At 45.1% G+C, this 144,179-nt stretch overlaps 2 protein-coding genes across 4 annotated transcripts; both read left to right on the top strand.

Moving 5' to 3' along the window:
• Window positions 1-612: 612 nt before the first annotated feature.
• LOC137326890 (coiled-coil domain-containing protein 122) lies at window positions 613-78,881 on the top strand. The gene is made up of 5 exons (XM_067992272.1): window positions 613-676; window positions 6,054-6,172; window positions 22,323-22,721; window positions 43,497-43,613; window positions 78,732-78,881. Exons 2-5 carry the CDS (start codon window positions 6,056-6,058, stop codon window positions 78,879-78,881), a joined length of 783 nt encoding a protein of 260 aa, XP_067848373.1. The 5' UTR covers window positions 613-676; window positions 6,054-6,055.
• A 21,622-nt stretch (window positions 78,882-100,503) lies between these two features.
• On the top strand, window positions 100,504-118,223 carry lacc1 (laccase (multicopper oxidoreductase) domain containing 1). 3 transcript variants are annotated; one of them, XM_067992521.1, is made up of 7 exons: window positions 100,504-100,745; window positions 104,723-105,363; window positions 110,244-110,422; window positions 112,394-112,559; window positions 117,001-117,226; window positions 117,503-117,695; window positions 117,806-118,223. In XM_067992521.1, exons 1-6 carry the CDS (start codon window positions 100,711-100,713, stop codon window positions 117,669-117,671), a joined length of 1,416 nt encoding a protein of 471 aa, XP_067848622.1. In that variant the 5' UTR covers window positions 100,504-100,710; the 3' UTR covers window positions 117,672-117,695; window positions 117,806-118,223. The 3 variants fall into 3 exon arrangements, with proteins under 3 accessions (XP_067848622.1, XP_067848623.1, XP_067848621.1); XM_067992522.1 differs by having other exon boundaries at window positions 100,504-100,769; window positions 117,503-118,223; XM_067992520.1 differs by having other exon boundaries at window positions 117,503-118,223.
• Window positions 118,224-144,179: the final 25,956 nt, after the last annotated feature.

Below are 144,179 nucleotides of genomic sequence, written 5' to 3' on the forward strand. Positions count from 1 at the left end.
TATACTTTAAATTTAGCAAATGGAAAGTAATGGATTGTAAATGCATTATATGCACTCCTTGCCAGCAAGGTTGCACACCAGATGCAAGAATTGAAAATTTACCCACTAAAGTTGGCATCTCAGTTCCCCGCATCCAGAATTCTACTTGTGTTATAAAAATAAGTGTTTCCATATAAAGAGTGAAATCAAATATGAGGATAGTCACTGAGAGAAAAAAAATCCAATATTCTGAACATAATGAGAAATATGCGCACATTAAATTGAAAGGTGAACTACAAAATGCCAGCAACCAATAATAATAAAACCGTCCGCACCAATTAAATTAAACACACTACAGTCCACACTTTATTAAGGCCCCCCTCCCTCCCTCCCTCCCGTTAAGAACAGATTGATAATATTTAGACTTTGGGACGAAGTCTCTGTTACTCACTGGGTCTTGGTTTCTTCTGGAGGTCCCTGAGGTTGGGTTGGACGGCAGTTGCATTTGGGCGGGAAAGGAGCAACACGCGAGCAGTCGGTTGATGCGGGCGGGCGGGTCCAGGGGGGAGGGGGAGGGGGGAGGGGGAGGGGGGTCTCGAGCCGCCCCGCCGGGAGAGTCTGACGGTGAGGAGCGGCGGCACAAGGCAGCCAGGTCATCAACAAGCGGGTGGCAATACGGTGAAACAAGGCCCCAAGGGTAAGCCACGGTTTCATATTGTGATTTTTTTTTTTAACCAATGAATACGGAACAGAAAAAAACACATTGTTATAATCGGAGCGGTTACAGTAGGTCAAGTAAAGGGAATTATGTTTGAGGTAACATGCTTAGACTCCTCTGCATGCAACTGGGGACTGACACGAACCAAGTGGTCACTCTCATTTTAAAGCTACATTTCTCAAAAGTGTTCGGCCAACTATTTTTTTTCATTCCAGCATTCTCCACGTACTGCTGGATTTGAATCGGTTTACCTGTTCCCTGGGGAAAAGTATATAGTCAGCCAGATCCCTTAAGTGGGATTTTTATTTTGATAGAATGGGCATGCCACTGTCACATGAAGGATATATTTGCAAGGCTCCCCTCGTGGGAGGGATCAGAGACAGAGCTATAATGGGCCGGATTTTGCTGGAAAAGTAACGCCGTGTTAACGACGCACGCCGTTATTAATGTGCAAATCAGCCAGCAAATTTCAGGGGATTAAGAGATACGCCGTGAGTTGCGAATATCCAGAACTTCCTGGTCGTTTTACACCGCTCTGTAATTTGCTTCGCACAAACGGCATCCCGCCCTCAACCTCTGTTATTTTTAAGAATCTACTGGATTTGTAGATTAATTGTCCGTTAAACTTGCCACAAAGTTAAGTCTGGTAATTAAACACATATGTACCCTTTTAACAGCGTGATCATTGTTCCCTTCCACCCCCCCCATATCCAACCCCCAACGATCCTGATCTCTCCCCGACTCCCCCATCCAACCCCCAAAGATCCTGATCACCCCAACCCCCAAAGGTTCCGATCTCTTCCCCCGACGTCCCCCATACAAACCCCGAAGGCTCTGATCTCTCCCCGGCTGCTTTCCCAGCCGACAGGCAGCCAGCCTGTCAATCTGGCTGGCTGCTGAGCCCGAAACGCGTAAGTAACATTTTATCCTTCAATTAAGTTGCGATCGCAGATTCCAACCCACCAACTTCACTTCCGGGTCCGATAAACTTCCGCCTCGCTCTCTTCCCGGTTCCAAGTTAAAATCTAGGGGCATGATTTTAACTCGAGTTAAAATCATGGTGGGGCGAGGGGGGGGGATGGGGGCAGTAAACATTTTAAAAGTTTGGAGCGGGAACAAGTCCCAGCTCCAACGCAGCAAAAAATGAGTTATGCTCAGACACATCTGGGTGAGCGCGTGCACTTCGGAAACCCTGAAGACCCGCCAGCAATTAAAACTGGCGGGATGACATTTAAAGGGGCAATTAACATTGTTGAAGTACTTAAATCAATTAAATTTATGGGGATTGAGGCAGGCAAATGATTTTAACTCTGCCTGAATGTGTCTCCTGTGGCCTCTGAAACACACCATGAAACGGAGGTGAGTTGCAGCCGGCAGCCATTTGCACATTTAAACCAGTGATTGACAAATGGTGATTAAAGGTGAGCTTTTGCAGCAGGGCAAGCAGTTCTCTCAGACAAACATTTGGCTGGGAGTTCTTAATCTTCACACACACATTTCTTTGTTCACACTCAGAATTCTTCTGTTTGGACATATCTGCCTGCATTTTGGACCCCCTCAAACTGACATCATCAGGATGGGTGGATGCAATGGATGTATTCAGCACTACATCTGAGGAGGAGGCACAGCACCATCCACACCAAGCACAGCTTGCAGTAATGGACGTTGCAGGTCCATAAAATAGAGGTGCGTCACAAGAACCTGAAGAAGAGCAGAGAGGGGACCAACGGAGTGGCCGACGTTGCAGGAGACACTACCCTCGTGAGATGGTCTACAGGTAGAAGCTGAGCTTCCTAAACCTCTCTGAGGAGCAGTGCCGACAAAGGCTAAAATTGGGAGAGCTGTCCCACAGGCTAGTCAGGCAACAGCCTGACATAGCCATACTCATAGAATCATACCTTACAGCCAACGTCCCAGACTCTTCCATCACCATCACTAGGTATGTCCTGTCCCACCGGCAGGACAGACCCACCAGAGGTGACGGTACAGTGATATACAGTCAGGAGGGAGTGGCCCTGGGAGTCCTCAACATTGACTCCGGACCCCATGAAATCTCATGGCATCAAGTCAAACATGGACAAGGAAACCTCCTGCTGATTACCACCTACCGCCCTCCCTCAGCTAATGAATCAGTCCTCCTCCATGTTGAGCACCACTTAGAGAAAGCACTGAGGGTAGCAAGGGCACAAAATGTACTCTGGGTGGGGGACTTCAATGTCCATCACCAAGAGTGGCTCGGTAGTGCCGCTACTGACCGAGTTGTCCGAGACCTGAAGGACAATAGCTGCCAGACTGGACCTGCGGCAGGTGGTGAGTGAACCAACACGAGGGAAAAACCTACTTGACCTCGTCCTCACCAATCTACCTGTCGCAGATGTATCTGTCCATGACAGTATTGGTAGGAGCGACCACCGCACCGTCCTCGTGGAGACGAAGTCCCGTCTTCGCACTGAGGACACCATCCAACGTGTTGTGTGGCACTATCACCGTGCTAAATGGGATAGATTCAGAACCGATCTAGCAGTTCAAAACTGGGCATCCATGAGGCGCTGTAGGCCATCAGCAGCAGAATTGTATTCCAGCACAATCTGTAACCTCATGGCCCGGCATATTCCTCACTCTACCATTACCAACAAGCCAGGGGATCAACCCTGGTTCAATGAGGAGTGTAGAAGAGCATGCCAGGAGCAGCACCAGGCGTACCTAAAAATGAGGTGCCAACCTGGTGAAGCTACAACTCAGGACTACATGCATGCTAAACAGCGGAAGCAACATGCTATAGACAGAGCTAAGCGATTCCACAACCAACGGATCAGATTCAAAGCTCTGCAGTCCTGCCACATCCAGTCGTGAATGGTGGTGGACAATTAAACAACTAACGGGAGGAGGAGGCTCTGCAAACATCCCCATCCTCAATGATGGTGGAGTCCAGCACGTGAGTGCAAAAGACAAGTCTGAAGCGTTTGCAACCATCTTCAGCCAGAACTGCCGAGTGGATGATCCATCTCAGCCTCCTCCCGATATCCTCACCATCACGGAAGCCAGTCTTCGGCCAATTCGATTCACTCCACGTGATATCAAGAAACGGCTGAGTGCACTGGATACAGCAAAGGCTATCGGCCCCTACAACATCCCAGCTGTAGTGCTGAAGATTTGTGCTCCAGAACTAGCTGCGCCTCTAGCCAAGCTGTTCCAGTACAGCTACAACACTGACATCTACCCGACAATGTGGAAAATTGCCCAGGTATGTACTATCCACAAAAAGCAGGACAAATCCAATCCGGCCAATTACCGCCCCATCAGTCTACTCTCAATCATCAGCAAAGTGATGGAAGGTGTCGTCGACAGTGCTATCAAGCGGCACTTACTCACCAATAACCTGCTCACCGATGCTCAGTTTGGGTTGCGCCAGGACCACTCGGCACCAGACCTCATTACAGCCTTGGTCCAAACATGGACAAAAGAGCTGAATTCCAGAGGTGAGGTGAGAGTGACTGCCCTTGACATCAAGGCAGCATTTGACCGAGTGTGGCACCAAGGAGCCCTAGTAAAATTGAAGTCAATGGGAATCAGGGGGAAAACTCTCCAGTGGCTGGAGTCATACCTAGCACAAAGAAAGATGGTAGTGGTTGTTGGAGGCCAATCATCTCCACCCCAGGACATTGCTGCAGGAGTTCCTCAGGGCAGTGTCCTAGGCCCAACCATCTTCAGCTGCTTTATCAATGACCTTCCCTCCATCATAAGGTCAGAAATGGGGATGTTCGCTGATGACTGCACAGTGTTCAGTTCCATTCGCAACCTCTCAATTAATGAAGCAGTCCGAGCCCGCATGCAGCAAGACCTGGACAACATCCAGGCTTGGGCTCATAAGTGGCAAGTAACATTCGCGCCAGATAAGTGCCAGGCAATGACCATCTCCAACAAGAGAGAGTCTAACCACCTCCACTTGACATTCAACGGCATTACCATCGCCGAATCCCCCACCATCAACATCCTGGGGGTCACCATTGACCAGAAACTTAACTGGACCAGCCATATAAATACTGTGGCTACGAGAGCAGGTCAGAGGCTGGGTATTCTGCGGCGAGTGACTCACCTCCTGACTCCTCAAAGCCTTTCCACCATCTACAAGGCACAAGTCAGGAGTGTGATGGAATACTCTCCACTTGCCTGGATGAGTGCAGCTCCAACAACACTCAAGGTGCTCGACACCATCCAAGATAAAGCAGCCCGCTTGATTGGCACCCCATCCACCACACTAAACATTCACTCCCTTCACCACCGGCGCACTGTGGCTGCAGTGTGTACCTTCCACAGGATGCACTGCAGCAACTCGCCAAGGCTTCTTCGACAGCACCTCCCAAACCCGCGACCTCTACCACCTAGAAGGACAAGAACAGCAGGCACATGGGAACAACACCACCTGCACGTTTCCCTCCAAGTCACACACCATCCCGACTTGGAAATATATCGCCGTTCCTTCATTGTCGCTGGGTCAAAATCCTGGAACTCCCTTCCGAACAGCACTGTGGGAGAACCGTCACCACACGGACTGCAGCGGTTCAAGAAGGCGGCTCACCACCACCTTCTCGAGGGCAATTAGGGATGGGCAATAAATGCTGGCCTCGCCAGCGACGCCCACATCCCGTGAACAAATTTTAAAAAAAATATTCTCTGGAGTTAAGAAGAATGCGAGGTAATCTCATTGAAACATATAAACTTCTTCGAGGGCTTGACAGAGTAGTTGCTTAGAGCTTATTTTCCCTGGCTGGAGAGTCTAGAACTAGGGGTCACACTCTCAACGTAAAGGGTCAGGTGAGGAAAAATTTCTTCACTGAGGATTGTGAATCTTTGGAATTCTCTACTTCAGAGGGCTGTGGATGCTCAGCCATTGAGTATTTCCAAGACTGAGATCGATGGATATTTGGACACTAAAGGAATCGAGGGATATGATGATAGGGCGGGAAAGTGGAGTTGAGGTCAAAGATTAGCCATGATCATACTGAATGGTGGAGCAGGCTCGAGGGGCCGTATGGCCTACTCCTGCTCCTATTTCTTATGTTCTACTAGGGACTTGATGGACAGATCGCAGGAAGACTCAAAAACCAAAAGGAAATTCAGGTAGTAGCATTTTAAAGGCACAGAAGTGGCATAAACAACTCCCACCCAAATTTCCTCACTAAAGAAATTTCCTATGCGGTTTAAGCACTGCTAATTCACTAAAAATGGCAAGGAAATTCACCCCCTTTAAATCTTACTTAACAGTGCAGTATGCTAAGTCCATTTATACAGAATTAGGCTGAACTAACATAATTGACACATACTAATTATATTCGGTATTATTTTGCTTTGTAAGGTATGGCTGGACAAAGCGCACAGCTTTCTCTTTCGCAGATAGTTAAAGAAGTAGCACAACAACAACAGCAACAGGCAGTAGAAGCAGAAAAAAACAAGAGCATTCTTCGTCACTTGCAGGTAAATTGGTTTATATTGCTTTGAGGGCACAAGATTACAAGCTAATTTCTGAGTACCATGCATGCTGTTCTGTGGTCAGGATCTTTACAAAATAAAATTAAGTAGTCAAAAACATATACTGTGGCTACAAACCTGATGTAAGTAACTTGCTTTGCAAAGTAAATATGAAAAGCAGTTGTTTATTACTTATTCCTTACATAGGATTGCAATCAAAAAGCTTGCACTGATGTACAGATTTTTTGATAAATTAGTGAGGACAAGATGTGACTCCTCTCAATTGAATAGCTTGCTGGGTTCCATTGTCTATCCTCACACATAAAGAATTGCCCCTTGGATGTGGAGCTATTGGATGTTAGGCCCCTTGTATATGCAAATAAAGGGCCTAACACCTGTTTGAGGCCGCCTCTCCAAGATTGGTTTGTCCTGAGGCAGCCCTAGGGATCGCCTGAAACAAAGAAGTAAGCAGGTTACCTAAATGTGGAGCTAGGAGGAACAGGATTGCCGCTGCAATTCCCCTTCCCCCACCCTGGCTACTGATCTTTAGCCCCCCAGGATGACCTTTAGCCCACCAGCCAAACCTCTAGCCACCCCCCCCCCCCCCCCACCTCGGTCGGCGATCTATCTCCCTCCTCTCCGGCCTCTGATTTCTCTTCCTTGTCCCCCCCCTCCCCACCTTGGGATACTGATCCCCCTGACTGAGTCCTCACTTACCACCTCGCCGACATGATGTTAACTTGTGGGGGAGTCCAAAACTAGGGGTCATAAATATAAGAAAGTCACTAATAAATCCAATAAGGAACTCAGGAGAAACATCTTTACCCAGAGAATGGTTAGAATGTGTAACTTGCTACCACATGGAGTAGTTGAGGCGAATAGCATAGATGCATTTAAAGGGAAGCAGGATAAGTACATGAGGGAGAAAAGAATAGAAGGATATGCTGATAGGGTTAGATGAAGTAGAGTGGGTGGAGGCTCGTGAGGAGCATAAACACCGGCATAGACCAGCTGGGCTGAATGGCTGTTTCTGTGCTGTAAATTCTATGTAATGAAGTCCAAGGTCTGATATCAGGGGTGCCTCAGATCTCACCATTCAGCTCTGCGCCACCCGCCCGCCAAACGAGCGCCCTAATTTCTCTGTCATTGTTTGTTCCAAATGCTATTCGTTTATCTATTTATTATTAAATGCAGTGTCTGTTGGTTTACACCTGAGCTGCGATCTGATTGAATGTATATTTATCTGCCTACTAAAGGTGAGAAGTTCACACGGCAGCATGTGATACAGTCCCCACCACTTATAGCGGGTGCGTTTGTGTATAATGGCCATCGCATACATGTATGTGCTAAGCATGCCTCTCAGTGGAGTGTAATTTTCAAAAACTTACAGTTCAGTGCAATGTATTGTAGTCATTTTCCCTAAAATACCTTGTTTTAAAACAATGTAATCCCCAAGCTAGAAATTAGGTCAGCTGCACTTATCCAGTTTCAACTTTAATAAAACTTGTGAACAGGGTGACTAGAAAAGAAAACAATTTGCCACAGGAGGTTTGGAGCACCCATAACCTGCAGTGCTGATATCAATCATTGTCTTACTTTCCAATAAAACACTGGCCTCTATCTCTTTCTGCCCAAAATATATGGAGCATTAATGACACTATAACTGACAACTTTGAAATTGACGTTAATGCATATGGTTAATGGTTGTCACTTTTTGGCTGATATAAAAGCGACTGCCCATTTTAAACGTGGACGTTTTAAGTGGTGAAGACTGTACGTTGCAGTAAGCCAGAGTACAATGGCAAGGGTTCTCTATTTGGCCCTTAGGTCTTGCTAGTTTTGCCTAATTGTTGGGCAGGCACCTATCTAACTTATGCGTAAATGTTGATATCATAGAAAGGTTACAGCATGGAAGGAGGCCACTCGGCCTGTCGAGTCCGTGCCGGTTCTCTGCAAGAGCAACCCAGCTAGTCCCACTCCCCTGCGCTATCCCCGTAGCCCTGCAAATTTTTTCCCTTCAAGTACTTATCCATTTCCCTTTTGAAAGCCACGATTGAATCTGCCTCCACCACCCCCTCAGGCAGTACATTCCTGATCATAACCACTCGCTGTGTAAAAAAAGTTTTTTCTTATGTCGCCTTTGGTTCTTTTGCCAGTCACCTTAAATCTATGTCCTCTGGTTCTTGATCGCCAGTGGAAATAGTTTCTCTCTATCTACTCTGTCTAGATCCTTCATGATTTTGAATACCACTATCAAATCTCCTCTCAACCTTCTCTGCACTAAGGAGAATGACCCCAGCTTCTCCAGGCTGTGCACGTAAATAAATTCCCTCATCCCTGGAATCATTCTGGTCAATCTCTTCTGCACCCTCTCTAAAGCTTTCACACCCAGTTCCAGTTGTGGCCGAACTCGTGTTTTATAAAGGTTCGTCATAACCTCCTTGCTCTGTGCCTCCATTTATAAAGCCCAGGGTCCCATATGTTTTCTTAACAGCTTTCTCAACCTGCCCTGCCACCTTCAATGATTTGTGCACATATACCCCCAGATTTCTCTGTTCCTGCACCCTTTTTAGAATTGTACCCTTTAGTTTATACTGCCTCTCCTCATTCTTCCTACCAAAATGTATCACTTCACACTTCTCTGCGTTAAATTTCATCTGCCATGTGTCTGCCTGTTCCACCAGCCTGTCTATGTCCTCTTGAAGTCTATCACGATCCTCCTCACTGTTCACTACACTTCTAAGTTTTGTGTCATCTGCAAATTTTGAAATTGTGCCCTGTACACCCAAGTTCAAGTCATTAATATATATGTGTATATATATATATATATTTTAATCTCAAAAAAAGCAATGGTCCTAGTACTGACCCCTGGGGAACACTACTGTACACCTCCCTCCAGTCTGAAAAACAACCATTCACCACTATTCTGTTTCCTATTGCTTAGCCAAATTTGTATCCATGCTGCCACTGCCCCTTTTATTCCATGGGCTTCAACTTTGATGACAAGCCTCTTATGCGGCACTTAATCAAACGCCTTTTGAAAGTCCATATACACCACATCAACCGCATTGTCCTCATCGACCCTCTCTGTTACCTCATCAAAAAACTCAATCAAGTTGGTTAAACATGATTTGCCTTTAACAAACCCGTGCTGGCTTTCCTTAATTAATCCACACTTGTCCGCGTGACTGTTAATTTTGTCCCGGATTATCGTTTCTAAACGTTTCCCCACTACCAAGGTTAAACTGACTGGCCTGTAGTAGCCGGGTTTACCCTTACACCCTTTTTGAACAAGGGTGTAACATTTGCAGTTCTGCAGTCCTCTGGCACCATCCCCATATCTAAGGATGATTGGTAGATTATGGCCAGTACCTCCACAATTTCCACCCTTACTTCCCTCAGCAACCTAGGATGCATCCCATCCGGACCGGGTGACTTACCTATTTTAAGTTCAACTAGCCTTTCCAGTACCTCCTTTATCAATTTTTAGCCCATCCAGTATCTCAACTATCTCCTCTTTTACTGTGATTTTGGCAACATCTTCCTTGGTAAAGACAGATGCAAAGTACTTATTTAGTACCTCAGCCATGCCCTCTGCCTCCATGTGTAGATCTCCTTTTTGGTCCCTAATCGGTCCCATTCCTCCTCTTACTACCCGTTTACTGTTTACATGCCTATAGAAAACTTTTGGATTCCCTTTTATGTTAGCCGTTATGATTCTATGAAAAAGTCTATTTAAATCTACTCTGTCCCATCCATTCTGAACACCATGAGAAATCTTTTCTCCCAGAGGGTGGTGGGGGTCTGGAACTCACTGCCTGAAAGGGTGGTAGAGGCAGAAACATTCATCGCATTTTAAAAAGAACTTGCATGTACACTTGAAGTGCCATAACCTACAAGGCTACGGACCAAGTGCTGGAAAGCGGGATTAGGCTGGATAGCTTTTTTTCGGCCGGCAGAGTCACAATGGGCCGAATAGCCTCCTTCTATCCAGTAAATTTCTATGATTCCTATCAAATCACCTGACAATCTCCTCTGTTCTAACAAAAACAGCCCAAATTTTTCAAGGCTTTCTTCAAATTTGCATTTTCTCATACCAGACAGCCTCCTATTGAATTTGCACAGCATCCTCTCTTGCCTCAACTTCCTTCCAATAATATGAAGCCCAAAACTGCACACAGTATTCCAACTGTGGTCTTACTAAGGTTTTGTGGATTCACCATTACATCTTAACTATTATATACATCTTTCCATAAAGCTTAGTATTTCATTAGCTTTTTTTATCGCCATATCCATTTGAGCTGCTGTGTTTAATATGAGCTGGATTCATTGCACATACCTAGCCCAGAGCAATTCCAAAGATTAAAAAGTTGGTTCGGGGGGAGGGGGGGGCGGCACGGGTAAGACGTGGGAGCGCTTGGAATGGCGTCTCCACTTCCATGTCTCCTTTTGCCATCATCCCTCTCCTGGGCCAGGGCCACATCACTCCTACCACTCTGCTGGACAACAGTTTAGAGGACATGTGTGATGCCTTATGAGGCCAGTGCTAATGCATCTCTCTGCCTGTCTAAGGCAGTAGAATGTAGTGCGCCCTGAGTCTGCACGGTCGTTGCCAGGGCCTGAATGGACTAATTTGTGAGCCGTGCTTGACGCTCAATGGAGGCTGCCACTCTCTCATCGCAGACATTGCCGCACTTACTGCACCAACAATCCACTAGCGATGGAGTTGGACTCTTCCATCCTCTCTGCTGTTGTGGAGAGTGTGAATGGCATATTTTCCACTCCCTTGCAATGTTGCTCCTGTACCTCTATCATTCTCCTTTTCATGGTTGGCCCCCGAGGTTCAACGTCTGTGCCAAGCTGAGCAGAGCTTGGAGAGGAGTGCAGCCACTGATGCGGACTCTTCAACTCTGCTTCTGCCTCCAGTGCCTGCTCGAGTTCACTTGTGTGTGTTGATTCACCAGGTGACAACCCAACTACCTCTCTAATAGGACCTACCAAGGTGTGAGTATCTGCGCTGGTGGATGGCTTGCTAAGTTGTGACAGTGCGCCCTCAGAGGCAGGGAGCTCCTCCTGAGGAATCGCCCTCGACCACGTCTTCTGTCCGTGAAGCCCCTGGAAGAAAACATACAGCAGTATCAATAATCATCGTAGAAGTAATGTTGCAGTGAGCATAGTGAGGTATGCAACAGGTCAGTCATTGATAACATCAATCCATGTTGTGTGTGATGGATGTTAAAGTTCTGTCATCAGACATTTGCGAGATGCCAGTCTCGACATTCCTGAAAGCCAGGCACTCCACCGTCCGGCTTATCTGCAACACCTCCTTCTCCGCCTCTGTGAGGGCCACAATTTGTGGAGGCCCCCCTCCAGTCCTCGCCCTTTCCCTTGCATTTTGCGCCCTCTTCTCCTACAAGGGGAGAGAGTACAGACATGTAGTGAGTGAGGTTGAAGTGGCCACCCAGTGGATGCATTGTTTTGGGTCAGGATGACAATGAAGCAGATGCATCAGAGGGTGACTATCAGACAGATTGATCACATTGGATCAGGATTGGGGTGAATGGGAGAGGTGGGTGCACAAATTGGGGGGATGAAGAAGTGCACAGAAAGTGAAGGTAACTTGATACTGAGCCTTATCTAAGTGTGAGGAGTGATGTGATGGAGGAGGCTTGGCAGGGCAGTGTGAGGGGACGAGGGGGGGAAATGTTCACCACAGAATGCAGGTCAATCAGTAGCTGTACTCACTTTTCCTGACCTGGTTAGGTCATTAAATCTCTTTCGGCATTGCAGCCACGACTGGTGCACTGTGCTCCTGCTGCTGACCTGGTCTGCCACCTCTAGCCACGCCTTCTTTTGTGACAGAGCCAGGTTTCTTGCTCTGTCCGATGGAAATGCACCTCCGTCCTGTTTCTCATTGCACCCAGCAGTGTCCTCAGGGCAGCGTCAGAAAACCTAGGTACTGGCTTGGCTCTGGAACATTGCATAGTCATTGTAGCCTCCTTTCTCCTTCAAAATACATTGTTGGATTGGCCATTTAAATAGCGGGCTTTAAACACGTCATGTGGGTCTGCAGTCTGCCCGCTGCGCAGCTTGAAGACCCAAAACCCGGAAGTTCAGTTAAGTGGCTTCAATTGAGTCGCGACTGCTCGGGAATCTGCATGATTTTTTTCTCCGGGTTTTCCGCCCGATTATTGACCCCCACCCCCTGCTGAGATCCCACCACCTAGTTTAAATTCAGGCCCTGGACTAATAATCCAGAGAATTTCCAGTTTAATAAAATCTGGAAATAAAAAGCTGCTATCAGTAAAAGTGAACCTGAAGATCGTTGTAAAAACCCAACTGGTTTATTAATGTCCTTTATTGAAATAAACCTGCTGTCCTTCTCTAGTCTGGCCTATATGTGACTCCAGCTCCACACCAACATAGTTCACTCTTATCTGCCCTCTGAAGTGGTCTAGCAAGTCACTCAGTTGTATCAAACCACTACCAGCGGATGAAGAAGGCAGCCCACCACCACCTTCTCAGGGCAACTAGTGATGGGCAATAAATGCCAACTTTGCCAATGACACCCATATCCTGAGAATGGATTGAAAAAAAACATCTGCCATGCGAAGCTTTGTGCCGGGAGCATGAATTTGTGAAATCTACCCTTATGTGCCTGGGGCACCACAGAGTCTACGGACAGTCAAAATTAAATAGTACAGTTGCAGACCAACAAGTGAAGTTTTTATTTCAACAACTTCAATATAGCATTAGAATTACACCCAGGTCGCCAATGGAGAGAATTATAAGGGTTATATATAATTAAGATATTTTTGACATTAAAGTATTGACCATATCAACAATTCCTTGCATTTATATAGCACCGTAAATATCGAAAACATTCCCAACGTGCTTCACAGGGCTGAATGAACAGAAATAAATAGAGGTCGTCACAATCACAGTCCCTTTGTCATAATGTCATCAGTTTTCTTTCTTTGCCAACTTGAACTATTACTTGTAGCTTGTGTAAAAGTTGTCAAAAGACTCGGGTCGATTTTGACTGCCTTTTCTTGGCATTAACGGCCTCACAATGAGTAGCCTTACCGCCCTGTTAACACTAGCGATGCGACCCGCTCCGTTTTGAAAGGGGCCAACCAGCCAATGGCCAAAGCACCTGACTGTTTCAGGTAATAGGCCCCTTTTAACATGGAAATCGGGGTCCTATGACGTAGCAGCAGAGGAAGAGTGGGAGAGGCCACGGTGGCAGGAGAGTAAGGCTAAGAGGAGCTGGGGCAGAGCAACAGGCTGCAAGAACAGAGTAGGTTAAAAGGATGAAAATGGATCGATAGATTAAAAATTAAAGTGAAATATTCTAATTGCTAGCTATCAACAAAACACAGGTGGCAATTAGAACTTTCAGAATTCAACTGGTCTTTTTTTATTTGAAAAAACAAATTAAATGAAGGTCTCTGTCTTTCTCACCATCCCTGTGCCTAACAGTAATTAGAATATTTACACTTTCTAACTGTCAACATAACATGCAAGGCTTTTTGCTTCAAGATTCACCTTTTTTTTAAAAATGAACTCAGACACAACAAGGGTAAAATTCTGGAGGTGAAATTCAACTTCGGGTGCGCAAAATGGTCAGTATTCGATTGGCCGCTCATTATACACTTTGCCTGATTTTTCTTTCCATTGATGTCAATGGAAAGAAAAGCAGGCATGGTGTGTTACAAGTGGTTGATTTGCATTCCTGCTAAAATTGAATTTCACCCCTCTCTCCAAGCTCAAGGCACTTTTTGAAGTTTATAAAACACAAAACAAAAATCACAATATTGTATGTAATCAGTAGAATTTTTTTCACTCGTACTCACACATACAGCTTCTCTGTTTAGATAAAACATAATGAATTTTACTTGAATAACAAATTTGAAATTTGTACTCTAGCTTTTCTTTAAAGAATTTTGAAAAACTTTGAGCAGAAACTACCAAAATAATCCATCAGTACAACTCACTGAACACTACTGATGCATCCTGAGAAATTAGGTACACTGTATGTGGTCAGACTGCACAATCTACATTCAGCTCACAGAGTCGCAGCTCTGGGCAAAAATAATAAACTTGGACACTAAAAATTTCTGTTGCTGAGAAAAAAATGTGGGATCAAAAAATGTCACAAAGCATTTTGAGAGAATTATGGGGAGTCAGTGGATTGCAAGATCACAGCCGCAAGCAGTGGCGGGGGAGGGGGCAGAGAGAAAAACTGCGAGCAGCGGCAGGGGAAAAAGCCAGATCAGGGCCATGAGTTGTATGGAGGTCAGAGAGCTAGACAGGGGCCGAGAGAGGGAGCCAGGGTGGGAGACTGGGGAGTGATGATAAAGATTCGCCAATACTAATTTCTAACTCTGAATGTAAAAACCATTTTGCTCCCTGTCACTACTCGCATCCACAGTTTCACGCTCTGCCACCTCCCCCACCACTGCTTGTGCCTGTGATATTACTATCCGCACCTCCTCTGCTTGCAATCCTAGTCTTGCTGTCCATCTGCTACTTCTTAACCCATTACCGACTCTCATCAGCAGACCCATCCTGGGCCAGTGCTGCTCCACCGCTTCTCTTCCGTAGGCTGTAACTCTGCCCTATCTTACTCTTGTGGCCTTCATTGTCTAAGTCCTCCCTCTGTCCTGGTCCAATTATCCCCCCACCCTTGAACCCCTCTTGATTGAAAGACTGCACTTAGTCTTGAGTCTCTGTATGAAATGCCATGGGAGATTGACTGGTAACATATTAAAATCCTTGAATGACAGAGATAGAAACTGAGAGAGTCACAGATCCAGCAACCAATCAGAAAATACCAAATTCAATCTTAGAAAATCACTAACCAGTGCTACTAGACATAGGAGATGTGAAATTGAAGTCAATGGAAACGAAAATCAAGAGCAGTGTAAAACAGGGTTGCCGTTTCGCGATTTCACCGAAGAACAATTTCACTCCCAGGGTTTTTTCTGAACCAGTGTTGTCAGGTCCATACCTTGCCCCTCCCTCACTGCTGGTAGACACCAGGGCTTCGATATTAAAACAATTACTTGAAGGTAAATCAGTGTCAGAGCAGTGGGAGGCATTCAAGGGGGAAATTCAATGGGTTCAGAGTAAACATGTTCCCACAAAGAAAAAGGGTGGGACTGCCAAATCTAGAGCCTTCTGGATGCCAAGGAGCATACAGGGTAAGATAAGGCAAAAAAGGGAAGCTTATGTCAGACACCAAGAGCGCAATACTGCAGAAAGCCTAGAGGAGTATAGAAAGTGCAGGGGTGAAATTAAAAAGGAAATTAGGAAAGCAACATCAACTGCACTACCTTCATAAATCCTTTCCATTACTTCATCAAAGAACTCAATCAAGTTAGTCAAACATGATTTGCCTTTAACAAATCCATGCTGGCTGTCATTTATTAACCCACATTTTTCCAAGTGACAATTAATTTTGTCTCGGATTATTGTCTCTAAACGTTTCCCTACCACCGACATTAGGCTGACTGGCCTGAAGTTGCTGGGTTTATCCCTCTCCCCTTTTTTGAACTGGGGTGTAACATTTGCAACACTCCAGTCCTCTGGCACTACTCCCATTGCTAAGGAGGTTTGGAAGATTGTGGCGGAGCCTACGCTATCTTCACCCTTTTGTCAGCAACCTAGGATGCATCCCATTCGGACCAGGTGACTTTTCTACTTTGTGCGCTGCCAAACTTTTTAAGTACCTCCTCTTTATCTATTTTTATCCTATCCGATTTCTCTACTACCTCCTTCTTTACTGTGACATTGGCAGCATCCTCTTCTTTAATGAAGAAAGATGCAAAGTACTCATTTAGCACCTCAGCCATACCCTCTGCTTCCACAAGAAGATCTCCTTTTTGGTCCCTAATCAGCCTTTATAAAGCCTTTCTTTTCCTATCTCTGGCACTTCTATGTTATGCAATCCCTGTGACTTCAGCAGAGGGAGTGGCAGGCTGCTTGGTTCCTTGCTCTGTCTTTTGCGGTGCTAGTGGCTGACGACCCCTGGGTGTTGGAGCCCTGAGGGCCCTGCCAATGACTGCTGCACCTACTCCTGTAGGGGTAGACTGGGTCAGTGGGAAAGCAGGCAGCATGTCGGGTACTGGTTGAAGGGGGGGTGGGCAACAAGTGAGATGTGCATATGCTTTGGGAAGAGTACACACTTTATCTCCCTTATCACCATCCTCCCTCCCCTAGGCCAGCAGCACATATCTCCTGCGGGAGAGCAGCTTGGAGGAGATCTGTGATGCCTTGAAAGCTCACGTCTAATCTGTCAACCTGTGGAAGCTGGTAGACATGTTGGCGGTCAGAGTTTCAAGGCCGGCATCTGAGTCTGGAGGGCCTCATTTATGCGCTCTAATACAACTTCCATAGAGGAGGCCAGACTCTCAATGGAAGATTGTATCTTTGAGAGGCCCTGTGTACCTGGCAGGACTGCTAGTACCTTGCCCAGTTGATGCTGAGCCTATAGCATTCTCCCTTTAATTAAAGGCCATCCGAGTTCAGCATCTCTGTTGGAGAGGACGGCATCTTCAGACACGTACTCTCCATAGCTGTCCCTGCCACCTCTGCTCGTGCTCACTTGTGCCGTACGAATCACCAGGTGACATCCCACCTAACTATCTAAAGGGCCCCACCGATGTGCTCATATCTGCACTGGTGCCTTCAACGCATGTGTCCTGTGACGGTACGCCCTCAGCAAAAATGAGTTGCTCTGAGGAGTCCTCGTCATCGCCGGACCTGGGTTCCTGTTCTTCGCCTGATAGTCCTGGAGGAGAGAAGAGACGGATAAGAGAAGCCACACCTTCTTAGTAGTGGAAGCAGGTTTCTTTTTCGCATAGGTGAGAAACAGGACCTTCTTCCTAGCCCTTACTGCACCCAGTAGATCATCCAGAGATGACTCACTGAACCTGGGCGCAGCTTTAGCATCTTTCATCAATGACTTCTCTCCTTCAAACAGCACTGTTGCAATCTCCAAACATCCTCCTCTGTTTCGTCTCTGAACTGGGCCTGTAAATAGTTGTGCGGGTCCGCATCATGCCTGCTCGCGTCCCGGAAGTAAAATGATTCAACAGGCATTCCCGTTGAAATCGGACATTCCTACCCATCCCATGATGTTGCTCATTTGTCAACCCCATCAGTGCCCCCCCCCCCCCGTCCCATTCCCATCTCCATGTTAATATCGGGGTCCAGGAATCCATTAACAAGCCAAACCTCACATTCAACCCTCAGTTGTGGCAAACCTCGGGTTCATCTTCCACAGTTCTGCTAAACCCCAGATTCCATCTCCACAGTGAAGTCAGATCAAACCATTTCCCATGCTTCCAATTTTAACAGCCCCACTGAAGTATTATCTAACTCCAGGACTCATACCCTAGTTCTACCAAACCCCAGAACTATTCTCCAGTGCTACCCCCATTGCTATCATAGTTTAGGACTAGCCCCCAAATGCAGCTAAAGCCCGTTCTCCCTCCCCAGTACCGCTAAATATCAGATATCTACCTCCAATTGGTACAGCTTGCATACCATTTTGCCATGGTGTATTTTCAGCATTAAAAATAGTAAGGGATAAAAATTAAATACATATGGGGCTGAATTTCTTACTCGCCATAACTTTGGCAGAATAGACGCAGGAACCCCCCAAAAAATAGCATAAACTTCCACCAAAGACAAGTGGGAGAACTCCCGCAGAATTCATTGATATAGGTAAAGGAATGTATATAAAATTTAAAGGCAACTCATTTATCCTAACTCTAACCCTAATATGAAACTAAAACCCAAAAGCGCCAGTAAAAGTCCCAGAATACATATATTAAAAATGATATTTGGTTTATTTAGTCAATAAATATGTGGCCCCACTTGGCATAAACATCCCTATTGTTATAAGCAATGACATGAGAGATCCACTAATATAAAAGACAAAATGTGAGAAAAAACTTATCTTGGAAAGAAATCAAGATGGTGTTACAGGTCGTAGACAAAACTGAAAAATTTGCTTTGCACTGTCACCCCATGGCTGGGGCTTGAAACTGCTAGCAGACTTAATGATATTTTGGATTTCTTGAATTGTAGAGCTACCCAGGTTTAGAAACAGCCAAAACATTACCCAAGTCACCTAAATTACGCCCAGTGTAAATTGAAATTCCGTGATGTTTTGCGCTGATTTGGCCGGATTGCGCTGAAAAAAAAGACTCGGCTATTATTTTGCAGTTTAAAAATGGAATCCACATACTTTCCTATAATTCATGTTGGCAATGCAGATGGTTAAAGCCCCACATAGCCTTTGTGCCCCAAGTTAATCAAATTATAGAGTCTTTGAAAGGCCATGAAGAGCTTACATTTCAACTCCCAGACTGGATTATGGTTTCAATTATCATCAGGCATCAAAAGCAATTTAAAATGTAAGAATATGCAGATTGGCTGACAAGTGGAATAAACAAGTAAAATTTATCTGATTCTGAAGATTAGACGATAAACATATAAAAGAAAGGTCATTGGGCCCATCTTAGCCCATCTTTCTAGAACGAGTCTGTAGTCTCCCCTATCATGACATCTATTTGTTGCTTAAATTGCTTTCAAAGAAGGCACGAAAATGTGGTGGGCATCTTAAGTGATCTCTAATTAATTATAAACCATAATTGGGTAATTGTTAATTTTGGCACACTACTCCACATACAGAACATACAAGGGTGCAGGTTTCAAATCTGCTTATGATAACCCACTTTTTGCCAAAGACAAAATTGATAAGAGAAAGCCTGAACCAAACACATGTTAGTAAGTTAAGCATTGCCTGCATTTCTTTCAGCAGCTGACATTTCAGAAATAAAGTCAGCCTGCTCACTTAATTTACAGTTTTCAAGTACAGCACCTTTGAGAGGTGTGATGCTATGATGTTGCGCTTGACACTTGGGTCTTGGAATTCGATTGCACCGTTTTTCAGGTGCTAAATGGGCACGTAACCATCCAATATCGCAGAATGTACGCGCTCATTACGAACCAGAGGTAACCTTTCTGCCATATTGGATCAGGCTTCTTCATAGGCATCCAGAGCACACGCCACAATTATTTAAAGCAATGAATAACTTATGTAAATAAGAGTCCTGCGCTTATCGTAGGACCCTTTTTCGATATTGAGCTGCCCCAGCACCTTACTCGCCAAGTGTTAAACTCATCCAGGAACTCGTGGCGCCAACAGCACTATTTAATGGGATCATGCAGTACGTACAGGTTAGTTGCTGGTTTGCTATTTCAGGCTGCTGGTTAACTTCTGGGTATTTTTTGATCTGCTATCTAACTCTGGAAGATTAATTTTGACTGCAGAGAAGAAGATTTTGCTGGTGTTGCACTGTATTTGGCTGCCTTATAAACAGTTTGACTGCAGGCATGCATGGTCTGGTTGGGTTGTCTTTGGGGGTGGAAGGAGAGGGGGCGCAGCAAGGAAGACAGCAGAAAGCAGAAGCAGCTGCGAAAAGAAGGAGGAGGAGGACAAAGTGCAGGAGCCGATACACATAGCGAGTATTCAGGGAACACTTCTACCTGAACTTTTCGGAACAGCAATGTATGAGACACCTTTGCTTCACAATAGAGGCTGTCACTGAACTATGTCACTTGCTGCAGCCACAACTCGAGCCTCATACAAGGGCATGTACAGCACTGCCTGTGGCTGACAAGGTCATGGTGACCTTTTTGCTATGGGCTCCTTTCAGGCTGCAGTAGGTGATACCAATGACATATCACAGTTCATCCCCATCCTCAATGATGGCGGAGGTGAGTGCAAAAGACAAGGCTGAATCGTTTCTAACCATCTTCAGCCAGAAGTGCCGAGTGGACGATCCATCTCGGCCTCCTCCCGATATCCCCATCATCATAGAAGCCAGTCTTCAGCCAATTCGATTCACTCCATATGATATCAAGGAACGGCTGAGTGCACTGGATACAGCAAAGGCTATGGGCCCCAACAACATCCCGGCTGTAGTGCTGAAGACTTGTGCTCCAGAACTAGTCGCGCCTCTAGCCAAACTGTTCCAGTGCGGCTACAACACTGGCATCTACCCGACAATGTGGAAAATTGCCCAGGTATGTCTTGTCCACAAAAAGCAGGACAAATCCAATCCGGCCAATTACCGCCCCATCAGTCTACTCTCAATCATCAGCAAAGTGATGGAAGGTGTCGTCGACAGTGCTATCAAGCGGCACTTACTCTCCAGTAACCTGCTCACCGATGCTCAGTTTGGTTCCGCCAGGACCACTCGGCTCCACACCTCATTACAGCCTTGGTCCAAACATGGACACAAGAGCTGAATTCCAGAGGTGAGGTGAGAGTGACTGCCCTTGACATCAAGGCAGCATTTGACCGAGTGTGGCACCAAGGAGCCCTGGTAAAATTGAAATCAATGGGAATCAGGGAGAAAACTCTCCAGTGGCTGGTGTCATACCAAGTACAAAGGAAGATGGTAGTGTTGTTGAAGGCCAATCATCTCAGCCCCAGGACATTGCTGCAGGAGTTCCTCAGAGCAATGTCCTTGGCCCAACCATCTTCAGCTGCTTCATCAATGACCTTCCCTCCATCATAAGGTCAGAAATGGGGATGTTCGCTGATGATTGCACAGTGTTCAGTTCCATTCGCAACCACTCAGATAATGAAGCAGTCCATGCCCGCATGCAGCAAGACCTGGACAACATTCAGGCTTGGGCTCATAAGCGGCAAGTAACATTTCGCGCCAGACAAGTGCCAGGCAATGACCATCTCCAACAAGAGAGAGTCTAAACATCTCCCCTTGACATTCAACGGCATTACCATCGCCGCATGCCCAACCGTCAACATCCTGGGGGTCACCATTGACCAGAAACTTAACTGGACCAGCCATATAAATACTGCGGCTAGAAGAGCAGGTCAGAGGCTGGGTATTCTGCGGCGAGTGACTCACCTCCTGACTCCCCAAAGCCTTTCCACCATCTACAAGGCACAAGTCAGGAGTGTGATGGAATACTCTCCACTTGCCTGGATGAGTGCAGCTCCAACAACACTCAAGAAGCTCGACACCATCCAGGACAAAGCAGCCCACTTGATTAGCCACCACCCTAAATATTCACTCCCTTCACCACATGCGCACTGTAGCTGCAGTGTGTACCATCCACAGGATGCACCGCAGCAACTCGCTAAGGCTTCTTCGACAGCACCTCCCAAACCCGCGACCTCTACCACCTAGAAGGACAAGAGCAGCAGGCACATGGGAACAACACCACCTGCACGTTCCCCTCCAAATCACACACCATCCCGACTTGGAAATATATCGCCGTTCCTTTGTTGTCACTGGGTCAAAATCCTAGAACTCCCTTCCCAACAGCACTGTGGGAGAACCTTCACCACATGGACTGCAGCGGTTCAAGAGGCGGCTCACCACCACCTTCTCAAGGGCAATTAGGGATGGGCAATAAATGCTGGCCTTGCCAGCGACGCCCACATCCCATAAACAAATATTAAAAAATTAAGTTGTGTGAGTAAACTATGCTTTAAAAATCAAACATTTCAATGCAACTTTTTTTCTGTGGAGAAATAGTAAAAAATCCCATAACATAAGTGGTGTTCTTCTGCATTTTGTTTTCATTGATTATAGTCATGTCAAAGCCAATGGCTTGTGCCAATTGAAACATATAAATTACTTTAACCACAAAAATGTTCTTTCGGAAAAAGGCAGTTTTTTTACAAGGTAATAAATAGGTTTATTAGACATATTGGACTGTGCCATAATGTAATAAAGCATAATTTGTATTGCTTTGTGATGGATCGTAATGTTTCACCAAGGTCTAACGATTCATTTAACAATGCAAATTCTGCCTTATTTTATTTAAATTAATGCATGTCACCAGTAATAAAAGTTCGCTGGATTGTGACTTCTACTGTTGGTGTAACACATTTAAAATATCAGACTAAATAACATTAATGGGATTTGGCTCTATTAGTGTTTTTCAATTACACCAGTAATGATCTACCTACGTGTTAAATATCTAAATATGTGGTCTTACTGCTAAAAATACTTTTGACCTAAAGTATAGCTTTCTTCTCTGGTAACTGAATGGAATAAATATTGACAGTCCAGATATAAAATGCATGTCATTTTTTTTACAGGCCCAATTGTTTAAAATGGAGAAAGAAAACAAGATTGTTTTGCAAGAATTTAGGACAACAGAGAAACAGATTTACCATTTAGAGAATGAATCAGAAAGTCGGCAACAACATTGTGCTGAGCTGGAGGCCCAGCTCTGGAGCCTTAACACAAACAACTTGCAACTCAAGTTTGCTATACAAGAAGAAGAAGAAAAATATTTTAAGTTGCTGTCTGGATATGATAAATATCGTAAAAAAATGTTGGCTCACAAAGAGCTGACTAGTCAGCTGGAAAGTAGAACTCCAATAATGATGCAACTTGAAGAAAAAGTACTGATGGTCAAAGAGTTAAAAGCAAAGAAAGAAGAACTAGTGACAGATCTTATGAATCCTGAAGGAAATATTATAAAACATGTACAGGTTTGAAACATTTTCCATGATACATGAAAGTATTACGTAACATGTTATGTATTTGGGTCATTTTTAACCACCTTATCTTAGATTATTTTGACTTTCATATCTTAGATTACTCTCATGGTGAGCCCCAACTCCCCATACCTTTGAGAGTGTGTGTTCTTGCTTTGAAATCTAGGTAAGCTTTCAGTAATATGCCCGGGAAATGAACTGCAAATGCTGTCTGGTAATTGCTTTTAGCTACTGGACTTATTTTGTCTCTTTAAGATCTCACTCCAATCTTTGAAAGCAATAGAACAACACATCAGAGTTTGTTTGAAGTTTGAAATATCAAGCAAATTTATTTTACAAAAGATGAACAAGGACATAAGTAACAGTCATATAACCTAGTTATACATTTACAGCAGACATCCTGCCACCTAACTCATTGAATGAACAACTTAATAAAAAGATTGTGGGGATTATTTTAACCCTGCTCGCCTGGCAGAAATTGAATGGGTGGGCAGTTAAAATCATTCTGGTCATTTATCCACCCTGGAGCTGCAGGGAGCTATTTTAACCTGAATAACTGAGCAGGCGACAAGCACACCCGCCCAAAGTCGGCAGTGTCCTTTTTATCATATGCATGTTGGTCCCAATGACATCATCAAGCCCAATTGCAATTTTTACTGGGAGGCCTGAGCGGGAAGTGGCAGTACATTTCCCACGATCCAATCCAGCACAGAAATGAATCAGGGCCAGAAGAGACCTAAAAAGGTAAGTTTCCTTTTTTTTATTTCCTTGTGTGGCCAGAAGGAGCAGGAGTAGTGCTCTTCCAGGCACCAAAAGAAAATCTTATGCCTCCCCAGCCACAATCTTGCCCTGCCTCTCAATCACCGGAACTCTTGCAGGACAGTCCAGCAGCCGATCCCACCACTTACCTGCTATTGCCAGGCAGGCTGCGCGATTTCACTGCTCCTTGTCGACCTCTCACATGGATCGGGTAGGTAGGCAGTCAGCGGCATTTAAATGAGGACCCTGAGTTAAAATACCGAGGCCTCTTTTTTTGCTGCAACGGGTGACTTTTGAACTGACACCAGTGGCCCGATGTTAGCAGGGCTGCGGGTTCTCGGTGGGGGGGCTATCGGGCGTGTGGGTAACGCGCCCAGTGAAATTAGTCAGTTTCCCGCGTGATTGTAGGATCCAATCCACTAATTGGATCCACTTACCTGGTCCTCCGGGTTCCCCACTGCTGATCTGCGCGTCGGGCGGGCTGCGCATGTGCAGTAAGATCTGTCAGCTGGAGGCGCTCTGTTTAAAGGGGCAGTCCTCCACAGACAGATGCTGCAACAAATAGCAAAATTACAGCATGGAGCAGCCCAGGGGGAAGGCTGCTCCCAGTTTAATGATGCCTCACTCCAGGTATCAATACATGGGGTGAGGAGGAGGGGGAGGTCAGAGATCTTCCTCCCGGCGTCGAGTGACTCTGAGCCTCCGTGTGCACTGCTGCTCAGAGAGGTCCAGGAAGCTGAGCCTCGGTCTGTGGACCCTGTGGTGAGGGTAGTGCCCTCTGCGACGCATCTCTCTCTGCGGTAGCCCTCCCTCCTGCTGTACAGGTGGATGTGTCACAGCATTCTGTTGTGGAGCTCCACGTGTCAGAGGTGGACGGCGAGGCTGGTGATGCTGTTCGTCCTCCGAGGAGGTCATGACTGCAGCTACGGCGGCCCCCATCTGCAAGATGTACATCTGAGGGGGTCCGCAAGGTAGGTACAAGTCTCCGCCACCGGGAAGGCCTGGCTCGAGGTGGCAGAGGAGGTCACCAGCGCAACCAACGTATTGCCCACCTGCATACAGTGCAGGAGGCGCTCCAATGACCTCAGTAGGTCAGCCAAAGTGAGTACGCGTAGTCTTTCCCCTACACTCCGTCTGCCACATCACTGCCCCCACCCCACATCTCCTTCAGCACTGTCAACACAACTCTGTCACATCACCCCTCATACCCACTCAAACCTCATCCTCATCTTACCTGCACCTACTCACCTCGCCAGTACTCATCCCGCCACTACCACTCAACCCAATCCTCATACAATCTCATGGCTCTCTCTCATACTCATCCTCTCGTGCATCTCTTTCACGGCCAGCCTCACTCAACCTGCCACTACCTGTGCTGCAGCCACAGGGCATGCATCACATATGTGCAGTAGGCAGTGTAAGGCAAACGTGTCGTGAGCATGAAGGGGATGCACAAGGGTGTCTGAGGGTTTGTCATGGGTGTTACTTCAATTGAATTTCTGACCAACTCACATTACATATTATATTGGCACCACTACTGCCATGTCTTCGTGAATCCTGTCTGGTTTGTGCAATAATGCCCTATCCTGAGGATCACTATGAGGACCCACAACTGATGCCACCCATTGTGTCACTGCAGAGTGGGTGTAGGTGTATTTGCAGGGCTCTTTTGCGCAGACGACTGAGAGACATCGGCGATGTCCCCGGTTGCACCCTGGAAGGATGCGGAGGAGAAGTTGTTGAGGGCAGTGGTGACTTTGACAGCGACAGGTAAGAAGATGGTGCTCGGGCCAGCCAGGAGCAGCTCAGCATGAAAGAGGCTGCAGATGTCCACGACTACATGTCGAGTGACTCTGAGCCTCCGTGTGCACTGCTGCTCAGAGAGGTCCAGGAAGCTGAGCCTCGGTCTGTGGACCCTGTGGCGAGGGTAGTGCCCTCTGCGACGCATCTCTCTCTGCGGTAGCCCTCCCTCCTGCTGTACAGGTGGATGTGTCACAGCACTGTGTTGTGGAGCTCCACGTGTCCGAGATGGACAGCGAGGCTGGTGATGCTGTTCGTCCTCTGAGGAGGTCATGACTGCAGCTACAGCGGCCCCCATCTGCATGACGTACATCTGAGGGTGTCTGCAAGGTAGGTACATGTCTCCGGACCCCGGGGTAAGTGTGCAGGTTGGTGACTTTGACTGTCAGGAGGAGGGTGGTGGAGGCCAAACTTTGTCCCAAGTGACAGAGTGGCCTCCACCACCCTCCCCCCCCCCCCCCCCCCCCAACCTGTCACATGGACCTTTGCAGCTGCCACAGGCTGACAGCTGCAACACATTCATTTGACCTGGGAGTTTTTCCCCCAGTGTGGGAAACAGTCCCAGTTTGCTCTAAAATCCCACATAATCCTTTAATCAGGTCAGTTAATGACCTGAAATACCTACATAAATACCTTCAAGTGGAACCCGTTGGCTTTAATTGCCTGCGGGATTCCCACCAGCGGGGGCTGCACGCGCACGCCGGCGCGTCAGCGGGGAACCCGGAAGTGCGCGGGTTCGGGGCGGGCTCTGGTACCGCGCCGGGATTCTCCGATTTCCGGAGCCCCCCCGCCAGGAACACACCCAATAGCGGGTGCTAAAATAGAGCCCCAAAACTCAATCGCCGAATATCCTGCTAAAATCAAGCCTGTAACTCTAAGAACTAACTAACTCTTTGAAAAAAAACTTTTAAATAGTAGTGTTTCTTTCCCTTCCACTGTGGAAACCTAATTAATTTACACTGTTTCTTAAAAATTCAAACTGATTTCTTGGCCATTTCAAACTGAACAGTTCTTTCAAACTCAATCTTCCTATTCCAATAGAATTATTATTTTAGATCCCAGAAAAGAGTTACCAGGACTTCTTGCATTTTGGATATTTGACCATTCAAATGTGAAAAAAAGTCATGAACCATCTGAATCAATCACACAGTATTGTTTAAATTTGAATTATTCTTCTCTCCAGCCTGTAACCGACAAAACTCACAATATTGTATCAAAATATGTTTACACAAGAATCGGAGCAGCAGTCTTTTTTTTACCGCTTGTGACTATGACTGGATTGAAAACAACAGGCGCTAAATCAAAACTGGACAGAAGTACCTGATTTTTGTCACATATATCTTTTCCAACAAAAAATACATATTATAAAAAAATCAGATGAAGGAGAAAGGCCCACACTGCGCAACCAAGATTGAAAAGATTGGAGAGAAGACAAATAACAAAATTCAAAAGTCTGCTGATTGCTCTTTTGTGACCCTCACCAAAGTGCATATATGGATGTTAGTTGCGAACAGGATTGGATTTAGTTGTGACCCCATAAAGAGTTCAGTAACGTGCATATAATCACCATCTGTCCTCACGCGTGAAGAATGGCTATTTGGGCAAAGCACCAAAGGGCTACTGGCACAAATGGAACCATACACTGGCATGTGTCACCATCTTCAGAAAGGGAGAGAAGAAAATTGGAAAAAGTAAAAGATAAACACTCTACTGTCATTCTGAAAGTCCTCCACACTTAAGGTTTACAGTGCATATTGGAAGAGGTTTGCTGTAGGGTGTCAGAGCCTAGCTCATAAAAAACGTGCCATCTGTTTCAGCCTATCCACCTTCTGGTGATACCAAGATATGAAAACATCACCTTTTCTTGATGTTTTGAGGAGCCTACAAAACCCGGAATTTCCTCAGAGCTGCTCCGAGTCTACCACTGTAACTTCACCAGAAATGCAGCGGAAACCCCATTTATGTGCAAAAACAAGGTTTCCTCTGAAGTTATGATGGCAGAGAGGGTGCAGCTCCGAGGAAATTGCGAGCTGTATGCGTCATTTTTATGCATGCAGCATTGCAAGCCTACAATCTTTCAGTACCATGCCTCCTCCGTGAAGAGTCCCTTCCAACATATGGTTTTCTTCATGTAGATGTCCAGAACAGTATCTCTTCCAGCTATGGCTCTGAGCCATAAGGCACTGGTTCTGGTAGGAGTGGAAGGCAAAAGTGTTTTAGCATTGTTGAAAGTAGTTACTCAGATGGCACTATCAATTCAACTGAATTAAGTTGATCTTATCCCGACCTACATCCATTTTAAGGTGGCAAGGATGAACCGAAAGAGGAATACGGGGCATTAAACCCTCTCGGGCCTTTTGCAGACACAGGAACTTGAATTCCAGCATTCCTGTGTCCACTTCTGATCACACTTCATTTTATGAGTACATAAGAACATAAGAAATAGGAGCAGGAGTAGGCCATCCGGCCCCTTGAGCCTGCTCCACCATTCAACAAGATCACGCCTGATCTTCTACCTCAGTCCCCATATCCCTTGATGCCTTTAATATGTAGAAATCTATCGATCTTTGTTTTGAATGTAGTCAATGACAACCTCCGCAGCCCTCTGGGGTAGAGAATTCCAAAGATTCACCACCCTCTGAATGAAGAAATTTCTCCTCATCTCAGTCCTAAATGGCCTACCCCTTATTCTGAGACTGTGACTCCTGGTTCTAGACTCCCCAGCAAACATCCTCCCTGCATCTACCCTGTTGAGCCCTGTAAGAATTTTGTTTGTTTCCATGAGATCATCTCATTCTTCTAAACTCTAGCAAATACAGCCCTAGTCTACTCAATCTCTCCTCATACGACAATCCCGCCATCCCAGGAATCAGTCTGGTGAACCTTCATTGCACTCCATCTATGGCAAGTATATCCTTTCTTAGGTAAGGAGACCAAAATTGTACACAATACAGTCTCAGGTGCAGTCTCACCAAGGCCCTATATAATTGCAGTAAAGCATCTTTACTCCTGTACTCAAATCCTCTTGTAATAAGGCCAACATACCATTTGCCTGCCTAATTGCTTGCTGCACCTGCATGTTAGCTTTCAATGACTCATGTACAAGGACACCCAGTACCGAGTGTACTTCCTTTGATGAATGCAATGTTTGTATTGCTTCTCAGCTTTGAATCTAGGTCCACTTGTACTCTGGTACGAATGATGAGAATTTAGTTGGCCCCAGTTTCAGGCTACTTATCACTGCCCTTTGGCACTGAGTGATGCAGAATGGAGAAAATTGAGTTAGCAGTCGCTTCAGTGGAATTTCTTTTTTGTGCTAAATTGCCAAAGTTTATATTTAGTACATATGCACAGCAGGCAGAGGAATTAAAGGGAGAGCAGATTGTATCAAATCCAGAATGCTCCTGATATTACACACCCATTACCTGGATATGACTTTAGAGCACTGCGTACAACACCTATAGTTATCCAGGGAGATAGTAACTGAGTTGTAACACCTTGAACCCAAGCTAGAAGAGCAATCCACTTTCAGCAGCGCTCTGTCTTTGGCTTGTAAAGTGGGCTGTATATAGTGACACCACTATCCAGGCCAGAATGGAGATGACTGGTTAATTCCCCATCCATCACGTCTGGAGTAAAGTGACTGGGATTGATTTTACGCACATAATTTGTATTATATAACTATCCTCCACTCACTGGAATTAGCCGGAGAAATAATCCTACTTTTATCGGGAGACATTGTTGCAGTTTCAGTCATGAATTCTGTGTGCTGTAGTTCGTCAAAACTCTTTTTAAATAGACTCTGTATTCTGTTTGCTGTAGTGTGCTGTTTAAACAGACACTGTTTTCTGATTAAATAGACTTTGTTTGCTGTAAAATACACTGTTTGCTGTGAGTTCTGCTGTAAGTCCTGCCCCGCCTTCAACTCATTGGCTGACACAGTGCAACTCATTGGCTGACACAGTGGTGTCAACAGACACTGCTTAAAGTGAGCCGAGACCTGGATTTTTATGCTTCAGGGTCATCGCAAGCAGCCAAAGGGAATTTGATATAACTCGGCCATTTCTCATTACAGCAAAGTTCCTCAATGTCATGAAGCTCTGCTGTGCAACACCTTGCATTTATATAGCACCCTTAATGTAGAAAAACGTCCCAAGATGCTTCACAGAGTCTTAAGGAAAATTGGATGCCGAGCCAAAGAAGGAGAGATTGGAAATTGTGACCAAAAGTTTAGTCAAAGAGGTGGGTTGTAAGGCGGGTCTAGGGAGAGAATTCCAGAGCTTAAGGCCAAAACAGCTTAGGCGTGGGTGAAGGAAGGAGAGGGGTTTCATAAGCGGCTGGAATCAGAGGAAGAGACATTTTGGGGACACTGTTGGTCTAAAGCCGGTTAAAGAGATAGGGAGAAGAAAAAAGCAAGTTGACGCCAAGGGTGCAAACCATCTCACCAGGAGAATTAATACAATCAGAAAAAGTGGAGGGGGAAACATATATTGAAGGGAGGAGGTAATAAACATACAGACAAGTAAAGAAATAGAATGACCTGTTAAGTACTTAAGTAGAAAGCATGAGATGGTTGTCATTTAGCCATCACCTGACTCTGCATTTCCCCCCTTTCCCTTTGTTCTTTTCCTCTTTACATGCTGTTTATCTATCATATCTTCTTTCTTTCTTCAACGTTTTAATGCTTTTGTCCATTACTTAACTGAGATGATGGGCACAATTTTAAAAGGGCGGCGGGATGGCAGCGGGTGGGGGGGGTGAATGGGCGCACAGTAACCCGAATAATAAAACCTTACCGTTCCCCGCACGATCGTGACTTAATTGGTGGCCATTAACCTTGTTTCCAGGTTTGCCGTCTGAAAGCTGCTCAGCGGGTGGACTGCGCAAACGCATGACCTGCTGTCAGCTGGAGTATCTGAATTTAAAGGGCCATTGCTCCAATGGCTTTTGCTGAAGCAAGGAGCAAGGAGATAGAATGGAGCAGAAGAGGGGCAAGACAACTCCGAGATTCAGTGACGTCTCACTTGAGGTGCTGCTGACGGGGTGAGGAGGAGGAGGCAACTATTTTACCCAGCTGACAGAAGGAAGCGCTCTGCCTCTGCCACCAAGAAGGCCTGGCTCAAGGTGGCAGAGGAGGTCACCAGCAGGAGCAACATATCCCGCACTTGGGTCCAGTGCAGGAAGCACTTCAATGACCTAACTAGGTCAGCAAAAGTGAGTACACTTACTGATTCTCCTGCATTCCGTGTTGCACATCATCCCCCCACATCATTCTGCACTGCTAAGACTACTTCACACCCACTTATGGTTCATCCTCAATTTATCTTCACTTCCTGAGCATTTCCTCACCTCCTCATTTGTGACCCCATCACTACCACTCACCCCAATCCTGATCCAATGTGATGTCTATGTCTGATACTCACCCTCTGATGCATCTCTTTCACAGTCAACCTCACCCAAAGCATTGCATTCATCGGTTGGCCACTTCACCCTCACTCATACGTCTGTACTTTCTCCCCTTCTAGGAGAAGAGAGCGCAAAATACACACGAGAGGGCGAGGACTGGAGGGGGGCCACAACAAATAGTGGTCCTCACAGAGGCGGAGGAGGAGGCCCTGGTGATCACCTGCACCTTCGAGTGCCTATCCATCGGGGACGCCGAGACTGGCACATCACAAATGTCTGGTGACACAACTTTAACATTCATCACACACAACATGAATTAATGTTAAGAATGAGTGGCATTTTGAACACCCCGGTATGCTCATCGCAACATGACAAATATGTGATGATGCTTAATATTGCCTTCTGTTCTCTTCCAGGTCCTTCAACGACTGCGGCGACGGGAGAGGATGATTGTTCAGGAGCTCCCGGCCTCTGAGGGCGCACTGTCACATCTTAGTGAGCCATCTACCAGCGCAGATACTCAAACCTCAGTGGGTCCTAGTAGTCAGTTAGTTGGGTTGGCACCTGGTGAGTCACCATACACAAGTGAGCACGAGCAGACACTGGTGGCATGGGCAGCTGTGGAGAGTCTGCGTCGGTGGGAGCACTCCTCTCCAGGCTCTGCTCAGCTGGACGCAAATGCTGAACCCCAGGGGCCATCCTTTAAAAGGAGAATGATCGAGGGACAGCAGCACTTTTGAGATACTGGAACAGGTGCCACACAGACTCTGCACAATAGCAGAGGGGATGGAGGAGTCCAATTCCTACATTAGTGGAATGGTGGCATGTGTACATGCGGGAATGCCTGAGATAGTGGCGCAGGTAAGCGTGGGAATGTCTGAAATAGTGGCGCAGGTAAGTGCAGGAATGTCTGCGATAGTGGTGCAGGTAAGTACAGGAATGTCTGCGATAGAGAGAAGGCTAACTTCCATTGAACTTCAAGCACGGCTCCATAAATGAGTCCATTTGGGCTCTGACAATGGCCGTTTGGACTCCGGGTGAACAACATTCTGCTGCCTTAAACAGGCAGACAGAAACTTTACAACTGGGCTTACAAGGCATCACACATGTCCTCCAAACTGTTCTCCAGCAGGGTGGTAGGAGTGATGTGGGCCTGGCCCAGGAGAGGGATGCTGCCGAAAGGGGACATGGAAGTGGGGACGTCACTTAAAGTGCTCCCACATCTTACCTGTTGTCCCCCTCTCAACCAGTACCCGCAATGCTGCCTCCTCTCCAGGTGGCCGAGTCTGCCCCAGCACAGATGCAGGTGAAGCAGCCTTTGATGGGGCCCTCACGGGCTCCAAAACCCAGAGGGCATAGGCCGAAAGCATCTAAGCAGTCAGGGCATGAACATAAGCAACCTGCCACTACCTCTGCTGCAGCCACAGGGAATGCACCACGTAGAAGTAGTAGGAAGAGAAAGGCTAAGGTTTTGTGATCATGAAGGGTTGCACAAGGGTGTTTGGCAGACTGTCATGTTTTTCATTTATATTTGTTTTTTGTTAAAGTCACATTAAATGTTATCATTCTCACCACTACTGCCACGTCTTGCCCATTCTTGACTGGCTTTTGTGATAGCGCCCTTTCATGTGCTTTAACATGAATGGCAAGACTTGATGCCACCCAGTGGGTGACTTTACAGTGGGTGTATGTGTAGTTGCAGGACTGTTTTGTCGGGGAGGTGGAGTATGGTGTTGGCGCAGCTTTTTCCAGGTGGTGTGAGGACTGGATGATTCTCAATTTGTGATCTCCTTATGAGAAGCGTTCAAATATTAGTGACTCCCTGGCCTCACGACCAGACAGGTGAGCCGCTGCTCTGCCGATGGATTCCTCCTCCTGCTCCTGCTCCTCCTCAATGTTCATGGAAGATGTGGATGCTGGATGAGGGCATGGGGCCTCCTCAACTGGTAACCCTCTCTGTTGTGCAGGACACAACACACTACTATAATTTGACCCACTCTCGATGGTGCATATTGAAGCGCTCCCCCAGATGGATCCAGGCACTGAAATCGCATCTTCAGCAGTCCTGTCGCATGTTCAATTACAGACCTGGTGGCGATGTGGCTGTTGTTGTATCGACGCTGATCCTCGCTGATGGGGTTCCTCAGAGGTGTCATGAGCCAGCCCTTAAGGTTGTTTGGTTTGTGGAAGAGGGCCGGGATGTTGGATTGCCTCAGAATGAAGGAATAATGGCAGCTACCAGGGAATCTGGCGCACACATGAAGAAATCTTTTGTGGTGGTCACAAATGAGCTGTCCATTGATCGAGTGACATCCCTTTCTGTTGGTAAACAGTCCTGGCTCGGATTGCTATATGCGTGCAATTGATTGCACCCTGTACCCGTGGGAAACCCGCTGCCCTCTCCGTCTGGCTGAGATCGTTCATGGTGAAATTAACGTATTGCGACATCCTGCGAAACAAACCGTCGGTGACCTGTCTTAAGCACTTGTGGGCAGACGACTGAGAGGCCCTGGCGTTGTCACCGGTGGCTCCCTGGAATGATCCGGAGGCGAAGAAGTTGAGGGCGGTGGGCACTTTAACTGCAACGGGCAATGAGATGCAGCCAGGAGCAGCTCAGCATGAAGGAGCAGATGTCTGCGTCCACCTAGCGACTCACTCTCAGCCTCCGTAGGCACTGCTCCTCAGAGAGGTCCAGGAAGCTCAGCCTCGGTCTGTAGACCTTCTAACGAGGGTAATGCCTCCTGCGACGTCGGCCCTCTGTTGTTCCCCTCTCTGCTCTTGTGCAGGTGCCTGTGGCGCACCACTGTGTTGCAGAGCTGCAAGTGATGGATGTGCACGTCGTGCCTGGCGAGGATGGTGATGTTCCTCCTCCTTGGATGTACTCGTGAATGTAGCCATCGCGCCTCCCCATCCTGATGGTGTGAGTTTGAGGGGGTCTGAAAAGCTGGTAAATATGTGTAAACAAAACAATTCTGAGTGTGAACCAAGAATTTTCAGTCTAAGCACAAAGATCTCACAGTTTGTCTGAGAGAACTTAGTGCCCTGCTGCAATAACTCACCTTTTATCCCCATCTGTCAAACAGGGATTTAAATGTCCAAATGGCTGCCGGCTGAAACCCAACTACTTTCCCAAGGCGTGCTTCACACAGCACAGGAAACACATTGAGGCAGCGTTGAAATCGCTTGCCATCATTCTTAATTCCATTTATGCACATTTTAAGTACTTGAAATGCTGCTTTAAATATCTTCCTGCCGGCTTTAATTGCCAACGAGATTTACGGGCTTGGGTACGGCGCGGACACCCAGATGTCTCTGGGTCATGCGCGTCTTTCGCCAGGTTGGAGCCAGGTTTCCTTCCCGCTCAAAAAATCCCGATTTTCTTTGCCCCCAGCGCCCCTGCACTTTCATGCCCGATGTGTTACTTTATTCCACACAATTCCTCTCTGGGTTGTTGTGCTTTTTTATACACATATATTTTCCACTGCCCTTTTTCTGATGCTGTTAACACTTCTGTTCTCATATTTTTCAGTTTTCAAGAAGGGTTCACAATCAAAATATAAACTCATCTGTTCTTTCCACAAATACTGCCTGATCTTCTGAGTTTCCAGCATTTTCTGCTTTTGTTTCAGATTTACAGCATCTAGTTTTTAGTTTAGCTTTTTAAATTATTGTTTGTTTAAATGCAGTCATTTAAGACCATAAGAGATAGGAGCAGGAGTAGGCCATTCAGCCTCTCGAGCCTGCTCCGCCATTTAATGAGATCATGGCTGATCTGATTTTTACCTCAACTCCACTTTCCCGCCCTTTCCCCATATCCTTTGACTCTTTTGCTGATCAAAAATTTGTCTTAACTCAGCCTTGAATGTATTCAATGACTCCGCCTCCACAGCTTTTTGGGGTAAAGAATTCCAAAGATTCACGACCCTCTGGGAGAAGAAATTCCTCCTCATTTCTGTCTTAAACGGGCGACCCCTTATTCTGAGATAAATGCCCGCTTGTTTTAGATTCCCCCATAAGGGGTAACATCCTCTCAGCATCTACCCTATCGAGTCCCCTCAGAATCTTGTATGTTTCAATAAGATCTCCTCTCATTCTTCTAAACTCCAATGAGTATAGACCCAACCTGGTCAATCTTTCCTCATAAGACAACCCTTCCATACCCGGAATCAACCTAGTGAACCTTCTCTGAACTGCCTCCAATGCAAGTATGTCCTTCCTTAAATAAGGGCACCAGAACTGTACGCAGTACTCCAGGTGTGGTCTCACCAGCACCCTGTACAGTTGTAGCATGACTTCCCTGCTTTTGTACTCCATCCCCCTAGAAATAAAGGCCAATATTCCGTTTGCCTTCCAGATTACCTGCTGCACCTGTATGTTGACTTTTTGTGTTTCGTGTAGGAGGACACCCAGATCCCTCTGTGCTGCAGCATTTTGTAGTATTTCTCCATTCAAATAATATTTTGCTTTTTTATTTTTCCTCCCAAATTGGATGACTTCACATTTTCCAACATTATATTCCATCTGCCAAATTTTTGCCCATTCGCTTAACCTGTCAATATCCCTTTGCAGACACTTTGTGTCCTCATTGCAACTTGCTTTTCCACCTATCTTTGTATCATCAGCAAATTTGGCCACAAGGAACTCTGTTCCTTCATCCAAGTCATTGATATATATTGTAAACAGTTGAACCCCCAGCACTGACCTCTGCGGCACCCCACTAGTTACAGATTGCCATTTTGAAAATGATCCTTTTATCCCGACTCGTTGTTTTCTGTTAGTTAGCCAGTCCTCTATCCATGCCAGTATATTACCCCCAACACCATGAGCTCTTATCTTGTGCAATAATCTTTTATGTGGCACCTTATCGAATGCTTTTTGGAAATCCAAATATACTGCATCCATTGGTTCCCCTTTATCCACCCTGCCCGTTACTTCCTCACACAACTCTTAATAAATTTGTCAGATACGATTTCCCCTTCATAAAACTATGTTGACTCTCCTTGATTGTATTATGAGTCTCCAAATGTCCTGCTACTACTTCCTTAATAATGGATTCTAGCATTTTCCCAATGACAGATGTTAGGCTAACTGGTCTATAGTTACCTGCTTTCTGTCTCACTCCCTTCTTGAATAGGGGTGTTACGTTTGCAGTTTTCCAATCCGCTGGGACCTTTCCAGAATCTAGTGAATTCTGGAAGATTACAACCAATGCATCCACTATCTCTGCAGCCACTTCCTTTAAGACCCTCAGATGCAAGCCATCAGGTCCAGGGACTTGTCAGCCTTTAGACCCATTAGTTTACCTAGTACTTTTTCTCTAGTGATAGTGATTGTTTTTAGTTCCTCCCTCCCCTTTGCCCCTTGATTATCTACTATTATTGGTATGTTATTAGTGTCTTCTACTGTGAAGACAGATACAAAATATCTGTTCAATTCCTCTGCTATTTCCTTGTTTTCCATTATTATTTCCCCTGTCTCATCCTCTAAGGGACCAATGTTTACTTTAGCTACCCTCTTTTTATATACTTGTAGAAGCTTTTACTGTCAGTTTTTATATCTCTTGCTAGTTTACTCTCATAATTTATTTTCTCCCTCTTTATTATTCTTTTAGTCATCCTTTGCTGGTTTTTAAAGTTTTCCCAATCTTCGGGCTTACCAGTAATCTTTGCCATGTTGTATGCTTTTTCTTTTAATCTGATACCATCCTTGACTTCCTTAGTTAGCCATGGTTGGTTCACCCTTTTTGTGGAGTCTTTCCTCCTCACAGGGATATATTTTTGTTGCGAGTCGTAAAATATCTTTTTGGGAGTATTGGTTGAATAATATCTTTGATAGTTGTCTGGGCAACATGTTACCTACCCGCCATCACAGGTAATTGGCACAAGTATACTCCATGCAATTCCAAAACATCATGGGTAATTGACATCCTGGGGTAGTGGTTTCAATTGACAGCTGTATTTGGGGTGAAGAGATGGGTTGAACCTGTGAGAATTGAGTATCATTTATTCTTTTAATCTCTTTGATGGACAGCGCTATGGTCAGGGCTTCTGATTGTATGTTTATTTGAGCTGCCTGAGCCAGCTAGTCAATCTGTAGCAAATAGAGAGGCTAGGCTAGTTTGGTTCAGTGGTAATGTTTTGCTAGAAGAGAGCAACTGTTTTCAGAGGTCAATTTATGTTGAGTGATAGTTTAGGAGTGTCTATGTTGTTTTTAATTTATCAAGGAAAATAGTACGGTTTGTAAACTACTGTAATTATACTGTTCATTTACCTGTTCTAGATTAAATAAATTGCCTTTGTGTATAGCCTAAGCGTTGGTCTGATAGTGTGGCAGCACATATTACATTCCATTAAGTTGGAGTACGGGGGCAATGGCTTTTTGTTTGTTTTCTGGATTTTGCAATTGTTTATCTAGATATTAGGCAAGTAAAGACCTTCTCTGGTTTATAGGGCATGCAAGCTCCACTTACTGGAGTGATCGGCAATTCTAGACCGAAATTGAATATCTAGTGTAAAATTCAAAAATGTTACAGTAACCATAGATGAACATAAGAAATAGGAGCAGGAGTTGGCCATATGGCCCCTCGAGCCTGCTCCGCCATTCAATCAGATCATGGCTGATCTTCGACCTCAACTCCACTTTCCCACCCGATCCGCATATCCCTTGATTCCCCTAGAGTCCAAAAATCTATCTACCTCAGCCTTGAATATATTCAATGACTCAGCATCCACAGCCCTCTGGGATAGAGAATTCCAAAGATTCACAACCCTCTGCCTGAAGAAATTCCTCCTCATCTCAGTCATCTCACCCTTATCCTGCGACTGAGCCCCCTAGTTCTAGACTGTCTAGCCAGGGGAAGCAATGAAGCCAAATGAACAATGAAGCCATATTTGCTGAAGCCTGAAGGCTGGCAGATGCAGAAGGCCTGTTGTTTCTATGCAAATAACAATGCGAAGGCCTTGCAACGGAATTCGCTGGGAATGTTGCTGCCCCTACTTTGGAGCTGTAAAAACCATACAATATCGACAACAACTTGCATTTACATTGCACCTTTAAAATAGAAATAGTCCCAAAGCATTTCACAGAGGCATAATAAAAAAGGGATGTTGAGCCAAATAATGAGATATAAGAGGAATGATTAAAGCTCTTCATAATTTTGGTTAAGGCATTTTGGGTTCTGTGAGAGGAGCTCAAAGGTTGATTGGAGGGATTCAAATGGAGTTTTGGAAAAGATGGGCACAGATTTGGGTGGCAAAAACATATTCAAGGACTTTGGAGAGGAAAGGGAGGTCGGAGATGGGGCGGTAGAGAGTCAAAGGTGATTTTTTTTAAGGAGGAGTGTGATGATAGCATTTTTGAAAGGGAGGGGTACAATGCCTCAGGAAAGGGAACCGTTTACAATGTCAGTTAGCACAGGAAGGAAAGTTGGTTAGCCATCAGTTCATGGGAATGGGGTTGAGAGGGCAAAGGTGGGTCTCATGGAGCTTGGACAGGATATGGGGAAAGATTGGAGAGAAACTAGAGTGAGATGGGGTTTCAAGGCAGCGTGTAGGCCAGGTTTGGCTTGATGGGCAAGGACAAGGGAAGAAAGCAGCAAACATAGTCGAATAGATAGTCTCTCTCTTGGTGACAAAATAGTCCATTAACTCACCATACTCGTTGGATGTGAGGGTGAAGAAGGCAGGGGAGAGGAGTTTATGGAGACGGTTGGTAGTGGAGAAAATAATCGAAGCGTTATCTTTGTTCTTCAGGATAATCCTAGAATCGTTGGCAGTTTTGGAAGAGTGAGGCCCGATAGAGCTTGAGGTGGTCCAGCCGGATCTAATGATGGATGTCGAAGCCAGTTGTGCACCAGACACGCTCACGTCTGTGCCCCTTGAACTTAAAGGAGGAAAGATAGTGGCCACACCAAAGGGAACAACTGGAATAGGAGACGGTGAAAGTTTTGCTGGGGATAAGAGCATCAAAGATGGAGGCAAGAAAGTGACAGCTACAGAGGTGTTACGACAAATGGATGGCCAAAGGCTAGGCAGACGAGAGTCTGAAAATGCAGTTGTAAGTGTTTTGGGGTAGAGTTTTTTTCAGGAGCAAACTCAGAAAAAAGTGGAGTTGGAAGGGTATAAGGGATGTGGGTGGTGAGGAATACAGGAAGTGATCGGAGATGGCATTGTCAGCGATTGTGACGAGAGGGGTAGGGAAGCTATGGGAAATGACGAAATCAAGGGGTTGACCATAATTATGGATAGGAGCGTTTATATGGAGGAAGATGTATACGGAGGACAGGAGGGCAGCTAATTAAGAGAAGAGAGATCAAGGGGAACTGAAATGGAGATTGAAATCACTGAGGATGAGGGGTTGCTCAATGCAGAGGCTGCGGGAGGAAAGGAAACATTCATACAAAACTCTGGTTCTACAGGATTTTGCCAGCAGGAATGCAGTTGATGCATCTTGTGCAGGGATACCATTCTGCAAACTAGGTAACAGGGGCTTCGACAATGCTTGAGCTTTTATCAACAGGCACCTTTGTGGCTCCTTGCATTCCCTCCCTGAGGCTCTCCACTCTTACCCCAAAGAGTTCAAGTTGCTCTTGCCCACTTTCTATAGTTTGACACCAAAGCATCCATTGCAGCTGTGAATGTAGATATAAAGCTTGCAAATGCAGTAGTTATACCCTCAGAAATTGAGGATGTAGTTTGCACTTTCTCAGCATACATCCAATAACAGCAACATGCATTTATATAGCGTCTTTAACACAGAAAAGCATCCCAGGTTGCTACACAGAAGCATAATCAGACAAAAATTGACAGTGAGCAAAGGAAGCAGATATTAGGAGGGATGACTAAAAGCTTGATCAAAGAGTTGGATTTTAAGGAGGTTCTTAAAACAAGAGAGGGAAGAGATTTAGAGTGGGAATTTCAGAGCATAGGGCCTAGACACTGAAGGCACGGCCATCGTTGGTGGGGCAAAGGGAAAGGGGAATGCACAAGAGACCATAATTGGTAGAATGCAGAGTTCTTGGAGGATCGTAGGGCTGAAGAAGGTTGCAGAGATAGGGAGCGTTGAGGCTATGATGGGATTTAAACACGAGGATAAGAATTTTAAATTTGAGCCTTTGGAGAACTGGAAGCCAATGTACGTCAGTAAGCGCAGAGTTGATTGGTGAGCAGGACTTAGGCTGCAGAGTTTCGGATAGGCTGAAGTTAATGGAGGATGGGAGGCTGGCCAGGAGAGCATTGGAATAGTCAAGTGTGGAAGTAACTACGGCATGAATGAGGGTTTCAGCAGCAGATGGACTGAGGCAGGGCGGAGGCAAGTGATGTCACAGAGGTGCAAGTCAGCTGTCTTTGTGATGGAAAGGATATGGGGTTAGAAGCTCAGTTTGAGGTCAAGTAAGATGCTGAAGTTGTTAACAGTCTGGTTCAAATTGAGTTAGCCACCACCCATTCCTGCCCATGTGCTGAAATTGATTCTTGCCTGGGCCTGTAACAAGCAAAGTGATGGTAAAAACTATATATTATGGCACACGGTCTCTATTTAATTGTATGTCTGCTCCTTAGGGGGAGTATCCTGCAATTCCTCACATAGTTCCATTTTGTCGGTTTTAATTCTCTACAAGCCATACAGGTTATTAAAATAGCTGCCTGTTATAATTTACAGAGTCGTACAACACCAGATTATAGTCCAACAGCTTTATTTTAAATCACAAGCTTTCGGAGCTTACCTCCTTCGTCAGGTGAGTGACGAAGGAGGTAAGCTGACGAAGGAGGTAATCTGGTGTTGTACGACTCTGTACATTTGTCCACCCCAGTCCATCACCGGCATCTCCACATCATGTTATAATTTATACTTCTCCTGATATTTTTTCTTGTTCCCAATACAAAACTTAGCAACCATAGATAAACCTGTCCTTCCTATAAAATGAAGAATGAACTTGTATGCAAAATAATGTGGGATAGAATAATTGACATGCGTCATCGGGTTATTAATTGATGACATAATCTAATCAGGATACACTGACATGGACAGCACTTGTCAAACATCACAAGTAGCCAGCGATATGCTTTTCTGTATGTGTTGTGGATCTTGCTGTCCATTGTTTGAGTAAACTATCTCTATCACAGACTGGCTTCTCAATGACAAGGCTATATTTCAACGAGTTTTACAGATATAATAATCCAAGACCTTTTGATATACCAGTTAGTTATGATTTTCACTTATCCCAAACACGAATAATAAACCCATTTGTAATTTTTGGATTATACATAGGATATCCACTATTTGCCCCATCACTTCAGAAGACTGTTAATGCCAGAAACTTCCATAACAAACAAAATTATTCACTGATTGAAGTTATTGAAGTCCATCCAAATAACACAGCAGCTTTAAACCAGTACATAAAAGAGTTAAAAAGTAATTGGAGTACCTCTCATTGGCTTTCTTTGGAGATCTTTTCTAAAATAAAAGATGGGTAAGCACTTCTCAGAAGGGGAACAGCTATCCAGTGCCTACCAGTTACAGTCTTTCGTGGAATTACTTGAGTGTCTTACCCACAGAGCTGGGTCTTGCTTCTGCATCTGTTGTGGCTAGGTAATGCAGCAGCAAATAATAATTGAAAAGGTAGGGAACGTACAAATCAAAAGTGAGGGAAGTGTCTGGGAAACTACCAATAAGAAATCACAAAGGACATTTGAAGACAACCAGTAATGAATGGCCTGCAAGAGAACTGACCAATAAAAGAAAGAAAGTGAATAATGTCACTAAACATTTTTTGAAAAATTTTCATATACTGTTTTTTTCTCAGTAACTGAATTCTTTAATATCCAAAATAATGTTTGTAAAAAAAGTGCTTAAAAATGCATATTTTACAATAACACCATTAAACTTAGCTTGTTGTAGTTTGGGATTTTTTGACCAATTTTCACAAAAAGGATTTGGAAACAAAAAATTAGTTTTATATTCTTTATAAGTATAGCATATGCAGGCAAGCTAAAAAAAAAAAGGATGATAGACGGTTAAGATGCTAATAAAGGTGTTGTTGCCATATCCTTTGTAAATAAGAAAATCATTAGCTTGTCTTGGCTAATCAAAAAATACCTTACACCCATTGTATTAGAAGGTTTTTGATCCCATTTTTAACTGAACAAAGAACTATAAGATAGAGGCTGAGAGTGCGGATTTTTGAAACATGATGCTACAAAGGCAGTCAGGTTTTTTTAGAGGAAACTGCAAGGGCGTTTGCCAAGATTAAGAGGTCAGAAATGGTGATGGAACAGTTAGAAATCATCTTGTTTAAGTCACACTGAAAAGGGCCTTCCCCATTGCACCCTGGTCACTATCTCATGGCAAATAATGATGATGAGGAGGAGCAGAGAGAATATATGAGAGTCAGGCTACATAAAGGATATATGTGGACCTCTAGGTATTAATGTGTATCAATCTCAAAGATCCTGGACCTCACCAAGCAACAGTACTTCAGAAGACTCTGCTTCCCTAGGGAAGCCCTTCATAAATTATGCCACGTGCTGGAAACCAGCTTCAGACCCACTTCCACCATATCAACTAAAGTGAAAGTGGCAATCAAACTGACAATGGCGCTAAATGTTTATGCCTCACAGTCCTTTCAGGCTACTTCAGAGGATTTGCGCGAAATCAATGCATTCAGTTGGGCACTGCTGTATTTGGCAGATCAAAGATGCATTATTCAGCTGCATTACTCAATTCATCCCCTTCCCCTTGGATTGGTCTTAATGTGCAAGAGCAGTGGGATTCTTCATGGTAGCAGAGTTTTTCAAAGTTCAAAGGCCTATGGATGAGACTTTTGCAGCCAAGTTGGCTCCCTGTGGAAGCCTAGTCCTATATGAACCACAAAAGGTACCACACTATCAACAGGCAGATTGTGTGTGACCACAGACACAGGATAGTGCATGTTAGTGCTCAGTATTATAGCTGCTGATCTAGCTCATTCATACTGGAACAGTCAACGGTGCCAGGATTGTGAAGACCACAGATATGTGTTGGGATGGCTGATAATATGTGAGGATTCCCAGTACTACTAGGGAAGAAAGATATGTTGACTCATTCTGCCACCAGGATAATAATAAAGTACACAGAATGCTGAAGGCTCAGTTCAGGTGCTTGGATAGGTTCGATGGTGCTTGACAATGCAGTCCTGCACATGTCTCCTGGATATTGGTAGCTTACTGCACAATGCTTCACAATTATGAACTCAAAAGAGGGCTATGAAAGGAGGATGACAAACAACAAGCTCAAGCAATGCAAAAGAGGGAAGCAAGTGAGCAAGAGCAGCAGGAGAATAAGGAGGAGGCTGAAGGGCCTGCATCCAAAGATGGTTTTATGCTGAGTGCTAATGATCAAAGATCAGAAATGGTTTCTCTTTTTTTGAGGCTCGTACTCTGAGGAGGCCCAAACATTAGCCTACCTGGGAGAAGAATCTAGATAGCAGGAAACTCAAATTTCTCATTCTTATTTCCACAGAAACAAGAAGGGTGCTGCAGAGCGAGAAAGGGAACCAATACAAGAATCTTCAACATCTGGAATTGCCAACAGAAATTGGTCCATTATATCATGAACCCTATCACTTGCACTCACCAGTGCAGATAGGTTAACATGACAACATTGAGATAAAGTTTTAATAATTAAATATTGAGATTCTTCTGTGTTTCTAAATGAACTAAATTTTCCTTCACTAGGGTGAATACAAATGAGATGCTTCATTTAGAGTTTTCTATAGACAATGAATTTTGTTACTGAAAGGGATTAAAATTATTTTTCTTATTCAAACAGAGAGAAATTACAGAATTAAAGACCAAAATCTCAGAAATAAAGGAAGCTAATAATGAAAAATCAGTTCTTTTGATCAAGGAACAAGAGCGTCATGTTCAACTTAGGAAAGAAATAGAGGTAAGTTGAGGTACAATGAAAGGAACTTTATGTATCTTAAGCAACCAAAGAAAGATGGAATATTAAAATTACTAACTGTGACTACATTATTTTGTAAACTTGATTAAAACAAGCACACAAATTTAACATAAATTGAAACAACACAGCATACTTAATGCATTTGGAACTGGCTCTCTGAATAATTTTTTTAATTTCAAAATATGCTTTATTTCATAAAATTTAAGGATGCACACAGTTCAATGTGAGTGTCACAATTCCAAAGCAATACAATTCAAAAACAATACAATACACATCGTACACAATACAATCCCATAATTACAATTCAAAACACAGTATATATCTTATGATACATGGTGTACAATACAAAGGTGGGATGGCCTTACATGGTGGCCTTTCCCCTAGAGCCTTTGCATAGGCCTCTCCTCGCTTCTGTGCTCCTGGACCGTGCCAGTCAGCAACACTCGGTCGTGGACAGCTCCTTCAGCTGGAAGACCAGCAGATGGCTCTCTCAATAACTGGCACTGGCCCTTAAGCATCTTCTACTAAAATCATTAATGTCTCAGATAAAACATCAGAATGGAACCTTCTCCTATTATATACCCTGACTAGTGGCTGGAAATTAAGCAGCTTGTAGGTGAATTTCTGCGGGGATTCTCCATTCATCCAGTGGAAATTTGGTGGAAGAGGCATAGAAATTCCAGAAAAACAGCATTTATAGCTCCTCCACCCATTACAGTGCACGAGCAGGAGATCCTCCCTCCGCCCCCACCCAACGGAAATTCACCCCCTTGTTTCTTAATCCTTGAAAATTTGTATTACTATTAGAAAGGAATATTAAGAACTACTTAATTAATAATGATAGAGATTATGGGATAAAAATTGGTTATGGCCTCTCGCGCACACCCCACCCAGGAGGCCTGAGGCTCACCTAATATTGGACGTCAGGCCTCGTTTGAATAATTTGGGTGAGCTGCCAGCGCTTGTCGTGCCTACAGAGGCAGCTCATCCATTGCTAGTTTCCAATTTGGGTCATCTGTTTCATTGGCAGCAGCCCTCAGGTAAGTCCTGGGGAGGGCGGGAAGAGAATGAGATGGGGGCCAATCACGGCCAGCAGCAGCCTCCAGGAGTGCTATGGAGCTGGGAGGAGCACACTTGTTCCTTCTGGCTCCACATCAAGATTTTAAAAAAATTTACCTACCTACCTTTTTGGTGACCGCTGCGTACTAGGCTTCATCCACACCAGGAAACCCTGAGCAGGCCTGGCACTTGCTCTGCTCAAGGTAGCCCAATTTCCCAGAGAATCTTAAAACAGGCCTTCGACCCCTCATTAGCATCTCACAAGTTGGCCGTACAGATTTAAGGGGAGAAATTGGACCCCACAGTGCACGCTTTTCGGGTGCAGAACGTGGGCTGTAAATACAAATTTCTCAGTTTTGCCTCCTGCGCCCCCAAGGCACCTGAAATAGGTCTGACCCTATTTTGAGGCAGGCAATTTTCAGGCGTCCTTGATGGCCGCAAAATGAAAATAATCTTGGTTTCTATAAAGGGCGGCTGATCTGCAACGCCAGTTATACAGCCTTGCGGCAAGTTGAAAATCTACCCCGATGTTTGCAACGGGCAACACCTTCATCACTTTCCCCGTGGAAAGGACAGGGCACAAAATAAAAAGAAACAAAAACAGAAAGTGATGAAATGTACAGCTGGTCCATCAGCATTTGTAAAGAGAAAAGATATGTTTCAGATATAACCCTTCATCAAGGCACAGAACTTTTACTGAGTGGCAGAATTTCTAAGAGTATAGGATGTGTTAGATAGCACCAAGTTGCACATCCGGACTCTTCACATCAACTTCAGCACGTCCATTCGATTAATGTTCACATGTCTGATCACTGAAACACCATAACACAAGTCAATGCCAGTTATCCAGGAAAGACCCATAATGCCTTTAATTTGTGGCATTGCATTGTGTCTGCATTATTTGTAGAATCCCATAGACTGGGCAGCTGGATTATCTGATACCGGGGGCCGATTTTTGAACCCTTCTCATACGGGAATAAGACTAGCGCTCCGTCCATTGGTGCCTCAAAATTGCATCAGGGTCGTACACCAGGCAAATTACCCCAATTTGCATATTATAAACTACAGTTGCGGAACTGAATTTACCGCCCTGTTCCTGCTCCCCATCTTCACGATCTGGATTCATCTTTTCCCGCCCAATATCTAGTTATGATGGCATGATCCAGGGATTGTGACACAGAACCCTGACTCCATACATCAATTACTGAAATATAACATATGCTGCCATGTGAATTCTCCTCTCTTTATGGAAGGCAGACTGAATAAGCACTCTCATGAGATGAAACTCAGGCATCAAACCAAAAACTGATTTATTCACATAAAATATATGAACAGTATACAGTTTTCACAGTGAGAATAATATATTTCCCAACACTCATCGATTGATGAAAACAATAAAAATTCAACTTGCTTTCTCTCTAAACTTGGGAGCAGATTTTAACTATTGGACTGCGAGACTCACAGCCCATTTTGACAGCCGGGCCTTATTAGCATGCATGCTGTCAGCTGCACACCCTGAACAGGTGTCCTGATGCAGCTCGCTGGCTCTGGGTCAGTACAATAAAAGGTAAGTCAGGGGGAAGGAGGTTGTGATTTGGGGAGGAGAGCCAGGGGCAGCAATGGCCCACATTATTCTTATGGAGCACTCCTCCTGGCCCAACAAAAATAATTTTAGTGCTTACCGTTTCAGACCTCTTCTACTGTACCATCAGGTTTTACTGAGCTGAGCGTCCACGACGCACACTCCACCCAGTAGCAGTTAAAATGGCCTTGGGGTCCTGTGTACATCATAGATTAATGAGGCTCCTGTTTGAATCAGGCAGGTACCTGGAACACCCAATCGGAAGTGCCAGGGAAAAAGGTGGCCCAGGGACAGTAAGTCAACAACCTTCAATTCAACTCTGCTACCACCCCGTTTCTGCCCAGCAGAAGGAGTTAAAATCTCTCTCATGGTCTCTAAGATAGAATATCACTTAACTTATCTTAACCTTTTGCGGCCTAGTTGACTTAAGCTTTAAAATACAGGCAGCATTTTGCTGCTAGAATCACGCACAACTCTGTGACTGAAGAAGACTGATCTCCCATGTCTCAGAGCACTGTCTCTTGAAGATAACGGGGTAAATTTTAACGTCGAGTCGAGAAGACAACGGGGGTGGGGGTAGGGAGATTTCCGGACGAGAAACCCAGAAGTATGGGCTTCCTGGACATCCTTACTATTTTGACGTAAGGACGCCTTTCAAATTTTTTCAGTAGGTTTCCCTCCTGACAGTCAGCCAGATTGACAGGCTGGCTGTCATCCGGACAGGAGAGCAGCCAGGGACCGGATGTCGGCAGTAAGTCTTAGATCTTAGGTCATCGGGGGGAGTAATCGGGGTCAGGGGGTTCAGTCATCGGGCTCAATCATAGGGGGTCGAACATCGGGGGGTCGGTCATCGGGCTTAGTCGTGGGGGGGTCGGACATCAGTGGAGTCGGTCATCGGGGGGGGGTCGGAGCTCGTGGAGGCTTTGTGAGATCGTGGGGGTTCAAAGATCGTGGGGGTCAGAGATCGGGGGGAGGAGGTTCGGCCGATTGCTTGTGTGGGATTGTGGCAGATAGGCTTGTTGGGCCTGGAGGAAACACTCCTGCTCCTGGCCCACAAGCAGTGCAATAAAGGCACTTACCTGTTGATCCAGGTTTTCTCACCTCCTCTTACATGGTGTGAAGCAAAAGGCCCAGGAATCCTGGCCTCTAGGAGTTAAAAGTAAAAATGGTGTTAAAATGGAGGAAGCCTCCTTAAAAGATTTTACTGACCGACCTGCCTCCTAAGAGTGGGTTGGTCGCCAGCCCCCTGACCTGCCTCTGTTAAAACCAGAAGTGGGCAGGTTGGGGTAGGTCTTTACCTTTTTACAATTTTTACCTTCCCGCACGCCTCCAACCCACCCATTCTTGGGGTTAAAATTTACCCCAATGAGTTAAGATCTGTCTGCCCACTGAGCTGTCAACCACAGAGGACTGGGGTCTACCTTTATAACTGTGGGTAGACAACATACCTTTCATAGTTTAATTAAACCAGAATGGCTATTCATCAATATGGAATGAAAACAATCTCTTGATGACCCCAGGCACTTATTAGTGAATTTGTCCTTTCTACCTAACTGACTCCTGGGACTTTCCCTTTGTTACTAGTTTCAGTAGTTTGCATAAGTAAGCAATGTTGATGCTGACGAGTCTAGAGCTGAACTGCTGTGATGTACCTTATCTTTGAGAAACTTTGGGTGACATAGATTTAAGACCTTACACACTGGGCTGCATACAGTGACACTATTATTCCTAGCCAGAATGGAGATGATTGGGTAATTCCCACGTCAATTGCTGCTGTAAGGAACTGGGATTGATTTTACGCACAAATTTTGTATTACGTAACTATCCTCCACTCTACATTTTGCTGAAGAAATCACCCTGCTTTTGTCGGGAGAAGTTGCTGTAATTTCGGTCATCGTCTCCAACTCTTTGGCTGAAACAGTGGTGTCAATAGACACTCTGGGCTAGAAATTGGGCCATGTAGCACCCGTTGTTTCGGCGCTACACGGCCTCCCGAACATCCAAGATGGCGTCTTGGCTGCGCACGCACGTTTCCAGCGAGACGTGCGCCGGACGCCGTCTTGGAATGGGTATTAGCACATGCACAAATACGCCGGCAGCATGTAAAGTAAGGAGAAAATGGATACAATCAGCGTGTAACGCTGATTTAAAGTGATAGACACCATTTTAGAACTTAACACTCAACTCAACACGCAGTCTTAACCACGACCATCTGAACATGTCTTAGAGTGCCTGAAGGACCCCCCACCAGCACTATTTAAAGGGACCATGCAGGATTTACAGTTTAGTGGCTGGATTATTGCTTCTGGCTGCTGATGCATTTGTAACTGTTTATGGAGGTCTTCTAGACTTGAATACTAGGACACGGGGACAGAGCCTAGCATTTAGAGCCAGGACTTGCAGAAGTGAAGTTAGGAAACACGTCTATGCACAAAGGAGGGAAAAGTTTGGAACGCTTTTCTGCAAACGGCAGCTGATGGTAGTTCAATTGCGAATTCTGAATCTGAGATTGATAGATTTCTGTGAACTAAGGGTATTAAGGGGTATGGGACTAAGGCGGGTATATGGAATTAGGTCACAGGTGCACCATGATCTCATTGAATGGCGGACAGGCTCGAGGGGCTAAATGCCACTGCCACTTGCTGCCCCCTGTTATGCGCCACCTTCTGCAAGAAAGTGGGAGGTGTGTCTGGGTGATGTGCCTGTCATGGTTGAATAACTGCCAGTGTGTGGCCTGTGAGTTGTGGGTGGGCGGCTTGCAACTGTGGTAATATGTAAGGGTGACAGGAAGCATCTGATTGGAAGAGTTGAGTACTGATTGAAAGAGTTTGTTGGTATGTGAGTGGTGGGAGGTATAGCGTGTGGAGCAGTGGATGCAGCTAGTGGTGCAGTTGGTAGGAGATGCCACTTGACAGTTGACCACACTCACCTTGACCACTTGTGTCAAAGCATTGAACTTCTTCTTGCATTACATCCACATTCGTGGTACTGTGCGCCTGGCATTGACTTCGTCCCTCGCTGCCTCCTACTGCCTTTTGGGCATATGTCTGGAGGGCCTCTTGTGCCCCCCGCCTCCCCACCCAGCAGATATAGGATGTCCCTCCATCTGTCCACTTCTTGCACCAAGGCCTCTAGTGCATCAGCAGAGAACCTTGGTGCATGGACTCTCGCAGGCCTGGTACTAACTCAAATCGGCAGATTGGTGAGGTCTGGCACGCAGATTGGAGGATGTGGGATTTAGTAGTGCGCAACCTTTATTCAACGTTTTAACATAACTCATCAGTTTGTAAACATAGGGACGGGACCTGCATCGGTGTTTTACATGTGCGATGCCTAGGGGATTTCTAAGGGACAGGATAAACTGTCACTTAGAAAGGCACGGACTAATCAAAGACAGTCAGCACGGATTTGTTATGGGGAGGTCGTGTCTGATTGACTTGATTGAATTTTTCAAGGAGGATCGATGAAGGTAGCGCAATTGATGTAGTCTACATGGATTTTAGCAAGGCTTTTGACAAGGTCCCACATGGCAGATTGGTCAAAAAAGTAAAGGCCCATGGGATCCAAGGGAATGTGGCAAATTGGATCCAAAATTGGCTCAGTGACAGGAAGCAAAGGGTAATGGTTGACAGGTGTTTTTGCGACTGGAAGGCTGTTTCCAGTGGGGTGCCGCAAGGCTCGGTACTAGGTCCTTTGCTTTTTGTGGCATACATTAGTGAATTAAACGTAGGGGGCATGATTAAGAAATTTGCGGATGACACAAAGATAGGCCGTGTGGTTGAAAGTGAGGAGGAAAGCTGTAGACTGCAGGAAGATATCAATGGACTGGTCAGATGGGCAGAAAAGTGGCAAATGGAGTTCAATCTGGAGATGTGTGAGGTAATGCATTTGGGGAGAGCAAACAAGGCAAGGGAATATACAATAAATGGGAGGATACTGAGAGGTGTAGAGGAAGTGAGGGACCTTGGAGTGCATGTTCACAGATCCCTGAAGGTAGCAGGACAGGTAGATAAGGTGGTTAAAAAGTCATATGGAATGCTTTCCTTTATTAACCGAGGCATAGAACATAAAAGCAGGGATGTTATGCTGGAACTGTATAAAACACTAGTTAGGCCACAGCTTGAGTACTGCGCACAGTTCTGGTCACCGCATTACAGGAAGGATGTAAATGCACTAGAGAGGATGCAGAGGAGATTTACGAGGATGTTGCCAGGGCTGAAGAATTTTAGCTATGATGACAGATTGGATAGGCTGGGGTTGTTTGCCTTGGAATAGAGGAGACTGAGGGGTGATTTGATTGAGGTGTACAAAATTATGAGAGGCCTAGATAGAGTGGATAGGAAGGACCTATTTCCCTTAGCGGAGGGGTCAATAACCAGGGGGCATAGATTTAAAGTGATTGGTAGAAGGATTCGAGCGGAAATGAGGAAAAAAATTTTCACCCAGAGGGTGATAGGGGTCTGGAACTTACTGCCTGAGAGGGTGGTAGAGGCAAAAACCCTCAACTCATTTAAAAAGTACCTGGATGTGCACCTGAAGAGCCGTGACCTGCAGAGCTACTGACCAAATGTGGGAAAATGGGATTAGGCTGGGTGGCTCGTTTATCAGCCTTCTGTGCTGTAAATTTTCACTGATTCTATTCTGTGATTCTGATCTCTGTTCAGACTCCATGCAGACCGCAGACTGTTATTTTTAGCAAATAACAGGTACCAGCTACCTTTAAGAGATTTTAAGAGACATCCTCCTTTAAGAGATTGAGGCTACCCCTGCTGGTGGAAAGTACGCATTTACTTGAATCAACATGCAAGGCCTGGATTTCAACGCTGCTTGAAGGTGAGCACTGAGGCCGGACGAAGTTCTCGCCCTGCCTGCGCAGGGGGCCATTGGGCACTGGTTAATAGCGGATCACGCTTCCCGCACCCAATAATAGGCCTTATCCAATTTCCCCCCCCCCCCCCACTGTGTCTAAGCCTGGGCTTTGCCAACAGGGAATTCAGGAGAAACTTCTTTACCCCAAAGAGTGGTAAAAATGTGGAACGCACTACCACAAGGAGTAGTTGAGGCAAATAGCATGGATGCATTTAAGGGGAAGCTAGATAAGCACATGAAAGAGAAAAGAATAGAAGAGTATCCTGATAGGATTAGATGAAGTAGGGAGGGAGGAGGCTCGTGGAGCTAAATGTCGGTATAGACTAGTTGGGCCGAATAACCTGTGTGCTGTAGTTTCGATGTAACTCGATATAACCTGTGCCTAAGCTCTCTGGTCTTGGGTAAATGAGATGTGTTCTTTTGGGGAGAGAGACCCTACCGGTGATACAGATTTCTCAGTAGCTTGATTTGGAGATTCTTAACAATTTGGGTTTCTGCATGTGAATGATACCCAGCTGACTAAAATCAAAACCCTAGTAAATTGTCTCACATACTCTGTTACCAGCAGCATGGACCCAAGCTCAGCAAGGGGAAGGTGAACAGACAGTTTAGATTGAACTATTTCACACGGAAAGTGGTGAATGTGAGGTACAGATTAGACTCTAGAGGAATCAAGGGATATGGGGATCGGGCAGGAAAGTGGAGTTGAAGTCGAAGATCAGCCATGATGTTATTGAACGACGGAGCAGGCTCGAGGGGCCGTATGGCCTACTCCTGCTCCTATTTCTTATGTTCTTATTGCTTAATTAGACAGTGGAGGATGATGGTATCAGCTACTGGGGAGGGAGTTGGCTAGTTTCTTGACAAAATATGTAAGATGTCCAAATAGCAAAGACAAGATTGTTGCAGTAGCTCAGTCATTCCACTGCTATCCTGGTGGGTTGCTGTACTGGTCTCCACTGAAAAGTCACCAATCAGTGCTTGATACACCAATCTTCCCTTCGGCAGTGGCTATTGAGCTGATAGTTGATCATGTGCACCCTCCTCCTTTTCAACTTTCTGTTGCTGCAGTTGCTTCTTATTGCCTTCCAGCAAAATGTCTCCATTGAGACCCATAACACATACATCAAAGCACAATTATTTTGCCAAATCTTCCTGGGTTTACTGCAAGACCACTGTCCCCATACAAGTCCAAACATCAAAAATGCTGCTTTAATACCCAAAAGTCTGCTTGCTGACTTTATTCTCACATGAACCTTGTATCTGTGGAGAGAGAAACAGAGTTAATGTTTCAGGTCGATGACCTTTCATCAGAAGTAGAAGAAGTAAATATTTAACAGTTTTTATGCAAGTACAAAGCCAGGGAAAGAGGTGGTGGGGAGGAAAGACTAAAAGGCCTGTGATAGGGTGGAGTGCAGGAGTGATTAATGACAAAAGGGATGATGGTTTAAGGTAAAGGGGGTGGTAATGGGACAAGTAAAGAAACAAAAAATGGGTCTAGAGGAGCTGTAAATGGCAACAGCAGAACCATTACCAGCACCCGCTGTCCAAAAAAATGGGAGCAGTGGTTATGATCTGAAGTTATTGAAATCAGCATTGAGTCCGGAAAGTTGATACGTGCCTAATCGAAAGATGAGGTGCTGTTCCATGAGCTTCCGTTGAGCTTCATTGGAACAGTGTAGGAGGCTGAGGACAGAGAGGTCAGAATGGGAGTGGGACGGAGAATTAAAATGGCGAGTAACCGGAAGCTCAGGGTCACTCTTACAAACTGAGCGGAGGAGTCCAGCAAAGTGATCACCCAATCTGCGTTTGGTCTCCCCAGTGTACTGGAGACTGCACAGTGAGCAGCGAATACAGTATACTAACTTGAAAGAAGTACAAGTAAATCGCTGTTTCACCTGGAAGGAGTGTTTGGGGCTCTGGACAGTGGAAAGGGAGGAGGTGAAAGGGCAGGTATTATATCTCCTGCGCTTGCAAAGGAAAGTGTCGTGGGAAGGAGAGCGGGCGTTAGGGGTGATGGAAGAGTGGACCAGGGTGTTGTGGAGGGAACGGTCCCTTCAGAATGCTGAGAAGGGAGGAGAGAGGAAGATGTGTTTGCTGGTAGCATGGCGCTAGAGGTGGCGGAGATAGTGAAGAATGATCCGTTGACTGGAGTCTGGTGGTATGAAAGGTGAGAACAAGGGGAGCCCTATCATGGTTCTGGGAGGGAGGGGAAGGGGTGAGGGCAGAAGTGCGGGAAATGGGACGGACACGGTTGAGGGCCCTGTCAACTACAGTGGAGGAGAATCCTCGGTTGAGGAAAAAGGAAGATATATCAGAAGCACTGGTGTGGAAGGTGGCATCGTTGGAACAGATGGAGATGGAGAAACTGGGAGAATGGAATAGAGTTCTTACAGGATTGAAGGATTTCAATAACTTCAGATCATAACCACTGCTCCCATTTTTTCAGACAGCAGGTGCTGGTAATGGTTCTGCTGTTGTCATTTACAGTTCATCTAGATCCGTTTTTTGTTTCTTTACTTGTCCCATTACCATCCCTTTGCCTTTCAACATCATCCCTTTGGTCATTCAATCACTCCTGCCCTCCACCCTATCACAGACCTTCCCTTTTGATCTTTCTTCCACCATCCGCTCACCCCTTCCCCTGCCTGTGTACTTGCTCAAAAACTGTTATTTTACTTCTGACGAAAGGTTATCGACCTGAAACATTAATTCTCTTTCTCGCTCTACTGATGCTGCCTGACCTGCTGAGTATTTCTAGCATTTTCTATTTTTAGTTCAGATTTACAGTACAGCATCCACAGTATTTTGCTTTTATCTTGTATCTGTTCTTGATTGGGTTCTGAGGATTGTGCAACGGTGTGAGAACCCGGATCTCCCTGGAGCCATCTCTCCAACCTTTGTTCTCCTGATTATTTGAGGTTGAATGTTAACTTCCCCGAAATCTTGTATTCATGTGCATAATCCTCCTATGGATGTCACATGCCTTCTGAGCATTCATAGACAAGTATCCTAATTTGCTCATGTATGCCATTGCATAGTTCATCAACACAGTCTACATAGATGCAATAACATAAGAAAAGGAGTAGGCCATTCAGCCCCTCGAGCCTGTTCCGCCATTCAGTGAGATCATGGCTGATCTGTATCCTAAGTCCATCCGTCCGGCTTGGCTCCATATCCCTTAATAACCTTGGCTAGCGAACATCTAACTATCTCAGATTTAAAATTATTCATTGAGCTAGCATCTACTCCTTTTTGTGGGGAGAGTTCAACATTTCTACCACCCTTTGCTTGAAGAACTGTTTCCTAACTTCTCTCCTGATTGGCCTAGCTCTGATTTTGAGGTATGTCCCCATGTCCTAGACTCCCCGACCAGCAGAAAAAGTTTCAAACCACCCCTTAACCTTCTATATTCCAGGGAATACTAGCCTAATTTATGTAATCTCACCTCATAATTTAACCCTTGGAGCCCTGTTAACATTCTGGTGAATCTGCGCTGCACTCCTTCCAAAGCCAATATATCCTTTCTAAGGTGCGGAGCCCAGAACTATCCATACACAGTACTCCAGATGTGGTATAATGAGGACTTGTATAGCTGTAGCAAAACTTCCTCCCTTTTATATTATAACCCACTAGTTATAAAGGCTAACATTCCATTAGCCTTTTTGATTATTTTTTATACATGTACATTTTAGTGATCTGTGCACATGAATAACACCTTGTACCTTGGGAAATCAGTTGTTTCAACTGAATGAGAGTTCAGAGGGAAACAAGCCTTGCACGAAGGTGAATGAAATTTTGAGCAAGAAAGCATGAAACAGCTGAATTTGTACTGCTAAGATGAGAACTTTGTTCATCATTTAACAGAGACCCTTCAGAAGCTGGCTTACAAAGGGATCCATTACACACTTTCTCTTTTTATTTTTGTATGCATGTTATTGTGCTGCATATTATTATTCATGGATATGTAAAGATACTGGTTGCTTTAGTCTCTAATCACCTGGTCTGTGTGATAATATCACTCATTTTGAAAAGAATTTGGTGGACTAACACGAGACCACATTAAATCCAGTAAGCAGATTACTGCAAGTGTAACAATTATTAGCTTCTCGAGTACTTAGTTCTCTGAGGACAGAATATAGATAAGCTAAATGTTCCAGACTAAGGCGACTGCTTGCAGGGACTGTTAGAACATTGACAGAGAAGATGGTACTAAAAATCGTGAAAATACAACAATCTGTCTGAGTGAGATTGTCAGTCTCGTTCTTAATTATGGAAAATGTTGTGCCTTGGATCTGCGTTGAATAAAATCTGGAGCCCCGATTTTAACTCGGGGCGGGAATTGGGTGCAGGGCCAAAGCGAGGGGCAATTCAACTGTCCCCCATCCCCCAGAACGTGAGGCTCAGGAGATTTTAACTCCCAGGCCTTATTTAAATTTCCCAACACAGATTCCCGCCCAAAGCCGCTGGGGATGACGTGGAGGCCGGCAGGCGGGAGTGGAAAATTTAGCAGCTACAGGCTGCTGTCGAGGACCAAAGGAAACGATCCCCAGCAAGGTAAGTGAGCAATGTGGGGGGGGTCTGAGCCCATTGCGGCAGGAGAATTGAGAGAGAGAAACCCAGGGCAGAGAAGACCTAAAGTTTCGTTGTTGGACCAGGAAGAGCACTCAAAAATGTAATACTTACCTGGGCCTCTTCTGACCCGATGCTGTTTGCGGCCAGCTTTTCCTCACTGCCTGGCGATTCGCAATCACCAAGTTAAATTGGCGCTGCGGTCCGAATTACGTTATCGGACCCTGACATTTCAATATTTGTGAAATGCCTGTGGAGTTAAAATCTTGGTCTCTATTTTAACCTCATGCCTGCACTGTTCCCACTGGGTGGTCAGGGTTAAAATCGATCATTGGGTTTCAGCTGTCCATGTATTTCATGTCGGACTCTTACAGTCAGCAGGTGGTGCAAATTTTCATTCCGTCAATCTGGAATTCAAACATGGGCCCTATAGGTGAAAGGATTAAGTGATAACTTACCCAATTCCCCATATTATAGGAAATTAAACTACAGTGTATGAAATATGATTACAGCTTGATGATGTACTAACATTGTTACTGTTGTATGATGTTACCTCTGGAGACTACATTATCCAGTTTAAAGTAAAAAATTTCACAGTTCGAAAGACACAAATGTAATCCCGTGGCCCCAATTTTTGTGCCTGTCACACTCCATAAACAGGCGCACACAGGCTGTAATGAATCAGGAAGAATTCAGCTAGACATAAGTAGGTTTGGATTCAGAAAGTGGTGTCTCTTCTTTTAATTCCATAAGTAGACAAATGGAATTTTTGGTTTGGTACTATTTAAATCATCTCATTATGCTGTCAATTAACTTAAGAATTAGGTTGCAATAATTTATTAGAGCAATATACAGCATTGCACATCCATGCCTCAAAGTATAGCTGTAGAATAATTTGGGTCGGTTAGGTGATGCATTGAATTAAGACACTGCGGGGGTTAAATTGGATAAGGCCAATTTATTGGGTGCAGGTACCACGGTCAGCTAATAACCCGCGCCCAATGGCCCCTGCACAGCCAGCATGTGAACTTCGTGCTGCCTGCTAATTAGCATGATAGCTCCGAAATGGGGCGTGCTCAGCGCACTTCATCGGCAACCTGCACCTCTTAAAGGTGCAGATGCACATTTTAAATGGTACATGCACAGTCCATTGGGAGGAGGGAAAGATGGCTGGAAGGATGGCGGGACCAGCGCAAGAGTGGGCCCCACACTTCTCCAACGATGCACTGGAGGCCCTGGTAGAGGGGGTAGATGAAAGGAGGGCCAACATGTACCCACAGGGTGGCAGGAGACCCTCCAGACTCCTGTTCCACAGGCAATGGGAGGCTATGGCCCAGAAAGTATATGCTAGGAGCATGGCACCACGCACGTGGGTGCAGTGCCGAAAGAAGTTCAACGATTTGACACGAAGGGTCAAGGTGAGTGAATGCAAGTGACAAGTGGCACATCGAACCAACTACACCACTGCTCCACGCACGATACTCCCCGTCATCTACCCACCAACAAACACTGCCCATCCATATGCAATGCTGCACTCGGCATGCTGCATCTCACCCACACATAGTACCACACTTGCAGGCCACACAACCACCACTCACAGGTCACACACACTGGCAGCTATTCAACCATGACAGGCATATCACCCAGACACCTTACAGGATACTCACTGACACACTGCCCTCTGTCTTGCAGCAGAAGGTGACGCATAACAGCAGGAGAGACCTGAGGGAGGACAGGCACGCCTACACGTCCTCACGCCCCCATTCCCCCCCCCCCCCCCCCCAGCCCGGAGGAGAATGTGCTTCGGAGCCTTCGATGGCCGAGCCATCGCTGCACCCGTGACCACATGCCATGCTGGAGGTCCCGATGAAGGGGGTCTCTGCGTATCTAATGCTTCCATTGCAGCACAAACCGATGTGATCAGAGGTCTGCAAGTTACAGTTGCAGCTCAGAGTGCTGCAATGTAAGCTATCGTGGCTCTGGGGACCACTGGAACAGGGCTTCCAGAGCGTCACAACACTCCAGCAATGCGTTCTCCAGTCGATCACCAGGATTACTGAGGCACTGCCCCGGGAGAGTGGGAGTGACGCCATGGCAGTCAGACCTGCTGTCCTCTCAGGACGACAGCATTCATGCTCCCATCCCTGCCACTCCGCCAGTGCCCTTGTTGTTGCCTATCGGCCAGCCAGGCCAGACTGCTGCAGCCCATGCTGAGATGGTGCAGTCTGAAGCTGGGCGCTCCCGACCCAGAGCTGCTCGTGGTCGTCCTCCAAGGCCATCTGCATGTTCCTCCATTGAAGGCCAGCAGCCTTCCACCACCCATGCTTCAGCCACTGGGGATGCAAATCGTAGGAGCACTAGGATAGGTAAAGGCACATGAATAAAAGGCACTAAGAGAATGCACAAGGGCGAATAGTTCTGTTATGCTTCCATAATTTTATTTGTTTATTGATAAATGTGACTTTGAATTTGCATTTGATGGTGGCTTTTATTTGTGCAATGAGCTGAGGGGGAAACCAATGTGTAATCAGATGGAGGGCAATTTGATGGTCATGTGGAAGCGGTCAGGTGGGGAGTGTAGGACTGTTGGTGAGTTGGGGGATGTAGTTGAAATTATTGATAGCGGGCACGGATCAGGCGAGAATGCAGAGTCCTTGCAGACAAGACGTGTTCCCTGTTGCACCTTGTGTCTTCCTCCACTTCCTTTTCCATCTCCTCCTCCTCCTCCACAACTGGCTCAGGGTCTTGTCCGATTATTGGTGGCAAGGGCTGGTCCCTCATGATGGTGAGGTTGTGCAGCATGCAGCATACCACCACAAATCTTCCCACCTGCTCAGCAGAGTACTGCAGGGCTCCTCCAGAACGGTCCAGGCAACGAAAGCGTTGTTTCAGGAGGCTTATGGTGTGCTCCACGACATTGTGTGTGGCAGCATGGCTCTCATTGTAGGCCTGCTCTGCACATGTGCGTGGGTTCCTGACTGGAGTCATGAGCCACTGCGTGAGGAAATAGCCCTTGTCGCCCTGTAGCCAGCCTTTGACTTGCCGAGTTGGGTGAAAGATAGCTGGCACGTTGGACTGCTGCTTAACGAAGGCATCATGACTGCTCCCAGGGAAGCGGGCATCGACCTCCATGATTCGATGCGTGTGGTCGCACACCTGCTGCACGTTCAGGGAGTGGAAGCCCTTTCGGTTGATGAAGTTGGCCGAGTTGATATGCGGGGCACACAGTGCAATGTGCGTGCAGTCAATGGCACCCTGCACCATGGGGAAGCCAGCAATGCGAGCGAACCCCATGCTCGCTCGTTCTCTGTCAAGAGGGAAGGTGATGAACCTGTTCCTCATCTTGTACAGTGCGTCTGTGACCTCTCTAATGCAGCAGTGCACTGCATACTGCGAGATGTTGCACATGTCACCAGCAGAGGCCTGAAATGATCCTGAGCCATAGAAGTTCAGCGCCACTTCTCTGAGGCTTAGTTCTGGCCACAGCAGTTGACAGATCTCTGTCACGCCCTCCTTGGTGAACCTCAGCTGTCGGATGCAATGCTCCTCGCTCATGTTGAGATACGAGAATTGGTCCCGGAAGGCCCTCATTGGATAGGGCCTCAGTGCCCTGCACCTCCTCCTCCTTTCGCTCCTCGTAGCTTAACTTGCTGTGCGTGGCCTCTCTGTGTGATCCCTGTCGTGCTCAATGCCCAGCGGGAGCCCTAGCAGACCACCCATGGTTGCCAAGAATGTTGTTCAAACACAGTTGTAACTTTTCGAACCATAAGGCAGTACCTGCCACACCACTCTCAAATGTACTCTAGCTACTCTCAGTAAGTATAGGGAGCTTCAAAAAACACTTCCTATTCCACCAGAAGCAATAATCCAGCAACTAACCTGCAACACCTGCATGGTCCCTTTAAATAGCACTGGTGGGGGTCCTCCAGGCCGCCTAAGAGATGTTCAGGTGGTTAAGATTGTGCATTGAGTTGAGCGTTAAGTTCCAAAATGGTGTCTGTCACTTTAAATCAACATTACACACTGATTGTATGCCTTTTCTCCTTACTTTACACGCTGCCAGCGTTCCGTATTTGCGCACGCGCTAGTACCTATATCAAGATGGCGTCCAGCACATGTCACACTGGAAACGTGCGTGTGGAGCCAAAACGCCATCTTGGTACTTCGAGAGGCTGCGTAGCACCGAAACAACAGGCGCTACACGGCCCAATTTCTAGCCCCGTGCTTTCACCTCTGAGATGTGAGTTTTTTAATAAAAGTCACTCAATGGTTCAGTTGGTAAATTCGCCACATGGTGTATTACTGAAGTGAGTTAACTAATCTTGGCCAGCTGGCAATAGAACACTGCAAATGACCTCAGTGTCATTGCTAACCAGTACATGTTTTCTCCTAAAGAGCAGAAAAGTTGGACCACGATTCCTGCTTCCCCAAGCAGGAATTGTGGTCCAACTTTTCACTGTCCAGTGACCCCTGTTAGAAGTGTGCTGTATATCCCCACAATCAAACAGCCACCTAGAATCACTTTCCAAGCCCACGCATGAAGAATGGCCTTATGGCAAAGTACTGAAAAATTGGCAGCACCCGTGGTACTAAATTTCCACATGAGTCAGTGCTTTTAATATCATAGAATGGTTACAGCACGGAAGGAGGCCATTCGTCCTGTCGAGACCGTGCTGGCTCTCTGCAAGAGCAATCCAGCTAGTCCCTCTCTCCCGCCCTATCCCCATAGCCCTGCAAATTTTTTCCCTTCAAGTACTCATCCAATTTCCTTTTTGAAAGCCACGATTGAATCTGCCTCCACCACCCACTCAGGCAGTGCATTCCAGATCACAATCACTCGCTGTGTAAAAAAGTTTTTTCTCATGTCGCCTTTGATTCTTTTGCCAATCACCCTAAATCTATGTCCTCTGGTTCTTGACCCCTCCGCCAATAAGAACAGTTTCTCTCTATCTACTCTGTCCAGACCCTTCATGATTTTGAATACCTCTATCAAATCTCCTCTCAATCTTATCTGCTCTAAGGAGAACAACCCCAGCTTCTCCAGTCTATACACATAACTGAAGTCCCTATCCCTGAAATCATTCTTGTGAATCTCTTCTGCACCCTGTCTAAGGCCTTCACATCCTTCCTAAAGTGCGGTGCCCAGAACTGATCACTATACTCCAGTTGTGGCTGAACCATTGTTTTATAAAGGTTCATCATAACCCCCATGCTTTTGTACTCTATGCCTCTATTTATAAAGTCCAGGATCCGGTATGCTTTCTTAACTGCTTTCTCAACCAACCCTACCACCTTCAATGATTTGTGCACATATACCCCCAGGTCTCTCTGTTTCTGCACCCCTTTTAGAATTGTACCCTTTAGTTTATATTGCCTCTCCTCGTTCTTCCACCGAAATGTAACACTTCACATTTTTCTGCGTTGAATTTCATCTGCCTTATGTCTGCCCATTCCACCAGCCTGTCTATGTCCTCTTGAAGTCAATCGCTATCCTCCTCACTGTTCACTACCCTACCAAGTTTTGTGTCATCTGCAAATTTTGAAATTGTGCCCTGTACACGCAAGTCCAAGTCGTTAATATATATAAAAAAAAACAATGGTCCAAGTACCAACCCCTGGGGAACACCACTGTATACCTCCCTCCAGTCTGAAAAATAACCGTTCACCACTACTCTCTGTTTCCTATTACTTAGCCAATTTCATATCCATGCTGCCACTGCCCTCTTTATTCCATGGGCTTGAATTTTGATGACAAGTTTATTATGTGGCACTTTATCAAATGCCTTTTGAAAGTCCATATACACCACATCAACCGCATTGCCCTCATTGACCCTCTCTGTTACCTCATCAAAAAACTCAATCAAGTTAGTTAAACACGATTTGCCTTTAACAAATCCATGCTGGCTTTCCTTTATTAATCCACACTTGTCCAAGTGGCTGTTAATTTTGTCCCAGATTATTGTTTCTAAAAGTTTCCCCACGACCGAGGTTAAACTGACTGGCTTGTAGTTGCTGGATTTATCCTTACTCCCTTTTTTGAACAAGGTTGTAACATTTGCAATTCTCCAGTTCTCTGGCACGACCGCTGTATCAAAGGATGATTGGAAGATTATGGCCAGTACCTCCGCAATTTCCACCCTTGCTTCCCTCAGCAACCTAGGATGCATCCCGTCCAGACCAGGTGACTTATCTACCTTATGTATAGCTAGCCTTTCTAGTACCTCCTCTTTATCAATTTTTAGCCCATCCAGTATCTCAACTACCTCTTCACTTACTGTGATTTTGGCAGCATCTTCTTCCTTGGTAAAGATAGATGCAAAGTACTTATTAAGTACCTCAGCCATGCCTTCTGCCTCCATGCGTAGATCACCTTCTTGGTCCCTAATCGGTCCCACCCCTCCTCTTACTACCTGTTTACTTTTTACATGCCTATAGAACACTTTTCGATTCCCTTTTAGGTGAGGAAAGGTAAAGAAAAAGGACTGGAGGGTCAAAAAAGAGAAAAATAACATTTTTCTCAGTCAAGGAGATTTTTATCAGATGTTGGACTACTAGTTCAACTAATCTGCTGTGAACTCTTATAAAGTTTGGCCAGTTCTTAGTTAAAATATACAAGATCTATATGGTAAAATGGAAGCTTGTGGACTGAGTTGACAGGGACTATTCTTTCGGCCAGCATGGACACGGTGGGCCAAATGGCCTCCTTCTGTGCCGTAACTTTCTATGATTCTATATAGTTCTCAGGCGTGATATATCCAAGCTTTTTTAAAATAAAATCAGTCATTTGGAACTAATAAAGCTCTATACAAAAGTTTATTAATTAAGCTCATAGCTGTGAGGATTCAGGGCAAAACTTAGGTATGAAGAGGAAATTGCTTAAAGGTAGAAAACAACACGTAATGTTTAGAGGGGGGGTATGGCAGAACTGAGTTGGGGGCACAGTGCTCAGTATTGGAACCGCTGCTGTTTCTCTTTTACATCAATAACCTGGATTCAGAAACTCAATGCAAATTGGTCAGATTTGCAGATGATATCAAACTAAGAAGGGCAAAGGAATCGAAGGAGGCAGCCCAGAAATTACAGAATGAGCTGAACAAAATATGTGAGGGATCCTAGCAATGGTAGATGTAATTTAATGCAGACAAGTGTGAAGTATTGCACATAGCAAGGAAAAATGGATGACGTGTACTCCATGAATAGTGTTGAAATAGCTAAAGGAGAGGTACTCCATGAATGGTGTTGAGATGGCCGAGGATAAGGTTGAGTCCTAATGGACTCATTGCTCAACATGTCCAACCAATGAAGAATGGCAACCAACAGAGCCGATAGAATGTCGAACTACATTGCCAAAACCGTAAAATACAAGTCAGAGAAAGTTGTGATCAAACTGTACAATGCTTTAGTCAGACCACACCTAGAGTACTATGTCCAGTTCTGGTAGTGTAAGGAAACCTCTTAAACTCAATTAAATGATTCCTTATGGTTCAGGCTTGAGCATATTGTCCAAATCAAGTTTATTACTCAGACACCAATAGTATAATAACTATTACGGTAAACTCATACAATCTGGTTTCTTGCAGACCCATGGTGATCAGGCTTGGCATCCGTAAGTTGGACTTCTGACCGTCCTGTCAGCTAACTCCAAAAAGCCTGCTACTTGTTCTTATATCTTCCCTTACATGTCCAAAAACTTTCCCTTTAATGTGAGTCATCTCACATGATGCCCAGAATGTATATTGAAATGAGGTTCCTCCAGACCTCAACATAATGGCCATGTTGATAGTTTAATTGTTAATCAGTTTAACCTGATTTCTCCTGCCTAGCAATATAAAGGGACAGGAGATGCCCTGGCCATCCCAGATAGATAATGTGATGACTGGCTGGCCTCCATTGTTCCAGCTAACCTCTGATATTAACAATTATACTTATCTGATAATCACATCGAAGATGTGATTAACTTTGATGGGACACAAAGCAAATTCTAACAGGTAGCTGAGAAGTATGGGAGATATCCAAGCACTGGATGCAGTGTAGTGAAGAGCCACAAGGCTATTCCCTAGTGTCAGGGCATGAATTATATGGAAAAACTAGAGAGACTTGGGCTACACACGGGTAAAAATTGGTATGCGTTTTGCCCTATTTTTGGGTGTTGAATGGGTGCAATGTATACCAATTTCTGGGCGCGAGGTCCTGCACCTAATACACGCTAGTGGCATGGCCGCGGCCATATTGGTCCTCATTGTTTTTAGGCGCACCTGGCGGCTGCCTGAAATAAACATTGGATCAAATAAAATATGCAAAGAACGGTCCTGAAACAGGTGCAGGACCCTTAAAATTTCACTTATTTCCTCAAAATGTGTGCAAAACTAGGTGGAGCATGCGCCGTGCAAGCTCCGACTAGTTTTTCAGTTCTGCAGCGGCCTAAACAGGGGTCCTTAAAGGAAACACTGGAGGTGGCTGAAGAGATGGTAGGTAAAGTTTTTTTTACTTCCCCTTCTGTGGAGTATGTCCCAGCTGGACAGCACTACTGTAGGCTGCTGCCAGCCCGTACTCGCCCCTCCTGCATCTCACTCCCCCATGTGTTGGAGCTTGCGATGTAAAATCAGGGCATGCAGTGAGAATCCTCTGTCTCCATACCCTTGTTCCCCATTCACCCACCAGTGGAAATGATCTTTTGTAATTTACCCATAGTAAGGTCCCCAGGTTTCACTCAGTCCTTTACTGGCTGCTCCTCTCTCAGCGCCGCTCCCCCTTATGTTGTTGCTGCTGCTCCCGGCTCTTCAGCAAATGCCGGTCTCCACCGCCCACCCGACCCTATTCCCCAGTCCTCGCTCCCATCCAAGCCCAATCCCCTGGACCCCTAGTCCTAAGTTTCCCTCTCTATCCCGGTCTGAGCTCCATCTCCCAACCCCCATTCCCTAGTCTCCCTCTCTTCCCCCTGCCGGAGCCCCAATCTCCAAGCTCCCATTTCTTTGTGTGTGGATGAATTAACAGTTAACAAATGATCTATCTCATCCATAAGTATCTTATGATAATGAATTCTGAAATTGCCCTTTTACAAAGTGGTGTAACTCGAGACTTAAATCCAGAACAGAACATTTGCAAACAACCACTAGATGGCATCTGAAGACTGCAAATCTGGTGATTGTGTATGTATTAAAATGTAATCAGTATCTATGTAAAAATATCTCATATTGCTGGATCAGTGTCTATGGGATACCTGTAAAACATATATGAGCAATAAAGTCATCTGCTTTGCCAATAGGTGGCAGAGGAAGAAAATTAGGAAATTAATGGAGATTGAAATTTAATAAAATAGAAAGAAAACTTAGAACTTCTAATTGCCCCATGAAATAAATAGTACACAGAACTTGTAAAATTTAAATTGTGAAACACATATCTATTTTGGAGGGACAAAATTCAAATATGTGCCAATGGAGATCTCCCATTTCATGTAAAATTCATTTTGCTACAGATAAGTTTACCAAATAATAGGCTTTCACAAAAGTATTTGGGGTATATTTTTCTCTTTTTGTTAGAAATATTAGAGACAATTTTAACTCCCTCCACCCAGTGGACATGGGTTGGTAGTGACTTTAAAATCACAACAGTCGAGTTGCCGCCCCGCTCCCACTCACATTTTACCTACAGAGTTTTGAAGGGCAGCCAAGGCATTTACCTGGAACAGGCAGGCATCTCATTACTGTATTCCAATAGGTGTCCTATGACGTCATTAGGACCCGGACTCCATTTTAACTTGTCAGAACAGGAGTGCCGCCCAGTGCTGAATCACTCAGCAATACTGGGCAGGACAGGTTTCAAACAGCAGTGAGAAGTGGTATTTAAAAGGGCACTCACCTGCAAGCACTCAAATCATTGGTATCTGTTTGCTATAGCATTGGCTGGATTTCCACAGGAGACTTTGCTTTAGATATTGCCTCCGTACACATTATTCTACTTCTACACCCTCAAGAAGGACAGGGCTCAAGATGAGTGTCATCCTGGGCAGACTAGTTTGGTTGGAGGAAGAGGAGCAGTTGAAGTGACCACAGCACTTAACTTTTTTGCCTTGAGCTCCTTCCAGGTTGCAGAAGTCAGTGTGAAGTCAACACATGTATTAAGCAGCTCACCAATGTCCTCTTTGTCAGAGCAAATGACAGCATCTCTTTTCCAATGGATGCTGGCAATCAGCAGGAAAGGGCTGTGGGCTTTGCTGTCATAGCAAGCTTCCCACGAGTACAGTGTGTTGTAGACTGCACTCATGTAGCCATTAGGCCACCTAACAATCAACCAGCAGCCTTGGTCAACAGGAAAGGATACTATTCAACCAATGTGCAGCTGGTCATTGATCAGCAGAAGAGAATCATGTAGGTCTATGCTTTTATTCTGCATCTCTCCACAACACTGTTTTGGAACATCAGAAGATGGCTGCTCGGGAACAAGAGCCACTCCCTGCACACATGGTTCATGACACATGTCCATAACCCAAGCTCACCTGCAGAGATGAGATACAATCAAGACCACCAGAATCATCAAACACATAATCAGGCTCCTCAAAAAATGTTTTTGCTGACTGGACTACCCACTCCATTCCTGCTCACTGGGATTTTTAAGTACCTGATTTTTCAGGCGTGGGGGCACTGGCATGAGACAGGCAAGAGCCCCATACATTCATGCAAATCGAGGATCTATTACATAAATAGGACCCCGAGGGCATGTTAGAAGGAAATGGGGCAGCAGCCCCAAAAGCAAAAACCTGGTTGGAGCCACAAAGAGGCCCTGCAAAGTAAGTTTAAAACATCCGTTTGTGGAGCCAGCAGGAGCAGGAATGATCCTCTGGGCCCCATAGAGAAGTGTGGGCCTACTCTGTCTAGTCTCAACTGCCCTGCCCCCCCAAACTGCTGACCGCCCAGGAACCCCTGACCCGGACATACCTTGGGCCAGGCAGGCAGACTCTGGGACGCCCGACTTTCCACCACTTGCCGCCTACCTCTCGGCTGTTTTGGCCGGGAGGTTGGCAATGGCATGTTAATGAGGCCCGGACATTGAAATGCTCTGTGCCTCCCGCTGTCGCTCCCAGATAGGCTGGCTGCTCGCTGGGCCATTTTCCTGCCCAGGAGTTAAAATTTCCCCCTGGTTGTATATTCATATTGCTTGGGTGATGGTGTGTGAAGTATGACCTCTTAACCCAAATCTGTTGCTTCATCTGGGTACTACCCTAGTGACAGGATTGCATGAGTAGATGGGTGCCGTATGTCAAATTTTTTTAAAGTTTTGTTCTTGGGATGTGGGCGACCTTGGCTAAACTGCATTTAGTGCCCATCCACAGTTGCTTCAGGTAATTCCAGGATTTTGATCCAGCAGGAACGTGAACTGAGTAGGCCTACACTTCTCTTGTGGGGCCCAGAGGATCATCCCTGCTCCTACTGGCTCCACAAACGGATGCTTTAAACTTACCTTGCAGGGCTCTTTGTTGCTCCAACCAGGTTGTTGCTTTTGCCCAGAGACCGCCTGCCTGGCCCAAGGTATGTCCAGGGACAGGGATTCCTGGACAGTCAGCAGTTCAGGGGGGTGCGGGGCAGTTCAGTCTGGACAGAGTAGGTCCACACTTCTTTTGTGGGGCCCAGAGGAGCATACGTGCTCCTCCTGGCTCCACAAACATGTTTTAAGCAACATTTGCCCAAGTCAGGATGGTGTGTGACTTAGAGGGGGCCTTGGAAGTGATGGTGTTTCCAGGATCTTGCTGCTCTTGTCCTTCTTGGTGTTGGAGGCGATGGGGTGGGAGGTGCTGTCGAAGTAAGCTTAATGAGTTGCTACAATGCATCCTGCACATAGTACGTATTGCAGCCACAGTATGCTGGTGGTGGGGGCTTGGCAATTAAATCCAGTGGCAGGGCTGCCGATCAAGTGGACTGCTGCGCCCTGAATAGTGTTGAGCCTCAAGTATTGCTGCAGCTGCACCCATCCAGGTGAGTGGTAAGAACAAGAGTCTCTCAATTGAGGTGACGCTCTTGCCTCACAGCAGCTGGATCCTAAGATGAGCCAGCTGCTAGCTAGGGCATTTATGCTACTGCATTGATACCATAGATCTGCATGTTTCCTGCAACCTGTACAGGAACGAGAGGAGGATGATGGAAGAGTCCAGATGTCTTGGCATCCCTTCTCATTCCAGCCATACCCCTGCTGCTGGGCATTGTCTCGCCGTGGCCACTGATCGCTGTGACAGCAGACCTAATTGCATCAGTGAGATCAATGAAGCCCTGACAATGCATTCTCACTGACCAATCCCCAAACCTTTCAAAACCAGAAGAGATAACCTATTTCACTCTGGCAGAAGAGTGAGCATCCATGGAAGAAGGTCCAGCTGACTAGAGCTTCTGAAGGATTTCTCTGGACATACCCTAAACACAAGACTTTTCATTATATACTGAATGAGATCAAGTTTGTCTTCAGATAAAATGGGTTTGGGGGAAGATACATGGACCAGTGTGTACATTAAATGCTCAATTTAAAGTCATATATTCTGTCCTTATTTTTATATTTCCATTATAAAATCATATGTCCACATTTATAATGGAGGGTAAGAGGGTAAATGAGAGGGGAGGGAGAAGGATCAGAGTGGGGAGAAGGGGGATGGAGAGGATAGAGCGGGGGGGGGGGGGCAATGATAGGGAGAATGAAGGCAAGGGAGACGGGATAGAGAGATTCAAATTTTTAAAAATTCTACAACTGACTGAAACGTAATCACAAGTACTTTGAAGGTTAATAGAAAGCTACAAACTGTAGACTCACCACTATTACTGGCCTTGGAACGTAAGAGCAGGTATAGGCCATTCAGCCCCTCGAATCTGCTCCGCCATTCAATTAGATTATGGATGATCTGTATCTCAACTCCGTGTACCCGCCTTAATTCCATATCTCTTAATACCCTTACCTAACAAAGATCTATTGATCTCAGTCTTGAAAGTTCCAATTGTCCCCCAACATCCACTGACTTTTGGGGAGAGAATCCCAGATTTCTACTACCCTTTGTATGAAAAAATGCTTCCTGATTTACCTCCTAAATGGGCTAGCCTAGCAATTTTAAGATTATGTCCCTTCATTATAGATTCCCCCATCAGAGGAAATAGTTTCTCTACATCTACCCTATCAAATCCTTTTAATATTTTCAGCACCTCGATCAGGTAAGTTCTATAGTCTATACTCAATCTTTTATACTCAAGGGAATGCAAGCCAACTTTATGCAACCTGTCCTAATAATTTAACCGTCTAAGCCCCGTTATTATTCTGGTGAATGCAGCTGCACCCCCTCCAAGGCCACTATATCTTTCCTGAGGTGAGGTGCTCAAAACTGAATGCAGTACTCCAGATAGGGTCTGACCAAGGCTCTATACAACTATATACAAAAGCATAACTTCCTCTCCTTTGTATTCCAGCCCACTTGAGATAAAGGTCAACATTCCATTAGCCTTTTTGATTGCTTTCTGTACCTGTCTACTGGCTTTAAATGATTTGTGTACTTGGACTCCAAAATCTCTTTGCTCCTCTACAGTTCCTAGTTTCTCATCATTTAGAAAATACTCCAATTTATCTTTCTTAGGTCTAAAACGGATGACCTCACACTTGCCCACATTGAACTCCATCTGCCATATTTTCCCACTCACTTAATCTGTCTGTGCCTCTTGGAAAGGAACTTAAACGTTACAAAAAGAATAGTAGAAACCTTCAACAAACTGCCTGACAGGCTAACTCCAGTAGCTAGTTATGCATACAGCCTTAGCCCAGCAAAAGGGCTGAAGATAGAACAGAACTGACACATTAGCACTTCCAGGCGTAGCAGAGCCGTAGCCCAGCAGGAAGGCTGAAGACAAAGTGGGGCAGGCTTATGACCTGGATGAGCAATACTAGCAAAAACAAAGGCACACGTCAGGAGAGATGCTGATGGCTCAAGGTATACAGGAAGGCCTGCAAGTAGGAGAAGAGGAGGCCATAGGGGTGGGGGAACGATTCAAGGGCCTCAAAATGGGGTAACTGAGCTCTGGAAATGAAAATTATTATTAACATTTAAATGAGTATATTTATTTTAAAAGTAAAATAGCTAGAGGCCCACCAGAGAATAAAAAAGCAGGAGTCATAGGAGAAGATATTAGACATGAGTGATGTACAGGAATGAGGCATGAAAAAACTTTTAAAAAAATTAAAACCAACAAATTAAGAGGAGAAAGCCAAACTTTATTTACTGTAAATTCACATTAAAAGTAAATAATTCTTACCAGTACAATCACACCTACTGTGCAGGACAACAGGCTGGATGAAGGTGTGACAGTCTTAACATTGAATACTCCTATTACAGTCCCACCTAAGGCATAACAAGTGCTATAATGGGTTTTCCCTTAGAGACATGAAAGTTTTTTCCTGAAACACAAGCCACATGTAGTCAATTTAATATATTATAGATTTAATATATAATAGTGACTTCCCTGTGACATTACTCACGTGAGTCAGAGGATTTGCTGTTTTATAACATTCGGGGTATATATGCCAAGTAGGGGATAATATCTAATCTAGTGATTTATAGTGACAGAATAGGTCACGTTCCATTTTTATTAAAATGTATTCTGGGATTTTCATTTGTGCTTCAAAGATTGAACTTCAGAACTCTGTCCACTATTCTATATAAAAAAACTGTAAATGAGTGCCCTTTATAATTTGGATATATTCCTTACTATTTTTGACACTGAGAATGCACAACAATTGGAGGTATGTATCTAGTATTTAGCAGCACTGGAGAGGAGGATGATGTTTAGCTGTGAGACGTAGAGAGAAACACATAAAAAGAAATGGAGATAGAGAGTGGGGGCTAAATTGGATAACCTCCAAAGCTGGGTACGGGGATCACGGTCCACGATTAACCTGCACCCGTTCATTGCGCTGCTGGCAGCATGTTAAATTTGTGCTGCCTGCTGATTTCCATGATTGCTGCACGCAGCCAGCACTACCTGCGCTGTTCATTGGCTGCACGCATCAGCAGGGGGCCCGATATTATGAGTGGCTAGCGCTGCTCAAGGTTAACCTTAAAGGGGAGGGGCATTGTGGCTGCTGGAAGTGGTGTCAGGAAGTGAATTGATTTTCAAGGTGGCTCAGCCTGCGAGAGAGCGTGCACCAAGGTTTTCTGATGATGCACTGGATGTCTTGGTTCAAAAGGTGGAGAGAAGGAGAGACATCTTGACCATGTTTTTAGCATGGCGGTGGGAAGTCAGCAGGTGAGTGGATTTGCGCATGGGGAACCCAGAGGCAAAGTAAGCGCGTTTAAATCTGCGATCGTATCTCAATTGCAGGCAATTACCTTTGCTTCCGGATTTTGCGACTCCAGGTTGCGCAGTGGGCCTACTGCGTACCCAAATGATGCGATTTAAAGCCCACTATTTAAAGGGCCAGTCCAAGAATGGATTTTGAAGGTGAAATGGAGTCCAGGAAAGCAAAGGCTGCCCCTAGATTTAATGATGTTTCCCTGGATGTACTGCTGGCTGCCGTGAGAACCGGGAGTTAATGTTTCCAATGAATGGCAGGAAGCCATTTGGCTCTGTAACCAAAAATGCTTGGCTGGAGGTGGCAGAAGAGGTGAGCAACGGGAGCATGGTGCCCAAGTCTTGGGTTCAGTGCAGGAAGCGTTTTAATGACGTAACCAAGTCAGGAAAAGTGAGTATAGTTGCTGACTCACCCACATCCTGTGTTGTTCAACAACCCCCCACCCTGACCCGTCACTCTGTGTTGGCACGTCTATAATAATGTCACATAATAATGTCTTACCCATTGCCCCCCACCCCCCAACCAGTACCCGCAATGCTGCCTTCTCACCCGATGGCTGAGTCTGCCTCTGCACAGGTGCAGGTGGAGCAATCTTTGGTGAGGCCCTCACGGGCTCCAAAACCCAGAGGTCGTGGGCCGAGAGCATCTCAGCAGTCATTGCAGGATCTAAGCAACCTGTCAATACCTTTGCTGAAGCCACAGGGGATGCACCACGTAGAAGTGGTAGAAAGAGACAGGCTAAGCAATTGTAATTCACCAAGGGTATGCACAACGGTGTTTGATGACCTGACATGTTAATTGGCATATTCAATTTAATCATTGTCACCACCACTGCTATGTCTTGGCCATTATTGAGTCTCTTTTGTGAATTTGCTCTTTCATGTGCTTTATCATGAATTCCAAGATATGATGCCACCCATTGGGCAAGTGTGTAATGGGTGTATGCGTGGTTGAAGGACTGTTTTGTGCAAAGGAAGGGTGGTTGGGGGATTGGCGGTGGTGGTTGTTCCAGGCAGCCTGAGTATTTCAAAGTCTTCAATTTGGACATCGCATTATGAGGACCTGTTAGAGATGAGGGAATCCCTGGCATCACGGGCAGCAATGTGCGCGGCTGCTCTGGCGATGGGTTCCCCATTTTCATTTTCCTCCTCCTCAGATGTACTGTGGCATAGATCCATTGCACCCCCCCCCCCCCATCCTGATCTTGTCAGTTTGAGGGGCTCCAAAATTTAGGTAGATTTGTCTGAACACAAGAATTCTCAATTTTAACAAAGAAATCTCAGTCTGAACACAAAGAACTCCCAGCCAAAGGTTGAGATAATTGAGTGCCCAGCTGCAATACTTCACCTTTTATTGAGATGTGTCAATCACTGGGTTAAAGGACCAAATGAGCTTCAGCTGCAACTCGCCTCCATTTCAATGGCACATTTCAGAAGCCACGGGAGACATGTTCAGGAGAAGTTAAATCTGTTTCTGTTGCAAAATCCACAAAAAGTGAAGTACCTAAAGTATTTCAACTACCTGAATTGGCCCTTCAAATATTGGCCCACCGGCTTTAAGTGGGGATGGGACTTCCGGGTTTCTGTTGCACGCACGCATCCTAACGCGCGTGGGTTAAACCCGAAAGTGGGCGCATTGGAGCCGGTGTATGGTCCCACTCTAAAAAGCTGCTACTTCAACCTCCCACCTGCACCCAACCCACCCATTCTTGGGGGTTAAATTACCCCCCTTGTATCCACAGATGTAGGAGGCCCTCAAGACACATGCTCAAGAGGCAATGGGTAGAAATAGTGGCGGAGGTCGATGCCAGGTGTATAGGTCCAAGAACATGGATGCAGTGCAGGAAGAAGTTTAATGATCTGACACGAGTTGTCAAGGTGAGTGAGTTCAATCTTCAAATGGCATAGCTGTACCACCCGCCCCATCCACTGCTCAATTCACTGCACCCCCATCACCCACCTATCAACAATCTCCATCAATCAGTCTCAAACCTTCAATTCAAATGGTTTACCTCACGCTCACACACTTAGCACTGTTACAAGCCTCACACCCACAACTCACACATACTGGCAGCTATTCAACCATGACAGCCACATCACCCAAACAAATTGCAGGACACTCACTGACACACTCCCCTCTTTCTTGCAGGAGCAGGTGGCGCATAACAGAGAAAGCAGCAAAAAACTGGAGGAGGACATGCGCACCTGCACGGTTTAACCCCCATGGAGGAGATAGTGCTGGCCATCATGGGAAGGGGCATCGCTGAGGCCATGGCCACTGCAGGCGCTGGAGGGATCGATGATGAGGGTCTCAGCATACTTAATTCTCCTCCTGGCTTCCCACTTCTCCCTCATCCCACAATCTCTTCTGACTCACAAGCTGCAAATGGTGTAAGCACGCACTTCTTACTTTCTCCTTTCCCCTCACCACAACCCAACACTTGTCCTATTTTCATTTCAGGTACCCAAGAACTGAAACCTTCCCAATCAGAAGAAGAAGAGGAAGAAGACAGTGATGATGAAGAGAGACCAGGCACAAGTGCACAGGAAACAGGACCGGGGGAAAGGATATCGCAGGTGCCAGCTCGCCGAAGGACAAGGTCGCACTCCAGTTCTGCTGCAGAGGAGTCGGATGAGCACTTAGATGGGCCACGCTACAGAAGAAGGCTGATGGTTGTATACAACCAAATGCTTGGTGCATTGGAAAGCTTGCCAGAAAGCCTGCGCACAATGTCAAGGAGCATGGAGGAGTCCAGCACCAACTTAACACAGGGCTTTGTGCAGAATTTGGAGCCCATCCTTTCCAACATGGAACGGGTGGTCACCTCCATCAGCGCACCTGTGGAACCCACCATGATGCAGCATCTGGGACTGATGTCACAGCTTCTATTGCAGCACAAACAGCTGACATGGAAGCTCAGACTGCTGCATTGGAATCTCAGACTGCTGCCATGCTAGATCAGACTGCTGCTATTGTGGCGCTGGGTACCACTGTTGAAAGGGGCTTCCAGGGCATCACAGCAGTGCAGTAATCTGTTCTCCAGCAGATCACCAGGATTGTTGAGGTGCCGCCCCGGGAGAGTGGCAATGGTTCCATTGAACAGGAACCTGCTATCCTCTCTCAGGATGACAGCATTCCTTCTACCACCCCTCCCACTCCGCCAGTGCCCTTGTTGTTGCCTGTCAGCCAGCCACCCCAGACTGCTGCAGCCCAGGCTGAGATGAAGCCAGCCCCTCTAGAACCAGAGCTGCTCGAGGTCGTCCTCCACCGCCATCTGCACTCTACTCAGTGGAAGGCCAATAGCCTTCCACCTCCCATGCTGCAGCCACTGGGGAAGTACCTCATAGGAGCACTAGGAAAGGTAAAGGCACAAGGAAGACAGGCATTTTGGAAATACACAAAGGTGATTAGTTTCATTTTGTATGCATTATTTAATGAGTGAATTGATAAATTTGGATTTGAATTTGCATTTGGTGATGGTTTTTATTTCTGTGGTGAACTGAGGGAGGAACCAATATGTGTTGTCAGAAAGAGGACAATGTGATGGTCAGTAATAGAGGAAAGATAAGAGTGTGGGACTGTTGGTGAATGAGGAGATGTAGTTGAGATTGCTGGTATCACTCATGAATAATCTGATTATTTAGAGCCCTGTCAGAAAGGGACTATTTATGTTGTAGCCTCTCTTCCTCTTCCTCTTCCTTCACTTCCTCCTCCTCCTCTTCCTCATGCTCCTGCTCCTCAGCTTCTCGCCTGATAGATGGTGGCAAGGGCTGTTCCTTCATAATGGCCAGGTTCTCATTGTAGGCCTGCTGTGTGCATGCGTTCCTGACCAGAGTCATGAGCGATGTCATGCGGGGATAACCCTTGTCGCCCACTAGCCAGCCTTTGACTTGCTGTGCTCGTTCAAATACAGATGGAACAGAGGACTGCCGCAGAATGAAAGAATCATAATTGCTGTCAGGAAAGCAGGCAGTCACCGGTATGATGCGCTGTCTGTGGTCACACACCAGCTGAACATTGAGGTAGTAGAATCCTTTTCTATTGATGAATATGGTTAAGTTCAGATGAGGAGTAGGCAAGGCAATGTGCGTGCAGTCAATGGCATCCTGCACCATGGGGAAGCCTGCAATCTGTGCAAAACCTCGTGCTCGCTCCTCCTGCTTGTTTCTAGCAAGAAGGAATGAGAAGAATGTATTACTCATTGTATAGAGAGCCTCAGTGTCCTCCGTTTTACAGCCGTGCACTGCAAGCTGTGAGATGTTGCTTATATCTCCAGCAGCAGCCTGAAAGGAGCCAGAGCCATAAAAATTAAGAGCCACAGTCACCTTGACAGCCACAGGCAATGTTCTCCTTGCCCTGCTTTGAGGCTGCAGTTGTGGCTGCAGCAGTTGACAGATTTCACTCATGACCTCTTTTGTGAACCGAAAACTTCTGATGCACTGGTCATTGCTGAAGTTGAGGTTAGAGAATTGGTCCCTGAAGACCCTCCTTCGATATGGCCTCCTGCTAAGTGCCCTGCTCCCCCTCCTCCTCCTCCCTCTTCTAGCAGCTTGTCCAGCTCTGCGTGGCCTCTCTTCATTCTCCCATTCATGTTCAATTCCCAGAAGAAGCCTTACCAGGCCATCCATCTGGAAGTAACTATTTTCAGCACAATATTTTAAATGACAAAGAAAGTACTGCAAGACCAGCCAGACCACTCTCTGTAGAGTACTTAAACTTTAGCCATGTATAGGAAACCTCAAAAACACGTACAATTACACCAGCAGCCAGAAGAAATAATCCGGCAACTAATCTGTGAGTACTTCATGATCCCTTTAAATAGTGCTGGTGGGGAATCCTTCATGCTATTTATCATCGTGTTCAGTTGTGCGAGGTTAAGACAGGGCTCGATTGTGGAGTTGCAAAATGGCAGCGATGGCTTCAAATCAGCGTTGCACACTGATTCATGTCATGATCCCCCTGCTCTATATGCTGCCGGTGGTCGTTAGGCGCGTGTGCGTGAACCCCTTTACCAAGATGGCGTCCTGCGCACTTCCTGTTGGAAATGTGCGTGCCAGCACCTTGGACACCATTTTGAAACCTAAAAAACGGACGCTACACAACCCAATTTAACCCTCTGAGTCTTTTCGTATTCTAATTTGTGGAGTTAAGGGAGAGGTGAATGCCAGTGTAGTGAAGCGGAAGAGAGGATACAGGAGTTGCAGTTCAGAGGAAGAGGGAGGGACAGTGATGGCAGTGAAGAGATAGTAAGAAGAGGAGGATGTAGTGGATAGGTGAAAATGTAGAGGACAAGAGTTGTGAAGGGGCTGAGGGATGCACTAGTGAGGGATGGGATGGGAGCCACTGAGGAACACATTTTCTCTGCAAACTCACCCCAAATACTGCTTAAAGCTGTTGGCTCCTTTCACCACTGTGCCATGCCAAGCCACCCACCACTTCCCATCCAGAAGGAATGAAAAAAAAGGCAGAGAAGCAAAATAGGACAGAGAGGAAAATATGAGAGTTATGGGGAGAAAAGCAGAAGAGTAGAGAAAGAGACAGAAGCAAAAGAGGGGAGATAGAGAGAAACAGCAATACAAAGTAATCAGAGGCAGATAAGAGAGTGACCATATTCTATGAATTTCTGCTTTGTAATCCCCTAAGAGATTGACTAGTTTCATAATATATATATAACACACAGTAAGTCGGAGAATATGGCCTCCCTCTCCCTTACCTGTCTCTCTTGTCTTCATGTTGCTGTTTCTCTCTTTGTCTCTCCTCTTCTTTTTCTGTCTCTTTTTCTTCTCTGCTGCTTCTCTTCCCCAATTTTGCTTCTCTCTCTGTCCTCGCTTGTCTCTTTTTTTCTTTTCTTCTTTCCTTTCGGGGTAGGTAGCGGCTGGTGTGTTGTGATGTGGTAAGGAAAAGAGCCACCAACAGCTGCAGACTTGGGGTAATTTACTCTAAAATAGTTGCTTTTGTGTGTCACACAGTGTGATAGCTTTAACTTTTTACTTACCCCAGTGCCACCTATAGAAGTAATAGGTACTGCAGGTGTTTATAATGAGTTTTCAATGAAACATATAACAAATTTATTATATATAATCAATCTTCCCTGGTGTTGCATATGGGGAGTCAAGACCAAGGATACTATTCAGGTCAAACAGGGTTAGAGGGTGGGAGGATATTTGGACAAGAGAGGGATAGGCCAGGTGGAATGGGGCAAGAAGGTGAGGGCAGAGAAGAGGAGACAAGGAAAGGGGAGAGTGGGAAAGGAGGACAAAGGGGCGTTGCGGATGGTATGTGGGGAATAGGGATGGAGGAGAGAAAGAGAAGAAGTGAGTAGGGAGAGAGAGAGAGAGGAGGAGAGGGAGACAGGAAGAGTAAAGGAGGAAAGGGGAGGAGAAGGAGAGAGGAGAGGACGGGGAGGGTAGGAGAATGGCCGGAGATTTCACTGCTAGAACACTTCTCTTTGTACATTGTCTAAGGATAACATGCTGCACACTGAGGGCAAAGGGCTCAAGGTGAGAATGCTTGAGTGGGAGATGGGGGCGGAAGCCCAAGATGGTGCTTTGTTGAGCTGATGGTTGTCAGTGAAGGTGGTGGGGTTGGGCTAACGTGCTCAGTGGGGTACACTGACAAGGTCCAGTTATTTCCCATCCCTTGTTGCCTAAGAAGGTGGTGGACCTATGCCTTGAGCTGCTAAGGTGATGGTGCTCTCACAATGGTGTTACTTAGGGAATTGATCTAGTGACAATGAAGGATTGGCAATAAATGTCAAAGTTAGGATGTTGTGTGACTTGGGGGGGAAGTTGGAGATCATGGAGTTCCCACAACATTGCTGCTCAAGTCCTTCTCAGTGATAGGGGGAAGAGGTTGAGGGTGGGGAAGAGTGCGGACATCAAGGAACTGATCATTGGGGGTAGAGGCCCAAGAAGGTGCTCCTCAGTGGTGAAGAGTCTTTCTTACCTACTGGCTTGGTTATCAGTGATTTATTCAAGACTTATTCTTTTGCTCAATTTGGTTGTGGAGGGAGAAGGTTTTAACACCCAGTGAAGATTGGGGTGGGGGGGGCACATAATTAGGTTGTTTTGGGTACGGTCGAGTGAGGAGCACCGCCACATGCTCTTTTTGCCTTGGGCTTACTGCTCTGCTGACAAATTTCCTATCTGCAGCTATTGCTGTGCGCTTCATGCAGTGATCAAAGGATTTTACTGGATTCTTTGCCTTCCCCGCCTCCCCCCCTTAAAAAAACTTTGTGACCCATAGCTCCCAACTCCTACTGAAACAGATTGTGAGCTTTCGACCCCATCCACTGCTGAGAGAGATTTTGGGCTTTGCCACACCCTCATTCCGCGCACGGGAGAGATTCCTGGTCTCCGCTGGTCTGCTGCCACACCCTTGCCCTTTCCTCTCCTCTCCTCCCTCCCCTTTCCCTCTCCCTTTACCCCTCTCCTCTCTTTCTCCCCTCCACCCTGCCCTTTCTCTCATCTGCCTCTTCCCCTCTCCCTCACATCTGCCTCCTTGTACAACCTCTTTCTGACTCCCACGACTTGATCTAATTATTCATACACACTCTAACGCTACTCAATATATGTATGCACATATATAGATATATACTTACAGGTGAACATACTTTGGAATTTTTCAATAGTTGGAACAGCATATGTTCTACTATTGTTGTTGCTCTGGGTCTATCTAAAAAAAACACAATTTTCATTTAATTTCTTCAGGTGCAGAACAAAAGGTGTGAAGCCATACTTAAACGTTTATATTGCCAATTGAATAAAGTTCAGTCTAATAAACGTCAATTGACTTGGGACATGCAACAGATGGAAAAAACTGCAGCGCACCTGAGAAGGTGTCTTGGAATTACAGAGTAAATAACTTCAATCACTGAAGATTTAGAAATCATACTATATTTAAAATACAATATGTAAGAGATAAATATTGTTTAATGATGTTGATATGGTGAACAAGGTTCAAAATTGAGCTGAAATTGCACTGGGTGATATTAGTAAGAAATGAAGTTTCTTTGTCGGCCATTTTAACAAAAGCATTAGCTCTTTATTTTAAAACGCTAATGTCTTATTTAAAATAATGGACAAAGAAATTTCATATGTGTATTAATGCATGTGTTACTAATATTGCATGGAGTGATTTCAATCCAGGTACGTTTTTAAAATTAATACATGAATTTGATTTTAAAAATTAAGAGTTTCAAAAACTTGAAGCTTGTTAGCAAGTTGGTGAAAACTTAAATTTGTTGAATTGAACCAAACCTTGAAAAATGTTTTGATAAAATGCATTTGATATTAATGTTTCAATGCTTTTGTGTGCATATTAGATTTTTCTCAGACCGCACATTACCAACTAGCCTTCAGCTCAGTTAAGTAATGCCACTTACATTCTATTTAACTAAAGGCATTTTATTTTATTATTATTTGTGTTAGAACATTTTAGTTTTGTTGGGCTTCAAATAAAACATTTAAAGAGCACATAGTTTACAATTTTAATAAATATTAGCCAAACTCCCGTGGTATTGCACATGTTACATCGGAGAATATACTTACTTTCTTATCTGTCTCTGGGTGTTTTTGTGTTGTTGTTTCTCTCTGTCTTTCCTCTTATGCATCTGTTTCTCCTTTCTCTGTTGCTTCTTTCCTTTTACCTCTTTTTGCTTCTCTCTCTATCCTCATCTGCTTCTGCATCTTTTTCTTTTTCCTTTCAGTTGGGAGGTATTGGGTCATATGGCGTGGTGCGGCAGGGATAGGAGCCATTTATATGCTTTTGGAGTGAGCATTGCAGGGAAAGTATGGCCCTCAATGGCTCCTTTCCCATCCTCTACTCCAATCACTTGTGCTTCTTTCACTTCCTTGCTCCCATTATGTCCTCTACCTATTCACCTCCCACTATCCATTCTCATTCCTACCACCCCCTCCTATCACTACAGATGTCAGCTGTGACTCAATTGGTAGCACTCTCACCACTGAGTCAGAAGGTTGTGGGCTCAAGCCCCACTCCAAAGACTTGAGCACATAATCTAGTCTGACACTCCAGTGCAGTACTGGTCATCTTTCTGATGAGATGTTAAACTGAGGTCCCGTCTGCCTTCTCAGGTGGATGTGAAAGATCCCATGGCACTATTTTGAAAAAGAGCAGGGGAGACCTTGCTGTGCACCAGTTGGCTGCTGCATTTCCTACATTACAACAGTAACTACTTCATTGGCTGAAAAGCGCTTTGAGACATCCTGAAGTCATGAAAGGCATTGTATAAATGCAAGTCTTTCTCTCTTTATCCCTACCTCTTCCCCTTTGAACTATCCACTCAACCCTTATATCCTTCCCTTCCCATGGCTCCACTGTCACTCACCTCACCCTTAACTCTCCCCCTCTCCCTTCCCTTAAAGGTGAGTACCGAGAAACCAGAGGCCTACTCACCCTCAATGAGATTCTCTCCTCCCCTTCTCCTACCCTCCTTTCCTATCTGGTTCCCTCAAAGAATCGTTATTTGTTTTCAAAATTCAACTTGTTCTTTTTTGAAGAAATCAAATTAGAATGAAGAAAGAAACTGTAATGCTTCCTTTCTTGATTAAATATACACAGTTAGGCTTAACATTTATACTATAATGGCATCAATAAATTCATGCTTCTGTTGAGCCAAATCCTAGATGTGTGCCCAATATTCCATAATAATAGACTGAGGTTTGGGTTTGTTTCTAGTGTTTGTATGTGTGATGCCAAATTTGGTTATGTAGTGACCCCACGTAAATTGACTCTGTTACCAGAACCCAGTTAACTTTTGGTTCACCCAAAATATCAAGGACTGAACAGGACACAGTTTGATATGCAACTACTAATTTATCACATTGCTTCTATGTGATCAAGCATAAGATGATTACTCATAACAAACAAAAAAACTTGCTTTTGGAATTACAGTAACACAGCATAACTGTAATAGTTTTACCTGGATTGAGCTTAATGTGCCACAAAAGTAATATTTGATTTTGTGGATTAGAGTAGATGTTTGACAAAGTTTGCTCTTTTCAATTTATATAGCAAAGTAACAGCAAGCGTGTGTTTCCTGTTTAAATGTATACCTTGGATGATGTTCATATAAAATTTACACTGCAATATTGAAACTGCTTCACCTTTATTGCAGTGCATTGATTCCAGCCCCTGTGGTACATTTTAAGTGAATTGCCTGTCGTCTTCCTTCCTGGTTTATCTTCTTATTCAAGCTAACACCTTACACATGTTTAAACTGTCCCAACCACTGTTGAGACTCCTCTCTGAACTGTACTTGAAAACCATCTGATACCTTATTCAACCTTTTGTCTTTCAAACATCTAAAATCTAATACAAACGCCTCCCCTTTAAAGATGAGCAAGATTAAAAATTACTTCAGGCAATCCAACCATTCAGTTATTTCTCACCAATACTGGAGTTTTCACTAAAGTTATACAAACTTACCTGTCCAAATAACTTCGACACTCAGCATGTTATTGTCAATAATTATTCGCTCAAAAATTTCTGCTGTAAACAACCAATTGAACGTATAAAGAAGGGTTCATTATCTGATTAAACCTCTGCTCATCTGCGTTCCTCCAGGGCTAACAGTTCAGCAAGAGTTAGGTTATATCAAAATATCTGTAGAAAAATTAATCTTATAATCTTACATTGGCTATGTTTTTCCAGCAATGATCATTTATTGTTTACTCAGTCAATTTAGAAATTAGCATGTGTAAATTTCAGCCTTTCAACACGTACTTATGCATTTTGTAACAGGTTGGCATGTGCTGTGTAAAGCAGAGAACCTGGAGTAAAATCTAAGTGCAGCACATTCAAAAGAATTAGTTTTCCTTAGCTAAGGACATGACAACAACTTTTAAGATGTACTCATGCCAGTTAAGTGAGAAACAGACTTAAAACACAGAAAGTTAATACTTCAAAGCTCTGATTGACTGCGGTGGAATGAATCATGAGCCTGCAAAATGCAGACACAAAGGGCAGCAGTGGGAAAAAAAATCACATGGAGTCCATCATGGAAATACAACCAAAAGAATGTAGAAGCTGCTTAAGTCCCACTGTTTATGCATAAGCAAAATATTTCAAGAATAAAGGAACTGAAACTGTCCACTTTTAGTGGGAAAAAACTATAACCAGATGATAAAACAGAATTTGCAGGAATTCCTCAGTGGCTGTGTCAGCATCTGAAATTAGAAAAGGTGACAATTGGTCTGCATCACTACAGGTAGCGACATAAATGCATTTATGAAGATTTTCTGGGGTCAGTATTTCCAGCAAAATCATAAATAGAGAGGATGAAAATGTAGACGATTTTCTTTTTATCAAGACTGTAGCCTAACTAGGAATTCTTTCTTGAACAGCCCCATAGAAATCAAAGAGATGGGCTCACTGCTACCAATCACCATTACTACAGTTTTCCCATTTATCTTTGCACACACCATGTAAGCTTCTTCAAAATCTTAATGGTTTTTACCAGAGACAGTCCCACAGAAAGTTTATGCTCACAAGATTCCACTTCATCAGGTTTCAGTTCCTTTAATCTCTAAATATTTTGCTTGTGCACGAACAGTGGGTTTAACAAGTTTCTGCACTTCTTTAAAAGAAACAAAGACTTGTATTTATATTGCACCTTTCACAACCTCAGGACTCCCAAAGTGCTTTACAACCAATAAAGTATTTTATGAAGTATAGTCACTCTTGTAACGTAGGAAACGTGGCAATCAATTTGCGCACAGCATGGACCCACAAACAGCAATGAGATAATGACCAAATCATCTGTTTTAGTGATGTTGGTTGAGGGCTAAATGTTGGCCAGGACATCAGGGAGAACCCCCCTGCTGTTCTTCAAATAGTGCTATGGGATCTTTTACATCCACCCGAGAGGGCAGACGGGGCCTCGTTTTAACATCTCATCCAAAAGACAACAGTGCATCACTCCCTCAGTGTGAACGTAGATTTTGTGCTCAAGTCTCTGGAGTGGGGCTTGAACCCACAACCTTCTGACTCAGAGGTAAAAGTGCTACCAACTGAGCCAGGGCTGATACCTAGTTTTGTTTCTATGACAGTGTGACATTTTTTACACTGCTGCCCTTTAAAAGAGACTAAGGTTCTGCTTAATTAATGTTAGTCTACATTTTAACTGAACAATTGTATGAATAACAAAAAAGAAACAAAAACACCTGCCCACATTTCCACCATCAGATATAACTGCTGAACTTATTGAAAAGCAATATGTTTAAATGACGGTTTACATTATATAAATTGCAATATATAATTGTGATAACTGAGATTGCAATATCTGAATTGTTTGAAATCAAGTGAAGAAAAAATGTAAAACTATCTAGAATCAGTGGAAATGAAGTTGGGTAATCTGATTGAATGTAGCCAGGGAGTATTAATTATTCCTGGTTCAGGTAACTTTGATTGGCCTTCATGTTCCATTCTCCCATTCCCATTTAAATTAATAGAGTCATTCCAAGACAGTCCAGGTCACCTATATAACATACTTCAGTGAAGCAGCTCCAGAGATAGGCACAGATCTTAAATGATGAGAATCCACGGCAGACAAAATATGCCACTAAAGCAAAGATATCTTCTACCTAATAGCGGTACTCTGTTCAGATAGTTTTTTTTTAAATTAATGTGATGCAATACATTGAACTGAAACTATTTCTTCCTAACTTTTCCCTCTACTTTAAAATTATTCCATCTAGACTACAGTAACAAACACACTCCATACAACATTGTGGTGCTATGTCTGGGACCATCTTCCATTGATAACAAAATAAGCATTGTAAAAATGAATGCCTTGTGATTGATAAGTATCCCCATAGGTGAGGCCAGCTTAGGAGCAACAAACCCATGTAGACTTGTTTTATATTGTCACAAATTAATCAATGGAACAGTTGGGTAGAACCAGTATCTCATCAGGACAAAAGACAATCTTCCTCTATGGGAAGAGCCCCACTAATACAATGGGGGAAGGAGGGTCTGTACAATTTGGAAACTAACAGAAAATCACTTAAATTACAATTGTGAAATCAGGCATCACCTTCAAATTTGTATTGTGCAGTTCCACTTGAAATGGAAGATTTCCAAAAAACCAATACACACTGAAATCTCATATCACACAAATACTTATCAAACCATTCAGTCAGACCAGGCCTAGCATTCCTGTGTATCCTGGATAGTGCATCTGAGTGGATTATGTGAAGATATTTTTGACATATAATTTTCCCAGACAAAATCTTTATTTCCATAACTCATATAGTATGTATATAGTATCCTGGTCAACATTTATCTCTCAACCAACACCACCAATTATAATAGATTATCTGTTCATTTATCTTGGTGCTGTTTGGGGGACCTTGCTGTGCACAAATTCGCTGTCACATTCCCCTACATTACAACAGTGACTACATTTCAAAAGTAATCCATTGCTTGTGAAGTGCTTTGGGATGTCCTGAGTTTGTTAAATAGGCGATATAAATACAAGTTCTTTCTTTCTTTCTTTCTATGTTTAATATTATCAATCCAGAGATTTAAAAAAACTGCAATTGCTATAAATCTGAAATAAAATTAGAAAAAGCTGGAAACACTCAGTGGGTCAATCAGCATCTGTAAAGAGAAAAGACTTTTCAGGTGCGCAAGTTTCATCAGAGTTGATGAGTAAAAGATAAGCATTTTAGTAAGGTTGGGAAAAAATGAAGAGGAAGAGAGAGTCAACAGAAAGGGAGTTAATGGGTTGTACGACCTGCAGACCGCGAGTAGAACACAGTGACACGATATAAAAGATCATCAGTGCAATGGTAGAGAGATGTAAAAGGACAAAAGGATGTGCCATTAGGAGGCTAGAAAGGCATGAGAGAGGTCCGCACAAACAAAAACAGGGGAAATGGAGAAAAAGGACACAATGACTACAAATGCAGCAGATCTGAAATTGAAACTGAAAATGTTGACAAAACACATGGATCCACCAATCCCAAGAACAACAACAACTTGCATTTATACAGCCCCTTCAACATAGTAAAACGTCCCAAGGCACTTCACAGAAGCGTTATCAGGCAAAATTTGACACCAAGACAAAAAGGGTCAACACCATGGGCACAGACTCTCTGCCAGCACTGTGTTCTCATGAAGGATCTCCAGCTCAAACGTCAACCTGCCTCTTCCCTGGACAGTGACAGACCCACCCCACATCATTAAATCTCCCTGCTGTAAAAAACATGGAGGACACAGCTTAAGTCAGAAGTTACTAAAGTCAGTGTTCAGACCAGAGAACTGCAGAGTTCCCAGGAGAAATATTAGATATTGTTCCTGAAGCTTAAGTTGGAACAGTAAGAAATCAAAAATGAAAAGGCCAGAACGGGAATGGGAGGGGGAGTTAAAAGTAGTGAGCCACAAGGGGGTCAGGATCACTTGCGAACAAAAGAGATGTTCATCAAAGTACTCACCTAATCTCCATTTGGTCTTCCCAATGTAAAGGAGATCACCGTGACCATTAAATAAAGAATGCTAGATTAGATATAAAGTACACATAAATTGCCGCCTCAAATCCAAATGTGCTAATCAGTAACTGGAGCAATGGCTCAGAAACAAACCAGGAGGAGAGAAATATTCAGTTAATCTGTCCACCCATAAATCCACAGGTGGGAAACAATATGCAGGTCGTCACTAGCCCATCGCCCCTGGAAACTGGTAAGTCAGAAAAAGGTTGCATGATGTTAAAAAAATGAGCCAAACAGAAACAATTGCCAAACATGCGAGAGTGGACAACAACTGACAGTGCACTCATGCTCCACAAATTTAGACCCCGATATTAACACAGAAACGGGAATGGAGCGTGGGGAGGCGATAGCGGGTGACAAACGTGCAACATCGTAAGACGAGTGGGAATGTCTAATTTCAATGGGGTTGCCTCATTATCGTTACTTCCTGGTTTCACATCTCCACTACGCAAGAGCCAGCATGACGCGGACCCACATGACACAATCTCAACTATTTAAAGGGCCAGTTCACAGATGCAATGGAGAAGGAGGTTTTGAAGGAGTACCTGCACAGTTATGGAAGGTGCGCCCATATTTGATGAGGCATCCAAGGATGCCCTGTTGGGTGCAGTAAGGGTCAGGAAGGAGGTCCTCTTTAACAGCAATGGGAAAAAGAAACCTGCAGCCACCACAAAGAAGGCGTGGCTGGAGATGGCCCAAGAAGTAAGTAGCAGGAGCGTCATAATGATGTCATGGATCCAGTGCAGGAAGTGTTTTAATGACCTAACCAGGTCAGGAAAGGTGAGCAAAGTTGCAGATTCATCTACATCCTGTCACTCTGTCTTGTTAAGCGTACTTCATTCACATCACTACTCACACCTACTTAAGTTTCAGCAGCACCTATCGTTCTGTTTCAGTGTACATCCTCACGTCCCCCTTCCTCCATCCACCACTGCCAGTCACCCCAATCCTCATGTAGTCTGTTACCACCTCAGTCAGCTCCCCCGATTCTCAGCACACATCCTCAAATGGCATTATCAACACATTCCACAAATGCATGCCAGTGCCACTCGTGATGCATCTGCCTGATTGTCACCCTCACCAAATGCACTACATCCATCGGATGCACACATGCCTCAGAGCCACTCATGGATCTGTTGTACCACCCTTGCAGGTGAGGAGAGCACAGAATACCAGGGAGAGGGCGAGGACTGGAGGCAGACCACCACAGATCATGGAGCTTTACCCGGTAGAGGAGGAAGCATTGGAGATTAGCGGCATATCTGCCTCCCTCAGCATCGGAGATGGAGAGATTAGTTGTACATTGAAGTAGGGTGACAACATTAATCTCTCAGACCCACAACTCCTACAGGACAAGTTGACTTCAGCACTTAATCAAATATGATCACTTTAATTATGTGCAATTCAACATTTGTAAAGTTCCATGACTACATCTAATCCATCTCTTCTCTCCTCCAGGGCTATCAAGTGAAGAACAGGAACCCAGGCCCGGAGATGACAAGGACTCCTCAAAGGAGTTCATTCCTGCTGAAAGCGCACCGTCACAGGTCACGTGCGTTACAGGCACCAGCGCAGATACGAGCACATCGGTGGGTGCTGTTGGACAGTTAGGTGGGATGTCACCCGTTGATTCGCACAGCACAAGTGAGCACGAGCAGAGAGTGGTGGCAGGGACAGCTCTGGAGTGTCGGAGGGCGCCGACCTCTCTAAGCTCTGCTCAGCTGGACAGAGATGCTAAATCCAGGGAAGCCATCAATTAAAAGGCAATTCTAGAGGCTCAGCAGCAACTCTGCGAGGAGTTGACAGTCTTGCCAGGCACACTTTCCACAATGGCACAGAGGATGGAGGAGTCCAGCTTGAACATTTGTTGAGTGACGTCGCAGGGCTTTTCAAAGATGTAATCTTCCATTGAGAGTCTGGCCTCCGCTATGGAAGTTGTATCAGGGCACAAAAACGAGTCCCTCCAGGCCCAGATGCCAGCCTTGCAAACTCTGACCGCCAACATGTCTACTGCCTTACACAGGCTGACAGACAGATTAGATGTGGCATCACTGATCTCCTCCAAGCTGTTCTCCTGCAGAGAGGCAGTTGTTATGTGCCGCTGGCCTAGGGGAGGGAGGATAGTAATAAGGGAGATGAAAGTGTGTACTCTTCTCAAAGCGTATGCACGTCTCACCTGTTGCCCACTCCCCCTCAACCAGTACCCGACATGCTGCCTCCTCTCCCTCTGGCCCAGTCTACCCCTGCACAGGTGCAAGTGGAGCAGTCATTGGCAGTACCCTCATGGGCTCCAACACTCAGGGGTCGTCGGCCATGAGCACCTCAAAAGACAGAGCAAGGATCAGAGCAGCCTGCCACTCCTTCTGCTGAAACCACAGGGATTGCACCACGTAGAAGTGCCAGATATAGGAAAGGAAAGGCTTTATAGTTCACCAAGGGTAAGCACATTGGAGTTTTGGAATATTTGTAAATATAGTTAATTTATTACATCACATTAAATGTATTACTTTTCACCACTTTCCCATTCTCCATTCTTGCCTGGCGAGTTTGTTTGGTGCTGAATGTGAAGACATGAATGACTGACATCAATTGGTGGATGTGCAACGAGTGGATGGATGGTTACAGGACTGCTTGTGTAAGTTGTGGGAGGGGAGGAGGCGGGCGATGTTATAGTTACTTTGGTCCAGTGTGTGTGACTAGCTGAACCTTTGAGCTATTAGGGCATCCCTAGCATCTCGAGCAGCAATGTGATTGGCTGGTCCGGAATTGTGCGCCCAATCTTCCTCTTCCTCCTCGCCATTGGAATCCTCATCAGATGGACTTGTTCCTCCTGCACCTCTGGTCTCTGCTGCAGCGCTCTGCTGTGCAGAACGCAGCACACCATGATTATCCTAGAGACTCTCGCTGGTGAGTACTGAAGGGCGCCTCCAGACTTGTCCAGGCACTTGAAGTGCAACTTGAACTTGCTGATGGCTTGCTCAGTGACACATTTCGTTGTCATGTGGCTCGTGTTGTAGACTCCTGGTGGTCATAGATGGGGTTCCTCAGAGGTGTCATCAGCCAGGTTTGAAGAGGGTATCCCTTGTCGCCTAGCAGCCACCCTTTAAGGATCGTTCCAGGTCGAAACACGTTGGGGATATTGGACTGCCGCAATATGAAAGCATCATGGCAGCTCCCAGGGAATCTGATGCAGACCTGCATGAACCTTTTCTCGTGGTTGCACACCAGCTGCACATTGATGGAATGAAATCCTTTGCAGTTGATGAATGCTCCTGATTGATCTGGTGGTGCTCCGATTGTCACGTGTGTACAGTCGATGGTATCCTGTAATGTGTGGGAAGTCAGCCAGAGAGGCAAATTAGATTACCTGCTCATTCTGGCTATTGTCACCACAGGGGAAGTTTATATACCTCCCAGCCCTGGAAAACAATCCATCCATGCATTAATGTACAGCTGACTGGGAGACCCTCGATATGTCTCCGGTAGTGTCCTGGAGAGAACCGGAAGCAAAGAAATTGAGGGCGGTGGTGACTTTCACAATCACTGGTAATGCGTGGCCAACAGGTCCAGCAGGGAGCAGCTCTTCTTGTAGGAGACTACAGATGTCTGCGACCACCTGACATGACAATCCCAGCCTTCGGAAGCACTGCTGCTCCGACAGGCCATGGAAGCTGAGCCTCTGTATGTGGACCCTGTTAGGTGGGTAGGGCCTTCTGCTAGCTCGACCCCTCTGTTGCTTCCTTCTCTGCTGGTCCCCTGCAGCTCCCTCCACAGCACGCCCTTGCTGCTGCTGATCCTCATTCTCCTACTCTTCCTCAGACCAATCAAGAGCAGTCATGGCGCTGCCTATTGTGAACTTCTCTATCTGAACAACTAAAAATCTCCAAATAACTCTCTCACACCAAGTACTCTCACCGAATCGGGACCCAGAGGGAACAGAGAAAGCAGCTGGGAGTACTCAACCTTTATTTGGATCGGGCCTCCTGTCCTTTAACCAACCCGATAAAGTGCAGCTCAGTCTCGCCTCCATTTCACTACCCGAGTTTCTCAACCCCTGGGAAACGTGCAGCAGCTGCTAAATCCAAATCGGGCTCTCAATTGCATTATAGGAGCCCAATTTATATATGTTAATAACAGTCACGCCTCTCCACGGCGGGATTCTCGGACACCCCGATATCCAGTGAGTGCGTGCATGGCGGGTTAGGGTCAGGTTTGGCGTATTTGACTTTTAACCCCCCCCTCCCCAGCCCGACACTCTCCCGCCTGTCGTGGAGGGCGGGCGGGGGTTAATATTGAGGCTTTGGTATCAAATGAATCAGGTGTCAAAACTCAAACTGACTTTGATGGGGAGTCAGACAGCTTGCTCCAGGGATTCACGCTGCTCTTCGTACCGGTGCCAGGTCAGTCATTGATTCCGGATATTTACATTATAACCGCAGCGTTAGTGCGAAGCAAAAAACTGCTTTGTGCTGACCCTACAGTTACAGTTTAAATACACCCATACTGCAGTCATACTGGCAGAAGAAGCATGGTGGAACTGATTAACATGGAGAGCCTGGCGGAGTGATTGAAATCTACCCACCAGCGAACATATTATTCTAGCGGAGTGACGACTGCCACCGAGTCACACATGCGCATTGTAGGTCACTAACTGCCCTCACCGCCCGTTCACTAAAAGCACGGACCGAGGGCGAGCACCAAAAATGAAGCCTATGCAGGTCATAAGGGGGGAGACCAGGAGAGCAGAGCCCGGAAGAAGGAGCGAAGCAGGGGGAGAGGGGGTTGGGGGGAGAGAAGCAGGGGGTGCGGGAGAAGCAGGGGGTGCGGGGGGAGCAGAAAGAGTGCAGCAAGAAATGGGAAGGGGTGCAGAAAGCGCGGGAAGCGGAAGGGGGAAGCAGAAGCATTGAGGGGAAAGGGGGAGCCCAAAGGGAGAAGAGTGGGGGAGGGGGGGAGAATGTGATCCTGGTCTAAGGGGAGTAAGAGAGGGAGAATGTGGTCCAGACGGGGAGATGGATCATGTTCTCCTCCCACCCGTTAGACCTGGATCACGTTCTCCTCCTCCCTTCCAGTTAGACCTGGATCACAGTCCTCTGTTAATTGTATCTATGTGATTTATATCAATGTGTGTTAATTGTATTCAGGTGGTGCGTATCAATTGGGGACTCTCTTGTATCCATTTATAGGAGGGTGTTGAGCTGTGTGAATAAAGGCTTGGAAGCAACTGAAGACCAGGCTCCAGTATTCTTTCCTTCACCAACTGGCTATCCTTTTTACAACATGGTAGCAGAGAATGTTTTAAGGGCAAATAAAACATTACAAAAATTAAATATCGATACATGTGCACTTAAGTTCCCATCCTTAGGTGACGCAAAGAAAATGAAGCTAGTTATCATTAGCAATGCTTCACATGTTAATCTTCCTGATGGGTATTCACGTGCAGCTGGTTTCATAGTGTTTCTTGTGGGTGAAAACAGGAAGTGTTGTCCTTTAGCTTGGGAAGCTAAGAAAATAAAAAGGGTTGTTAAAAGTACTCTGGCTGCTGAAACACTGGCTCTTGTAGATGCAGTGGATATGGGATTCTATTTGGAAAATATTTTGAGTGACATCCTGAACAATGGGAGCACTGGAGATAGTATACCCATTGAATGTCATGTAGACAACCGTTCATTGTGGGATAATGTACACTCTACAAAAAATGTGAGTGAGAAATGATTACGGATTGACCTTGCTGGCTTGAAACAAATGCTGGAGAGAAAGGAAATCTCTAAAATTAAATGGGTGGATTCAAGCCATCAACTGTCGGATTGTTTTACTAAAAGAAGTACATGTACGAAGGAATTATTAGGGGTCCTGGAGAAGGGGCGCCTCACAATGTAATGCTTTGAATAGTATAAGTTGTGCAGAGTATGGAAGTTCTTAATTTTTAAAATTTTGTTTGTATTGTCTATATAAAATTTAATTTTTTATTTTTATTTAAAGAGAGAGAAGGGAATCTATCTATTGTATCTATGTGATTTATAGTTTTAGTGTTAATTGTATTCAGATGGTGGGTATCAATTGGGGACTCTCTTGTATCCATTTAAAGGAGGGGTGTAATGTTCAGCTGTGTGAATAAAGGCTTGGAAGCAACTGAAGACCAGGCTCCAGTATTCTATCTTTCAACACCTGGCTATCCAGTTTATAACATCCTCCTCCCCCCCATTAGACCTGGACACTCTTGAGCATGAATAACAGCGAGTTGATTTCTCGGAAAGTATGCGCGGCAAGTGACGTCATCAGATGAAGTGTCACTATTCACTTTGTAATGTAAAAGGTGAACCCCCCCACCCCTCACTTTCTACCCAATAAACCAGAAAACAATCCATGACCCACACACAATGCCCCATCAGTCACCACGGCTCTTTCCCACAGTGTTTAGTTTGTAGGAGTGATTAGCGACAGTGTGGGTGCTTCCGTTTTCGATCGACCCATGGCGTCCTTCTGCGCATGCGCAGGGCCACCCGATGACGCCAATCTCAGCGCATGCTAAAAAGCTATGGCTCCGCTCGTGAAGTCACTTCCAATTACGTCACCCTCACCCATTCTCGTTGAATGAAATGCGTCTCACTAAACCAACCTTGCAGCTCAAATTATGTAAAATAGTCAATGCTGTGGAGTTGTCAAATACAGCCTCACAGCTCCCCACATGAACTTGCAGTGCCCGTTCATGGGGCCACATATTTGAAGAGGTCCACAAGTCAATTCCTGGGTTAGCCTGGCGTAGAGTGTTTTCAGAGTCAAAGCGAAGTGGGAGGCTGCTCAATGTGGAGGCCTCACTCCTCCAGCAGACAGGGCAGTTTGGTGGGAGTTTTTATCAGATCATGTTGATAGCATTCAACAAGGTTCCACATAAGAGACTATTAACAAAAATGAAAGCACATGGAATTGGAGGCAACCTATTGGCTTGCGCTCCACACCTGTCTCCGAACCTGGTCATTAGTTCGTCGGTGCTCCAGGCTGTCTCCATCCTATCTACGTCAACCTTATCCCACCGCGGGACCTCTGACTTTAACTTTGGACTCCCTCCTATTGTTTCCTCTCTATTCCGTTTATCACCAGGACATATCTATCCTAATCTTGCTATGTAATCATGCCTACGTAACTTGAGTTTCCCTGTGTCCATTCGCGTGTGCGTTTTGGCTGCCGCTCCGGACCCGAGCCCATCGCTTCTATTTCCCCTTTTTTCTTCTTTTCTCTTTACCCCTCCAGGACCCTCTTTCCTGTTATCATGCCTTCTTTCATTATCCCCCTCTCGGGTGTACTCTGCACTCCCAAATCCCTACCCCAACCCTTCAGCACTCCTCGACCTTCCTACCCTCCTGCCGCCATCCCAGGCTTGACTCCCTCTTAGATAAGCCTACAGCTTCCCTCTGTGCCTCTCTTGGCATCCTCCGAAAGGCCCATCGAGGCACTGGTCACTGCCTCCTTACGAGCAGCAACCCCAACTGCCCCATCCTACTCTCTCACTGACTTTCCCGCCTAACGTGCCCGATGGGGGCTAATCTTGCCAATCTCCTTCCCGTCCCACTCACCCCTCCCAGCGCTGACCCTGTGGTCTCTGGCAGCGGATCAGCTATCACTGCCCCTCTCCGCATCTCCCTCCAGATTGTCCGTTCACTTGTGAACAAGGCCCTTGCCATCCATGAGCTTACTGTGGATGATTGCATTGACATTATCCCCTTGATGGCTGGCTGATGGGTGATGACACCTTCCCCCTTAATGAACCCTCCCTGCCTGGCTATATCTTCCACCACTAGCCCCGCCCAGCCCACCGCGGTGGTGGTGTGGCCCTTATCACCAAATCACACCTTGGGTCTGCCTCCCTACTCATCTGGCACCTTCTCCTCCTTTGAGCATATCATAGAATCATAGAATGGTTACAGCACAATAGGAGGCCATTTGGTCCAATGAGACCGTGCCGGCTCTTTGTAAGAGCAATCCAGTTAATCCCATTGCCCCGCTCTTTCCCCGTAACCCTAAAAAATTTTCCCTTCAAGTATTTATTCATTTCCTTTTTGAAAGCAATGATTGAATCTGCTTCCATCACCCTTTCAGGCAGCGCATTCCGGATCATAACTACTCGCTGCATAAAAAAGTTTTTTGTCATGTCGCTTTTGGTTCTTTTGTCAATCACCTTAAATCTGTGTCTTCTGGTTCTCAAGCCTTCCACCAATGGGAACAGTCTATCTTTATTTACTGTATGTAAACCCTTCATGATTTTGAACACTTCTATCAAATCTCCTCTCAACCTTCTCTGCTCTAAGGAGAACAACCCCAGCTTCTCCAGTCTATCCACGTAACTGAAGCCCCTCATCCCTGGAACCATTCTGGTAAATCTTTTCCGCACCCTGTCTAAGGCCTTCACGTCGTTCCTAAAATGTGGAGCTCACAATTGGACACAATGCTCCAGTTGTGTCCGAACCAGTGTTTTATAAAGTTTCATCATAACTTCCTTGTTTTTGAACTCTATGCCTCTATTTATAAAGCCCAGGATCCCGTATGCTTTTTAACTGCTTTCTCAACCTGCCCTGCCACATTCAACGATTTGTGCACATATACCCCCAGGTCTCTCTGTTCCTGCACCCCCTTTAGATTGTACCATTTAGTTTATATTGCCTCTCCCCATTCTTCCTGCCAAAATGTATCACTTCATACTTCTCTGCATTAAATTTCATCTGCCTCATGTCTGCCCATTTCACCACCCTGTCTATGTCCTCTTGAAGTCTATCACTATCCTCCTCACTGTTTACTACACTTCCAAGTTTTGTGTCATTTGCAAATTTTGAAATTGTGCTCTGTACACCCAAGTTTAAGTCATTAATATATATCAAGAAAAGCAGTGGTCCCAGTACCGACCCCTGGGGGACACCACTGTATACCTTCCTCCAGTCCGAAAAACAACCGTTCACCACTACTCTCTGTTTCCTGTCACTTAGCCACTTTCGTATCCATGCTGCCACTGCCCCTTTTATTCCATGGGCTTCAATTTTGCTGACAAACCTGTTATGAGGCACTTTATCAAACACCTTTTGAAAGTCCATATACACCACATCAACCGCATTGCACTCATCGACGCTCTCTGTTACCTCATCGAAAAACTCAATCAAGTTAGTTAAACACGATTTGCCTTTAACAAACCCGTGCTGGCTTTCCTTTATTAATCCACACTTGTCCAATTGACTGGTAATTTTGTCACAAATTATCGTTTCTAAAAGCTTCCCCACCACCGAGGCTAAACTGACTGTCCTGTAGTAGCCAGGTTTATCCTTACACCCTTTTTGATCAAGGGTGTAACATTTGAGATTCTCCAGTCCCCTGGCACCACCCCCGTATCTAAGGAGGATTGGAAGGTTATGGCCAGTACCTCTGCAATTTCCACCCTTACTTCCCTCAACAACCTAGGATGCATCCCATCCGGACTGGGTGACTTATCTACTTTAAGTACAGCCAGCCTTTCTAGTACCTCCTCTTTATCAATTTTTAGCCCATCCAGTATCTCAACTACCTTCTCTTTTACTGTGACTTTGGCAGCATCTTCTTCCTTGGTAAAGACAGATGTAAAGTACTTATTTAGTACCTTAGCCATACCCTCTGCCTCCATGCATAGATCACCTTTTCGGTCTCAAATTGACCCCACCCTTCCTCTTACTACCCATTTACTATTTATCTGACTATAGAAGACTTTTGGATTCCCTTTTATGTTAGCAGCCTGTCTATTCTCATACTCTCTATTTGCCCCTCTTATTTCCTTTTTCACTTCTTCTCTGTACTTTCGATATTCAGCCTGGTTCTCACTTGTATGTCAATCTGACATCTGTCATATGCCCCCTTTTTTTGCTTCATCTTACTCTCTATCTCGTTCGTCATCCAGAGAGCTCTGGCTTTAGTTGCCCTACCTTTCCCCCTCGTGAGAATGTACCTAGATTGTACCCGACCCATCTCCTCTTTAAAGGCCGCCCATTGTTTGATTACAGTTTTACCTGCCAATCTTTGATTCCAATTTACCCGGGCCAGGTTTGTTATCAACCCACTGAAATCGGCCCTCCTCCAATTAAATATTCTTACTCTAGATTGCTCCTTGTCCTTTTCCATAACTAATCTAAACCTTATGATACTATGATCACTGTTCCCTAAATGTTCCCTCACTGACACTTGCTCCACTTGACCCACTTCATTCCCCAGAACTAGATCCAGCAATGCCTCCTTCCTCATTGGGCCGGAAACATACATCAAAAAAGTTCCCCTGAACACACTCCAAAAATTCGTCCCCCTCTTTGCCCTTTACACTATTACTATCCCAGTCTATATTAAGATATTTGAAATCCCTCATTATCACTACTCTATAGTTCTTGCACCTCTCTGTAATTTCCCTGCAAATTTACTCCTCTGTATCCATCCCACTAGTTGGTGGCCTATAGAATACCCCAAGTAGTGTAATGGCGCCCCTATTGTTTCTTAACTCTAACCAAATAGATCCTGTCTTTGATCCCTTAAGGACATCCTCTCTCTCCAGCACTGCAATATTCTCCTTGATTAATACTGCTAACCCCCCCCCCACCCCCGCCGCCCACCACCTTTTATTCCTTCCCTATCTTTCCTGAACACCTTATATCCAGGAATATTTAGTACCCAATCCTGCCCTTTTTTGAATCAGGTCTCCATTATCACCACTACATTATATTCCCATGTAACTATTTGCGGCTGCAGCTCACCAACCTTATTTACCACACTTTGTGCGTTCACACACATGCACTCTAAACCTATCTGAGACCTTCTCGTATTCTCTCTTAGTCTGATCCCACCTAATACTGTACTATTTCTTACTCTAGTGCTATCTGTCTCTCCCAATCCTTTGTGCACCTTGTTTCTCCTTTCTAATGCTACATCCTGGTGCCCATCCCCCTGCCAAATTAGTTTAAACACTCCCCCACGGCACTTGTGATCCTCCCCGCGAGGATACTGATCCCAGCTCTGTTGAGGTGCAACCCGTTCATCTTGAACAGGTCCCTCCTGCCCCAGAACTGGTCCCAATGCCCCAAGAATCTGAAGTCCTCCCTCTGGCACCATGTCTCCAGCCACGCATTAAGCTGCCTTATCTTCTGTACTCTCTAGCGCATGGATCTGGGAGTAATCCAGAATTTGAGGTCCTGCTTTTTAACTTCCTCCCCAGCTCCTGAAACTCTGACTGCAGGACCTCATCCTTTTTCTTTCCTGTGTTGTTGGTACCCACATGGACCATGACATCTGGATGTTCTCCTTCTCCCCCACAGAATGTTCTGCACCCTCTCTGTGATGTCCTTTACCCTGGCACCAGGGAGGCAATACACCATGCGGGACTCACGTTGGCAGTCACAGAAACGCCTGTCTGTTCCCCTGACTATCGAATCCCCTATAACTGCTGCATTTTTACATTTCAGTGTGCCCCCCTGTACAGTCCTTTGCTCCATGGTACCATGCTCGGGACTGCATTCCTTCGAGGTGTCGTCTCCCTCACTGGTATTCAATGCTGAATATCATGTTTGAGAGCGCCACACACCCAGAAGATTCCTGCACTGCCTGCCTCTTCCTACCCTTTTGGATGGCCGCCCATTTGCTATTCTGGACTCTCTGTGGCTGCAGGGTGGAACATATAATCCAGGAAACCTTCAGCCTCCCTTATGCTCTGCTCCAGCTGCCCCTCACGCACAGAAACCCTCAGTTTGAGCTCGAACAATTGGAAGCACTTCCTGCACATGTTGCCCTCCAGGACACATGAAGCATCCTGAAGTTCCCACATGGCGCAGGAATTGCAGGCAATGTTTCACAGTTGCTGTCCATTATTTCACCTTGATGATCATCTCACCTTGTTCCACCCCTCTCACCTGTCCTTTAAAATCCTCATTCTCTACCACCCACCCAAATGCCACTTCAAATTTCTCACCAAAATATCTTCATTGCTTTCCTCCCTCAGCCTCTGCACAGAGCGACTTCTCATCCTCGGTGACTTCAACCTCCAACTCAACTCATCATGCTCTCTCTCCTCTGAATTCACTGCCCTCCTATTCTCCCTTAATCTTCCCTTCCATATAAACTCCCCTACCCATATTCACGGCCACCCCCTCAACCTTGTTATCTCATACGGCCTCTCTAATCCCATTGTGTCAATCAGGGATAAAGCCCTCTCTGATCACTTCCTTGTATCCCTCTCCACCCACATCCCCCTTCCCCCTCCCAACCCCATTTCCTTCTGTGTCCGCCCCTGGAAAAAACTCTTCTCCCAAGTCACTTACAACGGCACTTTCAAATTCCCAACTGTCTAGCCTTTGGCCCTCCATTCAGCATGACATTCCTGCAGCTACTGATCTGCTCAATCACACCCTCATCTCCACCTTTGATGCCCTTGTCCCCATTAAAACCATTACTCTCTCTCACCCTGGTCGTTCCCCCTGGTACGGCCCTCATCTCCGCTCCCTTAAGTCCAAGGGATACAGACTTGAACATTATGGCAGACAACTGGTTAAGCCATTTACCACCAGATCTGGCTGGACCACATACAGCATAGGTCCTACTCTCTGCCAAAACTGCTCACTATTCCAGGATCATCCTGGAATGCAAAGATAAACCCCCAGCTTCTCTTCTCCACTACAAATCATCTTCTTAAACCTGTCTTCCCTGCCTCCTCCACCCTCACCTCCAACAATAAATGAGAGGAGCTCATGGACTACTTTGTCACTAAGATTGAGAACATCCATTCAGCTGCCTCTGCCACTTCCCTCCCTTTCAGCCCACCAAGCCAAATTTCCCCTATGGTTCCCCCTGCCATAGCCCTGAACTCGCATCTTTCTCCAGATTCTCTCCTATCTCCCTTCATGCCCTCTCCAAGCTCATCTTGACCATGAGACACACATCCTGCTCCCTCAACCCTATTCTCACCAAACTGCTGACCACCCAACTTCCCTTCCTGGCCACCACGTTTGCTGATATTTTTAATGGTTACCTCTCCTCAGGTACTGTCCCCCTCCCCTTTAAGTCTGCCGTTATCACCACCTCCTCAAAAAATCCACCCTGGATCCTTCTGTCCTTGCAAACTACTGCCCAATCTCCAACCTTCCTTTCCTCTCCAAAGTCCTTGAACGTGATGTCGCCTCCCAAATCCGTGCCCATCTTTCATGCTTGTTTGAATCCCTCCAATAAGGCCCTTATCAAAATCACAAATGCCATCCCATGTGACTGTGACCATGGTAAACTATCCCTCCTCATCCTTCTTGACCTGTCTTCAGCCTTTGACATAGTTGACTACACCATCCTCCTCCAATGCCTCTCCTCTGTCGTCCAGCTGGGTGGGACTGCCCTCACCTAGTTCTATTCCTATCTATCCAATGGTACCAGAGAATCTCCTGCAATGGCTTCTCTTCCTGCTTCCGCACTGTTAACTTTGGAGACCCCCAAAGATCTATCCTTGGCCCTCTCCTATTTCTCATCGACATGCTGCTCCTCGGCAACATCATCCAAAAACACGTCAGGTTCCACATGTACACTGACGACACCCAGCTCTACCTCACCACCACCTCCCTCGACCCCTCCACTGTCACTGATTTGTCACACTGCTTCTCCAACATCCAGTACTGGAGGAGCAAAAATTTCCCCCAACCAAATATTGGGAAGACCAAAGCCATTGTCTTCGGTCCCCGCCACAAACTCCGTTCCCTAGCCACTGACTCCATCCCTCCCCCCGATCACTATCTGAAGCTGAACCAACCTTGGCATCCGATTTGACCCTGAGAGGAGCTTCCGACCCCGTATCGCTCCATCACCAAGACCGCCTAATTCCATCTCCGTAACATTGCCCGACTCTGCCTGTGCATCAGCTACGCTGCTGCTGAAACCCTCATCCATGCCTCTGTTACTTCTAGATTTGACTATTCCAATGCTCTCCTTGCTGGCCTCCTATGTTCCACCCTCAATATATTAGAGCTCATCAAAACTCTGCTGCACATATCCTGAATCGCAGCAAGTTCCGTTCACCCTTCACCCCTGTGCTCGCTGATCTACACTGGCTCCCGGTCCACCACACCATGATTTTAAAATTCTCATCCTCATGTTGAAATCCCTCCATGGCCTCACGTCTTCCTGTCTGAACTCAGGAGTGTCAGCACTGTGCGTTCTCTGAATTCAGGAGACTGGGCGCTGTGCGTTCTCTGAACTCGGGAGTGTCAGCGCTGTGTGCTCTCTGAACTCAGGACTGTCACCGCTGTGCGTTCCCTGAACTCGGGAGTGTCAGCGCTGTGTGTTCTCTGAACTCGGGAGTGTCAGCGCTGTGCGTTCTCTGAACTCGGGAGTGTCACCGCTGTGCGCTCTCTGAACTCGGGAGTGTCAGCGCTGTGCGTTCTCTGAACTCGGGAGTGTCAGCGCTGTGCGTTCTCTGAACTCGGGAGTGTCAGCATTGTGCGTCCTCTGAAATCGGAAGTGTCAGTGCTGTGCGTTCTCTGAACTCAGGCGCGTCAGCACTGTGCATTCTCTGAAATCGGTAGTGTTAATGCTGTGCATTTTCGGGAGTGTCAGCGCTGTGTGTTGTCTGAACTCGGTACAGTTAGCACTGTCTGTTATCTGAGCCTTATTTTAGAGAGGAAAACAAAGAATTTCAAACTTGCATAACCCAAGAACATTTTATGTTTTTGTATCAGCTGAAATTGCTTTTGCTGTAATTGTGGGATAAACTTTTTTTTTCACCTGTGATTCACACACACAAGTATAAGTACTACTATTAGCACAAAACTATAGACCAACAGCACGTAAGTACTATAATTACCAACGCAACAACGCGGTTGTGGCTCGGTGTCACGCACAAGCAGGTTGAGTCATTGGAGAACTTTGCTGCCAATCGTCTTGTTTTTGACTCCTTCCCACTTCAGCAATTTGATGTTGATTAGAGGTGGGACTTCCACTTGTCACGGTTACATTGGGAGACAAAACCAAGTCAGTGTCTCAGCCGCAGAGAGGGGTGACTTGTAGATTGGATGAAGAGTATCGTGACATGGGCATATATGGACATAGAACGGGCAAGAGTTGAGTCGCGTAGAGACGAATCGCACTCTGAGCAGAACGAGGGCTCAACTACATTTCAGTGCAAGGAAAGTTTGGAGTGTAAGCTGTAAAGATGTGGTGCGCCCTGAAGGAAAACGTTAGAGAAAGGTAAAGCCTTCCCCAAACAAGGCTGTAAGTGAAAATCAGGACAGAATGTAATTAGTTGTGTATTTTTTAATGATTCCTTTTGATCTCGCCTCAGCGTGTTCATTTAAGTATGTCTATTGCTTCGTGTAAGTGCTGTAAGATGTCGGACTCTGGCCTGTGTCTAATAACTTTAAATTCAAGTGATCTTATTAGATTTTTTTGATGGAACAAATATTCAGTTCCCTTAGGTCGAAGTTTTATTTGGTTATGGCAATACAGGGGCAGACCATACTTGTATTATTATAATATAAAATCCTGTTCTAGCACTTAAGACACTTGAAAGTCTGTACCATGAAGGCCTATTCAACCAGCACTTTGGCCCAATTATGGACTTCATTAGAACAAAGCTCTGCCCTGCTGCACGGATTGTCCAGAGGAGGTGTGAGGGTGGGTATAGCGTGTAGCCTATTTTACCCAGCTGTCGCTAAGAAGCCTTCACTCCTTTGGTAGAGCTTGGTAATGTTATGTTGCCACAGTATATGTGAATTGTGTAAATTCCTGAGGAAGTACACATTAACTTGAATGGTCTAAAGATTGTGGTCACATACAATCTGCACAATAAGTTAGTGAAAACCCTTTTCATTTGTGTACACCATGGTACATGAGTATTAATGATTCCTTTTGATCTCGCCTCAGCTTGTTCATTTAAGTATGTCTATTGCTTCGTGTAAGTGCTGTAAGATGTCGGACTCTGGCCTGTGTCTAATAACTTTAAATTCAAGTGATCTTATTAGATTTTTTTGATGGAACAAATATTCAGTTCCATTCGCAACCCCTCAGTGTTCAGTTCCATTCGCAACCCCTCAGATAATGAAGCAGTCCGAGCCTGCATGCAGCAAGACCTGGACAACATCCAGGCTTGGGCTCATAAGTGGCAAGTAACATTCGCGCCAGATAAGTGCCAGGCAATGACCATCTCCAACAAGAGAGAGTCTAACCACCTCCCCTTGACATTCAACGGCATTACCATCGCCGAATCCCCCACCATCAACATCCTGGGGGTCACCATTGACCAGAAACTTAACTGGACCAGCCATATAAATACTGTGGCTACGAGAGCAGGTCAGAGGCTGGGTATTCTGCGGCGAGTGACTCGCCTCCTGACTCCCCAAAGCCTTTCCACCATCTACAAGGCACAAGTCAGGAGTGTGATGGAATACTCTCCACTTGCCTGGATGAGTGCAGCTCCAACAACACTCAAGAAGCTCGACACCATCCAAGATAAAGCAGCCCGCTTGATTGGCACCCCATCCACCACCCTAAACATTCACTCCCTTCACCACCGGCACACTGTGGCTGCAGTGTGCACCATCCACAGGATGCACTGCAGCAACTCGCCAAGGCTTCTTCGACAGCACCTCCCAAACCCGCGACCTCTACCACCTAGAAGGACAAGGGCGGCAGGCACATGGGAACAACACCACCTGCACGTTCCCCTCCAAGTCACACACCATCCTGACTTGGAAATATATCGCCGTTCCTTCATTGTCGCTGGGTCAAAATCCTGGAACTCCCTTCCTAACAGCATTGTGGGAGAACCGTCACCACACGGACTGCAGCGGTTCAAGAAGGCGGCTCACCACCACCTTCTCGAGGCCAATTAGGGATGGGCAATAAATGCCGGCCTTGCCAGCGACGCCCACATCCCGTGAACGAATAAACCAATTAAAATGAACGAAAAAAAAAAAAAAAAAATTGAGTACAGTCAATTATTCTTTGAACTCTAGAGAACCAAGCAAGTCAGTGGAAGACCCACTGCCATTGACAGTGCAGGTGCTGCTTTGTGCCAAAGTTGATGTACTGGTGGGCAAACGCCAGGTGAGTCTCTGCCTAATGGCTCTGTGGACCAAATAATGGTTCACCTCTGTTCTTCCATGTTGGGGCTTGGATGTTATTGGTGGCATAGAAATTGAATGCTGCTGTTGCCTTGAATGTCACGGGGAGGCTAGTGCTAAATTATAACTCTTGCCTCTTATTCAGGAAGTGGCACAAATCCTTCGACAGCCTCGGTCTTTGTACACATTGCTGTTTAATTTGGCACTGGTAGCTGTTTTTTGGATTGTACGTACAGCCTTATGAGTAATTAGTGCAGGTAGTCAGGAGACTCAACAAAGTCTTTGTTCCACTCTGCTCTCTTTTCATGTGGCAATGCAGAACAGCACGTTATGCAGCTCTGATGCTCAGCAGCGTATTTACCTATCCCAGAGAACAGTACGTCCAGCTCAACTCTGTACCAACGGGCACTCACCCAAGAATTTATTGCTCCAGATGAAAAACAGTACCAATTAGAATTAGTAACTCCCAAAAAGCCCTTAATTGACATTAATTAGTAATGGCAATAAACTAACAGTAGAATGTTAACGCTATAATTAAGTCAGTTTACACAGGGCAGAAAACAGCATAGCATTAAAAACTGCCAGCTGGGTCTGTTAGCATGGTCGGTGCCAATTTAAATGCCAATCTTTATTGGTGTTAGCACTGCAAAACATTCCTGTAGGTGTTAGATACTTGAACAGGATTGTTTTAATTACAAAATTAAAGTTTCTTTATCCAATACCAAATGTCCTGTTGCATTGCGTATGTTAAATTGGATGATATTTTATTTTATGAAGACAGGAGCATTATACCACGAAATGTACAATATTATATTCTGCTGAAATACAGTTGTGTGTAACCTATTGTGTCCCTTTACAAATGCCTTCCCAAGGTCAGTTAGAGGCTAATTGTTCTTAGTTGCTCCCTGCAGCAGGATACTTTATAGTCCGACTCAATGAGCAAAAATAAACATTTTATTCAGAGTTAACTTTTGATGGATTCCTTATGTTATAAATACACATAAATTTTAGCGGGAAGAAAAGTTCAAGATGGTGCCTCAAAAGCAATGTCACAGTTTTAGGAGAAATTTAATTGGTTGTTCTCTGATACTTGCCAGTTGGGAACTGGAAGTTTTAAAAAAAATGAATAACCCGATTGCTCATTCCGTTCCTTACTGTTTCCTCATTGTTACTTACCAAGTGAATTGTGATTCATTCATGTTTCGATATCTGATCATCTGAAATGATGACATAGTGGTTAAATAATCAGTTTTTGCTATATGGAATGATGCCCTGAGGTGTGACACTTTTGTTTCCCTAAAATAGAAAACACCACACATTATGTACTTCTTATATCTCCGAAGCCGTGCCATTATATAGCTGGCCTCCCGAATGGCGTGTTGTGAGGGACATCACACAGCTGTGCAGACCCAGATAATCTCAGCTGACACCAAGTGCTGAGAAACAATGGCATTATCGTAGTTGCAGCTCTTCAGGCGAGCCGTTAAACTATGGCCCTGTCTGCCTGGTCCAGTGATTCAGGCTGACATTAAAAAGATCAAATAAGAACAGAGAATTCTTCAGGTGTCCTGACTAACAGTCCTCTCTCAAATAACACCAGAAAAGCAGATTAACTGTCTCGTTCCTGTTGTGGGAGCTTCTGTGTGCATGTTTGCCTACATAACAGTGATTGCACTCTTCGCCCCCCAAAAAAAATAGTAATTTGTGTGTGAAGTACATGAAGACGTTTCTGAGAGACCTGTTAAGGTGTTATATAAATGCAAGTCTGTCTTTATTGCTTTTAGCCTTTTAATGTAACTAGTGATATTGTTATAGTAACACTGACTAAGAAAGCTACAGAGAACCTGTTTTGCAAATACTGTTGCTTATATATGTGCAGTACCGTCCTGTGCAAATTGCTACAATATATTTAAATTGTGTTAAGATCAATCTTTCAGATTAAAAGAAATTTAGCACCATTATACAGAGGCAAAAAACTTGTAAATTAACTTTTTTAAAGGTTTTACAGCACTTCTGAAAATGCCTTGGTGTGTTTCATACTTTATTTTAAAGTAACACACTAAATTATGTAATTTAAGATTCTCTACTCTTCCCTCAACACAGGTTTATTTCTTTTGCTCACGAAGTTCTTGGCTCTTTAAGAAGAAGTGATTCACAACAGACCAAGCGTTTGGCTAGCATGGTGGAAGTGGTCCTGGTTGACTTCTCAGATGTTCACTATGACTACATTCAGAAGTGGCTTTGTGGTGCTGTGGATGTAATGAGCGTGCACAATCTGACCGAGTGTCCGTATGTATTCATGATATACAGCCAGAGAAATCCAAACAGTGCGAATGGTGATGTTCGGAGCTATTTGTATCAATTGTCAGAGCACGTCGCTATGCCAAAAGAAAAGCTTGAGGTTTTGGTTCAATCCAGTTTCGCTGCCATCTTGTACACTATCAAGCAGAAGATTGATAAACGGAGCCTCAGCATCATTAATGTCATTGTGTCCATGGAGAGGAAAGCTACAGTGGAGCTCTATATAGAGCAGCTTTTTACCGCAATTTATAAATTCACATTTGAGACACTTGTGATAGAAAGTGACGGAGAAATAAAACTCCAGTTGCAGATACCTTCCATTAAAGAGCATGTTCTCACTAGCCAACAAACAGATGATCTGTGGAAGGACATCTGGGCATTTTTGGCACAACTCAAAGGAGTTATGGGACAGATTGTAGTTCTCAAGTCTCTGCTGATCCCAGGTATGCTTTTGTAAATATTAAAACATTGGGTAAGAAAGTGTCAGCCATACTATCTACAATATTTGTACATGAGAAGCACTATGTTGTATTTTTTTGGGTTATCACATTATTGAAGGGTAAAATCCTACTCCCAGCAAAGAGAAAATTGATGGGCATTGGCTCTGGGGCATTCGTGTGCACCTCCAGTTGTAGAGTGAAGTTGTACAGACTGAGAAACAGGTCACACCATCTTTTCCTCTAGGTCATGCAAGTGACCTCTAGTGGACAGATTACAGGAAGGGAAGATTCTTTTTTTAAAAAATGAAAAGGCACAAGGCAATGAATTCAATTGTGTTCTTCTACCCAATAAACTACCATCTTTTCAGTGGAGCATTTAAGATTTCACTGATAACCAGAATTGATGTAAAAGAAAGCTTCACATTCTGAGATTTTTATCAGATATAAATTAAACTAATATGGTTTATAGTATGTAAGTGGGAGACTAGTAGGTCTCCCATGGTATCGCACATGGCTGGGTGGGGGGAGGGGGTGTAGATTTTAACCCCCAGTGAGCTTCAGGCAGGTGTTGGGGTCGTGGATCTAAATTTGAGGCCCGGGGGGGGGGGTGGTATTTTAACTCCCCAGCCTCATCTGCCGGCCACCGGTCAGTTGTCCACCCAAAACAGGCAGAATTGTCAGCTGGCCAGCAGGCTGGAGCGGAAGTTCGGGCAGCCAGAGGCACCATAGGATAACTCACCTGCAAGAACATAAGTCGTGGGTAGAGGATCCACAAAGCAAAGTTTTTAACTTGGAATACCTCTTAGTCCTCCCGACGGCGGCTGACCTGGTTCAACTTGGCGGGAAGGTTGCGGCAGCTTTCCCACTTAGGCTCGGGTTAAAATGCAATCTGATTCCCATTGACATCATATGATGCCGATTTGCTTTAATTCATGAGGCCTGAGTCCAGCAGGAATCCTCATCCCCCCCCCCCCCGCCCCCACCAAACCAACGGCGTTAAAACCTGAAAGCGGCGGGAAACGGAGCTGCTCCACTTTACCTGCCCTTCCACTCCGTTCTCGCCGATTGGCAAGAGTTAAAATTGCATCCCCCCCCCCCCCGGGTTTTGAGCCCACTGTAGTCTTCGGGTGAAGTGAGATTAGAGGGTGGGTGATAATTGGACAAAGGTGTGCAGATGTAACTTGGTCCCCATTTTAAAGTCAAACATTCTCACCTTATATAGTTTATTTATTATAACATTACTTAATGGCAGTTTGGGGAGCAGAGAAGTAGAGTTGATTGGAGTAGAGGAGTTTCTCTCAGTACAAACTGACAGCTGGAAGATGCAAAACTGAGCCGCTACAATGCCACCGCTGATGGGAGAGTGTCGTTACAGCAAGACAAGTTTATGTCGGCAGTTTGTATTGTGGAGGTGAAACATGCAGTTTAAGTTAACATCGAAGTGTGACAATAGGAAGTACGGGTTTTATAAACAGTAAGTGCGTGCAGACACAAGATTTTCCGTTTTTATACATAGGTTGTTCAGTTTGTCATATCTGTCTTTGTTCATCATTGAAATGGTAAATTATGAGGTGATGGTTAATATTGTGAGTTAGTGATTTGTTGAGATTTGGGGAGCCCTTTCTGGGCACAAAGTGAGGTCAGAGAGTCCCCACTCTCCCCCTGCAAGTTCTATAAGAATGTAATCAGCTGTGCTGTGGAGATCAGATCTTCAGGATTGGGAAATTCAGCTTTACATATCGAATAGAATCAAGAATGTAGTGCATTGAATGGACAGTTAAACTCATTAGGTTTTCTGCTGAAAGATGTATAACATACAACAGCTTTACAAAATACAATGACATATTTTGCATGCTAAAGTTCCTGATTGAAAAAGTTTTTCCAAAGGTTCTCTTGGACTTGCTGTGCATCCATTGGTAGCAATTATAATTGTACGATCATTGAATGAGGAAGACCATTCAGCCCATTTGATTCATCCTTCCAGAGATCCAAACTCCTCTTCCCCCCCCCCCCCCCCCCTCCCACGTCCCATTATGGCATCCAATTGTTTCTTAAATGATTCCAGGGTTTTTGTCTCCTCTACTCTATCTTGGAAGTTTATTTCATGGCCTGGAGTTTCCTCCTTTAGCGCATTGACGTGAACGGAAAGGAAGATCGGATGGAGTGTATAACGGGTGCTCGATCCACTACTGCCCATTTTGCGCCCCTGCCAAAGTTGAATTTCACCGTCCATTTCCTCTCTGCCCTCTGCTCCCACCTGTCTAGCTTACATAATTTCCTACTGCTATCTCAACATTCCTCACAAGTCTCTTTACCCCTACTTTGAAAATATATCACCAGAGGAAACTCTCGGAAGGGAGAAACTGAGTGACTTGCAGCTGTTAGTAGTGGTCTGCAGTGTTTTGTAACTATACACATAAATTACATTTACACAGGCATTCCAATGTTTAACCAATGACAAAATAATGGGGGATTAAGCTGGCGTCATTTCTACAAGTCTGTCAGATACTTAGCTCTATTTCCATTGGACATTATGTTCTGTATATGTGAATTCCCCTTGTAGAACCTGTGTTATGAAGTTTAGGAATCAACTGTCCTTGGGGTGACAGCTGAGTAATTTTTGAATTGTCATGTCCTAAATGTATCTAGTTTTGTCTTTCGAAACACTTTTACTGGGGAAATTAAAATCTTTACTGAATATTTCATTTGACTAATACATGTGTCCAAATCACTGACCACAAGATCATTACAGATGAGGTAGGCCCATCTTCATTCTTTCATCCATCCAGAAAGATCCCATTTCAAAAACTATCTCTTTCTTAACTGCTTCCAGGCCCCAGAATTGAACGCAGCACTTATGGTGATGTCTGACCAGAACACCGAACAATTTGATCACAACTTCATGTGAATTATATTCTATTGCTCTGGCTATGTAGTTCAACATTCTAATGGCTTTGAGGTCTGCTGAAACTTCAAGGCTTCTTTCAGCTTCATCCTTTACTCTTTCCACACCATTCATGGAATACATGTCACCCATTTTTGCTTCCTATGTACAATATTTACCTGTTAATGTTCTGCTCACACAGATATTTCATCCAACACGCTCTGAATACAAGTCGTTTGATGTAAATTAGAAGCCACAGTGGTTCCAATATCAAGTTCTGGGGCATCCCACCTAGAACTCCCCATCCTGACATAATTACTCTTAACAAGTGCCCATTTTTTTTTTCCTACCCTTCGTCCAGTTTCTTATCCATTCCCAAGATTCACCCTGAATCCCTTCAACTCTGACCTTAACTAGTAGCGTGGAGCGCTGACAAATATCTATCGGAAGTCTAGGTACACCAGGTCAAATCCCCTTGGGTTGGCACTTCCTCAGAGAAGTCTGGGAGATTTGGGGGGAAAAATGTTCCTTTTGCTCCAACACAAGAACAAAAGGAAATCATCTTTAGAATGTAGGAAATGCAGCAGACAGTTTGCACACAGCAAGGTCCCATTGCAACAATGTGATAATAACCAGTTACAGTGTTTTAAAGATGTTAGTTGAGGATTGGATATTGGCCAGGACACTGGGGAGAACTCCCCTGCTCTTCTTCAAAATAGTGCCATGGGATCTTTTCGATCCACCTGAGAGAGCAGACAGGTCTCGGTTTAACATCTCATCCGAAAGACGGTACCTCCAACAGTGCAGCACTCCCTCAGTACTGCATTGGAGTGTCAGCTGAGATTTTGTGTTCAAGTTTCTGGGGTAGGACTTGAACCCATGACCTTCTGACTCAGAGGTGAGAGTGGTACCACTGAGCCATGGCTGATACATAAGACATTAGGAAGAGGATCTGGGGTCACAAGAGGTCATTTAAGGTAAGTTGTGTTTTTTTTTACTTTCCTTGTGGGGCCAGGAGGAGCAGGGCTGCCCCGGGCTTTTCCTCTTGAAACCCTATTACCTTATTACCAGCGAGCCTTCCCTTGCCACGGCAAGTCCCGTTCACCCATCATCCTTGTGCTCCTGGTCCGGCAATGCCTTGAATTTAAAATTCTCATCCCTCCATGGTCTCAAGCCTCCCACCTCTGTAACCTCCTCCAGCCCTACAACCCTTTGGGATTTCTGCATTCCTCCAATTCTGGCCTCTAGCACATCCCCGATTTCCATCGCCCAACCATTGGCGGCCGTGCCTTCAGCTGCCTAGGACATAAGTTCTGGAATACCCTCCCTAAATATCTTCGCCTCTCCTCCTTTTAAGATGCTCCTTTTAAAACCTACCTCTTTGACCAAGTTCCTGTCCTAATATATCTCCTTATGTGGCTCGGTGTCAAATTTTGTTTGATAATCACTCCTGTGAAGCGCCTTGGTATGTTTTACTATGTTAAAGGTGCTATATAAATGCAAGTTGTTGTTTATATTTGCAAGAGGTCCATGGGAGTATGTGGAACTATTGATATTTGCAGGAGGTCCTAATGTGGCAAAGTTTGAAAGCAACCAGATTAATTTCTCAAGTAACCATTCACCTGATTGCAGCACTTCCTTTAAAGTAACTTGCAGGGTAATATTTTAGCTCTCCTGCTATAGAAAAGAGAGCCAAGGTAACACCTCAGTGATGGACTAAAGACAGAGGAGGTGAAATTGGACATGGGCAGGGACATAAAACAGACGGTATCTCATCGGGCTGTTATACGCCCCGGCCAAAAACCATTTCTATTGACTTCAGTAGAACTGAATATCGACCGTGTGGTCTAATGTGCAACCACTGTGATTCTGCCTCATTTGCATCCCCGCCCTTGTCCAATTTGAACCCCAGTATCTTTAGTTTTTAGTTTTTAAAAAAAGTAATGACTAAGTTCAGGCATGTATGATCTTGTTCCTAAAGCTTGTTTTAATTAAACAGATTTATTTCTTCATGGCTTTACTACCAGAACTGGTGGTATATCCTACTTACCAGGCCTCAGTTCCTTAAATCTCTTCAGTAGCTTGAAACGCAGAGACCCAAAGGCTGTGGTTAATGAGAATATACGACGCTTGGGCAGCAGTGCAGGATTTAACCCAAAGACATTCTACCTCACAAAGGTAAAAGTTTCATGTTTGCATTTGAGAATTAGTATTGTAAAAGGTATCGAGCAGTGTGCTCTCGTAATATTTATTTAGACAGAAATGTTTAAAACACCGTGAGGGATCATTTTCAGTTTCAGCGGGGGCAGAAAACTGGCGGTAGCAAATCGTCCGACCAATAAACACCCCGACCGCTTTTCCTTACCATTGACTTCCAATGTCCCAATCTCCCCGTTCTGGGTGATTATCCAGCAATTCCTGTTGGAAGTGCACATATGGATGTTGGATGAACAACAACAACTTGTATTTATACAGCGTCTTTAACAGAGTAAAATGTCCCAAGGCACTTCACAGGAGTGTGATCAAACAAAAATTGACACTGAGCCACATTAGGCGATATTAGGACAGGTGACAAAATGCTTGGTCAAAGGGGTTTGGTTTTAAGGAGAAGAGAGAGGTAGAAAGGTGGAGAGGTTTAGGGAGGAAATTCCAGAACTTAGGGCCTAGGCAGCTGAAGACACAGCTGCTAATGGTGAAGGAAATCCTGGAAATGCAAAGGCCATAATTGAAGGAGCTCAGAGGGTTGTAGGGCTGGAGGAGGTGACAGAGATAGAGATGGATAAGGCCATGGAGGGATTTGAACACAAGGATGAGAATTTTAAAATTGAGGTGTTGCCGGACCGGGAGCCAATGTCGGTCAGTGAGCACACAGGCGATGGGAGAACGGGACTTGGTGCGAGTTAGGATACGGGCAGCAGAGTTTTGGGTGAAGTCAAAATGCGGTGTGTCTGCGATGATCCTCCTCCCCTGGAGTTAAATAGTCTGGCGCTTACTGTCAATGCTCACATGTGCATAATAGTCCCATGGGTGAGGTACCGTAGGACAACTGGTGCTTACACAATGTACCCCAACAAAGAGTACATCCAAGCGCTACATGGGCCTCACACATAGACATCTTGATAACTCCCTTAAATTTAAATAGATAATGCTGATCTCACCTCTGTTTCGTAAATTGCACAATCTGCAATGCCTAAAACACGAGGGCCTAAATTCATTAGCGCTTCAAACCTGCGCAAATCTGGCATTAGGAGATGGTACAGCCCGAGGAACAAACTCAATTCGTCCTTGGGCCTCGCACAATAATTCAGGCGAGCTGGGGGTGCCAATCAGGTGTCCCGATTACCTGTCGGGACCTAACCAATTTCACCCTGAGTAAGTCCGGGGGCGGGGTTGGGGAGGTGATGTGATTGTGGGGGAGGTGAGGGAGCAACCTGCAGTTGTTTCTTAAAGCCAGTAGGAACACTCCTGCTCTCTCCGACTGTAAAGCACCATGTTTCTGGAAGTTTTGGGTCCTTTTTTTGAGCGGTCAGAGCTTGCACACTGCAACTTCTAACTACTCCAAACAAATTTAACAATCTGGGGCTAAAATGGGGCCTGCGCTGCCTAAAATAAACACCCCGTCCAATTTAGCAATGACTTGAACGTCCGTACAGATCGGGTGCTGACCTCTGCCTTGCTAAATCGTTGCGCCTATTTGAGGCCCGTACAATGGGCAGAATGTTAAATTTAGGCCCCATTGAGACTAATAAACATTTGCTGAGTGGTGTGAGGGCAGATGGATTAATCAACACAACAGAATGCCCCAGTAAATGATTTCTATCTTTTTATTAGTGTTAAGTTAGCTGTTTCCCCCATCCCACCCCTAGTCTTAGGGCTTTGGAACTCTGATAACCACTCTTCAACATTTAACTGTTTTAAATACATGTTTTTCAAAAACTAATATTAAAATTAAATTTTTTTAACCTTTTTCATACATGATGGGGAGCACTATAATTGGAGAAAGTATTCTATGTCCTAATATTTTTTGTGGTCCCATTGGAATCTTATTTACTACAGGAAGCTGTTATTTTAGGTGTGGTGTTGCAAATGCACTGTGAGCAGTTTGTTGTGGTGGAATTGATAGCTTTACTTGTGGTCACTTGGTAATAGGTAAACCATGGGAACACCATCTGGACTATAGGGAAGTCTGAGCCAATTAACTATGATGGAATTGTGACTAAGTGGAAAGGTGTCACCATAGCAGCGCCAGGAGCAGACTGCATTCCTCTACTGTTTGCTGATCCTGTCCAACAAGCATGTGGGGTATCTCATGCAGGTAATGCTAAGTTTAAGTGCCAGTTCTGCTCCTTGTCCTACATTTATTGATTCTTCAGTGTCAAATGCTGGTCCCTATATGACACACTTACCTGTAAGGAGTCAGAACTCCTCCCTTTTATCTCCCCATCTAATGACTAACCTAACATCTCTCTGAGGATGCACTGTCATTGGGTTGAAATGTCGGCTACTGTTGGTATTCCCCACTCCTGCCATATTATTGAACAATTGGTCCTATTAATTCTTTATACCACGTAACTGGAAGCAAAGATACTTTCAGTGTAAAGTGCCTTGTGTTTCACAGTTTGCAAAACCTACTTTAAGCGCAGTTTCCAACAATGATCCTCTTTTAAAGGACTGCCCTTTAAAGCATTTTCACCTGATAGTTCTTTGAAGCAGGTATCCTGTACTGACACTGGGCAAAGATCCTCATGGAGCACATACTTGAACCACCACTGAATAATGTGCATATGGTCTAAATAGCCCACTGGCTGCCTCCAAGCCCTCTTTTAATTGTAAACCAGTCCTTGCCAAATGTTTGTGTGGCGACAGTTCCAGCCCAGCTATTCTGGGGCACACGCAAGACTTTCCAGTTGGGCTGCTTTTCAATACAAATTCAGAAATAAAAGTCTCCAAGCCTTGCTTTGGTGCAGTTATTGTGTATAGCATTTTCGGAACATAGGACCGGGATTAGGCCATTCAGCCCTCGAGCCTGTTCAACCATTCAATTAGATCATGGCTGATCTGTATCTTAACTCCATTTACCTACCTTGGTTCCGTAACCCTTAATACTCTTACCCAACAAAAATCTATTAATCTCAGTTTTGAAATGTTGAATTGACCCAGCATCCACAGACTTTTGGGGGAGAGGGTTCCAGATTTCCACTATCTTTTGTTTGAGGACATGCTCCCTAATATCACCCCTGAACGGCCTAGCTCTAATTTTAAGGTTATGCCCTCTTGTTCTGAACTCCCCCATCAGAGGAAATAGTTTCTCTCTATCCTGTCAAATCCTTTAATCATCTTAAACACCTCAATTAGATCACCCCTTAATTTTCTATACTCGAGGGAATACAAGCCTCGTCTATGCAATCTATCCTCATAATTTGTATATTCTCTTACCTAAAGCTGTGATGTGGGATCATAAAATCATAGAAAGGTTACAGCACGGAAGGAGGCCATTCGGCCCATCGAGTCTGTGCCGGCTCTATGCAAGAGCAATCCAGTTAGTCCCACTCCCCCGCCCTTTCCCCGTAGCCCTGCAATTTTTTTCCTTTCAAGGACTTATCCAGTTCCCTTTTGAAGGCCATGATTGAATCTGCCTCCACCACCCCCTCGGGCAGTGCATTCAAGATCATAACCACTCGCTGTGTAAAAAAGTTTTTCCTCATGTCACCTTTGGTTCTCTTGCCAATCACCTTAAATCTATGTACTCTGGTTGTTGACCCTTCCGCCAATGGGAACAGTTTCTCTCTATCTACTCTGACTAAACCCTTCGTGATTTTGAATACCCCTCTCAAATCTCCCCGCAACCGTCTCTGTTCCAAGGAGAACAACCCCAGCTTCTCCAGCCTATCCACGTAACTAAAGCCCCTCATCCCTGGAATCATTCTAGTAAATCTCTTCTGCACCCTCTGTAAGGCCTTCACAATCTTCCTAAATGCAGTGCCCAGAACTGGACACAATAGTCCAGTTTTGGCCGAACCAGTGTTTTATAAAGATTCATCATGACTTCCTTGCTTTTGTACTCTATGCCTCTATTTATAAAGCCCAGGATCCAGTATGCTTTTTTAACCGCTTTCTCAACCTGCCCTGCCGCCTTCAATGATTTGTGCACATACACCCCCAGATCCTGTACCCCTTTTAGAGCTGTGCCCTCTAGTTTATATTGCCTCTCCTCGTTCTTCCTACCGAAATGTATCGCTTCGCATTTTTCTGCGTTAAATTTCATCTGCCAATTGTCCGCCCATTCCACCAGCCTGTCTATATCCTCCTGAAGTCTATCACTATCCTCCTCACTGTTTACAACCCTTCCAAGTTTTGTGTCATCTGCAACTTGTTACAGACCCTGTAACTTGTATGATGTTCTGAAGTACTTTTTTCTGCACATTAGTCTTTTGAAGAATCTTCATGCTCCCTTTTAGCCCCGGTATTATTCTGGTGCACACGCTCCAAGGCCAACATATCCTTCCTGAGGTGCGGTGCTCAAAACTGAATGCAGTACACCAGAGGCGGGCTAACTAGAGCTTTATACAACTGTAGCATAACTTCCACCCCTTTGTACTCCAGCCCTGTGAGATAAAGGCCAACATTCCCTTAGCCTTTTAAATTATTTTTTGTTCCTGTCTACTAGCTTTTAGTGATTTCTGTACATGGATCCATAAATCTCCCTGCTCCTCCATAGTTTCTAGGTTCTCACCATTTAGAAAATACTCTGATCTATCTTTCTTAGGTCCAAAGTGAATGGCCTCACAGTTCCCCACATGGAACTCCATCTGCCACAGTTTTGCCCACTCACTTAATCTATCAATGTCCCTTTGCAACTTTCTGCTCCTATCTACACTACTTAGTGTGCCACCTAACTTAATGCCTGTTGTAAACAATTTTACAACACCAAGTTATAGTCCAGCAATTTTATTTTAAATTCACAAGCTTTCGGAGATTTCCTCCTTCCTCAGGTAAATGTTTCAGGAGCTCCTTGAAGCCTACGCATTTATACATATAGAACAATACATGGTGTTTACAGACTGCCCCTGCAACTGCCCGTTGCCAAGGCAATCACCGTGTTCAGACAGAGAGGTGTCACCTGCAGAACCCCCGAATACACATTCAACAAAAAAACAAACAGGGAAAAAAAAGAGAAAAAAAACAGAGAGAGGCAGAAACATCCGGAAGGCAGAGAGAGCCAGCAAATGACCCATTATATTAAAAACAGATAACATTTGTTCGCTGGTGGGGTAACGTGTAGCGTGACATGAACCCAAGATCCCGGTTGAGGCCGTCCTCATGGGTGCGGAACTTGGCTATCAATTTCTGCTCGACGATTTTGCGTTGTCGTGTGTCTCGAAGGCCGCCTTGGAGTACGCTTACCGGAAGGTCGGTGGATGAATGTCCATGACTGCTGAAGTGTTCCCCGACTGGGAGGGAACCCTCCTGTTTGGCGATTGTTGCGCGGTGTCCGTTCATCCGACGACTTAATGCCGTCAGCAAACTTAGATATATAGCTCTCTATCCCTTCATCTAAGTCATTGATTGATGCAGTGAAAAGCTGAGGCCCCAGTATAGATCCCTTAAATTGTGTCTGGAAAATAAAATTCCCAGAGACCTGAAGATGAGGATTTTCTCTGGTTAAAATTAATTTTCAAAAGCTGGTCTGAGGAACAGTGTACAACGATTACAGCTACCAAAGATTAATGTTTTCATCAATGGCGTCTGAACAGGCATGTGATTTTAAATGACACAAAATGTGGCTAGAAGATATGGGCCTACAAATTCTTAGGGCACTAATGGGGTCTTACTAAGGCTCTACTAAGACCCCAATATTGCGGGCAAGAAGTGGACGCACATTTCCGGCTGCAAGTGCACGACCTGCCATGTTGTGAAAGGACAAAAAATCATCATGCAGTGCCCAGGCCTGAAACAGGCATAGGGGCCTTTGCACATGCAAATAAGGGGCTTAATGCCTGTTTGAGGACCCCACTGAAAGATTGGTTTACCCTGAGGCAGTCAGCACCGGCTGAACTTAGTAAACCAGGCCTTGGGACTGCGTGTTACCAACAAGGTAAGTTTTTGAAATATATTCACCTGAATGTGGAGCAGGCGTGCTCCTCCCGACCTCACGTTTAAAGAACACGGGCCATCACTCCTTTCCTCCACCCCCCCGCCCCCCGGCCTCCGATCTCCACCCCCCCCGATCTTCTCCCCTCCCCTCACCCCCCCCGATCTTCTCCCCTCCCCTCACCCCACCCCCCCCCCCCCCCCCCCGGCCTCCGATCTCCTCTCCTTCCCCCCACCCCCCCCAATCTCCTCCTGGCCTCCAATCTACTCTCCTTTCTCCCCCCCACCCCCCCCAATCTCCTCCTGGCCTCCGATCTCCACCCCCCCCAATCTCCTCCTGGCCTCCGATCTCCACCCCCCCCAATCTCCTCCTGGCCTCCGATCTCCACCCCCCCCAATCTCCTCCTGGCCTCCGATCTCCACCCCCCCCAATCTACTCTCCTTTCTCCCCCCCACCCCCCCCAATCTCCTCCTGGCCTCCGATCTCCACCCCCCCCAATCTCCTCCTGGCCTCCGATCTCCACCCCCCCCAATCTCCTCCTGGCCTCCGATCTCCACCCCCCCCAATCTCCTCCCCTTCCCCCGGCCTCTGATCTCCTCCCCGCTTTGGCAATAATTTAAACTGTTTGTTTTATTGAACTGGAATAATGTTTGTTCTCTCTCAGGGTGGAAGGGTACGCTGGCAGGAGTTGCTATGGCTACAGTGAACGTGATGATGAATGAATTTGGCTGCAGTGTAAACAATATTCTGGTGGTGATGGGTCCTTCTGTGGGCCCATGTTGCTTCACACTTCACCAAGAGGCAGCCAGAGAGTTCATGAAGATAGACACCAGCTGTGTGAAAGGGCTGGACTCTCTCCGTCCTTCTATTGACCTCAGACGAGCAACAAGGTAAGTGTAGAAACTGCAATCTGTTACCAAGTCAGATGAAATCCCAAAGTAGAGAAGTACATATTTTTGTAAGCATTTGTTTCTGTTTTTGATGCTTAAATTATCTAAAATGACATGCAAAAGAGCATTTTAACCAGTGCTTTAAGGACAATTCGATTTTTTTTTAAGTGGAACAGTTGTGAAATTTAAAAATTGCTATATATTTAATACAGATATTTTAAATGACAGATGAGGGGAGGAAGCATTCTTCAAAATGTTGAACTTTTCTCTCCTAAGAGTTTTATTGGAACGTGGAGGGATTCTATCTGAAAACATAAGTGATGATTCCAGTAAATGCACAGAAGTGACCCTTTGTACAGCCTGCCACCCAGACATGTTCTTTTCATATACTCGGGATGGAAGAAACTTTGGAACCCAAATTGGATTTATCTCAGTCAGAGACTAGCTGCAAACCTCCAATCTCACACAGGTAAATAGTTTCTCTATTAAAAGACAGACACTTATGCAAGGACATGAGATGCATCATTTTAGATTGCTGATACTCGTGTGCAAGACTGAAGCGGGAGCTTTGTTTTCCAGAAGTCTGTTGCTGTGGAATCGATGGGTGTGCAACAGTGACATCTTCTGGTACCTACCCTACACTACAGCACACACAACTGAATTCATTTGGATCATGGAATCATTCTTGGAACTTCATCCATGCGCTGCCTTCAAGAAATGTTCTTTCACATAAAGAAGCTGATGTAAACGGACTTTTTAAATCATATTTATAAATACATTCACATTTTTTGCACAAATTTTAATATGTACAGAAGAGGAAAGAAAGACTTGCATTTATATAGCACCTTTCCTGACCTCAGGACATCCCAAAGCACTTTACAGACAATGAAATACTTTTAAATTGTTGTCACTGTTATAATGTAGGAAACGTGGCAGCCAATTTGCTCACAGCAAGGTCCCACAAACAGCAATGAAATAAATGACCAGATAATCTGTTTTAGTGATGTTGTGAGGGATAAATATCAGCCAGGACACCGGGGAGGCCTCCCCCACTCTTCAAGATATTGCCATGGGATCTTTTACGTTCAGCTAAGAGGGCAGATGGGGCCTCGGCTTAATGTCTCATCTGAAAGTCGGCACCTCCGACAGTGCAGCATTCCCTCAGTACTGTATTGGGAATGTCAGCCTAGATTATGTGCTCAAGTCTCTGGAGTGGGACTTGAACTCACAACTTTCTGACTCAGTAGGCAAGAGTGCTACTACCACTGGACCAAGGCTGATACGTTGGCCCTGATTTTAATGGGGAGGGGGGCGTTGAGTATGTTGCATACGAAGCCTGAAGCAGGCAGCAAACCCGGGGAGTCCGGGATGTCTTCAACGCCCGTCCGAACACGGCCAGGTCCACTAGCTGGCCGGTGGGCGGAAGTGAGAATTCGGCTGCAAGAGGCTGCAAACAAGAGCCTGTGGGAACGGTCCCCAGTGGTCAATTGAGTAGGGTTGGTGGGGGGGCTGTGTCTGCGATGGGGTGGGGGGTTGAGCCCAGGGCAAGGGAGTTTCTGCTTCTTCTAGCCCACAAGGAAACCTTCATTTTCCTCCCCCCACCCCCACTCAGGCCTCCAACTAAAATTGGAGAGCGGATCCCGATGATGTCACAGGACCTGATCTGCATATTTAAAGTAGAACCCCTGCTTCTTGCCTGTTAATATCCCGCTCAAAAGAGCAGGTCAACATCGGGATACGGCAGGAAGGCAGTGGGATCAGAGGGGGTAAGCAACTGCGCCATTTTAACTGCCCCCACCCTCCCCCCGCCTGGCGGAGACCAATGAAGTTGAAGTCAATGGAAAAGAAAATCTGGTAGGGTATAAAATGGGTGGCCGATTCGCTATTGCCTTTTATCCACTATCGCCAAAGACTAATTGCACCCCCCAAAATTCCTTAAGCTAGGCCACATTTTATGATTTTTACCTATTTGCCTAGAAGTTAAATTTGGATCGGAAGGGGTTAACTCCCAGCAACACACGAGGAATCTGGGAACGTTGATTTAGGCCCATTAACTGAGACCAGACGAAATAGCCAACAGAAGTGTGTTTCTCGCACACCATATCAGTTTGAGACATTGGGGCCTGTTACCGTATTTCAGAGAGATTCACACCTGTAATGTTGAATTTATTCATTCACTGGCCTTAGCCGGTCAGACATTGTAGCTGTCATACCCCCACACCAAAGGGGGAGGTGGTAGATTGATTGGCAACACAGCGAGCCATATCCCGAGAGAGTTGTGGGAGGGGTAAAGGTTAAGCATTTGGCTCTCTCGCTGTGTGTGTGTCTTTTTCTCACTCACTCTCTCTCTCTCTCACTCTCTCTCTCACACTCGCTTGCTCTTTTCTCGTCCTCTTAGGTCAGTCTGAAGCAAGTTTGAGTTTGGAACAATCCTTAAGGCAGAGGGGTCTTGCTTTCTAATCAGCCAGTGGGAGATGGGGAGTATCCTGGCTGAGATATGAATATAGAATTACATAAAATGTACAGCACAGAAACAGGCCATTCGGCACAACCGGTCCATGCCGGTGTTTATGCTCCACTCGAGCCTCCTCCAACCCATCTTCATCTAACCCTATCAACATATCCTTCTATTCCTTTCTCCCCTGTGTATTTATCTAGCTTCTCCTTAAATGCATCAATGCTATACACCTCAACGACTCCTTGTGGTAGCGAGTTCCACATTCTAACCACTCTTTAGGTAAAGAGATTTCTCCTGAATTCCCTATTGGATTTATTAGTGACTATCTTATATTTATGACCTCTAGTTCTGGTCTCCCCCACAAGTGGAAACATCTTCTCTACGTCTATCCTATCGAACCCTTTCTTAATCTTAAAGACCTCTATCAGGTCACTGCTCAGTCTTTTCTTTTCTAGAGAAAAGAGCCCCAGCTTGTTCAACCTTTCCTGATAGGTATAACCTCTCAGTTCTGGTATCATCTTCGTAAACCTTTTTTGTACCCTCTCCAGTGCCTCTATATCCTTTTCATAATATGGAGACCAGAACTGTGCACAGTACTCCAAGTGTGATCTAACCAAGATTCCGTACAAGATTAACAGAACTTCTCTGCTTTTCAATTCTATCCTTTCAGAAATGAATCCCAGTGCTTTATTTTCTTTTTTTTATGGCTTTATTAACCTGCCTCGCAACTTTTAGTGATTTGTGTATCTGTACCCCCAGATCCCTCTGCTCCTCTACCCCATTTAGACTCTTATTATCCAAGCAGCATATGACTTCCTTATTCTTCCTACCAAAATGTACCACCTCACACTTATCTACATCGAAACTCCTTTCCTAATTACATGCCCATTTTGCAAGTTTATTAATGTCTTCCTGTATTTTGTCGCAGTCCTCATTATTAACTATACCCCCCAATTTGGTGTTGTCTGCAAATTTTGAAATTGTACTTCCGAGAAAGTACAATTTCAGCTCCTGTATGGGACAGGTTAGTGCTGGCTACCTTCAGGGATCACTAACCTGTACTGTAAATTTAATCTGTTAACGGGTAAAGAGGTATACTTCGGTATTACCATGTTCAGAGGAGCAATATGAAATAGATTGTAAATAACTAGAAAACTGTATTCTTTTAATTCATGTATTAAAAGTAAAATAACCAGTTTGTTGGTTTACAATTGCTCTCGCAAGTAACTATCAAGGTCAACTTTGAAGAAGTCGGGCCTGCAAGCTTTTCAGTCTGCCTTCTGGAAGATAGAAGAAGTGAACATAAGGCACGTGCAAGATCATTGCATCCCCAAAGAGGCACCTTATTGTTACGGCCCCTGGGTCATGCTATCATATAATTAGATATTGGGCAGTAAAATATTCTCCTGATCATAGGGAGTGGGAGTGACTGGTGACACTCTACCGAGAGAATCTAGTGTAGACCCAAAACTTGTAACACTGCATCATCAAAAAGATAAGCTGTCAGCGACTTTATTGTGTGCTGAAAGAATAATAACAATTTGCACTTGTACAGAGCTTTTAACTGTTACAGAGCTTTACAAAGATGGGGCATGAGACACTAAGCAGGAGCATGGGAGGAGGGTTGGGAGAAATGACTGAACATGTGGTTGAAGAGATGGGTTTTGAAGAGGTTTTTGAAGGTGGGGAGCGAGTTGATGGGGTTAGGAAGGGAATTTCAGAGTGTGGCGACTGAATGCTGTTTCAACGATGGTGGAGAGAAGGAGAGAGGAAATGTACAGAATATCAGATTTGGAAAAATGGAGGGAGTGAGCTGGGACGTCAGGATGGAAGAGGTTACAAGGTAGGATGGGGGGATTTATAAAAGGATAAGGATTTTGAAAACAATGCACTGGTGGACAAGGAGGTCAATGAGGACAGGGACGATAGTTGAGTGACTTGGATAAGAATCGAGCAGCAGAATTCTGAAATCAGTTGGAGTTGAAATAGGATGGAGCTTGGGAGGGCATCGAGGTCAAGCCTGGAAGTAACAAAGATTGTGGATGAGGATATCATCAGTGTTACAGATGAAGTAGGAATGGAGGCGGGCAACAGTAGAGAATAAAGTTAGCAGCCATGGTGATCAACCAGATCTGAAACAGGTCACCAAAGTTGCACGGTGTCTGGTTCAACTTGAACCAGTGGCCAGGAAAAGGGGAGGGAATTGGAGCTGAAATGTGAAGCTGCTGGCAAGAAATAGAAAGGATGGTTTTGGTCTTGCCTGTACTGAGCTGGACAAAGTTCCAGCTCATCTACAACTTGATATCAGACACACAATTGAGAAAGAACTACAATGCCAACAAGGGAAGTATGGGTAAAGACTTACATATTATGATGTCAATCCTAGAGAAGTGTTTGGTTAAAACGCAAGTCCCTACACCTGAAGTATATCATTCATCCATCCTCCCCCTCGGGCCAGACCAAAGCCATCCTTTTTAGTTCCTCCCTCATCAAGAATTTCCTGTTGTACACATGATTATTCTTTTAAAAATCCTTACGTCCCATGGTGAAGTTGTCGTTCTTGCAGCAGCTGTTATTGGTGTAGAAGTGTCCGGGGAGGTTTTCCCCCACCGTCTCCATTAACCACCTGCTGACCAAGCGGACCATTCACCCTTGTCTGGGCCTGGCTGACTTAAGGGCACTGGCTGCCCTGTCTGAGCATCATTTGAAGAGCCTCAGGAACATCTCCCTCTGGCCCACATAGTTATCAGTCTCTCAACAACACAATAACTACCCTCATCCTACAAACACTTTACCTGCACTTAACTAAGGGACAGTTTACTCAGCGGCTCTGCTTCACCAGTGAGGCTGCGACAACTGCGTCATGTGTTGCAGCACCAACTGCAGCCCAGCACCAGGTTATCGTTGCCTGAGGCTCCAAAGGGGACTGCACCCCTGAATTTCTATGCCCCAGGGTCATTCCAGGCTGCACCAGGTGACATTAGCAACATTTGCTGCATCGAGCAAGTAATGGTTGCGCTCCTCACTAAGCTCCACACAATCATCCACTGCGGAGACAGCCATGCAAAAACAAAGAGCTATGAGCTACGTCAGAGTAGCCCCAGATCCCTTGCTCCTCTACCCCATTTAGACTCTTATTACCCAAGCAGTATGTGGCCCCCTTATTCTTCCTACCAAAATGCACCACCTCACACTTACCTATATTGAAATTCATTTGCCAATTACATGCCCATTATGCAAGTTTATTAATATCTTCTTGCCTTTTGACATTCTTCCTTTGTATTAACTACACCCCTCAATTTGGTGTCAACTGCAAATTTTGAAATTGTATTTCCGATTCCCGAGTCCAAATCGTTTATGTAAATTGTGAACAACAGTGGTCCCAGCTGAGTAACTACCCTTAACTCCTTCTTTCTGTTTTCTGTTTTGTAGCCAGCTTGCTATCCATTCTGCTACCTGCCCCCTGACTCCACATGCTCTGACCTTACCCATGAGTCTACACTGTGGAACCTTATCAAAGGCCTTTTTAAAATCCATATATATTACATCTATTACATTACCCTTGTCTACTCTTTCTGTTACTTCTTCAAAGAATTCAATAAGGTTGGTCAAGCATGACCTTCCCTTCTGAAATCCATGCTGACTATTCTTTATTATATTTGTGGTTTCTAGATGTTTTTCTATTACGTCTTTGAGTAAAGATTCCTTTATCTTTCCTATCACCGACATTAAGCTAACTTGTCTATAGTTTGCTGGACATGTTCTATCTCCCTGTTTAAATATAGGAATGACATTAGCTGTCCACCAGTCCTCTGGCACTATTTGCTAATGAATTTTTATATATATGTAATAGTGCCTCTGACATCTCTTCCCTGTCTTTTAATATGCGTAGATGCAATCCATCCGGACCTGGGGTTTTATCCTCCCTAAGTTTGATTAGTTTATCGATTTAACTCCCCCCTTTCTATCTTAAATGGCTTTATATCTTTTTTGATCTCTTCTTCTAATGTCATGCCCACCATGTTAGTCTCCCTGGTAAATACTGAGGAAAAGTAATTATTCAATATTTCTGCCATTTCGCTGTCATTACCTGTGAGTTTATCTTGTGCATCCCTTAACGGCCCTATCTCTATCCTGATTTTTCTTTTGTTATTTGTGTCTGTAGAATACTGTTTCTTTTTATATTCCATGATAATTTAATTTTGTAGTTCGCCTTTGCTTCCTAATTTTATTTTGACATCCTTCCGAACCTCTTCATATTCCCTTTTGTCATCCTCTCCTTTATTTTCTGTGTGTTTAGTGCATGCCTTTTTCTTTAGTTTCAATTTTACCCTTATCTCTTTATTCATCCATAGTGTTTCATTATTGGCTAGTTTGTTCTTGTTTTTAGAGGAATATATTTCTCCTGAACTCTATTGATCATCATTTTAAATATTTCCCACTGCGGTTCTATCTCATTGTCAAAAATGTTTACCAGTTTACCTTCCCTTGTTCAATTCTCATCCCCTCAAAATTAGTTTTTTTCCCAATCTATTACTTTGGTCTTTGTCTTACTTATGACTTTCTCAATCATTATTTTAAACCTCATTATGTTATGATCGCTATTGCCTCGATGTTCCCCTACACTTACTTCTCTTATCTGCTCTGGTTCATTTCCCATTACTCGATCCAGCAGTGATTCCTCTCTTGTTGGGCTTCTCACATACTGAGTAAGAAAGGAGTCCTGTACACATTATAAAAACTCCATTCCCCTTTCCCCTTTCCCTACCTCTTCTTACCAGTTTATTTGGGGATAGTTGAAATCTCCCATGATTATTATTCAATGTTTTTTACTCATTTCATAGATTTGTCTACATATTTCATCCTCCACTTCCCTCTCACTATTAGGTGGTCTGTAGAATGTACCTATTAACATGATCGATCTCTTCTTAGCCTTTGTCTCAATCCATAAGGATTCTGTTTCTATCTTAATGTTAATTATGTCCCTTTTTTCTATTGCCGTTAGAGTGTCTCTAATTAGTACAGCTCCCCACCCCCCCCCCCCAGCCACCTTCCTCCTTCCATGTCCTTTCTAAATACATTATATCCTGCAATATTTATCTCCCAGTCCTGTTCTTTATGTAACCATGTTTCAGTTATCCCTACCACATCTGGCTCCTCTCTACGAATTATTGTCTCCAGTTCCCCGTTGTGTTTCGGATGCTGTGCACATTGCTGTACAGGCAATTTAATTTGTTTTTAATAATTGTTCCACTTAGTTAATTTTTAGCAGTCATTTTGTTCTCATGTTCTATAACTGTATTTATTGCCTGGCGGTTTATGTTACCCTTGTTCCTTACCTTGGTCTGACCTTTACTCTCATCTCCTATTTCTTTTATCTTCAGACTTACGTTATTTTAACCAGATCTCTCCCCCATCTTACTAGTTTAATGTCCTATCTACAACCCTATTTATCCTTTCGCTAGGACTCTGGTCCCATTCCAGTCCCAGTGGTACAGCTCCTTCCTGTCCCAGTACTGGTGCCAGTGTCCCGTGAAATGGAACCTCTCCTTCCCACACCGCTCTTTCAGCCACACATTCATCTTCCTGATCCCCTATCCCTATGCCAATTAGCACATGGCTCGGGTAGTAATCCCAAGATTACCACCCATGAGGTCCTGTTTTTTTAATTTAGTTCCGAGCTTCTGATATTCCCTTAGCAGGACCTCTTCTCTTTTCTTCCCTGTGTCATTGATCCCAACATGGACCACGACAACTGGATCTTCCCCTCCCTTTCCAAGTTCCTCTCTAGTTGCTCCGAGATGTCCTTTACCCTCGGACCAGGTAGGCAACACACCTTCCTGGTCCCTCGGTCACGACTGACCGAGGACGCTATATATCCCATAATTATCGAATCCCCTATGACTACAACCTTTCTATTCTGCTCCTCCACCCCCCCCTCAGACCTTGGACTGCCTCCTGCTCCACGGTGCCATGGTTCGCTAGCATTCTGGCTGTCCACCCCGCATCCTTATCCTCACAGATAGCAAGTACATTGTACCTGTTGGATAAGACCAGTGTCTGCGGGACCTCCTCCTCTATCTCCCCTCGGTTCCCCCTACCCTGCTGACTGACAGTTACACTCAACCCTTCCTGTACCTGTGCATTCTCTGAGGTGTGACTGCACTCTGGAGAAAACTATCCAGAAATTCCTCCCCCTCCCTTATGTGTCGGAGTGTCTTTAACTCGCACTCCAGCTCAAGGACTCTGAGCCGGAGTGTCTCAAGGCAGACATTTCCTGCAGATATGGCAATCCGGGACAGTCTCATTGTCCACAAACTCCCACATATCACAGTCCTGGCACATAGCCTGCACTGCCATTTCTAGTTTTTATTTATTTATTAGTAGTAATTTAATTCTAGATAAAATACAATTGCGTGCTCCTTATTAAGACCCCGGACTAGTAATGACTTCAAGGGAAAGGAAAAGCGGGCAAGGTTAATAACAGGCAGCCAGTCCGACATCGACCGTTTTATACTATTGCCAAAAGTTGAAATGACCCCTGCGTATCTACTGGATAGTTCCAGTAACTCATGGGTTCTCTGCACCTCTGAGCCCTGTTTCTCGAACCTGCCCCATTTCTTTCTTTCTATACTATCCCTGTCCTGAACTGTCCAGCACCGTGTCTTGGGTGACACATTTTGGAGAGTATGATCCAAACACTCCTTACCCTCCCTGATGCTGTGGAATGTGCCAATAACAAGAATTGGAATCCAACCTTATCTATAGCAGCAGTACGAAAGGGAGGGATGGAACTGCACAAAAGAATTGTGGATTTAAGCCCTATGCCAGGACTTGAGCACACAAAGACCACATCTGGAGTATTGTGTATACATCTGGGCACTGCACCTTAGAAAGGATATATTGGTCTTGGAAAGAGTGCAGCGCACATTCACCAGAATGTTACCAAGGGTCCATGGGTTTTATTTTATTAGTTCATGGGATGTGGGCGTCGCTGGCAAGGCCAGCATTTATTGCCCATCATTAATTGGCCTTGAGAAGGTGGTGGTGAGCCACCTTGAACCGCTGCAGTCTGTATGGTGAAGATTCTCCCACAGTGCTGTTAGGTAGGGAGTTCCAGGATTTTGACCCAGTGACGATGAACGAACGCCAATATATTTCCAAGTCGGGATGGTTTGTGACTTGGAGGGGAACGTGCAGGTGGTGGTGTTCCCATGTGCCTGCTGCCCTTGTCCTTCTAGGTGGTAAAGGTCACGGGTTTGGGAGGTGCAGTCGAAGAAGCCTTGGCGAGTTGCTGCAGTGCATCCTGTGGATGGTACACACTGCAGCCACAGTACGCGGTGGTGCAGGGAGTGAATGTTTAGGGTTAGGAAGTTGGCTGAGCGAAAGGCGACAGAGTAGGGATAATGGGTAGGTATTCACATTGGCAGGATGTGACTAGTGGAGTCCCGCAGGGATCTGTCTTGGGGCCTCAATTATTCACTATTTATTAACGACTTAGATGAAGGCATAGAAAGTCTCATATCTAAGTTTTGCCGATGACACAAAGATTGGTGGCATTGTAAGCGGTGTAGATGAAAACATAAAATTACAAAGCGATATTGATAGATTAGGTGAATGGGCAAAACTGTGGCAAATGGAATTCAGTGTAGGCAAATGTGAGGTCATCCACTTTGGACCAAAAAAGGATAGAACAGGGTACTTTCTAAATGGTAAAGAGTTAAAAACAGTGGACGTCCAAAGGGACTTAGGGGTTCAGGTACATAGATCATTGAAGTGTCATGAACAGGTGCAGAAAATAATCAATAAGGCTAATGGAATGCTGGCCTTTATATCTAGAGGACTGGAGTACAAGGGGGCACAAGTTATGCTGCAGCTATACAAAACCCTGGTTAGACCGCACCTGGAGTACTGTGAGTAGTTCTGGGCACCGCACCTTCGGAAAGTCATATTGGCCTTGGAGGGAGTGCAGCGTAGGTTTACTAGAATGATACCTGGACTTCAAGGGTTAAGTTACGAGGAGAGATTACACAAATTGGGGTTGTATTCTGTAGAGTTTCAAAGGTTAAGGGGTGATCTGATCGAAGTTTATAAGATATTAAGGGGAACGGATAGGGTGGATAGAGAGAAACTATTTCCGCTGGTTGGGGATTCTAGGAGTAGGGGGCACAGTCTAAAAATTAGAGCCAGACCTTTCAGGAGTGAGATTAGAAAACACTTCTACACACAATTGCTAATTTTAAATCTGAGATAGATAGCTTTTTGGTAACCAAAGGTATTAAGGGATATGGGCCAAAGGCAGGTATATGGAGTTAGATCACAGATCAGCCATGATCTTATCAAATGGCGGAGCGGGCTCGAGGGGCTGAATGGCCTACTCCTGTTCCTATGTTCCTATGGGTGGTGGATGGGGTGCCAATCAAGTGGGCTGCTTTGTCCTGGATGGTGTTGAGGACCATCCAGGACAATACTGTTGTTGGAGCTGCACTCATCCAGGCAAGTGGAGAGTATTCCATCACACTCCTGACTTGTGCCTTGTAGATGGTGGAAAGGCTTTGGGGAGTCAGGAGGTGAGTCACTCGCCACAGAATACCCAGCTTCTGACCTGCCCTTGTATCCACAGTATTTATGTGGCTGGTCCAGTTAAATTTCTGGTCAATGGTGACCCCTAGGATGTTGATGGTGGGGGATTCGGCGATGGTAATGCCGTTGAATGTCAAGGGGAGGTGGATAGACTCTCTTGTTGGAGATGGTCATTGCCTGGGCACAAACATTACTTGCCACTTTTCAGCCCAAGCCTGGATGTTGTCCAGGTCTTGCTGCACGCGGGCATGGACTGCTTCATTATCTGAGGGGTTGCGAATGGAACTGAACACTTTGCAATCATCAGCGAACATCCCCATTTCTGACCTTATGATGGAGGGAAGGTCATTGATGAAGCAGCTGAAGATGGTTGGGACTAGGACACTGCCCTGAGGAACTCCTGCAGCAATGTCCTGGGGCTGAGATGATTGGCTTCCAACAACCACTACCATCTTTCTTTGTGCTAGGTATGACTCCAGCTATTGGAGAGTTTTCCCCCTGATTCCCATTGACTTCAATTTTACTTGGGCTCCTTGGTGCCACACTCGATCAAATGCTGACTTGATGTCAAGGGCAGTTACTCTCACCTCACCTCTGGAATTCAGCTCTTTTGTCCATGTTTGGACCAAGGCTGTAATGAGGTCTGGAGCCGAGTGGTCCTGGCGGAACCCAAACTGAGCATCAGTGAGCAAGTTATTGGTGAGTAAGTGCCGCTTGATAGCACTGTCGATGACACCTTCCATCACTTTGCTGATGATTGAGAGTGGACTGATGGGAGGGTAATTGACCGGATTGGATTTGTCCTGCTTTTTGTGGACAGGACATACCTGGGCAATTTTCCACATTGTCGGGTAGTTGCCAGTGTTGTAGCTATACTGGAACAGCTTGGCTAGAGGCGCGGCTAGTTCTGGAGCACAAATCTTCCGCACTACAGCTGGGATGTTGTCGGGGCCCTTGGCCTATGCTGTATCCAGTGCACTCAGCCGTTTCTTGATATCACGTGGAGTGAATCGAATTGGCTGAAGACTGGCTCCTGTGATGGTGAGGATATCGGGAGGAGGCCAAGATGGATCATCCACTCGGCACTTCTGGCTGAGCTAGACTATGAAAAGAGATTACATAAACTAGGCTTGTATTCCCAGGAATAAAGAAGGTCAAGGGGTAATTTGATTGAGGTTTTTAGGATTTTGAAAGAAATTGATAGGGTAGATAGAGAGAATTTTTTTTTCTGCTGTTGGGGGAGTCTAGGACAAGGGGACATAACCTTAAAATCAGAGCCAGGCCAGGGAGAGAAACAGAGCTAGAAATGGAAGATAAAAAAGTAGCAAGCGAGTTTGGAAGGCAGAGGAAACAAAGGTTAGAAAATAGACAACAAAGGAGTTTGGCAGTGCTTAATGGTATTTACCTCAATGCAAGGAGTATAGTGAATAAGGCAGATGAGCTGAGGGCACAGATAGACACATGGCAGTAAAATATCTTAGATATTACTGAAACATGGTTTAAAGAGGGGCAGGAATGGCAGCTCAACGTTCCTGGTTACAGGATTTTCAGACAAGATAGAGAGGGATGTAAAAAAGGAGGGGGGGTGGCAATATTGGTTAAAGAAACAATTACAGCTGTGAGGAGGGATGATCTGTTAGAAGGATCATCAAATGAGGCCTTATGGGTTGAGCTAAAGAACAAAAAAGGGGCAGTCACACTACTGGGAGCGTACTATAGACCCCCAAAGAGTCCGAGGGAGATAGAAGAGCAAATATGTAGGCAAATTTCTGAGAAGTGCAAAAACAATAAGACAGTAATAGTAGGGGATTTCAACTACCCGAATATTAACTGGGATACAATCAGTGCAAAAGGTATAGAGGGCGCAGAATTCTTAAATTGCATTCAGGAGAACTTTTTTAGCCAGTACGTAGCAAGCCCAACAAGAGAGGGGGCAGTTCTGGATTTAGTTTTAGGGAATGAAGCCGGGCAGGTGGAAGGAGTATCATTGGGAAAGCATTTTGCTGGTAGTGATCATAATTCAGTTAGATTCAGCATAGTTATGGAAAAGGACAAAGATAGAACAGGAGTAAAAGGCCAATTGGGGAAAGGCCAATTTTACTCAGCTGAGAAGTGATTTAGCAAAAGTGGACTGGAAACAGCTACTTGAAGGTAAATCAGTGTCAGAGCAGTGGGAGACATTCAAGGGGGAGATTCAAGGGGTTCAGAGTAAACATGTTCACACAAAGAAAAAAGGTGGGGCAGCCAAATCTAGAGCCCCCTGGATGACAAGGAGCATACAGGGTAAGATAAGGCAAAAGGGAAGCTTGTGTCAGACAGAGAGTTCAATACTGCAGAAAGCCTAGAGGAGTATAGAAAGTGCAGGGGTGAAATTAAAAAGGAAATTTGGAAAGCAAAGAGAAGGCATGAAAAAATACAGGCAAGTAAAATCAAGGAAAACCAAAAGATGTTTTATAAATACACAAAGAACAAGAGAATAACTACGGAAAGAGTAGAGCCTATTAGGTTGCATTTTTGGTCTCTATGTGTGGAGGCAGAAGAGATGGATATGGTTCTTAATGAATATTTTGGGCCCGATTTTAGCACCCGCTATCGGGTGCGTTCTCGACGGGGGGGCCTCGAAAATCAGAGAATCCAGGATCCTGAACGGATCCCGCCTCGATCCCGCCCACTTCCGGGTTCCCTGCCGACGCGCCGGCGTGCGCGCGCAGCCCCCGCTGGTGGGAATCCCGCAGGCAATTAAAGCCAGCAGGATGCCACTTGAGAGTATTTATTTAGCTATTTCAGGTCATTAACTGACCTGATTAAGGGACTGTGTGTGATTTTGGATCAACATGGGACTGTTTCCCACACTGGGGGAAACACTCCCAGATCGAATGGACGTATTGCAGCTGTCAGCCTGTGGCAGCTGCAAAGGTCCATTTGACAGGTGAGGGGGGGAGACCCTCACCCATTGCAGGAGGCCATTCTGTCACTTGGGACAAAGTTTGGCCTCCACCACCCTCCTCCTGACGGTCAAAATCACCAACCTGCACACTTACCCCGGGGTCCGGAGACATGTACCTACCTTGCGGACCCCCTCAGATGTACATCTTGTGGATGGGGGCCGCCGTAGCTGCAGTCATAACCTCCTCTGAGGGCGAACAGCATCACCAGCCTCGCCATCCACGCCATCCACCTCTGACACGTGGAGCTCCACAACACAGTGCTGTGACACATCCACCTGTACAGCAGGAGGGAGGGCTACCGCAGAGAGAGATGCGTCGCAGAGGGCACTACCCTCGCCACAGGTTCCACAGACCGAGGCTCAGCCTCCTGGACCTCTCTGAGCAGCAGTGCACACTGAGGCTCAGAGTCACTCGACATGTAGTCGTGGACATCTGCAGCCTCTTTCATGCCGAGCTGCTCCTGGCTGGCCCGTGCACCATCTTCCTACCTGTCGCTGTCAAAGTCACCACTGCCCTCCCGAACTTCTCCTCCGCAGCCTTCCTGCAAATACACCTACACCCACTCTGCAGTGACACAATGGGTGGCATCAGTGGTGGGTCCTCATAGTGATACCCAGGAGTGGGCATTATTGCACGAACCGGACAGGATTCGCGAAGACATGGCAGTAGTGGTGCCAATATAATGTGTGATGTGAGTTGTTCTGAAATTCAATAGAAGTAACAACCATGACAAACCCTCAAACACCCTTGCGCATCCCCTTCATGCTCACGACACGTTTGCCTTACGCTGCCTACTGCACATATGTGATGCATGCCCTGTGGCTGCAGCACAGGTGGTGGCAGGTTGAGTGAGGCTGGCCGTGAGAGAGATGCATGAGAGGGTGAGTATGGGATAGAGCCATGAGATTGTATGAGGATTGGGTTGCGTGGTAGTGGCGGGGTGAGTACTGGCGAGGTGAGTAGGTGCAGGTAAGATGAGGATGGGGTTTGAGTGGATATGAGGGGTGATGTGACAGAGTTGTGTTGGCAGTGCCGAAGGAGATGTGGGGTGGGGGCAGTGATGTGGCAGACTGAGTGAAGGGGAACGACTACGTGTACTCACTGTGGCTGACCTACTGAGGTCATTGGAGCGCCTCCTGCACTGTGTGCAGGTGGGCGATACGTTGGTGGCGCAGGTGACCCCCTCTGCCACCTCGAGCCAGCCCTTCCTGGTGGCGGAGGCAGGCCGCTTCCTCCCGCCCGCTAGGTTGAAGATCTCTGTCCTTCCCCTCCTCCTCACCCCATGTATTGATACCTGGAGTGAGGCATCATTAAACTGGGAGCAGCCTTCCCCCTGGGCTGCTCCATGCAGTCATCTTTGCTATTTGTTGCAGCATCTGTCAGTGGAGGACTGCCCCTTTAAATACAGCGCCTCCAGCTGACAGATCTTACTGCGCATGCGCAGCCCGCCCAACCCGCAGATCAGCAGCGGGGAACCCGGAGGAGCAGGTAAGTGAATCCAATTAGTGGTTTGCCTGCTACAATCGCGCGGGAAACCCACTAATTTCACCGCGCCTGCTTGCCCATCCGCCGGGAACCCGCACCCCTGGTAAAATCGGGCCCTTTGTGTCTGATTTCACAAAAGAGGAGGACGATGCAGAGAATGTAGTTAAGGAGGAGGAGTTTGAAATATTAGATGGGATAAACTTAGTGAGAGGAATTATTAAAGGTTTAGCTTCTTTAACAGTAGATAAATCTCCAGGCCCGGATGAAATGTATCCCAGGCTGCTAAGAGAACCAAGGGAGGAAATAGCGGAGGCTCTGACCATCATTTTCCAATCCTCCCTGGCTGCAGGTGCCAGAGGATTGGAGGACTGCTAACATTGTACCGTTGTTTAAAAAGGGAGAAAAGGATAGACTGAGTAATTATAGGGCAGTCAGTTTAACCTCGGTGGTGGGCAAATTATTGGAATCGATTCTGAGGGAAAGCATAAATCGTCATTTAGAAAGGCACGGGTTAATCGAGGACAGTCAGCATGGATTTGTTAAGGGAAGGTCATGTCTGACTAACTTGATTGAATTTTTTGAGGAGGTAACAAGGAGGTCGATGAGAATAATGCGTTTGATGTAGTCTACGTGGATTTCAGCAAGGCTTTTGACAAGGTCTCTCATGGCAGACTGGTCAAAAAAATAAAAGCCCAAGGGATCCAAGGGAAAGTGACAAGTTGGATCCAAAATTAGCTCCGTGGCAGGAAGCAAAGGGTAATGGTCGATGGATGTTTTTGTGACTGGAAGGCTGTTTCCAGTGGGGTTCCGCTTTTTGTGGTATATATCAATGATTTAGACTTAAATGTAGGGGACATGATTAAGAAGTTTGCAGATGATACAAAAATTGGCCGTGTGGTTGATAGTGAGGAGGAAAGTTATAGACTGCAGGAAGATATCAATGGGCTGGTCAGGTGGGCAGAAAAGTGGCAAATGGAGTTCAATCCGGAGAAGTGTGAGGTAATGCATTTGGGGAGGGCAAACAAGGCAAGAAAATACACAATAAATGGGAGGATTCTGAGAGGTGTAGAGGAACAGAGGGACCTTGGAGTGCATGTCCACAGATCCCTGAAGGTAGCAGGACAGGTAGATAAGGTGGTTAAGAAGGCATATGGGTTACTTTCCTTTATTAGCCAAGGCATAGAATATAAGAGCAGGAAGGTTATGTTAGAACTGTATAAAACTCTAGCTAGGCCACAGCTTGAGAACTGTGTACAGTTCTGGTCACCACATTACAGGAAAGATATGATTGTACTAGAGAGGGTATAGAGGAGATTTACGAGCATTTTGCTAGGACTGGAGAATTTTAGTTATGAGATAAGATTGGATAGGCTGAAGTTGTTTTCTTTGGAACAAAGGAAGCTGAGGGGAGATTTAATTGAGGTTTATAAAATTATAAGGGGCCTAGATAGAGTGGATAGGGAGGACCTATTTCCCTTAGCAGAGGGGTCAGTGACCAGGGGCCATAGATTTAAAGTAATTGGTAGGAGAATTAGAGGGGAGCTGAAGTGAAATTTTTTCACCCAGAGGCTGTTGGGGGTCTGGAACTCACAGCCTGAAAGGGTGGTAGAGGCAGAAACCCTCAACTCATTTAAAAAGTACATGGATGTGCACTTGAATTGCTGTAACCTACAGGGCTACGGACCAAGTGCTGGAAAATGGCATTAAATTGGATAGCTCTTTTTGACTGGCACAGACACGATGGGCTGAATGGTCTCCTTCACCCAAAGGGTGGTAGAAGTGTGAAACTCTCTCCCACAAAAAGCAGTACATGCTAGCTCAATTAATAATATTAAATCTGAGGTTGATAGATTTTTGCTAGCCACGGGTATTAAGGGATATGGAGCCAAGCCGGGTGGATGGAGTTTTATAAAGATCAACCATGATCTCATTGAATGGCGGAACAGGCTCGAGGGGCTGAATGGCCTACTCCTGTTCCTATGCTCCTATCTAGGCTGTCACTTCTGTGTGGTACTAGGAGTGCTGCATTATTGGAGGTGCCATCCTTTGGATGAGATGTTAAACTGAGGCCCCATCTACCCGCTCAGGTGGATATAAAAGATCCCCATGGTGTTATTCCAAGAAGAGTGGGGATTTGTCCTGATGTCCTGGCCAGCGTTCATCCCTCAACCAAAGCAGATTGATTTTGTTTTGTGGGCTCTTGCTGTTTGCAAATTGGCTGCTATGTTTGCCTATATTAAAGTGGCTTCACTTCAAAAGTAATTTGTGTCAAGCACTTTGGGATATTTCTCAAACATGACGAGGCATTATATAAATGCAAGCCTGCTTTTCAGAACAGCAACACATCATTTCCAACACGCAGGGATCACTGATTTTCAATGCAAATAACTGTCATCAGTGTGTGTGTGTGTGTGTGTGTTTACAAAGAACAAATTTTCCCAATGGCTTTCCATGGGCACCAACACAGCCAAGAGCAAAATACATTCCAGGGATTGTAAAATGAACGTTACTACATTGTTCAATGATAATACTGAAATAAAACAGCTGTGTGATTCCATTGTTGAGTTTGTCAGCTCATTTCCAATGCCAGATCACTATATTTTTGCCCAATCAGCCTGACTGGCATTGTGAGGTCCTACATACACCAATCTACCTTTAAAAAAAAACACATTTATTTCAGACTTAAGATGCTAAATGCTCTAGCTAAAAAGAGAAGTATTTAACTTTTAAGTTGTTTTTGGGGGGTACGGAGGAGAAGGTGTATATTATTTTAAGGCCATAGACATGGAATAAAAAAAGCCATTCACTCCATCAAGCCAGCTCCTTCTGCAGAATATGTACAATCTACCGATCATAGACCTGGTTCATCTGTTTAATCTACCTAAGGTAAGTTGTGCGTCAATATTCTAGGATTTAACCATGGTCTGCTGCCCTACTACACCCCCTCCCCGCTTCTTCCCCCTCCTATCCCTCCTCCCTTCCCCATTCCCTCCTCCCCTCCCCTCCCCTTCTCTTCCCTCGCCCTCTCCCTCCCCCTCCCTCCCGAGCACAGAAGCACAATAACAAAAATCCCATTCTCTATTTTGTAATCTCGTTCTATAACTATCCATAAGTCCGTAAATGACCGTGCCAATCTTTTAGCCATCCAGCTCACATTGGAAGGATTTTTATTGTCTCAGCATTTTTATCATTCTTTGTTGAGAGTCTGCTCCACATTTCCACTACTCTGGGGAGGGGGTGGGATTCTAATTTTGCTTTCTGCTTGTTGAATCTAAATCTGTGTCCTTTGGATCCATGCTCACTCTAAGAAGTCTGCCAAACTGTGCATTGTCAACTCTGGCTCAGTAGTAGCACTCTCGAGGTTGTGGGTTCAAGCCCCACTCCAGAGACCTTTGCAAATAATCCAGCCTGACACTACAATGCAGTACTGAGGGAGTGCTGCACTGTCAGAGGTGCCGTCTTTCGGATGAGACGTTAAACTGAGGCCCTGTCTGCTCCCTCAGTTGGATGTAAAAGATCCCATAGCACTATTTTGAGGAAGAGCAGGGGAGTTCTCCCTGGTATCCTGGACAATTTTTACCCTTCAACCAACATCACTAAAACAGATTATCTAGTCATTATCACATTGCTGTTTGGGATCTTGCTGTGTGCAAATTGGCTGCCACGTTTCCTACATTACAACAGTAACTATACTTCAAAAGTACTTCATTTGCTGTAAAGTGCTTTGGGATGTCCTGAGGTTGTGAAAGGCGCTATGTAAATGCAAGTTCTTTATTTTTTTCCCATCCCTAGATCATGTCTCCTTCAATCTTTTTCTCTTCCATGAAAATAAACTCAGCTCTGAAAGTGTTTCCTAGTAACTTGGAGCCTCAGGCCTTGGAATCACCATTACCAATTATCTCTGAAGGTAAAAGAATGTACATGGTCAAGTGTAACTTTACCAGGAACGTAAGCCAGTTGGAATAACTTGTCTCAACCAATAGTTAAATGGCCTTGAGAAATATTCTAGATTTCTGTGTAATGACAGAACATACAGTGGTATATTTTTAAGGATTATGTGTCATGGTGGGATTTTAAGGAACCTATATTATGTTGTGTGTTTATTAAAAAAATGAAAGAATTTTAGCAAAAATGAAGAGAATACCTCACTATCAATCTCTGAATGTGAGTAATTGAACAAAAGCATAAATTCCATGGGAGCTGTGTAGTTCATGACCTCTCCAAAACCTCTGTTGTGTTCATGAATTTGGTTCCCATCCATTCGGTACACATACGCTAGAGCTCTTTAATGGCCACAGAAGATGCTCCAATTATGATTTAAACCTCACTGTAAAGGGGCAGTTAGGTTATTGACTTCAGTTAACAGCTTGTTAATTAACTCCTAGGGTACACTAAGTATCAATGCCTTACTAATTCAGTTGCATACTTCATTGTGAAATTAGATCTGTAACTTGTCCAAGGATGTACAACAATCCAGAAGTATACACAATTCTGTTTTGCATATTAAGGTTTCTAACAAAACAACAACAACAACTTGCATTTATATAACGCCGCTTTTAATGTAGTAAAACGTCCCAAGGCGCTTCACAGGAGCGTTATCAAACAAAATTTGACACCGAGCCACATAAGGAGATATTAGGACAAGTGACCAAAACTTGGTCAAAGAGGTAGGTTTAAAGGAGCGTCTTAAAGGAGGAGAGAGAGGTAGAGAAGCAGAAAGGTTTAGGGAGAGAATTCCAGAGCTTAAGGATCAGGCAGCTGAAGGCACGGCCACCAAAGCTGGAGCGATGAAAATCGAGGAAGTGTAAGAGGCAAGAATTGGAGGAGCGCAGAGATCTCGGAGGGTTGTAGGGCTGGAGGAGGTTACAGAGATAGGGATGGGCGAGGCCATGGAGGGATTTGAAAACAATGATGAGAATTTTAAAATTGAGGCGTTGCCGGACCGGGAGCCAATGTCGGTCAGCGAGCACACGGGCGATGGGAGAACGGGACTTGGTGCGAGTTAGGATACGGGCAGTAGAGTTTACGGAGGGTGGAAGATGGGAGGCCGGCCAGGAGAGCATTGGAATAGTCAAGTCCAGAGGTAACAAAGGCATGGGTGAGGGTTTCAGCAGAAGATGAGCTGAGGCGGGGCAGAGACAGGCGATGTTACGGAGGTGGAAGTAGGAGGTCTTGGTGATGGAGAGGATATGAGCTCAGAAGCTCAGCTCAGGACCTAATAGGCCACCAAGGTTGCAAACAGTCTGGTTCCGCCTCAGACAATGGCCAATGAGGGTAATGGAGTCGGCGGCTGGGGAACGGAGTTTGTGGTGGGGACCAAAGACAATGGCTTCAGTCTTCCCAATATTTACTTGGAGTAAATTTCTGCTCATCCAATACTGTCGGACAAGCAGCATGACAACACAGAGGCATTGGAGGGGTCGAGAGAGGTAGTGGTGAGGTAGAGTTGGATGTCATCAGCGTACATGTGGAACCTGACGTGTTTTCACATGATGTCACCAAGGGGCAGCATGTAGATGAAAAATAAGAGGGGGCCAACGATTGATCTCTGTGGGACTCCAGAGGTAACGGTGCAGGAACCAGTTTTTATCCTCCTAGGAACTGCAATGGAGTCAGTACACCAAAATCAAAAGCCTAACCAAATTATTATTTGATTTGGGTTTGTTCTATTATAAGAAAGAATTCAAAATAAACTAAAATGTACTTTTGTTTCTGTAAAAGAAGAGGCTCAAGTAGCATACTTTGGAACAGCAAGTTCACTTATTCTTGAAAGGAAGCCCTGATGTACATGTGTTAAGGGCTGCAGTGATGGGACAGGACTTGGTAAATAATTGTGGCAACCAACGTGATTGCATAGGAAAGTGTCTGATAATGGTAACTTTTGCTTAAATATGGAATCTGGGCAACTGCCCTTGTTGTGACTCGATGGCTATATCTTATATTGCAACTCCAGTTAACCAATCTCTTGGATACATTGCCCCAATCATATATGTCAGGGCCAGCATTTTGAACTTTTTGAAGTTATTTTGGTGACTAGGAGGTCCAGTCCAGTGAGCCTGTTGTCCTAAATACTTGAACCAGGAAAAAACAACCACTACAAACAGCATAACAATGTAAAATTTGGCTCATGCCCTTGGCAGTTGATGATCATAATTTCCATTTGGACTATGAAGATTTAAAGAAATAATAAGTGGTGCAAAGCCAATGGGAGTATGTAGAAGGAGAATTCAAAGAGTGTGAAATGATACATTTTGATAGGAAGAATGAGGAGAGGCAATATAAACTAAATGGTACAATTTTAAAGGGGATGCAGGAACAGAGAGACCTGGGGCTGTATGTACACAAATCTTTGAAGGTGGCAGGACAAGTTGAGAAGGCTGTTAAAAAGCATATGGGATCCTTGACTTTATAAATAGAGGCATAGAGCACAAAAACAAAGAAGCTATGCTAAACCTTTATAAAACACTGGTTAAGCCTCAGTTGGAGTATTGTGGTCAATTCTGGACACTACATTTTCGTAAGGATATCAAGATCTTAGAGATGGTGTGGAAGAGGTTTACTAGAATGGTACCAGGGATGAGAGACTTCAGTTATTTGGAGAGATTGGAGAAGCTGGGGTTGTTCTCCTAAGAGCAGAGAAGGTTAAGGGGAGATTTGATAGAGGTATTCAAAATCATGAAGAGTTTTGATAGAGTAAATAAAGAGAAACTGTTTCCAGTGGCAGAAGGGTCGGTAACCAGAGGACACAGATTTAAGGGATTGGCAAAAGAACTAGAGGCAACATGAGGAAAAAAAATTTAGGCAGCGAGTTGTTGTAATCCGGAATGCACTGCCTGAAAGGGTGGTGGAAGCAGGTTCAATAGCAACTTTCAAAAGGGAACTGGATAAATACTTGAAAGAAAAACATTTACAGGGCTATGAGGAAAGAGCAGATGAGTGGGACTAATTAAATAGCTCTACCAAAGAGCCAGCACAGGCACGGTGGGCCGAATGGCCTCCTTCTGTGCTGTATCATTCTATGATTCTATTATTCTATGAACTCCAAATATTCCACACATAACCTCCAGCAGACTGTACAGGCCAGCACTAAAGTACACAGCAAGGACACACTGCGATGAGCAGCACAATACTAATGACTATTCTCCTTGCTTGTTCCTCTGGGGTTATAAGAACATAAGAACATAAGAAATTGGAGCAGGAGTAGGCCAATCGGCCCCTCGAGCCTGCTCCGCCATTCAATAAGATCATGGCTGATCTGATCCCAACCACAAATCTAAAGAACACAAGAAGTCGGAGCAGGACCCGGCCACATAGCCCCTGGGCCCTCTCCGCCACCCACAGGGCATTGACCGATCCGAACTCAGCTTCATGTCCAATTTCCTGCCCGCTCCCCATAACCCCTAATTCCCTTTACTTCTAGGAAACTGTCTATTTCTGTTTTAAATTTATCTAATGATGTAGCTTCCACAGCTTCCTGGGGCAGCAAATTCCACAGACCTACCACCCTCTGAGTGAAGAAGTTTCTCCTCATCTCAGTTTTGAAAGAGCAGCCCCTTATTCTAAGATTATGCCCCCTAGTTCTAGTTTCACCCATCTTTGGGAACATCCTTACTGCATCCACCCGATCAAGACCCTTCACAATCTTATATGTTTCAATAAGATCGCCTCTCATTCTTCTGAACTCCAATGAGTAGAGTCCCAATCTACTCAACCTCTCCTCATATGTCCGCCCCCTCATCCCTGGGATTAACCGAGTGAACCTTCTTTGTACTGCCTCGAGAGCAAGTATGTCTTTTCTTAAGTATGGAGACCAAAACTGTATGCAGTATTCCAGGTGCGGTCTCACCAATACCTTATATAACTGCAGCAATACCTCCTTGTTTTTATATTCTATCCCCCTAGCAATAAACGCCAACATTCCGTTGGCTTTCTTGATCACCTGCTGCACCTGCATACCAACTTTTTGATTTTCTTGCACTAGGACCCCCAGATCCCTTTGTACTGCAGTACTTTCCAGTCTCTCGCCATTAAGAAAATAACTTGCTCTCTGATTTTTCCTGCCAAAGTGCATAACCTCACATTTTCCAATATTATATTGCATCTGCCAAATCTCCGCCCACTCACCCAGCCTGTCTATATCCCCTTGCAGGTTTTTTATGTCCTCCTCACTCTCTACTTTCCCTCCCATCTTTGTATCATCTGCAAATTTTGATATGTTGCACTCGGTCCCCTCCTCCAAATCGTTAATATAGATTGTAAAGAGTTGGGGACCCAGCACCGACCCCTGTGGAACACCACTGGTTACTGGTTGCCAGTCCGAAAATGAACCATTTATCCCAACTCTCTGCTTCCTGTTCGATAACCAATCCTCCACCCATGCCAGAATATTACCCCCAATCCCGTGATTTTTTATCTTAAGTAATAATCTTTTATGTGGCACCTTGTCGAATGCCTTCTGGAAGTCTAAATACACTACGTCCACTGGTTCCCCTTTATCCACCCTATACGTTATATCCTCGAAGAACTCAAGCAAATTTGTCAGACATGACTTCCCCTTCATAAAGCCATGCTGACTTTGTCCTATTAAATTATGCTTATCTAAATGTTCCGTTACTGTCTCCTTAATAATAGACTCCAAAATTTTACCCACCACAGATGTTAAGCTAACTGGCCTATAATTTCCAGCCTTCTGCCTACTACCCTTTTTAAATAACGGTGTTACATTAGCAGTTTTCCAATCTGCCGGGACCTCTCCTGAGTCCAGGGAATTTTGGAAAACTATCACCAAAGCATCCACAATCCCTACTGCCACTTCCCTCAAGACCCTAGGATGGAAGCCATCAGGTCCAGGGGATTTATCCGCCTTGAGTCCCATTATTTTACTGAGTACCATCTCTTGAGTGATTTTAATCGTATTTAGCTCCTCCCCCCCGAGAGTCCCCTGTTTGTCCAGTGTTGGGATATTCTTTGTGTCCTCTACTGTAAAGACTGAAACAAAATATTTGTTCAGCATTTTTGCCATCTCCATGTTTCCCACCATTAATTTCCCGGTCTCATCCTCTAAGGGACCTATGTTTGCCTTAGCCACCCTTTTTCTTTTTATATAACTATAGAAACTCTTGCTATCTGTTTTTATATTTTTTGCTAATTTCTTTTCATAATCTAACTTCCCTTTCTTAATCAATCCTTTAGTTACTTTTTGCTGTCTTTTGAAGAATTCCCAATCTTCTATCCTCCCACTAAGTTTGGCTACCTTATATGTCCTTGTTTTTAGTTGGATACTATCCTTGATTTCTTTACTTAGCCATGGGTGGCTGTCATTTCTTTTACACCCTTTTTTCCTCAGTGGAATATATTTATTTTGAAAGTTGTAAAATAACTCCCTAAATGAACACCACTGCTCATGTACCGTCTTACCCTTTAATCTATTTTCCCAGTCCACTTTAATCAATTCCGCTCTCATACCATCATAGTCTCCTTTATTCAAGCTCAGTACGCTTGTTTGAGAATCAACCTTCTCACCCTCTAATTGGATATGGAATTCAACCATGTTGTGGTCGCTCGTTCCAAGGGGATCCTTAACTAGGACATTATTAATTAATCCTGACTCATTACACAGGACCAGGTCCAAGGTTGCCTGCCCCCTTGTAGGATCAGTTACATACTGCTCAAGAAATCCATCCCTGATGCACTCAATGAACTCGTCCTCAAGGCTGCTCTGCCCAATTTGATTTGTCCAGTTAATATGATAATTAAAATCCCCCATAATTATGGCTGTTCCCTTATTACATGCCCCGATTATCTCCTGATTAATACTTCTTCCAGCAGAGTTGCAACTATTAGGAGGCCTATATACTACGCCCACTAATGTTTTTTTTCCCTTATTATTCCTTATCTCCACCCAAACTGTTTCATTATCTTGATGCTTTGTCCCAATATCATTTCTCTGTATTACAGTGATTCCTTCCTTTATTAACATAGCCACCCCACCTCCCCTTCCTTCCTGCCTGTCCTTCCTGATTGTTAAATACCCTGGCATATTTAATTCCCAGTCGTTGTCACCCTGCAGCCATGTTTCTGTAATGGCCACAAGATCATACCCATACGTAGTTATTTGTGCCGTTAACTCGTCCATTTTATTACGAATGCTACGTGCATTCAGATAAAGAACTTTCAAATTTGTTTTGTGACGCTTAGTTCCTGCTTTTTCCTTTTTTAACACTTTACCTATTACTCCATACCTTCTGTCCCTTCCTGTTACGCTTTCCTCTCTCTCCCTGCTCAGGTTCCCAACCCCCTGCCACTTTAGTTTAAACCCTCCCCAACAGCACTAGCAAACACTCCTCCTAGGACAGCGGTCCCGGCCCTGCCCAGGTGCAGACCGTCCGGTTTGTACTGGTCCCACCTCCCCCAGAACCGTTTCCAGTGTCCCAGGAATTTGAATCCCTCCCCCTTGCACCATTCCTCTAGCCACGTATTCATTTGAAATATCCTCCTATTTCTACTCTGACTAGCACGTGGCACTGGCAGCAATCCTGAGATTACTACCTTTGAGGTCCTATTTTTTAATTTACCTCCTAACTCCCTATATTCTGCTTTTAGGACCTCATCCCCTTTTTTACCTATATCGTATGTCACATGATGCTATGGAGATGCACCTGCCTTCCATAATAATAGCAGGAAATCCCCCCCCAAAAAACCCTTGGAAAACCTCCCACACAAGTAACTAAAGTGACTTTGAATTGATTTGGAAACACCATCAAAGACTTGGATCAAGATCTGCAGAGCTCGTTTGAGACTCTCACTCATGATTTTGCAGGGTGCAATTTCCTCATCCAAAATCATTTCCATACCTATGTATGTTTATTGTTCTATTTCAGAATACTTGTTAGACATGTACAAAAATAAAACTGCTGGAAAATGATAAAGAGTCAGCCCTGAAACAGTAACCTTCTCTTTCAGATATTTCTAACATTTTCTGGTTTTATTTTACATGCATGGCTCTCCGTTTTTATCTTTGCATTTACAGGATATTATTTTTGTAAATGATACAATTAAATTGTTGCAATGCTATTTTTAAAATATTCCCATTAGGGTTAGGGTATCTGTTTATCACGTTTCCCAAATAGAACTAAAAACAAAGCTACAGCTTCAAATAGTAGGTATAGGCCTTGCCTGAAGAGGTCAGTGTTGTACTGTTTATAATTGTAAACAATTTTACAACACCAAGTTATAGTCCAGCAATTTTATTTTAAATTCACAAGCTTTCGGAGAAAATCTCCGAAAGCTTGTGAATTTAAAATAAAATAAAATTGCTGGACTATAACTTGGTGTTGTAAAATTGTTTACAATTGTCAACCCCAGTCCATCACCGGCATCTCCACATCAGTACTGTTTATAAACAGCAGTAACATTCACTATACTGAATCTTAGAATCATACAGCATAGAAGGAGGCTATTTGGCCCATCGTGCCTGTGG

This window comes from Heptranchias perlo, chromosome 11 (assembly GCF_035084215.1).
Source record: "Heptranchias perlo isolate sHepPer1 chromosome 11, sHepPer1.hap1, whole genome shotgun sequence".
Lineage (NCBI taxonomy): Eukaryota > Metazoa > Chordata > Chondrichthyes > Hexanchiformes > Hexanchidae > Heptranchias > Heptranchias perlo.

Excerpts from the sequence above, each read along its gene's own strand:
- lacc1 (XM_067992520.1), top strand. The coding sequence starts at position 100,711 with ATGTGGTGCGCCCTGAAGGAAAACGTTAGAGAAAG. Across the intron at positions 110,423-112,393 it reads AGACATTCTACCTCACAAAG|GTAAACCATGGGAACACCAT; the intron begins GTAAAAGTTTCA and ends ACTTGGTAATAG. Across the intron at positions 117,227-117,502 it reads GACCTCAGACGAGCAACAAG|AGTTTTATTGGAACGTGGAG; the intron begins GTAAGTGTAGAA and ends TTCTCTCCTAAG.
- LOC137326890 (XM_067992272.1), top strand. The coding sequence starts at position 6,056 with ATGGCTGGACAAAGCGCACAGCTTTCTCTTTCGCAGATAGTTAAAGAA. Across the intron at positions 22,722-43,496 it reads ATATTATAAAACATGTACAG|AGAGAAATTACAGAATTAAA; the intron begins GTTTGAAACATT and ends TTATTCAAACAG. Across the intron at positions 43,614-78,731 it reads AACTTAGGAAAGAAATAGAG|GTGCAGAACAAAAGGTGTGA; the intron begins GTAAGTTGAGGT and ends TAATTTCTTCAG.